We start from the raw sequence: 133315 nt of genomic DNA on the forward strand, positions 1-133315 counted from the left end.
CAGAGAGAAGAATTACCCCAGGTGCTACATTCACTGTGCTATGATAAAAATAAGTCCCCCAAAGGCATTGTCCCTCTTTTTTTTTTGTTCCCTTCTCCCTTTTCCTGGCATCAGCATATTGGGTTTCCACAGGAATGCGTCAGCCCTTTTCACGGGATGACCGCCTGCCTGCTCCTCCCCTGCTTAGGCCTGTGATAAAGCTCCTTGAGTGTTTTGCAATTACTCAGTTTCAGTACTTTGATTCCTAATGGGTTTCCTTAGTTTTTAACCTTTAGTAGAAGTGCTTGTGTTCCCTCTCAGTGTGGTCTTCACCCACAGTTTGATAGCTCTAGTCCAACATTAACATCACAACCACAAATTGTACATAAATCTCTGCAGGAAAGACTTGTGCGGCTCTGCTTGAAACATCTCACCAGTTTGACCAGAAGCTGCTGATAACTTCTCCAAGCAGCAATTTTTGTTCTTATATTAAGGCCCTTGACATATCAGGGTACTTCACGGATCACTGATGAAAGCCTTATCGAGCTCATGATATGGCACAACCGCAGCGTCTCTCTTGGCAACTTACCCAGTGAGATAAGGTCTGTGGTTGGTTTGAGGCACTTTATTCCTGGCAAGCCAGGAGCCCTCCTGACTGCTTCTTGATGCCTTGTTGTCCCCCAGGTGCTCACAAAGTGATTGTTCAAGTGTTTATTCCGGTGTCTGTCCAGGTGCTGCTGCTGGGCTCTTCAGTCTACGCTTCTCCGGACCTTTCTTTCCCCTTTTGTTTAGCTCTTCTCTTTCCTGACCCGTACTTCAGCTTTCCATGACATGTTACATGGCAGAAGATCACTCGCTTTGCAAGCTGCCTGTTTTTCACAATGGGCTCGGTAACCGAGCGTGCTGCCACAGCAGCCCCGTGCGTCCCAGCTGGACAAGCAGCTCTGAGTACAATGGACGTGAGTGACCAGGGAAAGATCAGAGAGCAAAAGCAAGGCAAACTCTGCTTATTAAGAAAGCTTTTGCTCAAACCTGAAAGCAATATGCTGATGTTAAACTCTCCTTAATTATTTACTCCTTCCTGCCAATTTATCAAGCAATTATATTTCAATTCACTTTCCACAGGGATTTTCCCTCCTCCGTACAATCTGCTGATACCATAAAATAATATTTGCAACAAAATATGGAATTGCTGAAATCAGGACCTTTAAATAAACTTTTAAACATTTCCTTGTGCAATGCTGCAGAATCCAGCAGGCAGATCTGCAGCCCCTCGGGTGGTGTTACCATAATGTGAAGCAGTAGCCTCAGAGATAATGCACGCAGAAATTGGACTCCTGAGGTGTCCACAGATCCACAGGGATGGCAACTCATAGCAGTGTCATGGAGCTTGCTGGCAGCAAATAAAGGTGACGTGAGGGGAACAAAGCAAGCTCCACTCTTGTGCATCCTCCGAACTCAAAAAACAACTCTGCAGACAGAGGCAGCAATGAGATTCCCTGCCCCAGCCCTTGTGATGTTTATATTGTTCTACCAAAAGTGTTTATATAGGTTGCACACAGTGTAAGGTGTTTGTATAATAGAGATTTACATAACATAATGAAGCAAAGATTTCAATTAATTTTACGTAAGCTGTTTCAAGTAGAGATAATGAAACTGTGTATTATGTTTCACAAGTCTGTATTACAAAGTAGTCATTTTACTAAAATTATCTGAGTATAGCACAGAATTCACTAGAGACTAATTAATACATAGCTGAATACCTCCGGTAGCTCAACACCGAACTGTTCCTGTAGTCTTAAAAGCAAACAAACAAATAAAACCCACAGTAATGTTAGAGGTGCCCTATAGCTCCCTCTGGTCTCCAGAGATGACAAAGCATGAATCTGCCTGCAAATACTTCAGTTACTCACAGTCCTTGCCGTGACGGTAAGCAGATGAGTGACTGACGAGATTGTAGGAAACCGAGCACAGAGCTGAAATTGCCTGGCTTGCAAAAGCTGTCTCCAAATCAGCTTTTGCACTGCCTGTGTCAGCTCTGACCAGCAGTGACCACCAGACACATCTTCTACATCAGCAGTGGTGACAGCTGCCAGGAAGATGACCTGGTGCCCCTGAAATGGTGATCAGCACTAAACACGGACATCCCAGATCCCTTGTGCTGGGCTTGGACTGCCTCTGAGCCCATTTCCCCCCACCCCTGCTCTGCTGCTTGGTTTTCTGTTTTCATTTCTCAGAAAGTCCCACACTGGGTTATTTACCAGAGCCACATGTTACTGCCCACCCGGCCTCGTGAAACTGCAAAGATGAGTTGTTTGCCAAGCAACAAAAAAATTGGAATACATTGTTTCTCTTTATTTGGATTCTCATTAAACCAAAATTTGCACCCAGACCCATCCACATTGAAGAATACTTTCAAACAGAATTTATACACCCAGAGCTAATTCACTCCTAATTAAAAGTCAGGATTCCTGGCAGAAGGACAGAAGACGAAATGCACACTTTTAAACTCAGCAGGCCCCAGCACAAATGTGCCAAAGGAAAGGAGGGAAGGTGGTGAGTTTTTTACCAGCACTATTGCTGCAATGCAGCTCCTGGGACAGGGATACCTGGGGCCAGCTCCTGCTCAGAGGATGGCTCTGTAACAGAAAGGTGATTTGCATGCCCACTACAGCACTTGTAGTGTTTCCCATTTAGAGGATTTCCCTTGTGCAAGGCTGTTTTTCTCCCTCTAGGGGTCACCAGGCCTTAAGGGGCTCTTGGGCTCATAGGAGCACCAGGAGAATGCTTGGTGGTTCCCCCCACAAGGCTGGCCCCAGGAATAAGCAGCTAACAGAAATTTGCAGAGATGAAAGACTCAGAGAGGAGCCTCTTCATTGCCAAGCAGCCAGCACCATCAAGGGGGAGGAAGACCTTAGCTCGGGGGCTTCTCCCTCCTGTTGGCCGGGGAGAAGGAAGGAGGTGGACATAGAGAAGAGATGGCAACAGCACAGCCCATGCTGAGGGAGAGCTGCTTGATTGGGGATGCACAAACAGCCCCAGGTTCAGCTCCTAATGCAAGGAGCTTCCTCACCCAGCGGGGATGTCCTCATCTGCCTTCTAAGGGCCCTGAGGTCGTGGTGTGTTGCCCCTGTCAGTCCCCTGGAAGGCACCACTGAGCGTGCCCCTGTACAACTGGAGAGCTGGGGTGTACTGGAGCAAGCAACATGTTGGTGCCATCAGCACTGCTCCTGCCAGGAGCCCTGGAGGAACTGCTTTGGGTACTACCATCACTACTGGGCTAGACTACGTGGAGGAGAGGGTCAGTGGTGGGGTTAGTTGCTGAGCTAGAACCCATGCCTCTTGAAGTACTGGGCCCGCCCGATCACGCTGTTGACGTAGTAGTTGTCTCTGCCGCAGGGGTCTTCATCGTAGACCTGGACGTTGCCGATTCTTGCACGGTAGATGCAGATTCCCCCTGGGAAGAGTTAAAAAAGAGTTATTATGGGCTTATAAATGAGAAATACAGATTTAAATGTAAAAATTCCTAGTATAAAGGGCAATGCATCTCATCAAACATATACAACAGCTTGGGAAATTGCTAATTGGGTCTTTTTACTGAAAAGTGATTCATTTTGCAAAATGCTTATTTCTATAGTTAAGAAACCCCTGATTCTCTCCAAAGGTGGGTAGGAACAGCATGCTGGTCCCACAAAAGGCTGAAGTCTAAAAGGATGGGAGAGCAAGAAATAGCAAAGAGTGAATAAAGCAGCATACAGATAACATGGGTGATGAACAAACCTGGATCCCAAGCATCCTTGACCCAATATACTTTTTTTTTTTTTTTTTTTAAAGTAACTGATGCTGAGATGCTATAAAATCTGCCAGGCTGCTGACCTTTTCCCTTTAAAAGTGACACCAACAGACACACAGCACTCCCATCACTCAGAGGCCTCCACCTCATAGAAACAAAAAGTGATCACCTGGTGTTGACTAACTGTTATTAGAAAGCTTACTGAAATATTCATATTAAAAAAAAAAAAGGCAGTGTGGGAACGAAAAAGGAACCCACAGGAAGAGGGTGTAGGATATCACACTGAACCTACACCTGTGTGAAAGTGCCTCAATGTGCACACCGCAGTGCAAATCACAGACCAAAGTGCTGATGGTGAAAAGTAGAAGAGGGCTGTTTTTTTCTGGTTTGGGAATCTCAGCTCTTAATGCCCTGATGGTGCCGGTAATGCAATGTCCCCTCTTTGTTTCCACACGTAACCTCCAGCATGTCCCCACTGCTGCGTGGTGCACGCCGTACCTCTCAGCTGCTGGTCCCAGGTCCAGGTAGGGTGCCTCGCCCGCATTTCATTGATCCCAAGCACCAGCATGGTCGAACACTGGTTGATGTGTTCCTCACTGTCCCACGTCCCGTAAGGCTGGTGGTAGCGCCTGTCGATCTGGAAAAGTCAAGCAAGAAGATTGGTTTCCCTCCGAACACAACGACCGGTGTAGCTTCACCTTGTTTTTAACACTCCCAGTTCACAATTCACAGTAGCGACCCTACTTGTAATAAAACTAAGGTGATAAAACACAGTCTGCAAAGGGAGTGTGTCCGAGTGTTGAACACGGGAAGGTCACAGGCCAAGGCAAAGCCCCGAGACAGGCAGCCCCTGCCGTGCTGCCACTTGTGGGCTCTCCTCTCTCCTATCCTGTGGCCATACCTGCATCAGGCCGAACCTCTGCTGCGCCTGGTCCCAGCCATTGTCCAGCAGCAGGCCAGCGCGGCTCTCCTGCGAGATGATGGCGGCAATGAGCGCCGGGTCCAAGCACAGGTTTCTGGCGACTCTCTTAATGGGGATCTCGTATTTCCTCAGGCGAATGATGTCCGCATCCGCTGTCCTCCTCAGAGCAGCAATGCCTGCAGACGGGGGAAAGGCAGCCTTACCCACTTGCCCTTACAAAACGGGGTTTGGGGAGGGTGCTGGTGTTAATGCTACAGCCCCAGCTGGCGAACAGCTGCATGGGTTGAAGTGGGGTTTGCTCCGGCTCCCTCTACTCAGAAGCTGAGGATCCTGCCTGTGGAGTTTGCCCTCCCACTTCCCACCAAGTCTAGAGGCTTCATGGAACCTGCCATGTTTCTGGGGCAGGGGGGAGGGCTTTCCTTCTCCCTTTTGGCTAATTGAATAGCTGCACCACATTTAATTTGGTGGTAACAACAGGCAGGTGCAGCATCTCTCTGTCAGGTACAGGTAGGCTGAGAAATCAAGCGGTGCGTGATACCTACCGCAGTCTGGGGCTCTCACGGCTGTGCAGGAAATCGTGGGGGCTTGAAGAGCATTTATATCGCCATAGCAACTGTAACTCGCAGACGGAGCTGAAAAATGAAATGGAGGTGTTTGAAAACGTAAGATCTCACAGCAGTATCACACAGCTTGCTGCAGGTGAATGCAAGTCAAGCACGAGGCATTCATCCAGGCCTGTAATCCAAACCACCTTGTGCTGGCCAAGCATATATCGTGGCCACTGCTCCCTGTCAGTGACATTACCAGTGACAGAGAACAGGAATTTGTTCTTTTCTGCTTGAGTAGGTTGAAGCAAATGAAACTAATGATGATTTACACAAATAGGCGTCTGCCCTGCTAGGCCTAAAAGCTGGCGTGGGGGAAGGAGCCACAGGCTCCACATTTATCTCAGAGGCCTCTCCCTGTCTGAGGCCCTCTGATGCCCAGCACCCCTCAGATGGGAACATCTCCCGTGTGTCCCCCCAACCTCATGGGGAATTAGCTGAGGGGAGCGTGTGCCTTGGGCAAATTACCCAAATTTCCTCAGTAACTGAGAAATGAATAGGCTCCATCAAACAGCCCGTGACATCTGGGAGACCGTTTCTGAGTAGGCAGAGAGGTCAGACAAGGCTAGCTGGGTATGTCTGTGACTCTGCAAAGAGTTCAGGGCAGGGTGCTTTCCCCAGCAAACCAAACCCATGCCCAGGCTCACCGATCAGGGCCGAAAGGCCCAGCAAGAGCAGCGCGGGGACCATGGTGATGGCTCTCCTCCGCTGCCCCAGGACACCTGAAAACACAGCAAGGTGCAAAAAGTGAAGAAGTTGATGGTGGAATTCAACAGCCCTGGAACAAAATGTGAATGCCAAGAGCTCCCCCTGGTCCTCCCCAGCCCTGGGCTCTCCTGGCAGCTGCTGGCTTCAGAGGATGGTGGTGGCAGGAGAAGTGGGTGATGGAGCCCTGTCTGCTTCTTATTTCCTAATTATTTGGGAGTTTTTGGAGGGACAGCTCCTCCATCTCACGTGCCACCTTGCCATCACCATCACATCAAAAAGGAGGCACCAAACCTGTGGCCAGGGCCACCAGGGATTTTTTTAGCCCGTTGCTTGCTCTCATGGCTCCTCTTGAACACCCACAGCATGTCTTTATAATGAGGAGGCACAGTACATTTGCTTTAAATATACAGGTGTTTGACATCCGGTGTACTACAGAGTGCATAGATCTCTCCGTTCAAAAGGCAATGTGGCTTTTGTTAGGCTTTGGGAAAAACATGTTGCCAAAAATCAAGCAATACAGCCCTCATTTTGCTGCTGAGAGCTTGCAAGGCAGTTCCAAGGTTTTGCTGGTAAAGTAATATTTCTGCATTAATTCCTTTGTGTGACAATGGCAGATAATCACTTTAGTAATGAATGCCTCTTATGTTTATTAATAAAATTCCAAAACATCATCAGATAATAGTTATCGGCTGGAAAAAAAACACATTGATTGCACTTGTCTTGCTGGCGAGGGCATTTAACTGAGCAGGTTTTACAGATTAGAAATGCCTTTTTTTTTTTCCCCAAGAATATTTTGAGTACGAAACAATGCCATGAGCCTTGCAGGCAGTCATCCTGCAATGCTATTAACACCTGAAAATGCCTTATTGATTTTAGTAATGCCTGACCTTTTCTCCAGTCTAACAGGTATTTCCACTATAAACCAGACTGCATGGATGCCCAAACACAAACAGGCCACCAATGTCATCAGAAAGACTCCCTTGCCCTGAGAGAGATTATTCAGTCCAGCAAATTCCCGCTGCCTGAGCTGGGTACATTCTCAGCAGCTCACTCTGAGTCCTAACACCAAGTATTTGCAAGCCTGGATCACTGCAGCCTGACCCAATACCTCTTAATTCAATGGTAAATCCATACCTAATGCTACAGTTTGTAGCTGTTTCCACAAACAGAAAATTCTCATGTTATAAAATTTTAAGTTATCAGACATATTTTTTAGTCCCATCACAAAAATCACCCCAAGTCTTAAGTAGAAACAGGGAAACAATCACAAAATTAACAAAATGATAAATCAAAGCAAAAATCAAGTCTTCTGCATCTAAAGAGATATTCTCCGACTGGATTCAGACTCACCTGTCTTCAATCAGCCTTCCTCTGAGGCAGGTCACTTGATGACTTTTATATATATGGGTATGAAAAGGTACCCACCCTCTGGGTTTTGGAATGTTAATTCCTGTTTAGTGTGATGACATTTGTTATAAAGTGTAACAGGTAATATATAATAAGAGCTTTGAACTCTTATGTTTCCTTTCATCCAAAGATTTGCACAAGCAGTGGTTAGTAAGACTCAGGACAATTCTGTGAAAGGAAATAAATATTGTTTTTCCTCCATCAGTGACTACACTGATGCTCCATAAATGACTTACAGAAAGCATTGCAGTGAATCAGTGGCAGAGGCCAGGCAAAAGTCAGATCCCTGCCTGGTGCTCTCCTTCCTTTACATCTCAGATCAGTCTGGGCACATTTTGGGAAGAGTTTTTTTCTTGTCTCCCCAAGGAGTTTAGATTGGAAAGCTTTTAATTGAGTATCATACTTTCACATGATTTCCAAAAAGGGACGCTGCTGCTGAGGCAAGGAGGAAGGGTACTGATATCCCAGCAGCTGAAGACAGTGTGGGCTCACAGAGGGTCTGGGACAGACTTGCACCATGTGGCAGAGACACTTTTTGCATGTGTAGGTTACTAAAACCAACTAGGAGACTGAAAGATTGTCTGGGAGGCCAGTGGCCTCTAAGCCTGTCTCCCTCCCCACATTTTTCTCTTCACCAGACTCTGCCTAGCATAGGTGGAGGCTAGGAAAGCAAGATTTCCTTCAAATAGCTTTCTTTCCATTATTTAATAAATGACAAATCAATGTATTCCCCTTTTTTTCCCTCTCCTTTGTGCTTTAGACCTGCTGAGTATGAAACACTATTCTGGACAGATACACATTTCTAAGTTCAAAACAAGCGATGGTTATTAGTCGTTAAAGCGCGGGTGATGATCAAGTGGGCCTTGTCACCTTAAAATCCCTGAATACAGCTATCAAGGACTTAGATCTTGCATTAGTAAGAAGGAGGGAAGCTCTGCGGGAGAATCTGGCCCTGTTGTTACACAAGGGTTGGGTTGTTAGTTCAGGTGAGTCTGAAGTCACTCATTAATTTGGGCGAAAACATTGAAATAATAGAAGTCTTTCCAAAGACCACAAAATGGCTAGGCATTCATTCTTCATGTGCAAACCTGGTATCTGGTTATTGTGTCTTGGATGGGACTAAATCTTAATTTTTTTACTACAGTGTAAGATTTTAAATAATTCAAGGTAACATCAGACATAAGGTACTAATCTATGTGGTATCTTTGGAAATAACAGGTAGAAAATAGAGCCATCACATGTACAATGTGGCTGTAAACATTTCCAAAGCGAACAGCGACCAAAGAAATGCTGGAGGAGAGGAAAGACAGAAGAAACAAGCTGGGAAGAGGCCAGAGTCCACAGCTTGATGGCAACAAAACCAGTAGATACATTCATTTGCCTCCTATAGAACAAGATGATCTGTATTAGAAAGAGATGCATTCTCTCAAATAGATGGAAATATTTGTGTGTTAACATCCAGCTGCCTTTTATAAAGATGGCATCGTATTAGTGGTAATAAACCAGTCTTCCTCTGTCACTGAACCTGCATTCTGCATTCAAGTTGATGATTTGGGACTTTTTTTTTTCTTGGAAAGTACCCTCTGATCGTAGGTAAGATTTCTTTCCGAATGGGTCTGTCGTTCATTAATGGTCCTTAAGAGAGTTTTCAGTTTAAATACTGATTTTTTTTGTTATGTATGTTCTCTCTCATTTATTGCCCACACAAAGATTTTCTCTACAATTCACAGTACTGTCACATGAATTCTTAATGCCTGCTCTGCATTGCATTGTTGTTTATTTACTTATTGAATTGTGGATGCTATTTTTGAAATACAATTATTTTTATCTATGCTGCTGTACGCTGTCAGATCCCCATAGCAGACTCTTCGTAGTCACACAATTTCCAGTACAAGGCCAAATAAGAGGTCATTTTCTCAGCAGCATTATGAATGAGATTTTTTCATGCTAAACACTTCTCTATCTACACAAAATTTGCTGACTGCCGTCTCTTCAACTGAATGCAGAAAGCAGGCAGCCTTTGTGGAAACAAGGTCATGCTCACGTAGCTGAATGGGGCAGGGCTCTAAGCCAGCGTGCTTGTCCAGGGCACTACCATGTGAAGGGACCTGCAGGATGTTGGAAAACAAGATTTCTGGTCTGCTCTGTGTAAACCCAGAGCAGCAGATCCAGGTGAACCACTTAATGAGAGCGAGCCGCACCTGCCACCAGCGCAGCAGCATTTTTCATTTTTGTGCTAGATTTAATTCGGAAAATGATGTCAAGTGCCAGATAAAATCTACCTCTGACCGACAGGAGGGATGACGACACAGCTGTAATTGGTGCTGCTCTTTGTTAGTTGATGCTACTTTTGATAGGTTGAAGAGGGGATGAATTAGGAGGCATCTTTGTGTACGTGACTAAAGCAGATCTTTCTAAGCGACTGGACTTTGTAAAGAGATATACTGTAATGCACTGGACTGATGTTCCTAAACGTTGCCTTCTCTCATAACTTTATCATACCTCTTTTTATATATTTATTATTCTTGCCCTTTTGTTTAGAAGCACAAGTTTTTGGATTCGTATGATAGTCAGAGACTTATTTAGAAGGACAACAAGTTGCTTGCCCTTATGGCTGCTAGTAGGGAAAGGATATGAAAGCCATGGAAATATGATGTTATTTTTAAATGAATATCAAAGAAAACACTACTACTACTACTACTACTACTACTACTACTACTACTAAACCCACCCACAACATAATCTGAAGCCCGTTTTGCTGTCGTGTAATTTTTAAGCAAAAAGGATGCCTTGCTTTCTGATGGATTTCATTCAATGGAGTGTGTGATGAAGAGGGAGGGGATGGAAGGTTGCATTCACTTATTGGATTGTATCTGCATCTTCCTAAGATTAAGAAGCAGAAAAGCTGCCTGGTACTCACAGTCAGACCCTGGTAATTAGCTGTGTTCAGGCACCACAGACACAGCTTCCCCATGTTTTTTCACTGAGAGTTGTTAGTTACACTGAACTGAAGGGAGTGCAGAGTGGTCAAAAGATGCTACCCTCCAGAATAGCAGTTTATGCCAATTTTACATAAGCTAGAAAGGAGTGCACCTGAGATGTAAAGCATTCAATACACACAAGAGCACAAGACTCAATACCACTAGTTCTTTTCTACTCACAGATTTTCCCCTTCTTGTTTTGTTTTCTCATGCCACATGATCTACCACTTTTTTTTTTTTTTCCACATTTAATCGAGGTGTAATCAAAACGCAGTATCATTTTGAACGGCATTACGTATTGCATATCGTTCTCCGCCAGGCTGAGGGCTATATCGTCATGTTTCATGGGATGGTGAGAATACTATCTAAAACCACCTGGAACAATATCCATGCTAATTACCGCCTCTTTTGTGCGTTTCAACTCCGGTTTCATAACATCACCTGGCAGATGCATTTCTCAGGCTATCCCTTTTGTCTGAGATGTAATTATAGGTAACACCAGGTATTCACAGACTTTACAACTACTTTATAGGGAAACTGCCCATGCCAACTGACGCATGCTGGATGCCTCGCACTAACTGGCCAGTTAAAGATGCATCTGTAGCCTCCCCTCATGGGCTTGTTTTAGACCCACGCCTTTCATCTCAGGCAAATCCTCTAGAGATGTCTCTCCCAATGTTTAGAGAGACACGGACAAGTTAATAATAGAGTTTCTTTTCTGCATCTAATATACCTTTGAGTAACAACAGCAAAAGTGAAGTGAGACGGGCTTCAAATTTGTGAGACACGAGGCTCAGTTTTCACTGTGCTTTGAGCTGAACAGCTGCTGAGGGCCAGTCTCCTTCCTTATCTTGCTGTACTGAAGAATACGGATTGGCACTGAAACATCCCACTCTGCACAAAGCCTCTCTCTAGCCATTGTGTAAGAAAACTAAGACCAGAAGTATTTATGAAAAGAAAAAACAGTATATATATTTTTTCTTCTGTTCTCTAAAATAAGACTTTGAATTTTACCATAGGGAAGGTCTAATAAATTGCTCACTGGACTGGATCTTAGGAGACTTTGGTTCATATCCCAGTGTAGACACAGAAATATTACCCAAAAGAAGTCATTTGGAGTTCAAGCCATGAGAGGGTGTGAGCTCATGAAGCATCTGTCATGCTCCAAAGCTGTGTTCCAGTTACTCCACTAAGATGCACTTTGCTCCTGTGCAAGTCTAAAGTGGCCCAGCCAGAGCAGTGTGGTCCTTACCTCCTAAAGTCTGCGCTCTGGTCTTTGTGTCCCAGTGTCAAAATCCCTGCGTGGATGGGAGTTTGCAGCCCACACTCATGCATTTACTCGCAAAAATAGGCTGTGGTGCCTACCCTGTTTAAACCAGCCACGGCAGTAGCAAGACCAATTTTGGTTGGAAGATACCCTCGTGAACGCAGAAACCCCCACTGAACTCCCTTTTGGGTAAAGCACTTACGTGCCTCACCGAGACCAGATGCACGGGTGTTCGCTTTTCAGCCTGTGGAGGTTGTGTTACTGCACACCAGCCGCAGAGGAAGCTGTGGGGAAGACAAGGGAAGGGCCCTGTAGCCAGGCAGCGAGGTCTTTCAGTGCCAAGGGGCACAGCTGCATCAGCTCCATGTTCCTGAGAACACTGGCATTTATATTACATGGGGAATTAAAACAAAACAAAACACCAACACCCTAACTGTGGAAAACACACAAAGCTCTGGGAGTAGGGAAGAGAACCTCAACCTCTCTCAGATCCATAAGCTACAAAGTCACGTTTTCTCTTACTCCCTCTTTCCAATCCCACAAGCCTTACGCTAGGTTGTACAAAGCTTCAGAAGCGAGGGCAGAGAGAAACGCTGCAGCTGGGCAAAACATTTAATGGAGCAGCTCGCTCTGGCAGCCTTCTGGATGCCTTGAATCCTATCCTGGGGCACCAGAGAAAACCGACAAACCTACTCCCAAAATATGGATTTCAGGAAGCGGCTGAAATGAGATAGTGGAGCACCTAGTTCTTGATGTGCCCAGGTCCTCCTCCAGCAAAACTAATCTTGTTTTAGTCTCCCACGTATAAAATGAGGATAGTACACTAGTGACTCACAGGGATGGCAAAGTAACATCTATGAATAATTAACTTTACCCATTAATCATGATAACTATTACGAGCTTTTCTGTGTGCCTGGAATTCATGATACAAAGCACCGAGGGCTGTCAACACTTTGGAAACCAAACAGGAAACACTTTCTGACATTTTTTTCTAGGGCAGCACACTTACAAGAGAAATAATTAGCAAGGAGGAAGAACAGGAGAGGAATTAATTTGTTTTTATATGGTGTACTCACCTGATTTTCATACAATGTCATCTTGGGAAAAGCCAACGTTTACTGAAGATTGCGTGGTTTGTGCAGAAGATAAGTTAATTAGGTCCAAACATATTTAAGAGGAGTCTGATGTTGAAATCATACCACAGGGCAGATGATGTTTGAACAGGCAGTGCTCAAAAACGCAAAGCGTAATAAGATAGGTTCAATGCTGAGGTGACACAGTTACGTGGCTCCTGGAGCAGTGGTGGTTTATTTCAGGTAGCTCAACCCCTGGCTGTAATAGCCAGTCGAAAAAACATAGCCTTAGAGTACGCATTGCACGGGATCTCTAAAAGCACGTTTTCTTACTACCCCCTTTTCAACAAAAAGCATCAAGTATCTGTCAGCGTACACACCCTTGAAATTAATTCACCAAATTTGAACTTTTTATTTTGTGATGGTTTTGTACTACTTTAGCCTGTTTGATGTGTTAGCTTAAATGGATGAAAAGGGTATGAGCATACATCCGCTTTCTCACATCTGATACAGAATGGGACTCTCCAGGGGATGGATAAAAAGGAGCGTCTGGGAGACTGGAACATCCAAGATCACCACAGTCGTATTTGTGAGAGTTAACATTGAAGGCTCCCCAAGAACAAAGGATCAAGCTAGACCTTCAGAGCAACGATTTGCTCAGATGTGGAGGAACTATTTACCTATTTATCTATTTACTCTTTAAAAGAGGGATCAAGAGCAACACCCAATAATATCAAATATGCTCCAATTCCAATTCCCAGAGGCTTTTAAACTCAGGAATATAATCCTGACTCTCTAGCTGTTGGATACAGCTAGTCTAAAAAGATGGATCAACCAACAACTGACAGAAAATCCCTTCAGAAAAAGCAGAGTACAGCTATTGAGTATGCAATGAGTCCAGAAGCCAGATTATTTTTGCATCAATTTGATGTGTGCACGCATACATGTAGGCGTGTGTGTAAGACGAAAACGGCAGCGTCAACATTCTGGTTGTTCAAAACCTGAATTTCCTATAGAAATTTCTATAGAAAAGTATTCCTTTTGGAACTTCCAGAAGGAAAATAGCACAACGTGGATAACTTGGAACACAGGACTGGAAGGCATCAATTCGTCAGTCTGCCTTCCTCAGTGGCCTCTATCACAAACACGGGGGTCCCAACCTACCGGGGGTCTGAGAGCAGCTGCTAATTTGTTACCTGCTCCAGAGCTTGCATCTCATCCAACCTCTTTCAAGGTCTGAACTTCTCCACGCTTCCCAAATCCCAAAGCTCCATTTAATTTTTGGGTGGATTCCTCACTCAGAGCATCCCAAGCACAACATGGGCTCAGTCGAGGATCAGCGCACAGACAAGTTCACATCACCTGGCATTAAGAGCTGAGCAGCGCCGACCTTGGTCAGTTGTTATTTTCCCCATGCATTAAGGATTACTTCATGGAAGCATCAAGCACGGAGTCAAGCACTAATCACTGCTAATGTTACATGCTCGGTTCATGCTTAAGCCCCGTAACTCCAAGGGCTGCATGTGAACATTTTCTCATCTCTTCATTGCGTAACGCCCTTTCATGGCTGACACGTACAGGCCAGGCACCATTTTGTGATTAGCCTGGGTTCAGGAGTCCCAGTTAGTCACGGCCTTACATACACCATCCTACAGCTGTAAGCAACTAATGACACACAACCCCTGCCTTTTCTAGATATCGTGTGTCCTCAAGGCCTTTTTTTGTCAGCTTTATTGCCACTACATCACTGTTGACAAAGCCAAGCTTCGTGATTTTCAAGTTTGTGCAGCTGACGTTTTGTTAAATTAATGTTCTTTGTATTGTTTCCTCTTCTAGCTTGCTGAAGCATGTCTTAGTATCATGGACATTTCAATATTTAATCTGTACCTCTGTACCTCCTGAGCTTCATCTCAGAAGAAAAAAATTGTTCCTCAATACTCAAACTAAAAGATTTTTCCACATTTTAAAGAATCTCTACATCTCACCCAAAACAAAAATCAATGGATTTGGATTGTTTATATCTATAGCATAGTATGCAGATCAAGAATGGAAAACTCACCAAGAGGACCATTCAGTAACAGTTTAAATCTTCATTCAAGACAGAAAGGGGAGAAAGCAGATGTAAAATTAAAGATCTGAAGCAGGCAGATCCATCTACAAGGCTGCCACTTCAAAAAAAGTTTAAACTAATTAGTATACACTCAACCCCCCCCTTTATCATATTCCTGTGGACTCCTTGTATCAGCACGGGAGCGTGTGTGGCCCTACTAGAAGCCAGAAGAAGGAACAGTTCGAATTGAAGATTAACCTAGAAAAAAAATCAACTTGAACTGCCATGAAACCACTGCCTCCAACTAGCATTTGCACCAAGTTTGTAATCGGACTGTTCACACGTGGAACTGAGTAACCTTTAACACCACAATATGTCAGAAACCTAACGAGCTACTGCCTAAATGCATTTCCAGAGAGAATGCAACAATTTTAAACACGATTTAATATTCCCACAGCCTAGACAATGTAATTAGGGCTCAGAGATAAGTCCTGCTAAGGCACTCCTAGCAAGACCGCTGGAATATTAGTTCCCTAAATTTAATTCCATGCAACCAGAAGCAAAAAAGAACACTTACTTGTTCATTTAGAGTTTCTGCACTGAAAATGAGATCACCTTGAAGCAAGCCTACTTCCAGCTTCTAGTACACTAACATGTGGCTGCTTACATCCTAAGCTGATTGCTTTCTCAAAGCGATGCCTTAATGTTAGACAGAATTGTTCGTAGCTTACTAGAAACCTAGAAAGGGCATGTGCAACTTTTTGACAGACCCTTATTAAAAGAAAGTGACCCACAGCACCTAGACGACTTTATTTGAAAGGATGCAAAAGTCAACGTTAGAATTAAAATAATTTTATTTCAATGTACATGAACTGAAATAAAACAGAATTATTGTTATTTTTAAACTTAGAGTAATATTGCTGGGCTGGCCCAATCACAAACACTCTCCCACTACAAGGCAGCAAGAGTAACTAGACCCAGTTTATCATTTTTTGGGCCAACTGGATTCCAAGTACTACCGTTAAAGGGTCCTCCAGCACACAGCAAACTCTGTTTCTGAAAACTAAGACAAGTCATCAACACTTCGCCTAGGCAGAAGCTCTAAGTTGTGTTCCAAGGAAGATCTCCCTTGAAAATCCCATCCATTGCTGAAGAAACGGTACACAGCATGCTGCGCTGTATCTAACAGATCAAGGCTTCTCCCGAACGCTTTTCTCTAGCCTACCCTCTTGTACAAAGCATCTGCTGTAAAATTCACACGTTCAAAACCACAGAATCATACAAACCTGCAAACAAGGCTGTGTTCAATATGCTTGTTGCTATGTGCTATTACCCGCTGTATCAGCTTTTACATGCGGCGTACGTAGATGGCAAAAGGGCATTTCTCTTGACCACCGATTTCAGAAGTTATGTCTGTTTTTACAACTTATAGTGCAATATAATTAAAGTTACTCAATGTCATGATATGGCACCATAAGGTAAGCAATCTTCGTTAAAATGCACAATTCCTGCTGCTAATAATTTGCAGTGCTTTTACCAATAACAAGTAATAAGATTAAAGTAAACTGGAAAAGGAACTGATAGAGAAAATTATCAGAAGTGTCTGTTGTTCCTTTAATGAAGAAAACCAGAAAAAAAGGGAATTGTCAGATTCAAGGAAAACGATAGGAAACAGTTCTTCACACAACACACTTAAATTGTGGATTTCTTGCCACATGAGGTGGATGCTAAGAAGATGCAATGAGGACTTCAAAAGATTTCTTTTTATCCAGCAAATGCTTTCAGATACAGAGCTCCCCAAGCCACAGACTGCTCAAAGTACATTCTGGGGAAGCATCGCTATCTGCTCACCCTTTTTTTTTTCCCCTCTCTTCCTTGTGCATCTGCTTTTGGCCACTGAGCCTGGATATTAGGCCGGATGGACCTTTGGTCTGTCTTGGTACAGTTTTTTCTAACAGTTACTTCACAACGCTTCATAAATGTACTCTCAGACAAAGTTCATCATTTGCAACATATTTAGATAGGACTTAGATTGTTGAATTACAAATGACCTCCAAAAGAGGAAAAAAAAATATTTAAGCTTTCTTCTGATATGACCCAGTTGTATAAAACTGTATAGAAAAGTGAACATTATGTGCAGATGTAGTGAAAAAGCAATAAGCTTTATAAAAAACATTCTTAAAAATGTACCAAGCATAAACAAAAGATGATTTACAAATACATTTAACTATTCTAGTCGTCATCAGAATCTGAATCATATTTCTTCCCTCTGATGGTCTTCTTCTCCAACTTTGTAAAGCTTGTTCCAAATTTCTTCTGGTTTTGAAAAGGTGGCTCCATCAGGTTTCCACTAGAGGAAGAGAGTAAGAGGTATCGATTAAAGCCATATTTTTGCAGACAGAAAGCAGCATCTCTGATTACTTGTTCCTCCAAAAAACAAAAAAACCGCACAAAACACTAAGAGAATACAAACTCTACTCCCTAAAGCCACCCTAAGAAGCACTGTGGGATGACTAGCACAGCACATTCTGTGTGTTGCAGAAGGGCCTGGAAAACAACAGCTAAGACAGGAATGTGAGTGTATACAGCACTTGTGATCAGAGCTCTGCAGAAAAAAAATGTCTGAAAGGGCTTTTTGTGGAAAACCCATCACTCTAAGGACAGACATTCATCTTATTAAACAATAAACAGGGAATTACACAGAGGCTTTTTACAACCAAGGAAGAGACAAAAGTACAAAAGAAAATAAACCAGGAAGAGACTGTGGAATAAAAACAGAGTCAAAAATGGGTTTTGTAGCACCAGAAGACACTTTGGTCCATTTCTGCCTAGGCCAGATACAGCGGCGTCCTTATCTGACACTGTGCGCAGCTGGTGGGGCATGGAGGGACCCGCACCTTGTTGCTAAGTGCTGTTCCCCACGTTCACATAAAGCCGGAGGTCCCACATCTCCTACAGCAGGGGTGTGCAAGAGGGGGGTCCCCCACCTCGCTTAGGGTATACGTGCTTTTAACTCACATGACCTGTGAGGGGCTTGCACCTCGATGTCAGAGAGTGAGCAATTAGAACCTTCTGGAATTAGCTACAGAAGGGTGGTGGGAAATTGCTTATTAACACTTTGTGGATAACACGTTGCTGATATTGATCCTAAATACACAGTTCACTGATTGTTAGTTAATAACACGTCAGTAATTAGCCAATATACCACTTGAATCCTGATTTTGCTGAGATGATGTGACCTGAACAGTTCTGAACAGTTTTTTTTCCTCTTAAATATAATATATCCTTTCACCATCTGCTCTCCCACAGACTGAAGGAAACAAAAACAAGCAAAAAAAAAGAAAAAACAACAAAAAATTGTTTCTAGACTCTAAGAAGGAACTCCAGAGAACACATAAATGGATGTGTTCAAGAATGATCTGGGCTGTACAGATATCATGGCTCACTTTGCAAAACCAGGGTACCAAACCGAGGATGTAAAAACAAAACCAAACCAAAACAAAAAACCCAAACAACTCTTTCACTAGGAGCAGAATACACAGTACGATCAGTCAGGTACGAAGTAAAATTATGTAGTGAGCTGATGTACTAAAATTTAACAAATTCAGTGCAGCTTAGTTCAATTTCACTGAATTATTTCTCCCATAAAAGGGTGTTGCTGTTTAGAATAAATATCCAGACTGCCTTTGATTCCGCTGTGTTTGCTCGATACTGAACTGCTAAGTGGGATTACAACTCGTTTTGAATTATAAATTCCCACTTCACTCATCTCAAGTTCAACAGCTCATTAGGTCTTTTCCTTTAAGATTTAACAATGCCTCTTGTCAAAATTTGGGAAATAGCCATTGAAATAAACTACATAAGTATATAAACTATACAGACAAATATAAAATAGAATAAAAATATAAATAAAAAACCAAGGACACTCAAAACAAAAATGAAGACTAACCTAAAAAAGATAAAGATAACATTTAACAAGACTGGAAAGCAAAGCAGAAAGTGCTGTATCATTTTCCAGAAAAATTAGGCTATTGTGACCTTTTGCTGCCTTGTGTACTGAAGTCTTAAATGTGGGCAGTTATAATGATTATCTTGTACTGCCAAAAAATAATTTATTTGCACTTTTTTATACTGTCCATTGGAAAAAAAAGTCATACGCAGTATGGATTAAGATGCCTCTTAAGTACAACCTACAGTTTTCACTTAAGGGGATTAAAATGCTCAAGCTTGACTGTATTGCAAGCGTGACATCTAAGCTGCTGTAGAAAGGCTTACACTAGACACGTGGCTGGGCCAGGCCTTATCAAAGGAGTGTAGCTACCCTAAATACCTCACAGCAGGAACTGTGTTTGTTTTTTATTCCTGTACAAAAAAGATATTATAATGATCGTTATTAACATCTCAGTATGTTGCCAAAGAGATACTCTTTTCTTTCCCTTGCCAAAGTACGCAGAATAAATAACTGGACTGAACTCACTTGGGTCTTAAAGCATATAACATATCAAAGTTACAAACTTTGAGATTCATCTGTCGGCAAGTACCTTCTCCTCGCACTGTATCTGAAAATAAACCAAATCACGAAACAATTACCTGTAATTAATTATGTCTGCACAGCCTAGTCTCCACTCCAAGGTCTCTGTAGTGAAGTCATCCGTGTTACCGAGATCAGTGAAGCCAACAACATAGTCTTGCGATTTTCCATCTTTTATTAGTGCTAAAGTGGGGATTACTTTGATGCGCAGTCTCTCACATAAGAAAGGAGATTTTTCTGCGTTTAATTTCAAGAATTTTGTCTCAACATGTTTTTTTGCCAATACGGTCAAATGCTTGTCCATTATTTGACACCTGTCGAAAGAAACAAAACATATGAAATGTTAGACTCAATAAGCTGAAGAACATGTGCTCTACAGCAAGTTAAAGAAGAACTGTAAAGAGCTATTTCTATCATGTTACTTCCTCAGATATGACCTTTGCAATTAAAAATTTAGTCCCAAGAGAAGCCGTGTTTTGAAGGTAGACAGATTTAACAACTAATAGAATAACGCCCTGGAGCACCTTTAATGCACAATTACACCTTGCATTTCTCTCGTTTCTTCCTAATTACACCACCCATGCACCTGACAGCCTCTCTCATTTCTTGAGGCCTCCATTTATCGATGGAATTTCCCTCTGACTTCTATTCTTCCTGCTTCAGCTCCACTGACTGTGAGCTGGGACAACAACTCTGCAACAAACTTCACAAAAGTACTCTGCACGTTACAGAGCTTTGTATTTTTTTTAGTCACTGCCTCCACAGCTGAGATGCAGTAACTTGCTGCACAGAAGAAATTATTTTCAGAGTGCTTCAATACTGCCATAAGCAAATATTTCACTTTTCTGTTAAAACGTAGTAAGAATGAACATAAAATTATTGTTTCTCAGTTAAGGGACAGTAACATGAGCTGCTCAAAATAATTGTCAGATGGCAGAGATCTGTAGGCTTGTCATCTTTGAGTGGCGTGGCTTAGCTGCACAAACTCTGTGATGTGGCTGTCCTTTAACTAAAAGGGAAGGCTGAGTAGATCAGAAAGCTGGAACGGGCAAGGATGAAAGCAACTTGATACTGCAGTTGGTAAACCTGACACACCAGCTTCAAGCTGAGCTGGTTGTCACCACTACACATTTCACAAAGAACTTTCTCTTAAGTTCCTCCTCCTGTCTGAGTCCACAGGCTTCATTGGTTCAGAAAAACCAAACACCCCAAACCTGTTCTAAGCTAACTATTTGCACAGATATTCTTTCAACTTTGAGTAAAAGCTAGCTGAATACAATTGCTTCAGATATTTTGAATTGTAGAATGGTTTTGGTTGGAAGACCATCTAATTTCAGCCCCCCTGCCATGGGCAGGGGCACCTCCCACCAGACCAGGTTGCTCAAAGCCCCATCCAGCCTGGCCTTGAACACCTCCAGGGATGGGGCATCCACAGCTTCTCTGGGCAGCCTGTGCCAGGGCCTCACCACCCTCTGAGTGAAGAATTTCCTCCTAACATCTAACTTAAATCTCTTCTCTTTCAATTTAAAATTATTACCCCTTGTGCTATCTCTAAATGCCCTGACACAGAGTCCCTCCCCAGCTTTTCTGTAGGCCCCCTTTAGGTACTGGAAGGCCAGTGTAAGATCTCCCAGGAGCCTTTTCTTCTCCAGGCTGAACAGCCCCAGCTCCCTCAGCCTGTCTTCATTCATAACAGAGCAGCTCCAGCCCTCTGATCATCTTCGTGGCCCTTCTCTGGACCCACTCCAACAGCTCCACATCCTTCTTACGTTAGAGGCCCCAGAGCTGAATGCAGTGTTCCAGGTGAGGTCTCACAAGAAAGCTCTCTCAAAAATAAACTCTCTACTTATGAGAGTCAAAAATTTAACTTAGAAGACACATAAGCCTCACTGCATAATCTGGATTTGACCTCTTTCAATTTCTCACATTGAAGCTGTTTCAGTTTATGTTCCGTAAATCAGAGAAAACAACTTGGGAAAAAAAAATAGGACAACCGGCTCCTCCTTCAACAAACAGCTCTATTTTGCAATTGCATTTTAACAGAAGACGTTGAGATAAACCAACCCAGGAATAGCCTACAACCCAGAACTTCTGAAATTCTTCCAAGGAAGTGGGAGATCTTATTTTAGGTTCCTATTTTGAGTCAAGACATAGATCTAGGTCTCTCACACCCTAAAGAAGTGACATAATCACAAAGGTACAGGCCCAAAGGGAAAGAGCTGATTGGTATCCACAAATCCTTTCAAAGTCAAAACGTTGAATATTGAAGATGCCTAGACAGGTTTTTGTTTACATTTTGATTTTTGGTTGCCAGAACTGTCCAGAATATCTCCATCTGGAATAACCAAAGTGATCTTTTTGAAGTTGCTACGGTCACTAAATTTAGAGCTGGCTCCCTCAAGCTAAATCCATAATGAACCACAGCAATCTCTCAAACGCTGTCAAAGAAGTTACGCATTTGTATTCTAATCAACTATGCAAGAGGGTTTTAATCCTTGTCAAATTATGTCAACTTTAGCTGGAATCATACAAATCTTTCAGAGGGAAGCAAGAATTGGAAAAAAGAAAATCAAGGAATTTGCATGCTTCTAAAAATCTGTATTTCCCTTTCAGATTTGAAAAAAGGTGTTTTTTGTAGACATCTATAAACAAAAGGTTTCTTGAACATAGCTTATTTACCATACCTGAAAGTTGTATCTCTATAGAAATGGCAAACCACATTTTTACTTTCTTTGACTTCTTGGAAAAAGTCTCTCTCACTTGGGATTTCTCTGTACTCCCCATGTCCTTTTGAAAGCCACTCCTTACGGAAAAGGAAAGGAAATAATTAGTATTTAGTTAGTTAGTCCTGCATCTGTCATGCCAGCTCTACAGCTTTTAAGAAAAAAAGGGAGGGGGCTTCAGTGAAAACCCATTTCATACAGTAATAGTTAGAAACAAATTAGGCAAAGGTCTCTAGGCCAGACAATACTTCTAAGGTTGCTTCTTTCTCAATAGCAGGCAGGTGGCTGAGCACCTTTCTTGTTTGCAAATACAAGTTTTGTACAGAGTTGCTGACATTTCTGCAGCGCAGCTTCCCGGTAAGATTAGACTAGTTCAAAGAGAAAACTGAAAACAAAGTTGTCAGAATTTGAAAACTATAGACCTACAACTTGTGCCACTCTAAAATGTTTTTGCACCCTAAAAGAACTTGTCTAAAACTGATTCAAGTTATAACAGCTATTATTTCTTTTCTTTCTCTTTATAAAAAAATAGGGAGAAATAAGCCTACAAAAACATGATGCTTACCTACTGAATACAGACTGAAAGTATCTTACTAAGAGCCAGGCTTCCAGAAAATCTGACAACACAAGCATGCATACCCGTTACTCACAAAGGGAAGGGAGAAACAGAAATTCACGAGCTAACGTTTACAGGCAATTTCAAACCTGCTCAACTAAATGTGCAAATACAGTTTGGGAAAAGATGAGCTCCTAGATTTTCAAGACGTGCAGTTAAGAAAAAAAAAGCAACGATACAGAAAATTATACTGTATTAAAACACATACAGACTAAGCTAAATGATTAAGAGGGAAGCATGACAAAAACATGACGAGAACATGACATTTCAGCTTTCAATGCAAAAAACCCACCATTCTTGATCTTGCAGTTGTGTGTTAGAGATAAAAAAAAAAGGGGGGGGGGAGCTCCTAGCAAATCAAAAATTTCCTGTAGACTAAATTACAACAGAACAAAGCATTTCCTGAACATTTTAACATGAACGTTGGCAGAAATTACATGAAGAACTTATAATGATGCAAATCACGCACTGACTTATGCTTCAACAGTGGATAAGTTAATTTTCCTGCACATTGTTATTCCAGAAGAGCGTGGGGCATCTTCCTCCTTTTACAGAGCAGTATCCTACTTCAAATTTGAAAATGCACGGGAACAATGAGGTGAAATCAACTAGCATGAAGATTTTTTTACATGAGAACTAACATATTAACACCTAGAGAACGTCCAAGCGCTACGACTTTTGAGAAAGGACAACACTGGAGCCAAATATGAACTGAACCTCCGAAGACATGCAAGCAGTGTGACACCTTCTCTACTTCCATCTTTAGAGAATCAAAGCAAATAACTCTGCCTCTCCTGCAGCATCCCAACCACGCAGCAACATTTTACTGCGTTCCCATTCGAAAGCACGGCATTAGCCACCACAGCCAAAACATCTCCTTTCAACCCAGTCACCTCCCTCTTGTCCCTATTTCTTTGTTTAGATTTGCATGAAGTTAAGAAACCTATGGCTTCCCTATTTAGAATTTAGCTCTCACACCATATGTTACCAAAGCTTTCTTTTCAGGAAGAACCATCTATGCTCGAGGAGACTTTTGGGGGAGCATGAGGACTACAATTTAGCCAGATATACCAGGAACCAAAGCAGAATTGCTCTCTGCAAGAAAAAATAACCAGTCATACACAGCCAACATTTCATTGGAGTAGAAGAGTGGGACAAAGTTCCACCCTAGATCAATAAAAGACCCTGAATCTTTCTTCCGCAAAATACCTTAGAAAAGAACAGGCACCACCTACATGCCTTAACTAAGATTCTCCAGAATTCAGAAGTATAAGGTACCAAAAAGGCTTACGATTCGGCTGTCTGTGAGGCTTATGATTTCAGATGACAACATTCAGTGAATAAAAACACACTGAAATCTCTGTATTAGACTCTTGTCCTGTCCTTTATGTAAGATAATCACAGAGCTTCCTTTCTCCTGCTGAAAACCACAAAGCAAGCACACATGGACAGAGATCTGCTTTCCTGAATAGCTTAAAATTAACAAGTACAGAAAGGTGAAGAAAGAGAAGAAAACACTTAGGTCACATGTACAGTTCCCCTAGGATTTCCAAAAACTGTTATGTTTTGCACATCAGGAGTCTATATTAGTAGAAGACTTACCTGTTTCTGCTGCTTGGCCTTTTTCAGTGCTTCAAGCCTCCTTTGTTTAAGGCGTTCCAATTCATCTTCATCCATTTGGTCCAGCTTCTGCATTTCAGCATCCAGATGTTCTTCTACTACCTTGGTGGTCTGAAGTATTTCATTCTCCAGAACTTTCTGGAGAATTTCAACAGACGTATCAGCAGCCATCTTTAAGCGTAAAGCGATCCTTTGAGATCTGTGAAAAGAGCAATACACAGAATTTACGTGTAAAGACTTTTTAATTTAAAGCCTGATCTCTCTTACATGCATTGTACAGAAGCAAAATGCAATGCTGTTTAAAAGATTGCAGCACATGGATATGTTCGGTATCGAAACCCCCTTCAGAGTACCAACAAGGACTCCAGTCAGGTCCTATTCTCTCCACCCCAGGGCCAGGTACCGACAGTGCACAGGAACCTGGAATCACTAATCCATATAAAGAAGTAAAATTAACAAGTTCCAAAGGAACAGACATCCTGAGCCACATCTCTGTACCTTTAATTAATACTGGGAAACTAAAAGATTCAGTCAGAAAGCTCCATCCTTCTGGGAGAAAGAGATGTCTTAGAATTAAATCTAAGCAGTGTTCAGCATATGTTTTCACTAGTTTAAATGCATTAAATACCTGATGTGTATTAACATATTTGAATTAATGCTCCTCTCTCCTTTGCTAAAAGGAAGGGTACTCAACAGCAATCGCCTTAGGCAAACACGCTGCTTCAATTAATACAAGAAGACTGCAATTGCAAGCACCACCTTATGGCAGCCAGGGAAAGGATTTAAAAAACCCCAAAAGCCACTACCTAATTGCTTTGTGAAGAAATGCAGCTAAAATCATTTCCTCTAAAACTCCCCCGTCCAAATGCTTCAAAAGGCAGAAAATATCGAGGCTGGGGGTGCTCGAAGAGCTGGGAGAACAAAACTGATTGTTCTCCTGAATAATTTTTCACGTTACACTACAAAAAACTGTCAATGTAATGAGTGACAGCTTTACAATGGAAACACAAGGACAGTGCACAACGACCCTAATCGGATTCTTTAGCTGCTGGCCACTGATTTGATGCACCAGATTTGGGTTCTAGAATACTCTCAGCAATATTTTAAAATAGCCAAACTACCAGAACCATTGACTTTGTAAACACCTTACACAGAGAGGCAAGAACCCATTTTAAGTCGTGATGGGCAGGGTACCAACACCATGGCAGTACTCCAAGTTTAATGCAATATCAGCAGCATTGCATTAATGCCCCACTCCAAACACACCACAGGCAGACCTGCTCTGGTCTGCAGCACCTTATCTCGGGTCTCTGTTAGCATTTCCTTTGTCTTTCTTGTATTTTTAAAGAATAGAAGGATAGTAAAAAAACTTACCGGCACGGCTCACAGTCCACTAGGTCTTCAGGAAAGGCACGAACACTGCTGGGACGGGGTTAGGAAGGCGTATCCTGAAACAAGCAGCAAGGAAAAAGGGAAATCAGACCCTCCAGTCTCCACTACGGCCTGAGAGCTCCCGGCTCTCCCAGCCGCGCCACCGGGGCGGTGACCCCCGCTCCTCCCACAACACCCACACCGCCGCCGGGCCCCGTCCCGACCCTCCCAAGGCGCAGCCGCCCACCCCGGAGCCCCCCCGGATCCCCTACAGGGGGGCGGCGGGGCCGGTACCGGCGCAGGCGCCGCAGGGCCGTGACGAACAACGGCTGCCCACGGGGGGCGCGGCCCCTTAGCCCCAAATAGCTCCCTGCCGGCCCCATGAGTGGCTTTTTTGCCCTCCCCAGCTCCCACCGCCCCTCACCTCAGTGCCAGAGCCGCCACCGCCCCGCCTCACCTCAGCCGCGCCGGTCGCGCCCTGCCAGAGTCTCGCGAGAGCCAGCGAGGGGCGGGACAATCCCCCCTCCCCGCACTGCCATTGGTCGAGGCGGCTGCCGCTCCTGCCGAGGGCGGCCAGCGCGCGTGCGCGGCGCTTCGTGAGGTGGGCGGCGGCGGCGGCCGTCGGGCGCGTGCGGTGGCCGTTGGGCGGCCGTTAACGGCCGCGGCGGGGTGTGAGGGGGGGCCCCCCGCTGCCGCGCGCGGCCCTTCCCCGGGGCAGGGTGTGTGGAGCGGCCCCGAGGTAAGGGTGGCCGCGTGGGCCGCGGCTGCGGAAGAGCGGCGGGTGTGTGAGAAACGGGGGTATTAAAAATGATTAAAAAAATAATAATTAAAAAAAAAAAAAAGTTTTGTGCTTTTTTTTTTATTGTTTCCTGGAAATCCGCGCGGTGCGGCGGGGAGATAAGCTCCCCGGCGGCTGGGGCTGATAAGAGAGGGGATGGTAAGGGCGGGGCGGGGGCGGCGGGGCTGGGAGGGCGGCAATAAATAAATAAATAAATAAAATAATAAATATAATAATAATAATAATAAAATAATAAAAAATGAAAGATTCCTGCGCCTGGCTAGCGGCTCCCGGGACGCACCACACGGCTCGCCCCGGCTTCTATTCCCACCTGCCCGGCCGCCGAGCGCCGCCACCTCCAGCAGCAGCGGTACCGGCACCGGTTGCGTCTCGCCCTCCGAGCGGCGGGCGGCGCTGCGAGGCGGCGGGGCCGCGTCGGCGCGGGGCAGGCCGGGACGGGGCCGGAGGCCGAGGCGGGGCGGGGCGGGCGGCTCGCCGTATGCACGGGGCTGCGGGCGGGCGCGGGCGGCCGGCGGCGCTGAGGCGGGCGACGAGCGACGAGCGGGGGCGGCCGCCGCCATGGGCAAGAAGCAGAAGAACAAGAGCGAGGACGGGTAAGGCGGCGGCGGCGGCGGCGAGGCTCTCTTCTTTTCCTTCTCCCCCCCCCCCCCCGCTGGTCCCTCCCCGGGAACGTGACAGCGCCGGTGCGGCGGCGCTGAGTCAGGCCCCGGCCGCGGCCTCGTGGCGGTGGGGGGGGCCGTTGGGGCCGTTGGGGCCGTTGGTGGAGCCGGCCCCGGGTGCCCGGCTGAGGTGCGGTGAGAGCCGCCCTTCCGCGCTCGGGTGCGGGTCCTCGCGGGGAACGCCTCGTCGGTGAGGTGGCTTTTAAAGGGAGGTGGAGGTGGTTGTTTGTAGCCGTACGGAGCGGCCACCGGCTAATGGCAGGCGTCTGCACGTTCTCGGGAGACAGAGTGCTGGTGCTTGTCGGTGTAAAGCTATAATGACAAGTCTGCAGTCAGGTTGGAGAGTGCTTTTCAGTAATACTGGCAAGGAAGCAAAATGAAATCTGTCCCAAAGCGTTCACTAAACAGAAACCATGCAGATCTTTCTCCTTACCCCGTCTGCCCAGCCTGTATACCCTTCTTGAGTCACTAAATGCTCCTTTTTTTGAAAGTACCCCTATCAAATCTATTTCCCAAACTGTCACTTTGTGACGCTCATGCCCTCTACCTTTTCTGATTGAAATATGGCTGCGTTATTTTATTTTCACAATCTGTGTGTTCTCCTTTCCTGTCTGATAGTTTTTGACTCCCTCCATGCCTGTTCTATTAAGACGTTACGGAAGTTGTTATCTTAAGGTTGTTCACCTTTAGGTTAGACTGTACACTTCTTTCTTTCCTGATACTTTCTGGGTAATATGAGTATTTTGTTAGTAAAGATTTACCTTGTCTAACTATTTTTTCCTCACACCTTTCGCCGCACCATGCAGGCTGTTTTGTAGTGTCTGTCATCATCCTGTTTCCTGGGCTGTGTTTCACAGGTATGCCTCGGGAGCAGCTCTGGTGAGGAGATGAGTCAAGTGTCACTTGGGAAGGAAGAAGGAGGGGTTGGATTTTTGTGCTCTGCAGGAGGGTTGGCCTCGTGCTCTTTGTACCTGCTGCAGTAGATGCCAGAACCATTAGGGTTGGAAGAGACCTCCAAGACCATCTGGTCCAACCATCCCCCTACCACCAATGTCACCACTACACCATGTCCCTAAGCACCACGTCCAACCTTTCCTTGAACACCCCCAGGGACGGTGACTCCACCACCTCCCTGGGCAACCCGTGCCAGTGCCTGACTGCTCTTTCTGAGAAGAAATGTCTCCTCATTTCCAACCTGAACCTCCCCTGGCACAACTTGAGGCCCTTCCCTCTAGTCCCATCCCTAGTTACCTGTGAGAAGAGGCCGACCCCCAGCTCCCCACACCTTCCTTTCAGGTAGTTGGAGAGAGCAGTGAGGTCTCCCCTGAGCCTCCTCTTCTCCAGACTAAACAACGCCAGCTCCCTCAGCCGCTCCTCACAGGACTTGTGCTCCAGAATCACGCAGAAGCCTTTGGGTACTGAAGCGCTGCTCTCCTGGGCCCTTCCAGTGGTAGTGGTGGGTGTGTGGGAGAGACTCGGAGAGCCTTAGTGCCCACCAGCTGCCTTGTTCTCTTCCGTGTGTCTGTAAATTACCAGGCTCAGGCCTCTGTTGGACGCTGTGTGCAAAATCTCATTTATGGCTAAAAGAAGGAAGCTTAAAAGAGAAGCCAAAAGCTGATTGTTAGAATAACTGAAATCTGATTGTTACAGAAAAAGAAGGAACAACGATGCAGTTAAAATAGCTTACCATCTCATTGCCGCTCCAAGCCCTAAGCGCGGTGGTTTCATCCTGGGGGTGGTGAGCTTTTGTGGCGAGTTGTCAGCATCAGGTGTCCTTCACGAGGAACGATACGAGTGTTCGTGTTGATGGTTTTGTCTTCCTCACCGTAGGAACCACATGAGATCATTTTTATATGCCTGCTAACATGCTTTTATGCCTTTGCTCTTGGTCTGCAGCTGCCTGCTATATCCAAACACCTGAAAGGTGGCCTATATTTAATACGATTTCTTTGTTCTGTTTACTACCCTTAAACCCTTTTTGTCCAGGTCCCTGTTTCTTTTAGCTGACCTTGGAGAGCTGTGGGGTGTCCAGTGCCGTGCCCTGTACGAGGCATCTGTTTATGTCCTGTGCCTGCGTCTCCACCTCTCAATGCGTCTGCTTTCATACCAGGCCTGTATTTCTCTGTGCTACAACGTTGTGTTAGGGTTGGGAATACCTCATTCTGCAAGGGTAACTGCTTGCCACCGCTCTCTGTGTGAAGCTGTGGTTGCGGCATGCCAGGGTAAACAGCAGTGAAGCCCAATTAGGCACGGACACCTGGTCAGTTAGAAAGATTGCTGTCACAGCTAAATCAAGCAAAAGTTACAGGCAGGTTAGGAGAAGTTCAGCCAAGGCAAGCTTGACAAGCTGTAGTCTTGAGGCCTTGCAAACGCAGCACAGCTCACGAACTGCTACTGGAGTGGCAATACCACGTTACGGGGCTGCACAGTTACGTGGCAGAGCGAGGGGTAAGCTGGGGGATTGGCTTGGACAAGGCTTGGACACCCCCAGTCCATCTCTCTTCTGTTCCAATAAAGTGAGGGAGGAATGGCTGCCTGGAATCCACGGCTTCCAGTCAGTTTTGTTTCCCACATACTCAATTCTGCGCTATGCCGAGTTGTCCGTTTCCTTCTTCTTTTCCTCTTTTGTTCCCTGACAACTGCGTTTTAGATGCAGTCCCTTACGTCCCTTCTGGCTGCCTCTGAGAGCACGCAGCAGCTCAAGGGCACAACTTGCAGCGCAGAGGAAGCACGTGGGAAGATGCAGGTGTATGTCGGTGTTGCGAATATTGGTTTGGGCACTGGTGTGGCAGAAAGGAGATTTTCTGCTTTTCTCCTGACATCCTGAGGCAAGTTACAGAAAGTACCAGTCATCTTTGCTCTGCTCTCTTCCTCTTTTCCCCTTTCACCCCCACAGCTTTGACTTAGGTTGAGTAGTTTCCCCCTCCTGTATTTCTGCTGAGTACAGCAGAGGCCGTGCTGATTAGTAATGAATTATGTCCAGGTAAATGAGGCTGAGGAAGAATTTTGGCGTGGGAGCCGGCTGTAAGTACACAAGGACAAGTCCCTGAGGGAGGCGATAGCTGCAGTGAGCAGGGCAGGAATGGGAATGTGGGATCCCTGCCTGTTACGAACGCACGCTGCTGTCCGAACAAGTACACCTTCAAACCTGTTTCTGCTCTACCAACACCTCTGTTATGCTCCTGTGGAGTTTATTATTGCCTCCTGCCACGGGGTTGATGTGCGTGGGTCCGTGAGTGAAGAATGTATTTAAGTAGGGTGGTCAGGCGGCGTGTTAGGGGTGCTTTGTAAAGGTGAAGAGTGTCTCGGGTCGTAAATCGCTCCTGGGCCATATGGAAGCTGCCTTAGTGGCTTCCTCTTTGGAACCCGTGCGGTTGTGTTGATCGCTCGCTTTCAGATGAAACCTCCTAGCAAAGCTGTCAATAAGAATACAAGACATGTGATCATCCAGACACCCCTAATGGAAGTGTGGGTGTTTTGATGTGTAATCTGGCACCTCCCGGGAGCGATGTGCTCTGCTTTGGTTTTTGGATAGGGCTGCGATGGCAGAAGGTATGTCAAGGTTCTCCCTTGCTGTTTTTGTGAGTTTAGTATAGGATTTTTTTTTTTTTAAATGTGTGGGAAGAAGGGCTGTTTTAAACTGCAGAACTGTGTGCTTTGAATTCAAGCCTCACACTGCTGCTGTAGATTTTTCGAGTAAATGTTCTATAAGCAGTAAGCTACAAATAATTTCTTGCCTGGAATCTGAATCTTTCCCCTTGTAGTTCTTAGCTTTTCATATGCATTTTCCTCCTCTTCTCCCAGCTTAGTCCTCTTTTTCTTCTCTTCTTCGTAGTTTTCTTTAGCTTCCAATACGTAATCTTTAGGTGTGTTTGTACCTGTGCCCTTTGATATTGTGAGCTGGTGCCTGGGCATACCGCTCTGATCATTCATGCATATTGCTTTAGAAGTTACAGGTGCCAGCTGTGATTCTGCAGCCAAGAATGAACACTGCTGCTAAAATAAGACTTACAGTGCTGCTGCTGCTGCTATATATTGCTTCCTATTCTGCAAATTAAATTGCTGGCACCGTCTATTAATCATTCTGCTTGGCCCTTTCTTGTTAGTGTATTAAATGAAATCTTTTAGCTGTTGCCTTGGAAAGTTCAGTGAAGGCTCCAAAGCCTGCAAACACCTGTAGTTTAGAAACATTCTGTACCCCAGAAAATTTACAGTAACCGTCCCTGTCTGCTTCTCGAGAAGAGTTCCACAACAAAGCTTCTCCAACAGCTGATAAACCCTCGAGATCCCTGTTTTGCACATCTCATCTGGGAGCTGTCGGGATTGTGTACTGAAAGATGGAGTACAACAATGCAAAATAACTCCTCCATTACAGAAATGTATTGGCCTGTTCTACTCAAAAGTATATTTATGTACTCCCCAAAGCTATGTTTTTTAACATAAGCATTGCGTATTGGTAAGAAAACTGTTTTTATACATTTTGTTGGATTTTTTTTTGAAAGCAAAGCATCGTATCACTGCATAAACACTGTAAGGATCTGCAAATATTTGCAGTAATGCCAGCATAAACCAAAAAGCACTACCTCTGGAAAACCTCACTCAGAATAAAGGGCTTTATGGTAAGTTAAACTTTGCTGCTGTTGTTGACACTTGTGCTGTCCAGCCAGACAAGCTGACAGCTCTGCATACTTCTGCCAGTTTTAATTGCATTAGCACTGTCCTGTTTTTCTGACTCTGGGCTCGCGTGTGTTGCCATATGTTGGTTCTGTGCTGTTCGTCGCTCAGAAGCTGCCTGGGACTCAGTGGTGTAGCTCTGGATGAAACCTCCAGTTCAATAACTTTTAATACTTGCATGATATTCCTTTTTTTCATTTCTTTGCCAAAAAATAAAGTCCCCTGGACTATGAGGAAATCATTCTGCACACGGACTGTGTGCACACGTAATCAATTCAGTCACTAAGCTTGACTTGCTTAAAAAAAAAAAGTGCGGTGCAGCCTGGTGTGTGTTCTGGTCTGAAAGCAGTTGGTATCTCACAGCTGATGCGTGTTTTGATCCCGGTGCTTGCAGCACTGATGACTTATTCTTCTTACGTGTCGTTTTTAATTTTTTTTTACAGTAGTCTGGAAATTTTAAACATGAATGTGCTATTTTAATGCTGAAATGCGTTCCTTTAGGTGCACACTGCTAGATGAAGTATGGGTTTAGTTGTAGTTAATGTAGGTGGATATCCTTTGCTTCTCAGGATTACAGACTATCTAAAGTGTGTTTCATGAAGTGGCTTAAATTGTATAAAAATCAAAACACATCACAAAAATACCATGAGAAATACATGGAAGCTATGAAGCAGTGGACTTGGAGGTCATTTTTGTCATGTGTGCTTTTTCTAAACAAATAAAGCCAGAAACTAATCTTTCAGGGGCAACTGAATGATACTTCTGTACGTAGTGTTTCATATTCCATGCTTTTAGGCTTTTAGCCACCTTGGGTGCTAAACACTTAAACTGAGCCTTGAAGAACTGCTTTTTTTTTTTTTTTTTCTCCCAGAGCTCTTGTGCTGTCAACTACTGGCTACAACAGAAGCTTGAAGTTCCTGAAGTTTTGCTATATCTTTGTTTAAGTGGGAATTTTAGGTTGTGGTGAGGGGTATTTTTGTCTAGGGTATGTAAAGGAAACTTTCTTGTCTGTTGTGATTTTTTTTTTTTTTTCCTCCCCTCCCTAGAATCTCTTGGGGTTAAGGGTTACCTTTTCTGTGCCTTTTTCAGAAGGTTTGGCTTAGCTGATAGTTATTCCTGCCTTCTTCCGTGGCCAAACTTGAAAGAGAAGGCATGACTTAAATTTTATAAAACGACATCATTATCTTGAGAGCCTGAGTAAAAACCAATTGCCCTTTTAGTCAGGTTTTACTTCCTTGCTGCCTCATGTAATTAGGTAGCTTCCCCAGCTTCCTTCATCTTCCTGGGGAAAATAGGGAGGTGCAGTTCTGCATCACGCTTGACTGAGTCGACCTGTCAGCTGTCCCAGGCCTCGTGGTTTTGCTCCTGCTGTCCCCGGCTGCGTGCTGTAACCACTGTATTGGATCCGCTGCTGTGATGCCATCAAAAATTGACCGGCTAAAAGAGTGCTTTCTGCGAGAAGCTGCGGCCGCAGGGTTGCCTGAGCTGGTGAGGGGAAAGCCTGGCTGGGAACTGGGAAGGCAGTCACTTCGCCTTGCCCTACCCTACCCCATCGTTTGGGAAAAGGCAAGGAGCGGGTGGCCTCTTCTGGGGCCGTGGTTTTCTTATCTCTGACAGTGGGTTGCATTGCTGGTGCTCACGTGGATACCCCTCACTTCATGGCCAGAGGAAGGAGTGCAGCTCGTTCTTTCCCAATATTCAGTCTCCGGCATATGTAATCAAAATGCTTTCAGCAGGAGAAACCAGATGGCTTCTTCCAGCCTATAAGTTTGTATTGTTCATTTATTCGGTGGGAGGTAAGAAAGAGAAAAAAGCACTAACTTAGTTTTCATGTTTTGAATAGCTGAGGCAGCAAGTGCTTGTATTTTCAATTTCATAAACCACTTGGAGAACAAAGTTGGTGGTTTTGAACAGTTCCAAAGTGCTTTATGTCATGGAGCATTTTAAACCAGTTACTCTCAGAAAACCTTTTTTTGAAGAGAAAATGCCTACGTACCTTAACACCTATGAGTTAAAACATCTACAGATACGCCATTCAGCCCGTGTAACTTGCTAATTTTGTTACGAGCTGATCAGCTTGTATTTAGAAATACATCCTTATTACTGGGCTTAGCGACCCACATGTACAGAGGATGGGTAAGGTGCTTTAGGGGGGTAATGATAAAGACCTGGTTAAAGATACCATTTTCATTTGGTCTCACAATAATGCAAAGCCAAACAGATGGCTCAGCTTCTTTCAGCCTTTTTGAAGTTCAGGTTGTTTTTTTTTAAGCAAAAGCAAACGACTTAATGACAGTGACGTTCCTTTGAAGTTGGCTAGGAGAGCTGGTGTCATGCAAATGATGAAATATCTCCAAAGTGGCCTCAGCAAAAATGAGCCCTCTGATTATGCAGGAATGTGGGCAGTGAGTTCGCAGCAGTGATGCAACTTTCTTGCTGTGTCAACTTTCTGTCTCTTCTGCCCCATGCGCATGAATGCTTTTTTTAGTCTGTTTTTAATTGTACAGCTTTTTCTGACGTTTGAACTTCTTTACAGAGCCAGTTTGAAAGCAACCCTGATTAAAATGTTGTAACATAATTTTACTTATTATCTCAGTTTTAAAGTGCAGGCAAACTTTTGTGTTGCTCTGTGTAGTACTTGTACTCTTTGTACGAAAGTAGAAAAAGTACTTGTAATCTTTGGGTCTGCATGTACTTTTTTGTTTTGGCAGGAGAGTATTCTCTCTCTGACTTTGCAAAGCTGGCTGTTGGATTTCCAGTAGTTAAAGGCTCGTTCTCATCCCAAGCTAAATTCTCCTGTTTCTTTTTTGAGCTTAATTTAACTAATTTCAATGGAGTGAAATTGATATAAATGAGGGCAGCTCGGCTCCTTTGTATGCTGCTAATTAATCCCATTGCTCCACTCTTTCAGTTCATGCATGGATTAATAGTTTTCTTTTCTCTTTCTCTTCCCGCTGCCTAGTCGGGATGCCATCCCTGCCTCAGAGGCACACGGTGCCTGTTTCTAATGAAGTTCTGCTCTGTGTTGGGGACATGCATTGCAGGTGCTATTATAGGTGTGCGCAGTCATAATTGGGGAAGATCTTAGGAAAGAGCACAAAACAACCATGCGTGTTTGCTGGTGGTCTTGCTGATCTGTTATCAGATTCCCTATGAAATGCTGCTGGTGTTTTACCCATGCAGAAAGCCGGAGGAGCTTGTTTGGTGAGGAAAGGGAGTCACACGTTTGGGCTGCAGAAGTTCACTGAGCAAAGTAAAATGCAAGGTGTACTGATCTTATTTCGATGGCTGTAGTCCTGTCTTCCCCACGTTTGGCCTTGTTTTCTGGGGCAGTGCTCAGGAAGGAAGCCTTTGAAGTTTCTATTGCCCAGTTTTCTGTTTGTCAAGCTGCAAAAATCGCTTGAATATATTAACTATGGCAGTACTTGGAGTCACTTTTTAACTTGTCAGGGAAGAGATGAGCGATAATTAAAATACTTGTAACTGTTCTGAAGTACTTCATTAGAAAACTACTACGTTTTTATCATATTTGAGAGATTTAAGTTAAATCTTATCCTGTGGCATGACAACTTCTGGTGAGATTTGAGTTAATTAACCCCTGTAATCTCCTAGACTGCAAAAGAAAAGGCAAAACTTCAAACTTTCTAGCTGCTGCAAAAATCAGTCTCTAATTGTATGCACGAGTTGGAAGCAAAAAGGCAAAGAATCCCCTTAAAAGACTAAAGCAAACCAGGGTGTATGGAAAGTAAGATTAACATAAGCCTGGACATCCATAAATCATACTTTGTGTTAGGGTGAACTCTGGCGTCACAATGTCTTCCATGGGGAATTTCTAGGTTCTAACTGTTGCAAGCCATTGCATCAGAAAAAAAAAAAAAAAAAACCAACCTTTTCCAAGCCCACGATTGTTCCTCATGTTAAACTGAAAAAACAAAGCACACACAACAAACCAACCAACCAACACCTTAAGGTACTTGCTATTTTGGTATTTTTCGTCAGATGTTGTAATAGCTGAGGTTGTGTGTTTTTCTTTTTAACTGGGGTTGTAGTCTTAAATGTTGATTCCTTGGTGTACAAGCAAAAGAAGTAGTGGGATGGTCTTTTACAGACCGTATGCATATCAGTCACAGGGACTTTCTGCTTTTCTGACTCAATACCTTGCAACTGCTTGGGATGTTATAAGTAGGAGAGCTACTGGCCATCTTTGTACATCTGACTGAGCAGAGGTAGGTGACAGCTCTTCATTTATTCCCAGCTCTGTTTTAATCTCCACACTGCAAATGTTTCATACTTTCTCTTATAGGCAGATTTTGGTGCTGTAGCTTTGTCATTTTATGTGGTAAACATGTAACACAAGTACCTTAGATTGGATTTTTTATTTTTTTGAGTGTCACTTTCTGTTACTGTCCTGGTGATGCTGTGATTGCACCAGGGATGTTGCTGAATTTCCTGTATTGCTCCCACCTTTCTTAAACATTCTCCAAGTACGTATTTGGGGTGGTCTGGGTGTATTTGATCCTGCTTAGATACAGAATGGTGTGCTGGCACAGCATTTAGCTGGTGGCCCACTGAACATGCAGGAATCTAGTAGTAAATGTCTTGCTTTTTCACTGTGTGATGCAGGTTTTCAGTATTCTGTGCAGACAACTAGTGCTGGAACCCTTTGGGCAAGAACAGCATCTTTAAAATATTGAAGTAGATGATTCCTTAATGTTCTATCTAGGTCAGTAAGGTTGATGTTTTTTCAGTATGAATGTTCCTATATGCAACTTGTAAAATGTTTTTGAATGTTCTGAAGTCCTATAATTCTGTTTAAAGGGCAAGCAGTAGTGAAATTGCACAGGGGAAGTATAGAACCCTTTTTTTGATCAGGGATGTAATTCTAAAGAAAAAAGACTTTTGTTTGGCATCAGAAATGCGGTAATTGCTGCATACTTGTTATGGATTACTGCTATCTCCTTTAATCAGCCTGACTGCTGTTTCTTCTCCCACTGCATAGCTTTGCCCTGTGTTTGGCACAGATGCCCTTGGAGGCAGCCATTTAATGTTCTGAAAATTGCTTGTTTAGGTTTGTGAGTGGAGTATGCACACCTAACTCTCACTCCCCTTTACTGCTGTTTTACCAATAACAGAACTAGGGAATGAGTGAACTCTCTTCATATCTGGCATCGGAAATAGAGGCTGGGTTCAAAAGCATGTGAATAAGAAAGGTGGCTCTGGCTTCGCTTCTGAAGCAGCGTCAGAAGAAAATTAGGCAAATGATCCCTTCTTAGCGGTGCAGTAGCACTCAGCTCTCAGCTTCGAGCTTTCCAGGCCTCCCTGAGGCTCTTGTGCTGGGGGAACGTGGGGATATTTCAGCGCATGAACCTGATCAACAGCAAGCCTCCTTGGAGTCCAAATCATGATGAGCTTGAATAGCCAAAGTCATTCCAGTCATATATAGTTTTATATATATATATATAAAGATCCTGATGCCAAAGCAATTTGGTGACAGAATTGAAAACTGTTTGAGTATACTGGTGCTTTCAGGTTCCTCTGTCGGATACTCTTAGGGTCGGGGTGAGGACCCGTGGAAGGGCTGAATTTAGGGCCTAGGGAGGATGGGTGAGACCTTCTGGAGGACTTGGAGGAGGAGGTTCCTTGCAAGGTTGCTTGGGCTTCTGAAACTTGGGGTTGGGAAGTACTTAAGTTTATAGGAAAAAATTTCCTAGGTGCATCTTCCAATGCCAATAGGAAAGCCCTGCTGTTGTGTATTTAAATGCAACATGTTTCTTACCACAAAAGAATCTCCCAGAAGAAGAGGGAGGGCACCTTCCCAATCTTCTGTTCCACTTTGTTTTATTATGAAATTCTTGTGGAATAATATCAGGAAATTCTCATGGAATAATATTAAAGTTGAGAATCATTAGAATTCAGAATCCTAATTCCAATTAATGAAACGATTATGTTGTTGACTGTGTTATACATTTCAAAATTTTTACAACAACACTCAGTTGGCTAAAAGCCCTAGACCACAATTTTAAGATAAGGAAGTTCAAGGTCAGTATGGAAATAAATTCTCAGTCATGGAAGCCAATATCTGAACTTGGCTTTCCGATGAAATTCTTGCTTTACAGTTCTTTAAAAGAATCATGACTTTCTATATTGCGGATGAACGCATGCAGCCTTAACTTTTACTTCATCCAGGCTCAAAGCCTGCTCTGTCTCCTCTTCCAAGTGGAAATGTGGTGCAAAGTGTAGATTTCTTGGAAAGCTTTGACTCTTCAGCTGTAGAAGCCAAGGTTAGAAAGAGTCTTGTGCTATACTTATGCCACTGTTGTTGACAGCTGAACTGTCTTCCTTGTTACTCCTAAATTGTTCTTACCGGTGGGTGTTAAAGCTTAATGTCTGTGAATTAGGTTATTTCAGTGTTTGATTTCAGATATTTTCAAATATTTTCAAAGATAGATATTTTCAAAGAAGTTTTCCTTTTCAAGACTCAAGTAGATTTAAAAACAAAACAAAAACCCACCTGTAATGCACGTGCCCCTTCTCCCCTCAAAGCCTGGAAAACATAAAGCACTATAAGCACCTTTTGCTAGTAGCATAAAAACATGTGTTTTATGTTTGTACATACTTTCTGCAAAGTTGCAATGTGAAAAGTCATTTTTGAGACTATCCATGTAAAATACGAGGCGTTTTAAAGGCTTAGTACCTGTGCAACCATATGGTCAGGCCCCTGTAGTAGTGCGAGTTGGGCAGCCAGTAGTAGTGGTAGTAGTGGACCTTATAGTTTGGTCTCTTCAAGCTATTTCAGGCTTGGATTTGACTTGATCTCCTCCATTAAGAGTAGAAGGAGGTAAGCAGTTGTGCTTAATGAACTGACGTGCTGCACTCGATGCAAAAAAGAAGCGCGAAGGCCTGTGCGTGGGCCTACATGTGATATAGTTAGCCTGCTACTAGAGCTTAACTCTAGGTGTAGAGGTGATTGTTGGCGTTTTTATTTCATCTGTCTATGCTACCTCTGGTGCACAGCCAGTTAACTGCGTATAAAAACAGCTCTTAAATTGCTGAAACATCAAGTCAGCTGTTTTTAAGGTGCAAACGGCCCAAAAGTTGATTCTTTCCTCTTGGGGCCTGTGGGGATTGGTTTAGAAATCTTGCATTCTCTTTTTGAGGGTTACATTTCTTTAAGAAATATACTACTTATCGTGTCAGCATGTAAGAAGGAGTATTAAGTATATTTGAGATGTGCTCTTTTTTCCTCTCAACTAGAAATATGTATCCCTGGCAATTTACTGTGCAGTGAGGAGACTCATCATATTGCTTTATGTTTGGTTTGTTCTATCAGCATAGAAGAAAACTTAAGATCTTGAAAATGCAAATAGTCAATCTTTAAACAAAGAGGAAATGCACTGATGCTTGCTTGTGCTGTTGTAACAGACAGTATTTGGTGACTTGTTTATGCCCAGTTTTGGGGATAAAATGGGTTTGTGGATTTCAGCATTCACTTGTAAAATGGTTCTTTGAGCCCTCTACTTTTGCTTACGTATTAAGTAGTCCTTCAAAATTCTGATATTCAATAAATACTTGATTTTCTCTGTTAATATTTGACTTCCGGATTTATAAATTGGCCATGCTGAAACTCTGGTAGTTGGGAATTTGCTGGTGTCTTGGTGGTCCTGAGTTTGGCAGAAATGTGTTTCGCTTGTTTTGTGGATATAGATTCAAATATTTGGTGGGTCAACTGTGTGTTGTAAGTGGGTGGCAATAAATGAAATAGATATACATGGACAGAAAATTATTCTCTGGTTCACAATTTCACTAAGAGGGAGTTAATTGAAGTGTTAAGAGCATATGGATAAAACGATTTTTTGAAACTGTGAGCAGTTGTAAGAGTAGCATCCTAATATTTGCTACTTTAATAGACTATTTTTGGTCTGAATACCTAAATTTTAAGTGTGAAGCAGGGAATAGGCACGACTCCTTTCTCACAGCTGCACTGTGAGTGTGATTACAGTGAAAAACTTGTGGGTATTAGACTTGGTCTTTGCTCAGTCCTGCTGGTATAAGTAAAGGGAAAAAATGCATCTGAACTACAGGTATTGATAAAGGAAAGGAAAAGAGCCACTTGTGCTTGGCTGCAGGTGACATTATTTGCAGCAAGAAAGGAAAATGCTTTAGAAAGAGAAACTTGATATAATGAGATCTAGTGAGAAAGGAAGCATATTTCATATGCCTAGTGGAACTTCTTTTGGCTTTCTTTTGTCCTGGGAGAGGTGTTGCTAATACTGCATTAGTATTTTTTTTTTTTATGATCCACTTTCATGTCTCGTAGGGACCGTACTCTGTTCCTTTTGAATAATTTTTACACTTTCAGTTTGGGGGGTTGCGTTTCTGCCAGTGACACCTATTATGATATGGAGGGCTAAATGATTTATCTTTTGGAGGAACAAAATGAAACTATCTGGTTGTATTCTTCCAAGAAGATTTATCAAATTTCATATCTGAACTTTAAAGTCAGTACTTCATGAACTGAACATATTTTACCATTTCATCTCCCTTGAAGCAGACAATATGTGTGAAGGTTTCCTTTTTGTCCTACTGGGTGAAATAAATACAATGATTAAATTTTTTTTTTGGTCCCTGACTTGCTCGTGTTCTCTTTGATCTTATATTTTGAAGCTTTTCTTTGTTTTATGCAAATGACTTCTACTTGCACAAAATTTTAAACTCTTGATAAACCCTGCTTTCCTTTTATTTTTTAGTGCAAAAGATGATATCGATATTGATGCCCTTGCTGCTGAGATAGAAGGTGCAGGAGCTGCGAAGGAGCAAGAACCTCAGAAATCCAAAGGCAAAAAGAAAAAAGAGAAGAAGAAACAGGATTTTGAGTAAGATTTTTTTCCTGTCTGTCTTTATTTCATTATGCAAAAGCTGATTTACTTAAGTACCATAACTTCTCTCTTATTTTAGTGAAGATGATATCCTGAAGGAGCTGGAAGAACTGTCAATAGAGGCACAAGGAGGGAAAGCTGACAGGGAACCTTCTGCAGGAAAGGTGAATGATGGGAGGGAAGGGGGCTATTTACTAGGAAATAGCTGGAATACAGGATACCTCTGTCCCAGAATAGTTCTGGTGTTGCAGTGTGGCTGGGGGTCCTAGGGGAAACTTAGCAACCAGTACATATTTTTGATTATACTCAAGCATAATTTAATAGTAAGTGTCAGTTGTGAAATATTTTACCACAAGCCATGTCTCCAATGCAGATAATTATTCAAAGTCAATCAATAAATTCTAATTGTGGGCTGAGTGTAGTATACTCATCTGTAACAGTTACTGCTTTTCAAACTTGGTCTTCAATAAGAGAAGTTTTTCTTGACACCTCTGAATGCTGCTGCTTAGCTCTCAGTAGCATGTCATTTTTCATGGCTGATTTCTTAATCATTTAATTACCAGGTTGAAAATGACAGAGAAGAAAGCTTATCAAAACAAGACAAAAAAAGAAAAGGAAAGAATAAAAAAGCTAATATTGAAAATGACTATGACAGTGAGGAAGAGGAACATAAAGATACAAAATCTAAAAAAACTCAGAAAGCAAAACAAGACATGCTTTCTGGCAGCGATGATGATGATCTTGAGATTCAGCTTAAGAAAAACAAAGGGAAAACTCAGAAGTCAAATAAAAAGCATGATATGTCAGAAGATGAAACTAACATTAAGAAAAGCAAAGAGCGTGTGGGGACATTGTCTACAGGTGAGAGTGGTGATGAATCAGATGACGTCTCCCAACCTAGAAAAGGACAAAAGAAAAACCAAAAACCCAAGTCCGCTCCTGCAGCTGAAAGTGGAGATGAGGAAGAAGAGTCTTCATTCAAAGTAAAAACAGTGGCTCAGAAGAAAGCAGAAAAAAAAGAACGTGAAAGGAAAAAACGCGAGGAAGAAAAAGCCAAGCTGAGGAAACAAAAAGAGAAAGAAGAATTAGAAGGCGGTAAAGAACCAGCAAAGCTGAAGGAAGCTCCAAAAAAAGCTGAAGAGAAGGCTTCTCCTGAAGTCATGGCCCCTGCCACAGGGGAAAAAGGAGAGACTCCTGCAGGAGCAGAGGGTTTGTAACTTGGTTTCTAAGAGTATAATTTTAACACTGTAGTTTTTATAAGACCAGAAAGTTGTCAGGCTTCGAGGATGATTTTGTTGCTTTATTCTAAGTCATGAATCCTAGACATTCGGTAGCCTTGTCTGCCTCTTGTTGTTGGCTCACATGTGGCTGTTTTTTTCCTGGCTCATAGTTTGCTCAGGTACAGGGGGAAACAAAAGCCAGATGGTGATTTCTCATTACCATATGTACGTAACAGTTCTGTAATGCAAACATCATTTTTCAGTCCAATTATTCTTAGACATCTGTTACATTAAGACTTCAGGCCCTGTCTTTGTAACTTAGGAGTTTTATTTTTTCATAATGAAGTGCTTATGTAGTAGCCAAGTGAAAATGTTCCTCATTTGGAGTTATTTATAGTATTTGAAACAGTAACTGTATTTGGAGTTCTTAAAATTTCTGGGGTCTTTGATCTTGTGCCTCTTCTTTCCGTAGCTGATGACAATGAGGGAGACAAAAAGAAAAAAGACAAGAAAAAAAAGAAAGGTGAGAAAGAAGAAAAAGAAAAAGAGAAGAAAAAGGGGCCCAGTAAAGCCACAGTTAAAGCTATGCAGGAAGCCTTGGCTAAAATGAAAGAGGAGGAGGAACGGGCAAAAAGAGAAGAAGAAGAACGCATAAGACGACTAGAGGAATTAGAAGCTAAGCGCAAAGAGGAGGTACTGCATAAAATAAGGGACAGGGTAATCTTAACCTTTACCCTTGCTGGTGTAGCGCGAAGTGTGCTTTAAAATTTCCGTGTGTTTTTTAACCTTTTTCTAGGAACGATTAGAACAAGAGAGGAAAGAAAGAAAGAAGCAGAAAGAAAAAGAGAGGAAGGAGCGTTTGAAGAAGGAGGGAAAACTTTTAACAAAAGCTCAGCGAGAAGCCAGAGCCAGAGCAGAGGCTACGCTTAAACTGCTCCAAGCTCAGGGTAAGCTGTAGAGGTGTGGTGTGTTTATTTCTTGAAAAACCAACCAACCAAACAAAAAAGAAAATTCATTTCATTCTCCTTACTGCTCTTTGCATTTGTTTTTTTCTATCTGGGGCCAGGTGGGCAATTACTTTGCTCAAATCAGCACAGTAATTCCACATAAAGCTACTGTGCCGTAGTTGTGTTTTAGCAGTGTTGAGCTGTGGCCTTTTTTTTAAAGTACTTCTAGATGTCTGTATATTTTCATCTTGCACTTAAAATATCCAGCTTCTTAATACATTCCACGTGTGGTTTGAAGATGCTAGTTATCGAACTCTATGAAAAATAACTTAATTCCATTGCCTAATCCAAAGGTCAGGAAAAGCAGATGAGCTGGGCTGCAGCTCTTGTAAGACTAGTGATCTGTGTCCTCTTGGATTAATTCAGGTGCTCTCTTAAGCAAGTAGGTTACTTTGCCTCCAGTTAGTTAGTCTATAGGAACAGTGTATCTTCTTCCTTTTCTGTCAGGAAAAGGGTATATAGAAGCTTTCCTGCTTTTCAGTCAAATTTAATCTGCTTCTCCCTTTCCATGAGGTAAATTTATCCAATATATTGTAATCCCATCTCCTAATTTCTGCCTGGTAATTTATTTATGTGGCTGAGGAAAGAAGAGAATTCCAGAGGCAGAGTATCATTCCTTTTATATTTGTAGAGAACCACTGTGTTTGTATCCATTAAAGATACGCTAAAGCCATGATTTCTCTTCAGTCCTTGTTATAATTACTAGAAACCTTATATTTCTGCACTGCTACAACTCTATTTTGCTCAAATCAACACAGTAAATCACGTGGGAACCTGGAAGAATGTCGAGTGTTTCAGAAGGTACAACAGTAATTAAATGATTTTTAATAATGTTTCTGCAGGTGTTGAAGTGCCATCCAAAGACTCTGTGCCAAAGAAGAGGCCAATATATGAAGACAAAAAGAAAAAGAAGCAGCAGCAGCCAGAAAATAAGGAAGGTGTGGTTTGCATATAGGAATACTTAATTTATTAGTCACAATTCAGGAAATGTTTGTGGAATATATTAGCTAATCCTAAACTAATTGCACTTCAGGGTGCCTGCAAGGTTCTTCTGACACCCCCACTCCCCACGCAAGTGCTGATACATTAAGATTTGAAAGGTTTCTTGAAGACTGCTCACTTAATCCTTTGCTTTATGATCTACTTGACTGTTTTTTTCCTCTAACCTTTTTTTTTCTTTACATATCCAGCACTTAAAAATTATACAGAATGTAACAGGATTTTAAGAAAGTGAGGATAGATGCTTTGCCTGTGTGTGTAGGTTAAATCAATGTAGTATAAGTAACAATGACCTGGAATTATGTCAAAGTTAAAGTTCTAGGGTGAAAGAGGAGTGATCCCAGTTCAAGTTCATCTCTTTTTAGGTTGGAGGGATTTTTTTTTTGTTTACTTACATATAAAAACAGTTTTTCAGTTTCCAGGATACAAGTAGTTTAGAGCGCTTGTATTTCTGAAAACTTAGCATTTATCGCGCTAGTTAGATATAGATTGGAATGTGCCACAATTTTTGCCTCTCATGCTTCTTGATTTTCTTTTGGGGATACTACAGTGGCTCTTTTCAAGATTATTCCTTGGTTTAAAACCAAAATACTTGTATCAGTTTTATTCTTATTGTTCAGCTGTGTTTTTTTACATTCAGTGAGTTATGTAGCTACCTACCTCTTAAGAATGTATAAAGGATTGTGAAAGCTGGTCATCTGAATTGAAGTGGTGTTTTTCTTTTTTTCTCTTTTTTTTTTTTTTTATGGAACAGTAGAACAAGAAGGGGGTAGTTCATTAGTACTGGTTCATTTTCTCTTGTATTTGTAAGAAAATGGGATTTCTTCTGATGTTCAAAAGCAGTGGTAATCCTTTTAGCCAGTAACTGACTTATCACACAAATGTATTTAACTGCATGGCAGGCCAGATGTTTCTCAAGTCAGCTGTATGCTTTAACTTTATTTTAGCCCAGTAGATGGGAGTTCACTTAGTTTGGTATTAAACTCAAATTTTGTTTACTTGTAATAGCACAAGTTAAAAATGGACCTTAAATGTGAAGCTGTATGTCTAACTATATTTTGAAGTTTGCACTTTGAAAGAATGTAGCAACTAGTTTTTTTTTTTTTTTTTGTAGTTTCAGAAAGCTTGGAGGTAACTTCCCCTGCTGAAGATGCTGTAGAACTAGAAACACCAGTGAAAGAAGAGACTCCTCTTCCAGTAGAGCCAGGTTAGTAGTAACGCTAATAAACCTAAGGTGTGTAATAAGACTGTGTGGCAGTACTGCATGGCAAGTATTGTACTGCTTTTAACACCCTTTGTCAGTACCTTGTTGACTGAGTGGCCATTCTTTCTTGAGGCAGTTGCTGTTTTTTTTTTTTTTTTTTTTTTTTTTTTCTAAAGGAAGAACTGATGGAATTTTGTGGAATAAAAAAGCGTGAAGCCTCAGAATGAGATTGCAAAGGTCTCTTATTCAGGGTGTACTCCAGTGCTCAATTAGCTTAGGCAACTGTCATATAGGCGCATTCAGTGCCTTATGATTAGCTCCTTTGACTTTTCATTTGCTTTTTCAAAAGGCTGTTTTGTCAGCTGTTAGATGGGGGTGGGGGAGAAATATGCTGCTTCTGGTATCAATACTGTAATCTTCACTGTGACTGTATTCTTGATTCCAAGTGTTTTGTTTTTCCTAAGTGCTGGATGCGGTGAATGTGGATTAGCTTGTGAAACAGGCAGTATCAGCCTAGTGAGTGATTGTTGCCTTTACTTTTGCCTACACACAATATTTGTTTTGGCAAAATAACTTTGTACTGGACGTCATCTTCAGTGAGGAGACAGTTTCAATTTTTATCTTTATTCTTAAGTCAGAAAAGTACTGATAAAGTTTCCAGCTTTGTGAAAATCAAGCTGAATATATACTTTAATTCTAGCTTGATTTATCTCTTGAGGGAGCAATTCCAGTGCAATAAAAGAGAAAGACTGTCTGGCAGAACGTTAGATGTTAGTTCCTAGTTAATGTTCTAGCAGTCTGGAATTTACTCTTTTTTTTTTTTTTTTTCCCATTTGAAGTACCTGAAATTTCATGACTGTATATTGTTTAATGCTTCTTCTGGAGAGGATTAAAAGTCTGCATTTTTTTTCCATTTGCCACTTAAAAGCTTCAGTCTCATATTTGGTTGAGCTCCTGCTGGAATTAATATTTTGATGTTTCTAGAATTCATGATGTATTATAGTGTGTTAAGTCACCTGGAGTCTTAAAATAGCACTTTCTATAGACACTTCGTTATTTTATCACTAATTAAAGAGTGCAAGTTTGGTTACAGTTTTAATTTGTTTCTCTGTCACTTTGTTACACATGGCTAACCGTTAATTGGGCAGCTCCTGACAAGGAACACGATTTTGTTAGAAGTTTGCGTGGCATGTATTATGCAGGCGCTATTACATATTTCTTAAGTACGTGGCATTTTCTCTTCAGGGAACGTGGAGATAATTTGGTAGAATTATGGTAGCAAACTTGTGAGCTTTTGTCATTATGCTGAAGGAAAGGCCATCTAAACTTCGTATGTGGATGAGCTGTTTTGTTTTTCATTTAATGTTGGATTTCTTAGTTTCAGAAGAGAAGGAGGAAGAAGAAGAAGCAGAAGATGCGGGTTTGGATGACTGGGAAGCTATGGTTAGTGATGAAGATGGAGAGAAAGGTGGGCATGTAAATACCAAATAGATGCTTTTTCTGATTAACAGGTTTCTTTGGGTTTATTTTTTGTTTCTGTAGAAAACAATATTATGTTTAGATTCTCCTCCTCCCCCGGTTAAATGAATCTCAAGGCAAGTGTAATAGGAAGTAGATATAAGGTCCTCTACTCCTGAAAGGCAGAGCTTTTCATTAACTCTCTTATGAAGACAGGCTGAGGGAGTTGCGGTTGTTCAGCCTGCAGAAGAGGAGGCTCCGGGGAGACTTTATAATGGCCGTTCAATATCTAAAGGGATATCTACAGGAAAGGTGGGGAGGGACTCTTCATCAGATTGGAGTGATAGGACAAGGGGTAATGGTTTTAAACTGAAAGAGGATAGATTTAGATTAGATAGTAGAAAGAAGTTTATTACTCAGAGGGTGGTGAGGCCCTGGCACAGGCTGCCCAGAGAAGCTGTGGATGCCCCATCCCTGGAGGTGTTCAAGGCCAGGCTGGATGGGGCTTTGGGCAACCTGGTCTGGTGGGAGGTGTCCCTGCCCAGGGCAGGGGGTTGGAACTGAGCAATCTTTAAAGTCCCTTCCAAACCCAAACTGTTCTGTGATTCTGTGAACTGTACAAATATTGCTGAAGACTGTCCTTTGGAAACATATGTGCACTTATCATCTGAAATAAATCAGTTGAATTCCTTTTTATTTATTTATTTTTAATGGGAGTAAAAAAAAAAAAAAGTAAAAATCCCCTCCTCTAAATATCTGATTAAACCTCATGTGGGAGTTGTGGGAAACCTTTTACCCAGTGCTGTATTTCTCTAGTAACCAGTCCAAAGCCATAACAGTTTTACTACAGAAATCTGGTAACATCTAGGAGAATACATTTGATCAGGTTCTCAAAGCAGTGAGAGACTGAGGTGGTGTGGAGGTTAGCATGCATGCATTATAGTGAGTTCTAGATACCTTCTCTACTTTTCTTTGAGAGGCAAGTGCAGAAGAAAAGGAAGAATTACCCAAACACCTATATTCCTGAGTGTATATGCCAAAGCTCATATTCTGTCTGCAGCCAATAATTATCTTTACTGGAGAGTTAAAGAGCTGGGGAGGATTGTATGGATAACTTCTCAGAGGTTTTCTTCCAGTGGTGGAGAAAGTTGTATTGCTGCAAATCTTCCTGAACAGGAGCTGATTACTGTAGTTGGTACTTCCATGATCTGTCTTTATTGTTACGTAAGAAGAAATCAAAAACTATTCGTGAAGTATTTTTGATTTGCTCAGCCCTGAAAACTCGTATTTCATTACAAGTATGTGTTCTTGTGCTCCTGGACTGCTGGAATGTTCTATTTTAAAAGTACCTTCTTAAAAGTCTGTCGTCACTATCCTAGGGGAGAATGTCACATCCCACTTCTTGCTGCTTGGATTTGAAGGATCTGCAAACGTGATCCAGAAAAAGAACCTTCCTGGGAACTGGATTTAGTGTATTACTAAGCTGTTGGCTTTCAGTGTAGCAAGGAAACATCCACTAATCTTGAAGAGTAGTGAGCCTACTAGCAACTCTGTAAGGAAAACAGTGTAGAGCTTCAAAGAGTGTCCATTAGCTTGTCTCTTCTGATTTTGGAAGTATGATAAATGGGAAGTATGATAAAAGAAAATTACTTTCTGATTGTTTTTGTTTGTTTACTGAAGAATTCGTCTGAAAGATATTGACCACCTCTTAACATTCTATAAAATGTTACGATGAGATTTTTAAAGATGTAGAAGAGACCAGTTGTTCTCATTGTTTCTCCTGCTTAAGTATACATTCCTGATCAGTAATTCACTGAATCCATGTTGTGTTGAATTTGCATTTTCTTTTTGTTTAGAGGTGTTAGTGCACCCATTCAGTTTTGAAGCTCATAGAGTTCTAAAGGATGTCACTTCCCAGAATTTTTGCAAATGACTTCAAGTGCAAGTGTGCTGATAATATTGTTCCTCCCCCCACCCCAAATCTACTCTGCCTTCACAGGTTCTAAGCACTTAAGTCTGTAACTCTGAACAATAAGCACTTTTTATATTTAAAGTTAAAAAATGATTTTGCATAGCACTTCTTGAGTGGAACCTAATCTCAAATCCTCACTCTGACAGTAGACTCTCTTCATTTCTTTGTTTTGTTTCCCTTTCCCTCAGAAATTTGAATTTAAGATAATTTTAACTTTATATATATTTTTTGACAGAGAGCAAACCTGTCCACATTGAAGTCAAAGAACAAAATGAAGTGGATGAGGAAGAAGAGGAGGAGGAAGAGGATGAGGATGAAGAAGAGGAGGAGAGTGAAGAATCTGAAGATGGAGAAAGTGAAGGGAGTGATGATGAAGATGAAAAGACTTCAGACGAGAGAGAGGCAGACTCCCAAGCTGCTGGAAAACAATCTATGGAAAAAAAGCCCAGCAAGGAAATAAGCTCTGATTCCGAGTATGACTCGGATGATGACCGCACTAAGGAAGAACGTGCTTATGACAAAGCTAAACGGAGAATTGAGGTATTAGGATTCAGCTGTATTTGAGGAATTTTCACGTTGCATAAGAAACAACGTAATTTTCTGTTCATGGAAAGGCCTTTTAGCCATATTGGTCAAAATGATGGCTGTGTTGTGACTAATATTTAGGCAGGTCCAGAAATTGGGTTAATTGGGGAGAAGTACTTGGTTTTGCTTATCCAAGACAACTCGATCACAAAGAATGTGTACTTCAGTGTCATTCTTCCCCACCTTTTCTCCCTTCTGGTGAAAGAGGCTTTTATCCTTTACAGATAGATATTTTAGAGTGTTTAAAAGCCGTATTTCTGAATTGTTCAACATTTTTTGTGGCTGCTTATGTCCTCTGTTTCCTTATTCAAGATGCTTCTTCAAACTCCATCATCAACAAAACTACATGTTAGTGGATATAATAGCTTAGCCTACTAGACTGTAACAACAAAAACAGATCCCCCTCTCCCCACCCCTTCAAAAAAAAAACAAAAAACAGCCTGCACCATTTCAACTCTTAGCTGTAAGTTTTTTTGACTTTCCAAAAGGGGAATGGCAGTCTTTAAATTGCCTTGAAAATTTAAGTCCCACAATTAGCTTTGTTTTGTGTATGCATGTAATTAGTTCAAGAGGTGAGCTGTGGTTCTTTATACTTAACAATTTTCATATGTCTTTTACGTAGAAACGACGAGCTGAAAATAGCAAAAATGTGAACACTGAAAAACTCAGAGCACCAGTTATTTGTGTCCTGGGGCATGTAGACACAGGCAAGACCAAAATTTTAGATAAGGTAAGATACAGAATGTGAAGGCACCCCTCAATGCATCTTTTGTGTGTGTGTTTTCTTGATTGAAAACAGAATTGCACTCTAAGAGACTATTTTAAATAGCCTCTTAAATGTAAATATATATTTTCTTGTCTTTAGCTCCGCCATACTCACGTACAGGACAGTGAAGCTGGTGGTATCACTCAGCAGATCGGTGCGACTAATGTACCCCTTGAAGCTATTAATGAACAAACTAAGATGGTGAAAAATGTAAGTAATAGCACTTCAAAGACTGTTTTTTTTAAAAAATGTTAATTGTAAACTCGTTACTACTTAGTCCTTGTGAGACTTCCCAACAAGGGCAGATGCCTTTTCCACCATTTCCAATATTGATTTGTTTTTAATTCCCATCCTTTTTTTCCCATCTCCAAACTAAAATGGGAGGCTGTCTCAATTTTCAGTTTTATTTGATACATTTGGTTTCAGTTAATGCATTGCAACTTCAGAAAAATACGCAAATAACTGCCTGCTCCATTCATGGCCTGCTTATTTGTCAATACTTTGATTGTAAGTCAAGACTTTTGAAACTTAATGAGTATATCTTCTGTTTAAAAAAACAACTTTGTTTTACTGTGTGTGCTGAAATTGGGCCAATTCACAGGTAATGAATTTTATTGTAACTGTTGTGCATTGCTTGTTCTGGATACTACTATTTTGCTTGCAGCAACTGACTGAAAAACCTTGGCAGTGATGGCTGTTTCTGAGGGATGGAAATATTACTTGTAATTTAAGAACTTCAGTTCAGTAATTCTAAAACTAGTCAGCTAAGTGCTGAGATGTTTAATGAGGAAAGTTTGCCCAGAACATTTGGCTGCTGCTGAAAGTAGTGATGAGTTTGTGGCATTTAGCTCTTGTAAAACCCAAACAGTAAAATCTCTCTTAATTTTATAACGAGTGTTTTTTTAACAAAAACTTAACTCAATTTGTTTAAAAAAAAAAAAAAAGTAAAATCAGTGGAGAAGGAGGAAACCATTCACAATAAGAATGATAAATCTCACTAGACTGAACGTGTTTTTTGTGTCGTTCCTCCCTATCTTAAAATGTTATCTGAGCTTATGGCTAATTAATACATAGGGGCTGTGTTGCATCCTGTTTTTTTTATACTGAAATCAGCTTTGATTTGTTTTTATGGAGGGTGCTGGCCTTCCTTAAAATATGTAACTGCATTTTTTGAAGTGAGTGCTGTCAGTAAGCTGCCAGCTCTTAAGTTTTTTTTTCTTGAATGATCTTGCCAAGATGACTAATATTTTGAAATGTTAGTTTGACAGAGAGAACATAAAAATTCCAGGAATGCTGATAATTGACACTCCAGGACATGAGTCTTTCAGGTAATTTTCATTCTCACAATACTGTACTTCCCAGAAGTGATGGCTGAAGCATCTGCATATATATATATACATATATATATATATATATATATATATAAAAACAAAGTACTATGTCTTTGCCTAATTCATTTGTGTTTCTTCTCCCTTTATAAAAACTAAAGTAGAGGAATAAGTGGATTTGCTTATTTTCTGGGTGCTTTATATGTCTGGTTAATACCTGGCCTTTTACATCTGATTAATTTCCCATCTTCATGACGATTGAGCCATGAGTATCTTAAAAAAAAAACCCACATACTTTTTCTCTAAATAGTGTAAGAGAAAAGATGGAGGTGGGAAGCTAGCCAGAGAACAGGTGAGGATGGCAGGTGACCTAAGTACTCTGGTATGAAAAATTAGGACTTCTCTCCTAGCCTCCAGTTCAGTGTTCCAGTTGACGTAACTGAGTTCATAAGACTGCAAGTTACCAATTGCACAAGTTGGCTAACTCCTACCAGTGTTCATATTCTGTCTAGGAACACCAGTGGCATACAGGCAAGATGCAAAATCAACTTTTAACTTTAAAAGTTGGTATGCACGACTATTCTTGGTGAGGTGGTGCTTTGACGAAATCCCCAAACAGATGGATTAAAACTGATGTGACATTTTTAAACATAAACTTTCAAAAGCATTGAAACACCAGGTCCTAGGGCACTTGATAATGTTCTGATCAGTTCCTTGGCATCTTGTCACTTACAATCCTGTCACTTACAGCTCTTCATCTTCTATCCAGGTTTTATCCAACACCACATATGTCTGATAATCTTAGTGTTCATGTAGTAATTTGTTATGATCTGTCTCATTCAGATTTCACTGTAACCTTCTCAATTCTCATTCAAAATGAAGCAATGTAGCTTAGCTTGAGAAAAGTGTATAATAGTAGGAAAACTGTCAGGAGAATTGTAGTTTCTTCTTATTTTTGCTTACATGTACTCAAATATATTCTGTTAAATGGGTTTTACGCTTACAGTGTAATTTCAGTGTTTCATTGATTGATAGTTCTTTGTATTTCTGAAGCAAAAATAACTACTTGATCAGCTTTAGCTTTTTGTTGGTCAATGCAAGTTTGACATGGTATTTGGTATTTTTCTTAAAGTTCTGTTGCTACACGACAATTTTTTTTTTCTTTTAATGCCACAGCAATCTAAGAAATAGAGGAAGCTCACTTTGTGATATCGCCATTCTCGTAGTTGACATCATGCATGGTTTGGAGCCACAGACAATTGAATCAATAAATCTGTTGAAATCTAAGAAATGCCCCTTTATAGTAGCTCTCAACAAGGTAAGATCGCTTTTCACTCTAATAGTATGTTTTTGTACTCTAATGTATTTTGCATCTGACAATTTTCAGTTTTCTTTCATGAACTTGAATTGTTTGTGCAAAGACTGAAACAGGGGTTATTAGATCCGTTCTGTTGCATTTTTTGTTGTCCTTGATACCCCAGTTGCTTTACAGGAGCTTTGCAGAACAATCTGGCACTTTGTTTCAGAGTTCTCACTGATAAGTTTATCTTAAAGAACTTCAGTAAATGGTTCACACTTCTGGAAGTTGTACTTCATTTTTTTTTCTCATAAGTACTTACATGGACTTGCATACAGTTGCATTATCTTTTTATAATATTGAAAGACTTAACTTCATCTTTACAAGTCCTATTTTATTTTAGCTACTGATACTCATTAGTTTGTGACTTGAAGACAAGCTGTCTTTAGGGCTCATTGAACACTAGTATTTGATCACTGTGGGAAAGATTTCAGGTTCTGCAGTATTAGGTGGTAAAGCTAGTTATTTTCAGCTTTGTTGGTAGAAATGCCTTGCATAAGAAATTGTGGTGGTAGAGCTGTTTGTTTTTGTGATGACTTATATGAATTATAATGAGGAAATCACCCAGCTGTGTGTTTTGAACAACTCCAACCTTCTCTATAGCAGGATAGGAAAGGGTTCAAATTTATCAGTAAGTTTTACTCATTTGTAAAATGAGTGCAGTCTCTTTTCAAATAATAATAATAATAATAAAAAAAGCCAACCTCATGTTTTTGTGTAGGTGAAGCTATATATAGGTCTTTTTCATCTGAATGTTTTATCCTAAACTTGATGAAATTAATGTGTATAAACATTTTCCATATGAACCTTGATTATTATAATTTGAAATTTTAATATCTGAAGTAGTATTGCTGTCCTGAAATACTCTGACACTGGGTGAATACATACAAAGAATATTGCAGTTGAAGCAAATAGATTTAACTTGTCTACTGGAGCAAATGGATGGCTAGCTATGCTGGCTGGTAAAGTATTTCTCACATTGTGACTTAAACATAAAGATGCCCTTTAAGTTGCATAATATGATACATTACTGTATTTTTTCAAGATTGATAGGTTATATGACTGGAAAAAAAGTCCAGATACAGATGTAGCTGTAACTTTAAAGAAGCAGAAAAAGAATACAAAAGATGAATTTGAAGAACGTGCAAAAGCCATTATAGTGGAATTTGCGAAACAGGTAGGTTGGAATATTCAAACTTCTGTTATTAGAAGTGGTAGCAAAAATGGTGTGTGTGGGTGTGGTGTTTTTGGTCTCTTCTGAAACATTGATGTTTACCACACATGAACCAAACTTTGTTGTTAAATCCAGCTCTTTTAACCGCTCCATCTTTGGAGTTCTGTTCTGGAGAAAAGTAACAGCTAATTGCTGTGCATGGTCAGTGAAGTCATGAAGAGCAGATCAAGTTCTCTGTCCCTGTTCTTTCCCTCTGTGGGAATCGCCAGAGGGAAACCCATCTGTCCCTTGTTCCCTCGGACACTGGCAGGGCATGAGTCACATCGATTCTGGGAACATCTGTTGGTGACATACATTGGTCTCCAGAAGCTACATGTGGTAATTTGCTTTGTAGAGTTATCCCATTCTGCATCCAACCGTGGGTTTAACCTACATGTTCCATGGTATACCGCCAGTAACTTTTTTATTTTTTAATTTGAAAAATACAGTAGTGGTTGGCTAGGATTGGATGTTACTGTTAATACTGGTTGTGTGTGTGTGTGTGTATGTATGTATTTTTCCCTAAGTAACTATTAATCCTGATTCCAGGGCTTGAATGCTGCCTTGTTTTATGAGAATAAGGATCCCCGCACTTTTGTTTCTCTTGTACCTACCTCTGCTCACACAGGGGATGGCATGGGAAGTCTGATAGCTCTTCTCGTTGAGCTAACGCAAACTATGCTGACCAAGAGACTGGCTGAGTGTCAAGAACTGAGAGCTCAAGTCATGGAGGTAACTCAACAGCTATTCTTTGAAATTTACCCAGAAATTTCTCCCTCCCCCACTTCCTTCTACCTTGCTTATAAATTAAATTTAATTGAAAAAAAAAACAAACAACAAACCAACATGTTTTTAAATGGAGAGTAACTTTTTTTCCCCTCCCCTTTCATTCAGGTTAAAGCACTGCCAGGCATGGGCACTACCATAGATGTTATTTTGATTAACGGGCGCCTGAAAGAAGGAGACACCATTATTGTTCCTGGGGTAGAAGGTCCCATAGTAACTCAGATTAGAGGTCTTCTGCTGCCTCCTCCTATGAAGGAGCTACGAGTTAAGGTATGGAAACTGCCTAGTGTATTGACATGCAGAGAACATTTAGAACCAGAACAAAAATCAAGTTGTGATAAAACCGATAATGTAGTAGGATTCAGTTACAGTAGCAGCGTCTGAGGATGACTTAAAGGGGAAGGCAGTGCGTATCTAGTGTTTCTGGGTGAATCTATATGCATATAACTGGTGTGTCTGTTACAAGAGCGGCAAAGAAAAGTATCATGGAGCTCCCTTGCAGCATGGATTAAGACGTGTACACTTCAGTAAGGGATTCAAGCATGTGGCTACCTGTGAGGAGGAGATATTTATCTTACGTAGCAATCAGAGTATACCAGTGCAGTGACTTCTGAGTCAAAATACGCATCATTAAAGTGTTTTCTATAACAGGAAGCCCATACACTTAGATTTAAGAAAACTGAACAAGCAAGTTTCTGGGAGCAGTTGGTGAGTGGTGAAGCCCAGGACCTCTGCAGGATTGTTGTGTCTTTTTCAAGAGCGTTGAAGGTTTTGCTGCCCTAGTCCTAATAAACCTTGAATGTTTGGCAGTCCAATGCAGCTCTGGGGTAGGGCCTTGGACAACCTTAAGTCTGATGTCCTGCTCTTGACTGCAGCTTTACAATAATAACTTAGTAACTGTTAGAGAGTGACAGGAAGAGTATTGACATCTGTGCTTAGGTTACATCCTCTGCTTTGTTGGAAACTGTTGAATATATTCGGTTTACTGTAAAGTATGAATTGTGAAAGCATTTCTGTCCATGTGCTTCCCTTTATTTAAAGTGGAAGATAAACTGGTGTGTGAAACTGTTACGAGAAGTTTTTTGTGGCACTAAACAGCAATGTAACAGATCATGGGTTCCCAGGTCAACAAGATTGTCAGATGGGTTTTGGTACTTTGATGGGAGATGGGGTATAGAGTACCAGCACCGCGATGAAGGACGCTTGATTTGGGAAACTTTAGTTGGGGAGGTGGGTCAAGGTAAGCTGGATTTTTTTTGAAGCAGGCAACGGGGATACATTTCAGTTCAGCCAGTCCACGAGGAGATGTCTTCATTGAAAAAGGACCCCAAATATTGGGCACGCAGGGCTAAAGAGTAGAGGTTTGCAGGAATTAAATGTTTATTTGAGAAAGGAACCTGCCTTGCAGCTTAAAGAAAAGCATGGGGAATCTCTGCCTTAGACAATTCCCCAAAATGTGATGGGAGAGGAGCATGCAGACAAACACAGACACACATGCATATCAGGAACTTGAAATAGACAAAATTACTGATAGATGGGGAGAGCTGGACTTCACTGTCATTCTGGCTTGTGTGCTTGATGGTGGCAAGATCTTTAGCAACTCTGGACTGCTTCATATTGCTGTGTAGCAGCTACGTGGACTCTTTGCCAGTGTGTATTCTCTTTTTCAGAACCAGTATGAAAAGCACAAAGAGGTCGTTGCTGCTCAAGGTGTGAAGATTCTTGGGAAGGATTTGGAAAAAACACTGGCTGGTTTGCCACTGCTCGTAGCTTATAAAGAGGATGAAGTCCCAGTCCTCAAGGTGAGATGGCTAGTGTTAAAATGAGACACTTAAGCTGAGGGTGACTAAGTTCTCTGGTGATGAAGCTCATTCAAATATTGAGAGTTCAGCATGCAAGTAACTTGATTTTTTTTTTTTTTTTGGGCGGGGGGGGATGTTATATTTTAAAAACTATTATAATAACGTGCCGTAGCCTTGTGTCCATGTGAAGTGTTGCTTTGGTAATGTTTTTGGTGTCTTGATCCTTGGCTTTCCTTGATATTTTGATGACTTGTCCTCTGCTTACACAATAAGGATTGAAAACATAATAGCATAGTCTGACTATATTTTGACTATATATGATCAGAGGGCTGGAGCACCTCTCCTGTAAGGACAGGCTGAGGGAGTTGGGGTTGTTCAGCCTGGAGAAGAGAAGGCTCTGGGGAGACCTCATTGCAGCTTTCTGGTACCTAATGGGGGCCTACAGGAAAGCTGGGGAGGGACTCTTTGTCAGGGGTGTACTGACAGGACAAGAGGGAATGGCTTTGAACTAAAAGAGTTTTTAACTTTTCTGAAAGCATCAAGATGGCCCTTCTGCTTTCATATCCGCCTAGGCCTTGCTGCATACAGGGCATTCATAATCCTTTTCAGCTAACGGTTTTAGGGGCCTCTGTTCTTGTTAATGTACAGTTGAGCAACCAAAGGTATTGGCACACATTGTGTTTTGTGTGTGTTCACTCATTGTGATGGCAAAAGCTTACTGTGTTGGGTGGAACAACGTGTAGTCTGTGGAGAAATGTTACCAGCACCCCAGATGGGCATTTGCTTTGTGTTACATGATCATCATCTTGCAAAATCCTCCAGTATAGTTCAGTACAGGCTTTTCTAATGCCAGAAACAAGCTGCAGCATGTCACGGGGCTGGCTGTGTATGGCCTATGCTGCAAGTCTGTGAGTTGGTACCTGTCAGCGTGGCTGTCATACTTCAGCAGCTCATGAACAGAAAGACTTTGTAATCTGAGGAATAATGGCAATAGAACTAACAGTGGCTTTTCTTTCTAAAGGATGAACTAATACACGAACTGAAGCAAACACTGAATGCAATCAAATTAGAAGAGAAGGGTGTTTATGTCCAGGCTTCTACTTTAGGGTCTTTGGAAGCATTACTTGAATTTCTTAAAACATCAGAAGTGCCAGTAAGTACTTTCTGTGCTACATCTAATGTTGTTTCTATTGTTGTGTTCTGTTGTTTTAGTTGATAACTGTTTCCTTTCAACTCAGAAAGGTCAGTGACTGATTTCTGTGGCTTTCCTCTTCAACAGTACGCAGGAATTAATATAGGTCCTGTCCATAAAAAAGACGTTATGAAGGCATCAGTTATGTTGGAGCATGACCCACAGTAAGTAAATTCCTTGCTTTACTGTGTTGAAAAATGCACAGTGCTGTTTCAGGAAGGCCCCCTTCCTAGCTCTAGTTTTGTGGCCTGTCTGGTAAACTGTTTGACTTATCTCTACTTGCAGATACGCAGTCATCCTAGCGTTTGATGTGAGGATTGAACGCGATGCACAGGAAATGGCTGATAGTTTAGGAGTTCGAATTTTTAGTGCTGAAATTATTTATCACTTATTTGATGCCTTCACAAAATATAGACAAGACTACAAAAAACAGAAACAAGAAGAATTCAAGTAAGTAAAAGCAATCCTATTCTGTGTGCTTCCCAAGTAACACAGTCTTTTTTAATTGTCTTATTACTAAATGAAATTGCATTTAACTTCTCGATTGCATACTATTACTTAGCATGCATTCCTGATAGGAAGGAAGGCAGGAAAGAAGGACAATAAACTGTTAATTTTCAGGAATTCGGCAGTCTAGTCTAAATGTTTACATCTGGGATTAGATTTAGTAGGGTGGGAGTTGTGAAGCAATTGCGAGATTTAGCAAAACCCATCATGTTATATGGAGTGTTTTAGTAAGGCTTGCTTTATATACTTGGTTTCCTTTCTTAGTTTCTGACAGATGGGTTAGTCTTGCAGGGTTGAGAAAACAACCAGAAGGATTTGGGTTCTATTGTTTCATGCTTATGCAATTCCAGTGTACACAGCTTAATTGTGATTGTAATAACATGAATATGCCATCATTTAAGGATTTATAAGGATCCAAAACTTATTTTTTGGAGTCTGTGCAATTAGCTGGTCCTCAGTAAAGTAATGACAAATTAAATACGCGGGGAAAAAATATGCATTTTTTAAAATCAAAACTTGAGTTTGTATAGCTCAGCATTTAAAAATACTTCCTCATGAACAAAAATTTAGAATTTCTTGAGTCACTGTATTGGATTGTGGCAACAATATTTCTGTCCCCATGCTCTTCTGAGATTATAATTATACTGTAATTTTTGTTCCTTTGGTCTTGGTCTTGTCTCGATGCCTGAGCCAGTCAAAATAATATCCATGCCAGCCATGCTTGATTATTGTTGCCTATTGTTCTCTAAGATAGCATTGACTAGATTAACAAGACAGGAAGAGAGATTTTTCCTGCTTATTTCTTCCCCAAGTGACGCTGCTAGAACAAATGCCCAGGATGTGCAGGAGAAGGCAGAACCGTTAATACTCCCCGCACCGTTCCAGCAACTATTTCAAAATGCCTTCTCTGTGTTGTCTCCCAGGCATATAGCAGTATTCCCTTGCAAGATGAAAATACTCCCTCAGTTTATTTTCAACTCCCGTGACCCAATAGTGATGGGTGTCGTTGTGGAGGCAGGCCAGGTGAAGCAGGGCACTCCCATGTGCGTACCCAGCAAAAATGTAAGTAAGAGCCTCTTTCTTCCCCATGGACGTCTGTTTGAGCGGGTAGTCGCTGGGATGAGGCGCCAGGAAACGTTTGTGTGCCTTCCCCCACTGCACAGAATTTTGGTAGGAGATGAGAGTCAGTGTTAGATCAAGTCTCCTTCCCAGTGATCAGCCATGGTATTGTGCTCTGCTGGGACAGTTGCGTCCTGCAGCAGAGAGACAGCCTCTTGACCTCCGCAGTGCTCTACCAAGAAGCGTGGCTGTGGCTGTCACCTTCCCTCCCAAATTCCCTTCCAATTTCTGTATTGTGATACAAAGGAAGAAGCAAAATTCATTCCTGGTTGCTAGTAAGGGGGGAATTCAAGTCCTGATATTCTGAAGGTTAACAAATTGGTATGGCAGATGAAATACAGGTGGGTTGGTACTGCTGCCCTTTTCTGTACACGCTTCCTGTGCGATATGCGTGGCTTTGCAAGCTCTGGGGTGGCTGCTCTGATGCATTGCTTTGGATGAGCAACTGGCAGGAATTTAGAGGAGGGTGTGCGCACGGGTTTTGCTTGTGTGTATTACACTTTCTTCATTGTATTACAGTTTGTTGAAATTGGAATAGTTACAAGTATTGAAATAAACCACAAGCCAGTGGAGGTTGCAAAAAAAGGCCAAGAAGTATGTGTTAAAATAGAACCTATTCCTGGTGAATCACCTAAAATGTATGGGCGACATTTTGAAGCAACAGACATCCTCGTCAGTAAGGTAAAAGCCATCTGTATTTTTGGTTTATGACGCAATGGTAACTTGCTTGAAGTGGAAATGTTGCGCAAAGCCTGGAAAATTAATATTAGCAACCTTCCATCAGAGACTGAGATGCTTGAAATTATTCATGTATGGCATTGCTCAACAGTGTTTCTCTGTAGCCTTGTTTTGAGATCGGTAGTGGTGCTGCTTGAGAGAACCGAAGGAACGATGTACTGTAACTAAAAATACCTGGCAGCCTATTGCACCAGAGAGGGTAAATGGCAAATGAGCTGTTTGCATACCTTTGTATGTAGCTGGTGCTCAGAGCAGTGTAGCAGTCCCCCGTGGCATTACAGCGCCGTCGTGTTTGCCTGGTTTTGAATGTGTGCAATGAACAGCAGAGCTTCACTCGCTCCAATTCTGGAATGCTGGGCTCAGGCTAGGAGACGAGCCCGTGCTCACATTTTTTTGCTGTCAGAGGCAAAGCCAGAGCTCCCCGTGTTCCCAACTGCATTATCCACCGTGCAGTAAGGCAGCCCTCCCCACACGTTAGGACTGGGAGGTAGTGCTGGTGGCACTGGGGGAAGCAGGATAACATCCTTTGTCACGGGTGCTTGGATTCCTGCGCAAGGAGCGAGATGGTCTGTGCTTCTGCAGTCACCACAGTCCAGGTTAAGATGTGAGGAGCAAAGAAGGGAAATGAATGAGACGAGCTCTGCAGCAGATCAGCAGCAAAACTGGGTTTAGAAGTAGCTTTCCTGTTTTGTAGACTGGTGCCTTCTCTGTGGATCAGCTTTCACGTGGTGGAAGCAGTTGCCGTTATTAATACGTGTTTCTGATGGGTTTGTCTTGTGTGTTACAGATCAGTCGTCAGTCCATCGATGCTCTGAAGGACTGGTTCAGAGACGAAATGCAGAAGTCTGACTGGCAGCTTATAGTAGAGCTGAAGAAAGTGTTTGAAATCATCTAGATAAGTTTTTACAGCAATGGGGAGGCAGGAATAAACTTGCTGTTCCTGTTCTAAAAGTTACCAACAAAGTCGTATATTGAAGACAGTGTTGGATATATGTTTGGGAGGAAAATATGTGGATAAAATGTTTTCCATGAGAAACCAAGAAATTTACACTGGTTTGACAGTGGTCAATTTACATGTTCCCACGGTTCCAATGTGCCTGTTCACCTTTCCCACTGCCCTTCCTAATACTGGCTGCTGTTTTAAAGTTTGCCCTTTCTTCTCTTACACTTTCCTTCCACCCTTTTTCCCTCCTCTCTCCAAAATAAAGTAAAATAAATTGAATTTTTATTACAGAACTAAAGCTCTTTCACTTTTATACTGATGAGATCAGTACTGCAGTATTTGATTAACCAAGCTTCTGCAGACTTTGTGATTCTTGGGACATTTTTGATGTAAGAAGTACTTCTTTATTTATGCATACCTCTTCCCTTGACTCTCTTTTCCAATATTCTTCTGCTTTGTGCCTATAGAAATTTTTTTAAATAGAAAATTAGGCAATTGGATATTTCTGTATTTGCTTTGTGTGAAACAATGATGTAAAGCATAGTTGGCCGCCTTTTACTGCTTGTACAGTTCATCAAAGTCGACCTGTAATCATTATAACGCAGAGCCGCAAATAAAGGAGATGGACATGGTAGCCCCTTTGTTTTACAGTTTGCTTCAATTAACAAAATGTCACCTCCTGGGCTGTTACAGACGGTGAAGTGCCGGGCTGAGGCTTGCCTCTCCCTGCCTGGCCAAGTCACAGACGCGCATTGCAGCAGAGGCTTCTTCTGGCTTCTCTTCCCTGTGCTGAGCGTGCGCTGGGCGCGGCGCTCTCGGTGGCTCATGCTTTTTGTTGTGTTCCAGCAGTAGTGGTGTTGCAGGCCTGGTGTTTAGCAGGTCAGAATTACCGGAGGTCGCCGCGGGGTGGAGTGTAGATGCAGCATCTTTCAACCACTATTCAGAGTGGCAGTAAGCACCTGCAGAGCGCTCGTCCCCAAGTAAGCGGTGACTTTGGATGCTGCCTCAGACCAGTTGAGTCATCCAGCACCGCGGGACTGGACCAGTTCAAAAGGCATTTGGTCAGTGCGGTTTGTGACAACCAGGAATCAGTCTGTAACCCCAGTATCTCCTGACCCTTTGTTCCCTGTGGTTGCCCTCCTAAGCTGACAGCTTGATTGACGTGTAATCAGGTGCTCTCCTGGTAACTGCCAACTCACATTGAGAGATGTGTAACAAATACTTCTCGAAAGCACAAGCTGAAGCAAAGTCGATAATGGTCTTTCATGTAGCTGAGATTTTTAGCATTTAAAATATTTATTAAAAAAAAAATCTAACTTGTAACAAGCAGCTTGATCTGATCACGTTTCTTCTGTCACTTAAATTTCTTTATTTTCTTTGGTTGGACAAACATGAATTTCACGGTAGGGACTGTATGACCTCCATTACAAAGGAACACTGAATAATGTGCTACCTTTGATAATGGAATTTAACTTACCAGACTATTTTTTTTGTTTGTTAGACTTTAAACTTGCCCTTGACCCAGGACCTTTTCAGTATGGTTGGAGTGTGGTACACATTCACATCACTGGGCGTCAGTGATTTAGAATAGAATGCTCTCAAGTGTCACAGTGAGGAGACTGCATTTAATTGTAATGATTTTTCTTTCGCAAACTATGCAATCGTGAAAGCTACTCTAATAAAAAGTTCTTAAGTTAAGAACACTGATGTGAAACAATGTGGTCTTGATGTATTCTTGTTTCCTCAAGTATGGCATGGGAAAGGATGATGCTAGTTTTGCAGGCTGCTATTATGAACCTTGTAGAAATACCTCCAGTAAGAGGTTTTAAGGAAGCAGGTACCTTGAATGAAATATTTAAGGGCTTGAAGCAGGGATCAATGAGAGAGAATGAAAACACAAGTAATCCTCTTTTCTTTTTTTTCTTGAGCAGCACTCACAGGATCAAAGCTGTGTATCTGACACCTAACTTGCAAAATATGGTCTTGACTTTCAGCAAATACATTCTTCTACAGAAACAGTTACCAAGCTGGTTTTATTAAATGGAGAAGGAGAAAGGTTGCCCATGACTTTGTCCAATTGCATTTTGAATATCTCCACAGATTGAACCGCCATACCTCCTCTGGAGAACCTGTTGCAGGGTTTGTTTACCCTCACAGGGAAAACAAAATGTGTTGTTTTAATTGGAATTGGAGATATTTTTTTTTGTACTGCATCCCATTGCCTCTTGCCCTGTCATTTGATACCAGAGCAGAGTCTGTTTCTGGTTTCCTTGAACTGCGCCTCCCTTCCCCCCCCCCCCCTTGCTATCTGTACACAGGGGTAAGATCTGCCTTAACCCCCAAATTGTCTTCTCCAGGCTGAACAGCCCCAGCTCTCCTGCGCCTTTCCCTTTATGAGAGATGCTCCACTCCCTTAATCATCTGGGCTTGGTCCAGGATTGTCTGCATCTGTTGTGCACTTCTCTTTGCTGACCTTCACGAGGTTCCTCTCAGCCCATTTCTCCAGTCCGTTGCTGTCCCTCTGGATGCAGTAACACCCTCTGGTGACTCACATGACAGTTTGAGTTACATGCACACTTACTGCGCTCCCCTCATCCACCAAGGTAGTCACCTTGTTCCAGACGGCTGCCACATTAGTTCCTCTCCCAGGGTGGGTTACAAGGGATGCTGAGGGTGCAACCTAAAGCTTAAAGTACCAACTACAAATGTCAAACCTGTCCCCTGTGCTACAGCTGGTCAACTGGCTGCAGAGCACTCCCCATCCAGCTGTACTGCCTACTGCAGTCTTCATTCTCTTCAGAATGAGAAGAACAGCTTTACTTCAAGATACACGGCCAAATGTTACTGGATGAGGCTGGTATACATCTAGAAACAGTCCAAAACACCAATTGTAGAGATGCAAGCATACACAGCCCTGCCATGGACACAAACTGTTGGGGTCGTTCCAGGTATAAACCCATTTTTTGAAAGGCTTCTGCTACTCACTACAACCTATTTTGTTACCTTGCAGAGGAAATAAACGTTCTGGGGTGGTAGTTGAAGAGTAGAATGTGGCTCTGTCCAGAGCAAGAGCAACTCAGAGGCCTGGTACAGACAGACTTAAACCATGCTCCATGTTAGCTACTCCCTGGCATACAGTGCTTCCCTTGGGTAACTGTTCACCCTTCGTTTTCCTTCAAGAGCATGCAGCTCCAGGGACAGCTGTGCACCTGGATATACAGAGCTCCGAGAGCAATTATGCCTCAGCTAGCGCCACGTGTGCTGTGGATGGGCCGGGCTACCCTGGTTCCTGTCTTTGAAGGATGAAACAGAAAACGAGCCAATATTCTTGCCTTGCATCTGTAATAACATCAGTGGAGGGGCATGGTGTCGAACCATGTCACTGTAAAATGAATCAAAGCTGCAGCTTTAATAAAAGTGATTAGCTATATTCAACTGAAGCATGACAAAATAGAATCAGTACAAAAATATACATACAGTTCTTTATTAAACAACTGTAAACACTTCACTGTAAAAATCCATAAAACTTTATAAACAAACATTTTGTAAATAGATTCTATACTACAATAAAAGAATTTTAACACAATTATTTACATGCAATACTGACAAATTTGGCACTTTCTGAAAAGAAATGTACAAAACACTTTGTTGTTTAAAAAGAAATTTGAAATTATAAAAACTCAGGGCATTACTATCATGCACTTTGCAAATACCTCACAAGCACTTATGGCACAGCTAGCAGAGAGCTCCAGGCTCTCATCAAGCTCTTTACTACAAGTTCAGATAACTTTTAATGTGCTTCCGTAAGTTTGTTGTAAAACTACCTGAACATTGTCAAGAATGAAGTCAAATGCCATATTCCAAACTGATTCCACAGATGATTGCATTAACCTGAAGGGAAGAAGGAAAAAAGAGGGAGAAAATTACAACTACAGAACCACCTTTTTTTTTTTTTTTTTTTACATTTACTTTTGGTCTTCACGCTGGAAAGCAAGATCACAATGGTACGCTGTATTTTGACTTGATTTTGGTAAAGCCTTCTCTCTTCAAATATACCAAGTCTTAGCTAATGCCACAGGTTCCGCTGACATTCACCAGCAATATTTCTGATGTAAATAGTGTCACCAGTTCGTAAACATTAGCATTTTGCAGTGGTTGTAAGCATGTAATTAAAGCAGTAGCCTTCTAAAAACTTTACTAAAGAATCAAAAATGGCAAGATTCTGGATCCCAATCTTTCCTTCCTCAAACCAAGACATACATGCTACAACTTTCTTCCAACAAATGCCATCATAATTAAGGCATTATAATAACACATATTGAGGGCACTATGTTGTGTGTATTGCTAGAAGTGGAACAGAGTCACAGACACGCAGAGGTAAGTATGAGCTCACTCCGTCATTCAGCTGCCACTACAAGCAAATGAAAGGAAGAAAATGCCCAAGGCAGGCATTTTAAGATGCATCCTGTGTCTTTTCTCTCTAAATCCCCTTCTAGATGGCTATTACAGGAGAGCAGGGGGCCCCTCCACGTACAACTTAGTAGGACCTGGTATCAGTTTCATATGGACAACTGTGTATTGTTTGACTCCTGGTTCCTTGTCCTACGCTTATCAGCCTTCAGAGAGCCATACTGCTACCAGTGCACATCTCATATACATGGAGCACCAGGAGTGGGATGTGATGCTTTCCCAAGAGTTTTATAAAGACTATACAGCATTCAAAGCAGTTAACTGCACTGAGCATTTCTCATTTTCTGAAGCCTAAAGACATCCCATAATACAAAAGTGTAACAAAGTTTTTACACTGTTGTAGTCCTTCGGGTGCTGATTAGTTCTGAGAATTAAGTATTTTCCAAACCAAAGACACTGAAAGCTGAGCAGCACAGCTATCAGAGAGTAAACACGTCATGAAGGGAACTTGGACTTCCTGACACATGGGAGAAGCAAAAGGAACACAGTGACTAAGTAATAAAAACATATTTAATAGGGTTGGAGAGGTGAGACAGATCTGGATACAGAACTGAAATCAGATGAAACAGATGAAAGATCTAAGGCAGCAATGACAAATGAAAACAGGATGAAGGGACAATGATGACAAAAATTATCCTCTGGCTGGAAACAGAACACTTTGTAGCAAATAATATTAAATGATACTTTTGCTTTTTCACAGATTACCTATTTTATCAGCCCAACCTTTTTCACCCCATTTTTTAAATAAAATTTAAGCTTAAAATATTTACATTCATCAATGGAATGCCTAATAGACTTGTGGTCTCACACTGAAGTACCTAGTGGATAAGTGCAAACAAAACCAGCCCAAACAACACAAACATTAGCAATTAAGCTACCTTTTCATGTATTTAACCACCAGATCTAACTTTTCCAAATCTTTTTCTTCTATTAGATCAGTACAATACTTCACAACCTGTAGAATGTCTTCTTCCATAGGATCTGTAAAAGAAAAATATATTAAAAAAATGAAGAGAACTAAGAGAACCTTTCTCCAAGTATATTTAAATAAATTATTATAGAATAATTAGAATATACTAGAAAAAAATGTCAGTGTTAGCCTATCAGGTGCCAATTTGACAACTGCTGTATTCCTATATCTCCCTCCACCATCAGAAGTTTTGCACATAAATGGACTGCAACACCCTGAAATATCTGGCTTGTCAACCTCTCCTCTTTTTTCCTCCCCTCACTTGTAAGAACAAATTAGAGCCAAGCTAATATTAACCGAAAGGAAAAGAAATATGGATTTCAAATGGAATAACTCTTTTGAAACTCTTAGGAGAATAGCAGTGTTCAGGACATGAAGAATCTTGGAGGTCAGATCTTCCAAGATAATAAGGGATTGCCAATTGTGTGACATCTTGTTGAAATTCATATCACAATTTAACAACAGTGTTAAACTTTTGCACTTTATCCTAGAATTCTTTCTGGCGTTTTTAGGTAAAAATATGCATTCCTTTCTCTCTAAAATGACATCTTCCTAAGAAAGGAATTCCTTTTAAAAACCTCCTCACTTAATGGCTGTTAACCTGGTGGGCAAAATAAGGAAAACCTTTCATAGAAGTAACATCAAGGCACACGACAAGAGCCTGACAAAAGGGCTGAAGAGAGAGCAGGTGGGTTTTCATGGTGCTAAGCAAGAAACAGGAGCAGGCAAGAACAAGAAACAACAACTGTGCAGCAAGAATCAAGTTACCGCAACACTTCAAAGCAGTAAGACTTCAAGATTACTGTGAAAAGTAACCAGTGAAAGGAAGAGTGAAGGAAAAAGGAACAAAGTACAAAAAGCCTGCTAAAAAAATAGTTTTCCTTGTGATACAAGATCATCGCTGGCATGCCATCCCTTACCTGAAATAGTTGTTATCCATTCTTTCAACAACGTCTTTACGTCATTGAATTCAACAGCTCCAGCTAGGTTGGGTGCCTGTGGCCTGAACGAACCAGGCTGTTCAGTCTGCAGAGCTGATGGGCCTGAACAATCTGAAGTTGATGGAACTGCTTCCAGCTGCTCCAAACATAAAAGTTGGTAATGCTCAGTCTGACAAATACGGTAACACCATATACATGCATGTAGATAAGTACATACTAAAGAATCCAGGAAAGAAAACAAGCTGGTTTTGTGAATATGGACAAAGCCTAAAGAAATGGACATAGCAAGCTGTTAAAGTTACCTGAGCAGCTGTTCCTTCCTGTTTCAAAAAGCTATCTATTAGCTTCTGTGGGCTTCCAGATGTAGCTGGCATGTTTTTTGCAGGGCTACCCAGGAGTTTGTTTTTCAAAGGACTCTGAATCTTTTTTGCAGGACTGACCGGATTTTTTTTCCTGATTTTTTTCTTGTTTTTCATTGTTGCATGCTTCAGGTGTAGGCAAGGATTTTTGGATACTGAAAAAAGACAGGAATAGTCAGTGATTAATACATTTAAAATTTAGTACTTTTCCATTGAAAAGTATCTTCCCTAATAATCTATGGATCAACTGGGAAAATATAACCTAGATAAAATGACTTAGCTTCCACATGCCATTTCGGATATGGGCAATGGTTTAAGTACTTGAACAGCACTGCTAGACATTAGTATACTTAATCATGAACCTTTTAAATATCAAGCATTTCAGCGCTTGAATATGAGCAGCTAGTGAAATCTGAAGCCTACTGGACAAATTGCTTCACCCTAGAGCACTGTCCAACCTAGATACCCATTAAGGCTTTCCACCAGCGATTATCAAAAAAACAGCGGCAAAAAGGCCCCCAAACTGCTTTTATCTGCAGTAGTCCACTGACTGAAATCAAGGTTTCATTGTAATAATGCAGTATTAAACTGACAATGAACCCACTGGCATTTCCAACCTATTTTATGACACTTTCACAGGGAAGTTACCTCATTTCTTCAACTGATTATAAATAGGAGACCTAAGTGATCAGCTCAGAGTAAAATCATCCATCAGACACAGTGAGATGAATTATCCCTCTAGCTCCCTGAAACCCATACTACTGCTATACAAACCAAGAGGATGCTGATCTGAGCATACATGTTTACCTAAACTGAGTACTGAAGATGCAGTACTTTAAATCACGAGACATACCAAGTTTACATTCCATTCTGCAAACATAAGGATGTGAGCGGTTTCGTGTCACAGTCCCAATGAATTGAATTAATTACCCATTTCAGTAAAGCCAGGCATCTGTTTGCAAAATGAGGCCACAGCTGGTGGTAACTCACTGTCTACCAAAAACACAGAAATTCGATTTAACACAGCATCGTCCTAGAAGCTTTGTTTATATTTTCTGGTTTGTATTTAGGGTTGCGAAAATCTCTTCAAATAGTAAACAACTCCTATACAAAACTATTGTACAACTAATACATACTTACCAGAAGTATTAGCAGGTTGCTGTTCTAGTTGCTTTTGCCTTTGATCATATGCATCTCTCAGTTCTGCTTGCAGCTCAGCAGGTAGCGCAGCAAAAACCTCAGGGTCCACCTGAACAGCGACAGAAGATTCATTTGATTATTTTACCAGAGAGCAACACTGCTTGCTTTCCTCTAGATTACCCACATAAGAACGGTATTTACATTTTATGCCAGGCAAAACTAAATGAAATACAGCTGAAACACTGTAAAATAAAATATGCTGTACATTTTCTTCATGTACCTATGCTTGTAACAACTACAAAACCTTCCTTTTAACATTACTCTACATTTTACAGATTTATTATTTACAGGCATATAACACACTAACCATTAAAAATGATCACAGGTGTTAACAACCCCTCCCCCCGAGATGTTCCATCTTTATTCACCTACTATTATACAGTACAGCTATATTAACAGCACAATTAAGCCCGAGTTGGAGAACATTTCCTTCCAATTGCCAAACAGGAACACTTTGACAACTGGACTTTTGTTCCTCCTTTTCTTTTGATACTGCTACATTCCTCAGACAAAATATCCTTGGGAATAGTCTTGCTTCTTCAAATACGAGAAACGCAAATCCAGCTACCTTATATTTTGAACTACTGCTAAAGGGTTTTAGTAGTCCATCCCTTCAATGACTGATAAAAACAGAGTCCCTTCCAACTGGCCTAGGGGCTTGGATTCTAGATAGGAAACCATTTGGGAGTATGCCAGCTGCCATACTCATATGGACAACAGAAAATGTCATGTATCATCTTCCCTCACTATGTGGCTGAATGAGCAAATTAGTGTCCCTCTATTCTTGTATTCTGAGTTGCCCAATATTCTTGAACAGTGTTTCCAACTCATAGCCTGCAAAATCTAATTCATAAAAAGCAAACCTATCATTTAGAGGATTAAATTTGCTCAGTGGGAGAATGCCCTTCATTTCTCTGGTAAAATTCTGAGATGTGTACAAACAACAACAAAAATTACTCAAAACCTGTATTACTATTCTAAGTGCATGATACAGTTTCTACCATTATTGGAGATACTATATTTAAAATACTGGGATGCACCTAAGAGCTACACCTTATTTTCAATGGATATTTGATCATTTTTTTCAACTGTAAAATGTATATATTTGTCAGGAAAGTAGACTGTGCCATTCACACGTTATGTCTAAATTATATTGATAACAAACACGATCATGCTCCCACAGGTAAAAGTCATCAAGTCAGAACAAAGTTTTTTGCATTTTTAGAACTCCATGTGCCAACATATTTTTCACCACATGAAATATGCGCTAATTAAAGGAAGAAATGGGAACAACTCTGGCCTCAATCGCTCTACGCATTGCACAGAATGAAGCATTGTAGTGGAATGTCGCCAATCAAGTCTTAAATCACCAATCAACTCTTAGTAGTCACCAATCAAGGCTTACATTATTTTTAAATATACATTTTATTTAATAAAACTATTTTTAAAGGTTAATGTCCACTGGCTAGGCATTCAAGAATTCAGGAATTTGGGAGGCCCAGTATTAACATTTTTTGTGTATGTGAATTGCAACTGTTCCATGACATGACTTAATTCATTCAAAAATAAGGCAGTACAGGGAACTGACCATGGTTTTGTCATTCCCCCCACCACTGCCCTGTGAAAGTGTAACATTTACTCCAGTGACATTGTCCTAATGTAGCTTTCACATAGCTGTATCACATCCTCAAGTTATGGAAAATGTCAATTTTTATAAATTCAGCATAGATACCAGTATTTTTGATGTGCTGTCCAAATTTGCTTAAAAAGCATCTTTACCATGTTAAGGTAATATAAGGACATGGTGCAAATTTGCCACCAGGAGTTAACCCCACTACTACACGTCATTTGTTTCTAAGCATCTGTAATCTTTATTTCTTTCATCCTTTCCTTTTATAGGATTCAGCTTCTGCAGAGAGTTACAACTTCTAAATGTTCAAATTACTTCGGCAGCTGACCTAAATGAATGCAACATATCTAGATGCTTTTTATGGGAGAACTTTCAGCAACAAAGGACATTTTCCACTTGTTTTCTAATGAAAAAATCACTATCAACTTGGCACCTAGTTACATAAACACAGTTCAGACAAAAGGAATGAAAGGCTGAAAAACAAACCTAATTAAGCTATAAAAAGATGGCAGGGCATCATTTACACTTGCTGAGATGTAGTAAAACACTCAATTTGGAATGACTTGTCACTTTTCTATATCTGAAGTCTATTACTAGGTTTTGAATGAAAATGTTGTTAAATGTTTGTATATACTCATACAATATATCCACCCACAAAGACTTTGACAATAATAAGAAGGAGCTATCCAACCACGTATGTATTACGTATATATATAACCATATATGTATTATGCATTAAACTCGGACCTAAGTGAGAAAATGAAAATTGTGAATCTTAGTTCCGCTTTTTGTTTCCAAAAAAGGAAGCTTAAATGTTTTCAGGAGAAAATTTGGAGTACAAGCATAAGGCATTCTCAATTAGATAGTATGGATATCTAGGCAGTATGGATATCCGACCTGCTTTTGGCTGGGACAGAGTTAATTTTCTTCATAGACGCTCTCACAATGCTGTGTTTTGGATTTGTGATGACAATAGTGTTGATAACACCCCGATATTTCGTTTGTTACAGAGCAGTGCTTACACAGAGCCAAGCACTGTTCAGCTTCTCATGCTGCCCTGCCAGCCAGGAGGCCGGGGGTGCACCAAGAGCTGGGACGGGACACAGCCTGGGCAGGTGACCAAGTGGATTCCTGTACCACCTGGTGTCATGCTCGGCAATAGAAGCTGGGGGAAAGAAGGAAGAGGGACGACATTCAGAGCATTGGTATTCACCTTCCAGAGAAACCACTGCACATGATGAGCCCTTCTTTCCTGGAAGTGGCTGAACATCTGCTTGTTGATGGGAAGTGGTGAATGAATTCCTTTTTTTGCTTTGCTTGCGCATGCAGCTTTTGTTTTACCTATTAAACTGTCTTCATCTCAACCCATGAGATTTCTCACTTTTACCTTTCCAATTCTCTCTCCCATCCCACCTGGGGAAAGTGGGCAGGCGGCTATGTGGTGCTGAACTGCCTACGGGGGTTAAACCACAACAATATTCCCTACAAATTAATAGGAAAAAAGCCTATTCTTGAACTACATCTTCAAAATAAAATGATGCTCTCCTAAGCTGACGTGTTTGGATCAAGTAACACAGTCACGAAATGCACTAGGAGATAAGAGACAGGAAAACAGTGCAAACTGAGCGTGCAAATTACAGATTTCTAACGCAGTTTCAAAAAGTAATACTGTTATTAAAAAACAAAAATAATTAATTCTCAACTGCATAATACATAGATGAGGCATAAATATGATAAACTAAATGCAATTTTTATAGAAAGACATACATAGTTATAACTTTCTCTGAAAAGAGTACTGAGTGGTAAACCAAGTGAGGAGGGATGTGATTTCACAGCATAATTTAACCCGCAAGTCCAAGATGCATTCATTGATAGGCAAGAGTTTAAGTGTGTAATTTAAAACAGCTGAGGAATGGAGAATTCCTTTACTGTTCTCACGATATCCCCATATGGAAAAGCCAGCTTTGCGGTTCAGGAATGAAAACTGATTCAACTGTTTTTGAACCAATCAACTTGGATTGAGGTGAAGAAATTTTAGTAGCAGAATGGACTGCACATCTTTTAAATAATAATTATGCATTAATTACTGTTTAGCAAAAGCAGGTCAGGAATTTCTATCTAATTTCCAAAGTATTCTTTGTCAGCTAAGCAGCATTATGTCTCAGAAACAGCAGCAAACATCTCTCTAAATCTGATTTGGTGACTTCACTTCATCTGAGAACAGCCATGTAGCAATGACAAAGCAAACAAAAATAAAATTGAGCAGTATTAAAAATAATTTTAAATGATGCATATGCAAGATATCGTATCTTTGGGTATTTCAATCTGGGATTTTTTTTATTTTATTTTTTTTTAACCCTACATTGGTTCAGCACCATCTTGGATTGAAGGGTGGAATATCACTAGGAGCATCATTACCAGGTACCGGCTCCCGTTCCAAGCCACTATTCTGAGAAACAATTTTGCTCTTTCCTTGTCCTGAACCAGCTTCTCGTTCCAAAATTATGGAGATATGCACAATCTTAGCCATGCCTGCTTTTCTCCCAGGAATGTGATATAAACAATCACATCTACAGAAGCTAGTAGGTTGGCTTTACACCATCAGAGCATCCACTTAAATAGAGCGAGCCTCCTGTGACTAGCTAACCTGATTTTAGGACAGCTTGACTTTTGACTGATGGTGCAGTGTAATTCAGCTGCAATGCAGAAAAACAGCTATTTACACACTAGATTGCAAAGCAAAGTGTAAATAAGGGGCTTTACATTAAGTAACAGCAAAACCATGGACATACAGATGACTATAAATCTTTAATAAATGTGTATCACACTTGGTTTGTGATGGAGCAAGTTACATTTGAAAGCACAGGCTTTTTAAAGATATTAAAGGATCATAAATAAATTTTGAGTAAGTAACAGACTATAGTAATTCTGGCTCAAAAAAAGCTGTTAACTCCCTGTAGGTAGAAAGTTGACGTTTATTGATACCGTGCAAACATCCTACCTGTGAGAAAGCTGGCAAGGCAATTACATTAATTCCCACATTGGCATTTGGTTCTTGGAGCTCTGGTACTTGTAAAAGCACTGTTCCAACTGGTTGTGAGAGAAGTGCAGTGCTACATCCGTTTATTGGCTCTTTTTTGCTCTCTCCATAAGTCTCTCCTTGCTGAATGGTGTATATTTGCTCTACTTGTTCTCGGAGATCAGGTGGCAGAGCTTCTAGCACAGACTTATCTAGCTACAAATACAAAAAAGCTTTTAGGTTCTGAGGAATATATCACAAAGTTAATTTTAACACCCCCCCCCCCCAAAAAAAAAGTTCTATATGGTCTTTGAATTTTGAAAAAAAATTTAATCTGCGTATGCAAACACATTTGGCGACCTGACACTCTCTGCAGCAGCAAGATGTAAATTAAAAAAGTCATTTAACACAGACCAGTAAATATGAATGCTCAATTTTATCTTTTCATGATGTTTAGGGTTCTCATCACAAGTTACATACAAGTTTTCCTCTACAGATAAGAAAACAAATTCTGAGTTCAAATTATACAGCTGACATGTTGATACGAATGCTAAATTGTTATCTGGTTCAAAACAGTAAGCAATTAATTTTTCTTTATATCATTCTATGGTAAAATGTTATCAACTTACTTTAACACTATTACATATGTTTGCAAGCTGTCAGATTTTTGCCATAGATTTTGACAAAGAAATGAGCTTTAGATTCAACTTTTTCCTTACTGCAATTGGTATTTACCATCAATTATCAACTTGAAATAACTGAGATGACTGCTCAGTACCTAAAAGTTGTTGGCATATACAGTGACAACTGCAGAAGTGAGGAAATGAATATGACAAGCAGATTTAAAGTGTAATTTTTCTCACAAGTAAAATTTGAGTCAAAGTATGTAGTTTTTCCTGTAAGTTCTACTAAAGGAGACTCCATAGGACTGCTAGAAAACTTTACCTTTCACCTTTAAGAAGAAGATTTGGAGATTGCTATGTATAATAATCCTATAAAGATCTTCTGGAAATCCTGGTTTTAAAATAATCTTGCTGTTCCTTTCCTAACACAGTGTATATAAGCAGCATTACAGGACTGTCACCACTCTTTCCTTGTACTGATTTCCATATTATAATATGGTTATTACGCAAAAGAAACGATGAGCCTATTGTGCCATAAGGTCACCGAAGCTACAGGAACTATACTGCACAGCTACTGCATTTTTTACACTTTTTTTAATGTAATAATCTTACATACTGCTTCTATAGGATAATCTGAGAAAGTGGAGGAGCTCCACATTGTTCAGTCAGGTTGCTTGTACGTCCTGAGTTAGCTTTAGTATTGCTTTACAGAAAAAAATGTTTTCTGCCAAAAGCACACTTGGCTTCTACAAACGTATAGATGTTTGGGAAAGTTGTTAACAAAACATCAGCAACTGCTCTTGCAGAGTTACAGAAATTAAAACTACAGAATTTTAAGTAAAGTATTCAAGTCTGTTTACACCTAAGACACCTACAGAATTCAGTGCAACTTGCTCATAACTGACCTTTAAAACCAGATACCTGCTTATAGGGGCTAGAAATAAGGGTCTTCCTTTGTTAAAAAACAAAGGAACAAAAAACCAGCCAGACAACCAAAAAACCATAATTTGTATTTGTAGGGAGAGGTGCAGCTGATACAACAGAAGGAAGGGAAGAACTAATTGAGAGCAGCCCTGCAGAGAAGGACTTGGTGGTTCTGATGGATGAAAAGATCAACGTGAGCCAGCAGTAGGAGCCTGCAGCCCAGAAGGCCAACTGCATCCTGGGCTGCGTCACCAGAGGAGTGGCCAGCAGGGCGAGGGAGGCGATTGTCCTCCACTGCTCTCATGAGGCCCCATATGGAGTGCTGCATCCAGATCTGGGGACCCCAGCACTAGAAGGATGTGAGGCTGTTAGAGCAAATCCAGAGAAGGGCCATGAAGGTGACCAGAGGACTGGAGCCCCTCTTCTATAAAGAAAGGCTGGGACCTCATTGTGGTCTTTCAATACTTAAAGGGGGCTTATAAAAAAGTTATTTTATATTCTTGAGTTTTACCTGGGAAGCAGAAGGAACCTCAATACTCAAATTAAGCCTGGATTTTACGCTGATAGGAGTATGCAAGCCATTGCATTTGACAGCAGACTCAGTCTTGTTAACATTAGAATTGAGACCAGACGTGAGATGGGTACCACGAGACGGAAGAAAAGTGCAAGTTCTTGAATCAGAAGATATTTCAAGGTCCATAGCAGCAACAAATACTATACATATGAAAACAAAACACAGAATGATCATCTGATAGTTAAAAACTGAAGTTTCAAGATACAGTGAAGCTAATTTCTAGTTCTCATTGCTCAATAGTTTATACTGTGTATGGCATAATCATGTAACTTTTTATTTTGAAGTTACTGTTAATATTTCAGCAGCAAAACATGCTCTCAGTGAGTTTATATTAAATAATTTATACTTGTGTAATATAGGAAAAGTATTCAAAAAGATAATCTAAGTTCAAGCCTTTAAGAACTGATCATTATCACACGTGCAAAGGACAAAACTTACTGACCTTCCTTATGTTCTTCTTCTGAGCACTTTTTTGCTTTCTGAACATGAAAAAGATCAATAACTGAATGTGATCCACCAGGTAAATGTCCAGATTGTACTGCTGAATGAGACGAAGTGGTTTTACTGATGGGAACTAACTGCTGTACCTGAATTCCAACCTAAATCCAAAACATTAATACATTAATTTTATATTTTCAAAATAATAAATATAGTAACAACAAGTTCATAATAGCATTCCCTTTTCCTTCTCAAACTGGTTACCTGCTGTAGGGGTGGAAGAGAATGAGAAAAGGTACACTGAAAAACACATAAATAGTCACTGAAAATATCCCAAACAAATCCCAGGATAATCCACCAAAATCCAACAATTAAGAAATTACAAAGATAATACCATCTTAACTTCTCTGATACAGAAAAGTGCTGTCAACAGGCCCATGAAACAATGCATTTATTATGAAATTTCTTAGACATTAAAAATACAGAAGTACTGAGCAGGAAAAGTGATTAGTATTAAATATGGCTACACGTCCAAAAATTGTGTATAGGACTCAGAAAGCATGTAGAGGAGCATGCAGAGGAGCCAGTGAGGGTATTTTCACCAGGTCTTCTTCTATAAACACATAGCAAGGATATCATTTGTTACCAGTTTTTTAGTTGTGATTAATCGGCTATTAAAACATCATTGCAAAAAGTTTTTCTTTGCACCTTTATCTTTTTGCTTTCAAATATTTCTAGATTGAGCTCTAGAACTTAGGGATTTTTTTATTTTTATTTATTTTTTATTTTTTAAAAAGAGGAGAGATTGAGGTAGTGTTACGTTAAGTCTGCAAGACAAGTGAATTAACCTGCCCAAGTGTGGGCATCAACAGTGAAGGATATCACTTTAGGACACCCCCCCCCCCAACTTTTTTTTTTTTGTGTGAGAGAGAGGAAAAGGGCACATGACTCAAGCTTAAGGGGACTAGCTCCAATACAGACATCGGCATTGGAGATGACTGAAGTCAGTTGAAATGAAAACCACCCAGGGACCTCAGATATACCTGCACTTGATGATATAATCTATGACTGAATGGCCCCTCCAGAATGAACAGAGATATCTGGTCAGAGGAAGAATTTTAATCAGCTCCATTTTAAGAAATGGCTGATGCCAGAACAGTTTCATCATTGGTTTACACTGGTATGACAGAACCGCTGAGATTAGAAAGTGTTCTAAAATAAGTCATAATTCAAAAGAGCCAGCAATTCACTTTCAAACAAAGGCTAAACCATGGGCTGGTAACTATGCTGGCTCTAAGACTTGCAGTCTAGATCAAAAGCTCCTCTGATCTGTATCTCTGATTGGACTTATAAACAGTATTTATATTAGTTGCTTAACTAACAACTGTGTAAAAGTTTACTGAAAATTCTAAGACAAAATAAAATTTACACGCTGTAATAAAACTGCAGAATATACAGTCTTTGTAACCATAAGCTGTTTTATTCAAGTTGTGGATTAATCCAGGTCACAACAAAATTTTCTTTTACAGTTATGGTTTTGTAACTGTGCTTTTCAAAGGTTATGGTGGTAAATGTACAAAACACAGTATGGTTGGATAGCCTAATTTACCAAAGCTGTTTATGGCCTACTCTTTTGCTTAAGTTTAATTGTCACCTACCATGGAGAACTAAAAATCTGTGAACAAAGAAAGCTGACAAAGAGAATAAATTTGGGTTTTCCCATTAACTCACCCCTCGCATATCAGATATGTTCAGTTTCATTGTGTGAAACATGTTTAGAGTTTCTTTTCCAATTATTTTTGCACTGTCTGTTGCATGGTCTAGAGTCACAGTCCTAAAAAGGATAAAAAGCAGTATTAACAAGGAAACTGTTTCACAGATCCTGAGGACAACAAAAATTCTGTATTTATTCCAGAGAGAACCTCAAAGACAGACACATCATAGTTTCTTTGTGTACAGAAACTGAACATTATTTTTTCCCTGTGGCTTCTTCTCAAAGGTAATTAGAACTAAGCATATCCTACAGAAAACAAAACACAAAACTTAAAAAAAATCACAGATTATTTAGTAATTGAACATTCCCAGTGTGCAGTCCACACATATATAATATATATTTGTGCACGTGTTATCTTTTGAACCAGACAAAAATGTTTCACTTGGCAATACTCACAGAAGCATACTTACACACTACCCTTAATTGAAGCTCAGTTCAATATAGGGTTTGCCCAGTATTATCTCAGTTGAAAACTGAGAAATGGGCAACTTTTGGCAATAACTCTCATACAAAAACATCTGCTTGTAAGTTTTAGAAATCACCACTTGAGAGCTTTGTAGGGCATTAGTAGCACTTAGTAGTTCTGGATTCTCCAACAGCACAGCATTTGAGACAGTTAAGGACAGAATTGCAAGTGGCTGATCAAATGTGTATGAGGTATGTAAATTTTTCTCAGAGGTAACCTACGTAGTTTTAACTGGATAGAGCGGGCTCTACAGACAACAGGAAGTTCCACCTCAGTGTTTTGACAGTGTCCTCAGGACAGCTTACTACCTACTTTGATGATGTCTCCTTAAATTTCACTCTGCTTCTGAAACTGTCAGAAAATGACATGAACAACCAAATGATCTCCAGAAAGGTCTGGTTCTGCCAATATGAAAATGAAAGCCTTCCTGCTGCTGCCAAGAATGTGAAAAACTCCCTGAGACCTACAGGTTAAAATTTTAAGAAAAGGAAGAAAGGAGATCAGTATCACAGTTAAGATGCTACTATGCAAAATATTAGGGAGAAACATATGAGTGGTCTAAAGGTACTGGCCATTTCAGAAGTGTATTTTATAAAGGTGTGTGCTGTATCATCAGAACTTGGTATCAACAAAGTAGTATAATTAACACCTCAGAAAATGAATTTGGTAATAAGCATGCCTGTGGGTCTGAGTTCCTTTGTAGGACTGTGATCTACTATTATTCTAGGGAGTCTTGACCCGTAGGACAAGAAAACACAGCAACTCCTTCACCTGTGAGGTGAGGAGGTAAGAAACAGTTCATAAGCTATAACCAGAGATACCTTAAACTGAAATAAAAGAGAAACTTATCACCTTAAACTCCAGCAAATAATCCCAAACTGTTGGAACTAGGCTGAACATAGGGAAAACACATCTGAGAGAACACCACCCTGAGACTCTAATCCATTCATTTGGATGTAATTTCCACAGTTTAACCTGCTGCTGCTAAAAAGCCTTTCACCGGATTGTATGGAAATGCTTTAACAAAGACAGTAATCCAGCACTTGTCTCATCAAATAATATGATTTGGATTGACTGGGGTTGCCAAGTTCATCAGTAAAGGCAGAAGCAGAAACACAGAAGCTGCCAGAAGAGATATGGGCATCAGAACTGCTTCAGCTATGTGTGAACAGCTTAGCACCTTTGGATGTCCCCATTATGTTACCTTAACTCTTACTTTAAGAAATAGAGAAACTTCAGGACACATGTACATTAGCTTGCTTGACTATGGAAATGAGGTCCAAAGCATTGACTTACTCATGAGAAAGCAGCGTGGCATTAGCTACTGATAAAGGAGGAATAAATCTCTTCATCTACATGTCCTCAGTCCTAAAAAGGTGTTAACAGTGGATCTTCAACTTGAACTCAGGATACGCAGAAGACAAAAGTATTCAAAATACTGATGTATTTTCTTCTTGATATTATCAGTCCCAGAAGGTCATGAACTTCTAGTAGCAAAAGATTATTTTTGTACTGTTCTGGTTTTTAATACAGTAGAGTTATGTCATAAGCTCACAAGTATGAGACAGACCCTCTGTACGCATGTCCTACTGCTGAACTCTAACACCCTCACCTCCTCAGTTATCAACAATCATAAGCAAAGGACCCTTCATTTCAGGATGGATTCACCTGTTACAATAACCTCAGATGGAGGGAGAAATATAAAAACTCTTTGAAGATGTCAAATGCACCCTCATACAAATAGTAGAGGGATGGTCCTATACTGCCTAAGGTACAAATGCTTTGATACAGAAGAAGTGTCTGCCTGAAAAACAAAGGTGTATTTAGAAGGTTCTGAGACTATCCTGTATGAAACCAAATGCAACTACAAGATGCCATATGCCTGAATTTCATTCTCGTGTTTTGATGAACATAGCAAGCATATAAATAAATTAGTGGTAAAAAAAAGTCTTTAGTTGACATCATCCATTCGAACAACTGGAAACAAACAAGAATAGGAAATAAATAATGGGTAAGAGTCATAGGACTGCCTGTGGAAACAGGGTTCTCCTCCTCCGTTGGCAGTGACCTGTCAACTGGTTAGTCAGAGTAACTGGGTTATTCTGTTTCACTAGGGATGAGCAGACAGCCACCACAGGCAGCATCTCAGTGAGTTTAACAGTGCTGCAGGGAGACCAAGCAAAAAGGTGCTTTACTATGTTGGTAACGATCCACAAGAAAACAAGATAACTTCTGATGAGGAACTTATGACTGTATGAAAAAACTTAACTGTGAGTGAACAAGTTGCTTTCTTGAATAGCTGAAACACAGGCACAGAGAACTTTGGTACTAATATTCTAATTCTGATGTTAGTGCAGGTTTGCTATGTAGACAAAGAGGTACCAAGCACTTTAAAATTTCTGTCCTGTCTTACTGTAAGTTTCAGTGCTCAACATCCTGCAGAAATGTGTTCGTGCCTACTCCTGACCTCTTTTTTCCCCCATGCATAGTTACCTGGCAATATTATCACAGATTCCATGACCTCCATATTTTGCAGGCTCCACTGGTGCCCCAGCCTTTCTGACCATGATCTTAAGGGTCAGTCGTTTACCCTTCATACCAGCAGCTTCAAGTCTACGTTGGATTTCTTCTGAGAGGCTCAGAAGGAAAGCCTCTGCTTCCTTAGGCTGAACGGGAAAAACAACATTCCACTGTTTAGATGACTACTGTTCTTTCATTCATATATATATATAAGGTAAATCATTAAGCTTCAATGTATTCCACTTCACAAAGCGTTGAAGCAGGTATCACAAAGATTTAAAAATACACATGATTTTATGAACTTAAAAGAGCAAAGTGACTCACAGGCAATTGTCTTATTTGCGTTTTGTTTACACTGCAAGTTGCTGAAGTTAGGCAAGATAGTAGATTCCTCCTGTAATGCTGACATAAGCAGTAAATACTAAGCCCTTTTGGAAGCAAGTCTTTTAAAAAAATATTTAAAAATAAATTTTAAGTCTGTTTTTAAGAAGGGTAGTTGAACAGTGGAAGAGGTTACCCACAGAAGCTGTGCAGTGTTTGTTCTTGGAGATTTCCAACACCAGACTGGATAAAGCCCTGAGCAAATGGCCTGATCTCACAATTTCCCCTGCTTTGAGAAAAAGGCTGGAGTACAAAACCTCTCCCCCAACCTATTTTTTTCCAGTAATTTCTATAAATGCTTCAGTTTGCAACAAAGTTATTTTTTACTACGATTTTTTCAACAACAACAAACCACCCCAAACTATTTGCGAAAAGTCTAGCAAAAACGTTCTGCTGGAGTAAGCTGGTGATTGTTTCAGGCACTGGCATATTTGAATAATCAGCATTTAAATGAAAGAGAATGCTAGGTGCTAACAAACCTACTGCAGTTCTCTTTTTCTGTACCAGACTTGTATAACGAATGCAGAATAGCAAGCTAATTTTGTGCAGGCTTCTTTTCAGTCCAATACTTTTGCAGTCTCTCCTCCCATTTTATCGTTTGGTCTCCTACTTCTTCATTTTCCTCATTTCTATTTGGTGGCTAAGATGGTGCTCTAACAGATCAAAGTGTAAGTGAAAATAATCAGAATATGAGAAGATTCTTCTACAGTTGAAAGAAGTCACTGCAGAAAAGAAAGATTGAATTTACCTGTGTAAACCTTATTCCATAGTTGATTTCCGCTGAAACAGATTTTCTTTCTTTTTCTGTGCGAACAGGTCGATCATCTAAACCACGACAAAACCTGTAGAGCATTTGTCCTGTTTTTGGACCAAATTCTTTTTGCAGTTTTGACATTGAAGCACATTGCAGATCTCCACAGGTTCTAATTCCCAAAGAAGCCAGCTTAGATTCCATCGACCTGCCAACTCCTAACAACAAAGCAATTAGTTCTGTTAACTCTACACAGTTCCGAGCCATCCATGTTTTGAACAAATAAAATTTGCCCTTTTAAACTTAGGCTACGTTGTATCAAATAAATAAAGACAATAAATTCCACTCAATGAAACATGTTTCAAATGGAAACTTTTGCTGTCTTCAACTCAATTTAATTTGTATTATGGATTTAAGATGTCGTACTGTAGAACGTTTTTTATTTGTGTGAAGTGTGAATAACTTCTGCCTATAAATCTTCTTGACAAGGTACTGCCTGTTGCAGTGTATATAGCTCTGAATACCACAGCATTCAGTCCAAAAAGACTGTACAACATGTAATATGCTTATATACAAGGGATTTAATCTAAAAGAAAACCAACAAATATTTTGACTACTGTTCCATCACTTCCTAGGCAGAAAAAATACTCTTTCAAGCAGAAGTGATAGCATACGTGTACCACTTGTGCTTTGAATTACCAAGCACTGGAAATTGTAGGTATCCATGGCAACTGCACATACCTAAGTGTGATAAACTTAAGTATATTTCTGGGACTGGGAAAGGTGGGCTGTTACTTCCACAAATATTGGTCTTAGGAGTTTACACTACCAAAGTCTGTGAAAGTTAGAAAATCAGCTTCTATCTTCCATGATCTGTTTCCTTATCTAGTGATATTATTGGCAAACACTCGTAAGTTTTTACTATCGCTGTGAAAATGAATATTTTCAAGTTTTTGACTTTCAAGTCATTTCACTTTACAAATCATTTTCTAGAGGAAAAATATTTCCCTTAAGTTACGCCAGAGAAATGGTGCTGCATTATAAATTATGTTTGTCCAGTAAAGGGAATGCGTAGAGAGAATTTCTGGTAAACCTGCACCTGTGTATGCATGCTATTCCTACCACTTTTCCATTTCAGTGTTTTTTTTTTTTTGTTTGTTTTTTTTTAAATATTCCCCTCCTTCCTCCCTTTTTCTTTTTTAACAGAGAAATGTATTTTTAACATTTAACATTAAATGTGAGCACAACTGCAGGCTGAACTTAGCTGATCGCTAGGACACAAAACATAAATGAGTGCTTATTCAGCACTTTTTGGACTACATCTGTGTCATATTATACTACTAAAGTACTGAATAACAATACACTACAGAGTTACATGGCAGAAAACACTTTACTTTACAACTCTTAAGTATTTTCCTGGAACTATAAAATACATATACATAATGAAAAACATTTTTATAAAGGTGTATTCCATATATCCTTACTGCCTATCACTCTTCCTTCACTGTAACTACAAATCTCTGCTGTCTGTTGAATTCCATTATGCCTTGAAGAACCTCCCTAAAACCTGTGGGCCAGAAATGCCTCCCCTACAGCATTTTCCTTAGATTTTCTTTCTATCTACAGGCATCCCACTCAAATAATAATAATAATCCCACTCAATAACTCTTCCCTTACTCAAAAAACCTTCTCTTTCCTACACAACTGAGGATTTCAGGACAAAAAACATGTACTCTGAGTATACATATGACTGAGCAACTACTGCCAAAATGTACAATAGTTGAATTTTGACTGACTGTCCCTCAAAGGATATACTGATTTGGACCATTCCTCTCTGTCAAGCTGTTGTTTTTCATAAAGCTTGTGTGAGACATTGAAATGTTTAACATCTTTAAAACTTCTACCTCTCAGTAAGATTTAGCTGAAATGGCCAAATAGTTCACAAAATTATTAGTGCTGTCACACGCACTTATAAATCATTATCATCATCACAATAATTTCCTCAGATAACTAGGCAAAAAACAGTTGGAATTCAAACCTTTTGTTCTTTCTTATAGAATCAACACTGTCACAATATTTAGCACACCATTACCTGAAGATCCTTACACAAAAAAATAATTCCATGTGTAATGAATGCCTAATTTGTATTCTAAATCTACCAGAACAAAAAAACGTCTACAGCTGGATGCAAAGCGTAACAGTGGTAACACTCCACAATAGCCTTGTTCTTCACATTCTTTTCTGTTTATCTGCTACTCTAATATGGCTCATATTACAACCAGAAGCATCTACTTTAGTAAAACTTTCCTCTGACAAATTTTCTTTCTTTCTTTCTCTTCTACCCTTATACTCTTCAGTGCTTCACATAGTTTATTAGATGCAGCATATGAACCTCTCTCCTTTTTTTCCCTTTCATATGGTCTTGATTTGTTATATCTATGATGTTTTTTCCAACACTTTACTTTATACACTCCTTTTTGGACAGAATATTCTTGGGCTATTTCTATTTTCTAAGCACATCCTGCCTGTCTTTTTGATGATTACCGATAACTAGTGACATTACTCATTTTATTTCATCCATTACATTACAGCAAGCTAGCATTTGCTTGAGATGACTCATCTAAATAATTTTAAAGAATATAATGTTGTATAACACATTAAACTCTGAGCTTCTTCCACAAATGACTTTGAGTGGCTCTGTAAAGGTGTTCACAAAAAAAATGCTCCTCATAGATAAGAAAAAGTCAGATTCTTTCCAGAAAATTTCAGAAATCAATGCATCTTTCTTTTTTGGATAATAACCATGGAAATAACATCTAATTTTGCTTGATTCAATTTTGATTCAATTGCTTGATTCAATTGGAACAATACAGATTTGTAGCTGAAACTTTTAATATTAGGGGGCAAAATGCCTTGTAAAAGAACGGAGTACCTGGAAGACTGGTAACAAGTTGACCTCTGATAAAATCATCCACTTCTTCTGGTTTTAAGTGATACTGTCCATCTGGTTTTGCTTTACGAGTTGCCATTCTGGCCAGCAGAATATTCGAACCTGTAAAAATGAAAAATTAAAGTATGTCTGTAGTAACCTCTGTCTTCTCAAGTAGAATTCTGCAGTTCAACAGTCATGGAAAAAAATGAATAAAGTACAGTTAAATTCTTTATTTAAAAAAAATTATCAACAAAATATATTCGTTTATATTTTGCTATCTCGACCCCAAAATTGGCAATTAGCAGTATTTATGATTACAGCAGAGTAACTAGTGGTAACTGCATTTGCAATTAAACAAAAACAGAAGCCAAAAAAATAACCCCAAAACAAAGCAACCAACGAGTGTGGGACACTTCATGAAGAACGTTGAATCTTTGTCTTGGTGATGTTCTACACATGTAGAGGTAAAGAAAACAGTTAACTAACTGCAAATGGCTAAAAACATAGAATGGTAATACTTTAACATTGTGTAACTTTCAAAGAGTCTACTGTGGTCAATGTAAGTAATAATTAGGTGACAATTCTATGAAGTGTATATTACATGTGAAATACTGGAATTAAGCTAATATTTGGGCTTCAAGTATTCACTAAAAAAACCAGTGACTTCATTAAATTATTCTGTGCACTCATTACATGTGGCGGGAACAAGACTTATTTCAGCATTTTTTCTTCCCTGTTCATAGACTTATTCATGCCCAGCCAACAACATCTCTGAAATGATACCCAAATAGATTCATTATTGCCACTCAGGTGCCTTGTTCTGAGATAAAGCAAGCTAATAAAAAGGTCAGGGGAATCCAGAGCTCTCAGCACTGTGTGTTACTATTGCCATTTTCCTTCCATCTGTGTTCATATTCTTTTAGTCTATTCTGAAATTTTAGAAAGTAAGAACAGTAACGCAGACTTTTGTGTCCATTGTTTCTCCTGAGAAGTTAAATTGATGAAACAATTCTTGACAGTCCCCATTCAATCTGCTGTTTATCTCTGGAGATCCCTCTTCTGTCTATAGAGTACTGAAGAGTTCTGATCTTCTCATCTACCAAACATACCAACATAGCCTCTAATACCATAAAATCTTACTGATCTATCTTCTGTAATCATTATTCCCAGAACACTGAAATAAAGTAGGAAAAAACTAATACCTCACTTAACAAATGAAAAATCAGGATACAGGATGTTTACAGATGAGCGTTTAATCTTTTACTAGCATTGTTTAAGTCAGTTTAGTTTAGCCATTAAAATCTCTAGGGTAAAAATTAAATTTATTCAACTGGTATAAACATATCCCTGATTTATCTCTAATCAGAAATTAATAGTGTTGAGAGATCTCTATAGTATAGAAGCATCTGTTCAAATTTACATTCTATTATATTGGTACAACTTTCCCATCAGGCAACATACAGATCACTTAAACAAGATATTTCTGATAGACCACATCTTTGAAATCAGGTCTCTACATTCATGTAATAGTGCAACTCTTTCCTCTAATTCCTTTACTTTATGAATTATGAGTGAAAAGACAAAGTTCTTGTACAGTACCTACCATATTTCTGTAAAGGACAAAAAACATTTTTCAAATATCTCAAAAATTATTAGAAAAAATACTTCCTCACGTGTATTTGTCTCTTACAATCAGAAAGAGAACTAGTATATCAGATTATATAAAAAACACTTTTTAAAGTAACTCTGCTCTTTCTATAGAAAAGATAAAACACTAAATATACATATAAGAGTAAAAAACAAACAGGAATCTAGAGAATTATAGTCTCTCTGCTACTATGATATCATAAGAAATAAAAGGGAGAATTCTGCTTACATCACAAGTGGATTTTATATAGTTATGTACACTTAGCATATGTATTTACAGATGCTTAAGTCTAATACTGTCAGGAACAGCAACAAAAAAGTCTTTTCAGATACGTAATTTCATATACAATACCCACCACAAATCACAGAAATCTTTGCTTTCAACACCTTATAATTTAGTTAAATCCTCATAAACTCTTACTGCCTTCTCCTATAAGGAACAGAGTCTGTACCCATTTTTCTATTTACTGGAAAATACAGTAGCATTTCATTAAGATGTATGTAAGAATATCATACAGATGGAATTTTAGCTTATTGTTCAGATAGCAAAGGAGAAGTGATAGCAATTTTATAAGTTTTTGCTTACAACTTTCCACTTATGAAGATTTACTTGCGTTTTCATTTATGGTAATTTAATGTAAATGGCAATATATTTCACATTGCACAAACACTTATGAGTTATGGCAATCTTACATAGCTTTGATACGCCTAACAAAAGCAGGCAGTCCCTATAAATAGAATTGAAATAAGCTACTTACCCATCCCAACAGAAGCAGTGCATTTAGTTTGGGCTTTGATTTCGGTGCGGATAGCATTTGCAAACTCATCAGGAGTCAATCTGGTCTCTGTAAGGATTTCAGTGATATCTACTAGTGCTTCATCACAACTGACTGCTTCGATGTTATGAGTATAGCTATCAACACAAAGTAAAGGAGGTGAAACACCAGCAACAGCTCACCATCTGTTAAAACAAATATGTAGCAAATAAAGTCTTCCTTTTGTGGTGGCATTTCCCTGCTTATTTTGTATGACACAACATATTACAAATCCTAGAACAGCACATTACAGTAACATTACTAATGTAGGACAAATTTCAACATGCATCATGCTTTTAAAGGAACAGCTGGAACAAGAGATGAATGCCTATTTTTCAGTCACACTAACAAATTTCCAGCTTTGTTCGAGCGCATTTTAAATCAGAAAGTAGTTTCTAATAGATGTTATTCCAATAATCCATTCTTAAATTACTCAAAAAAAACAACAACAAAAACAAACAAAAAACAACCAAACAAAAAACACCCAAATCAACCAAACAAATGGAAGAAAACAAGAAAAACACCTTGGAAGAATCTCACTAGTAAGGAGAGACCCGTTTCTCCTCATAGTGTTAATCACTAGCAAATTTAACAATGACTTTTTTGGAAGCCTGACATTGACTGTTTGGCTCCAAGATAAAAGAATGCTCAGAAGCTCAAAGTAAGAAAAGTAACGAAAATACTACAAAAGAAAGATTTAAACAGTAATAGTTGCAATGAAGTGAGAGTAAAGTGGAATGAAAATACTAAATCAAAAAATGGCATTAAACAGTAGCATATTAAAATATGTTTGATAATCTTACCATGGAAGATCATGTAATCACACAGTACACCTTACCTTGCTAGTATTTCATACACTGTCTGTGCAACTTCTTTGTACGCATTAAAATCATATGAAACTGCTTGAAGATTTGGACACAACTTTTTTGCTTGGCCAAAAAACATTCCATTCTTTATGCCGACTTGTCTAAAATTAAACAATAAAAACCACAAATAAATACAGTACCAACTTTTCCACAAATTATGTTAATATGGGCTATTTCCAAATGAGTTACTAGTCTTTTCCCACAAAAATAAACAAACTAAATAACATCAATAAAAAGGATTTAGTTCAACTGCTAGCAGTTGAACAGGTAAGAAAAACAACTGCAAACAGAGTATTTGAATTAACTGTATAATATTCAGGCATGCAGCCTGGACAGCCTGTCCCTGGAAACATGCTTAAGACAAAAAGTCTGTAGAAAGCAATACTTGCCATTTTATTTTTAAATAAAATCCAAACATATACTACAGTGACTAAAATAGCTGGTTTTCATATACCACTGTGCGAATTTATAACATTTTGCTCCTGTAATACACAAGTTAACTTTTCAATGTAGAAATGTAAACTTGCCTACCCTAGCACTCTTGAGAAAGGTTCCAACAAACGCACAATTTCTGGAGTATTACTTTTATCAGAGAATAAGGTCTTATTTTTCAACACTTGTTTATAACAAGTTGTTTCATATTCTGAATATTTATAAACTATGCTATCTTGGTGCTCAACATAATCTGCAAGAAAGTTCTAAGTTTAGTAATAACACTTATCACTGTCATTTTAACTAAAACCTTCAATAACAAAGTGTTCTTAATTCCATGAAATAATGCAGTTTGGATGCAAAGAAATGAAGATAATATTATGAAATCAGCAGTATCACTGTGAATGACATAAGGTTTTCCTTAATAGGTTTTGTTTTAAGTAACATGTTAGGCTGAGCTATTAAACAGCGTTTAAGAAGTAGCAACATGCACAGTGAAAACCTCATGCTAAATTCTAACAGCCTATTTAACCACAACTTCTGAAAACGAAAAACTTTCTTAATCTGGGTAAGTTTAAGGAAATGTGACCTAACAACTGCCTTTTTTTTTTGTTTGTTTTGTTTTAAATTTTATGCCTATCTGTATGAGATTTTTCAAGCAATTGATAGGTAACTTTTATCTACCTGGCTTCGTAACTACAAGAAGCAATTTCAGCCATGGACAGAACTGTCTGATTGAAGTCACCTCCATTCATGTGCGTGGAATCCGGATGCTCCCAGAATGATGAGTCCAGCTTATCAGGTACTCTAATTTCTGCTTGGAAAATAATATTTATATTCATTTTTACAGTATTTTTCTTAGGAGTTCAACAGAATCAATGTAAATTAAGTAAAAATAATAGATTGTATTTGATATAATTTCTATACTACTGTTGGTGAGAAGTTAATACTATACTGATTCACATCATAGTCAAGGTAAACAAAAAACAAAGAAAAACACAGAAGCCTCCACATAGTAACCTCTCTCTCTACAGGTAGGTCTGCACACGTTACTGAAAAGAATACTGTGCTGCAGAAAAATTCCATTTCTGTTTTCCCCCAAAATACTAGACAACAGCTTGTTGGTGGCTACATACACCATGCTGTAAAATAAGACCTATCTCCGTTAGCTTTAACCACAATAAAATGATCAAACGCTTGAGACGGCTACAAGCCTATCCTGTAAGCAAATTTGTCAACTGCTTGCCAGAACAAGATGCTTAGTTATATTCCTTCCTAGAATGCATGACTACCACCCGAACAAAGAAATTACATTCAAAATACAATTCCACTGTTCATGATACTTATAACCTATTATTTAAAACTACATTCTAATAATTACTTAACCTAGATACCTCAAAGTGGTTTTTAAGGGATGAAGTGAAATAACAAGAAGGCTAATTGTATCAAATTAAAACAAAATAGAACACAGGCTAGTACCTTGTATTTCCTCTAACACTCTTATGGGGAAATTAATTGACAAAACTTGTTGTTTCTTCCTACCATATATTTTATTAGAATACATCAAATATATCAACTTCTTTCAAGTATCACCATAAATTTCTCTTGGATCAAAAAGACAAAATTATAAATGCTGCAGCCACAGAACTTTAAAATGAGACAGACCTTTCCTAATTCTATACATCCCTCAGGTAAGTTTTAACAAGCCCATCAGGCCCACAACACACTAGATACCGGAACAGAATTTCATAACATAATACAAGAGTCAAGTAAAGCATCCTCTATTCTTTCTATTGGGGTTTTCATGGTATGCAAACCTTGAAAGATACATGCCTGTACTCTGAACAATTGATTAGTCCGAAAAAATGTCTAGATGCAATAACCACTATGCCCTCCCAAACCTCTCATCAGAATCAAAACAAGAAGGTATCACATAGACAAAAAATGTCTGTTTACTTAAAATGAAACCTACTATGTATCTCAGAGTTCTTTTTTGTTCTATAGTCTATTTAATACCAATACACCTTTATTATAATAAACAGGCAGTTTTCTTCAGAGTGTCGCAGTGCCTATTTATATTTCACGGTACCAACAACTTACACGCTAACCATATGATTGGAAGGAAAGATGGTGCTACGTGCACATTCAAGTAGTTATCAGACCAGAGAAAGTGGTGTAATGAGTGGAGACAGCAGGGGCAGAACCTAACTCATGTGAAAAGCTGCTTTTATTCAGAATTTCTGCTAAATTCATGTACCTTTTCATGTCGTAAATATTTTAATGTATGATGAGCTCAGTAAGTTACCTAAGATGTCTGCAGCTGAAAATTAGAGCAAAATTGTGCCCCAACTAAATGTAAGAATGACAAGAACAATTTCTTTAGTCCGTGCCTTCCTGTGCCCTGGCCTGAGATGATGCTGTCATCTTGTCTATCTTCATTGGACTCGTCGACTTTTTCCACATCGCAGCAGAGCAGATCCCCCCATGAGCTGATGGAGTCACTTCATGTGAAATTCAGGGCAATGCAGAACACATTGTCCTCAATGGAAGGCAAGGTAGAGAACCTCTCATCAAAAGCTGGGAAACTAGACAGGCACATGGTGAATGTGGAGCAACGGATGGAGAAATCAGAGGCCAGGACCCAAGTCTGTGAAAAAGAAATCGCTGAGAATAAATCTGTGACTAATATGATGGTTAAAAACTGCTGCTCTTTAGAATGAAAAACGGGGGGAGATACGAGGGTTGGGGGGAAAGGAAGCCTAAAAAACATTCACATCTTGGGCATCCTGGCCATGGAAAAAAAGACCCCAAACTATGAATTTTGATTAACATATGTTAATCCTCTAACTTTAGGACATGAATGTTAAAGATGGCATGTATGTAGAGAAGTAATTTCTATTACCCAGAAAGTCCATCTCCAATTTGGAGATTTAGAGAATGATAGCCATTTTTAAAAAAAATTTGGAAGTTATACATATCTGGATGAATTCAAACAAGAAAAAGAAAGTACTTCATAAAAGATCCAAGATTCTCTTGACACTAGGTATCTGTCTAACAATGCAGATCAAAGGCAGGAAAACCAGTATCACTAAAGAAGTAGTTTGCAAAAAAAAAAAAAAAAAGAAGTAGCTGAAGCTGCAGAATTCAGTATTTGGTGAAACTAAGTGATTCATAAGTTTTTTTCTTTTCTTTGTTTTGCTGGTTGTTAATTTAAAACATTTTTTTCTAATAGGCAAGACCTGGAGAAGGCAAAAATCAGACAGCGGTCTGGAAAGCATGAAGCATTACAAAATGAAGTTGGTTCCATGGTGAAGCATGGATGTAAAAATGTTTGTGCTGAAAGTTGTTCCCAACTACCTTTTTATTTCAACTTATATAACATTCCCCCAAACTCAACTGCGTATGTTCAACAGAGTACAATTTAGCATTTGGTATTTTTGATATTTTAGAAAAAGCACTTTTCTATGTTATATATATGCCTGCTGAACCATATTTACCTGTGGCATGGCACAATTAAGCGCATGCTGTTAAGTGATTCACATACACCTTCTAAGATACTGTGGTGTTAGAAAAACCTAACCTGTATTTCCATCTTTTCATCTAAGACTATAACTAATTGTAATTTCTTCTCCCCAAAAGACAACCCATGAGCTTACGAAAATGCAAGCAGAAACAGCAAGCTGCATTTTTTTGCTGATAAAAACATTGTATATGGAGATAAAAATTAGAGACCAAAATATATTATGAACCTGCAGCTAATAAGATTGAGACTGTAAAAAGAGCATTAAGAAAAAATCCTTTCACCAAAACAACAGGTTGTATAATCAGACTAAGTATCAAGAAAGAAAGAGATAGCTGCCTGCCTGTGTGCAAGCCAGTGAGATTGGATGGTGAAGTTAAAAGACATGAACGTGCGTACATTCAGAAAAAGCTGCTGCAGTAAGAAACTGAGTTTGTTATACAATGAGGCTGAAATGTGCTGTACCTTTAAGCAATAAATATACTAGAAAAGATACTACTGAATTTGTGAATCATAAAGAACATTCTGGTTATCAGCTAAACTTCCTTAATTTTAACCGCCTCACTCTCCAGATATTGCTTGACTATATCAAGTCACATCCTTATCCACTCTAAGGACCTAATAAAAGTTACAACATCACTGCATAAAACTGAGCTACCAATAAATAGTTCATACACAAGCCATTACTACAGAAAACCCAACTCCATAAAAAACACAGCTATCTTTGTAACACGCTTATACATGGCATTGCCTACACAGCAGAAGCTAATTCTGGAGCATCCTGAAGAGTCTTTTGAAAGTTCAAGGCCAATGGGTTCCACTAACATATATTCTACTTCAGTTTTGAAGTGTGAAACTGCATCAGAAACACAAATAAAATGGCAGCACTTCCTGTAATATCTTGTTTCCAAATGCCTTTGCAAATCTGAAAAATTTTAGAGCTTTTTTTTTTTTGTGTTAAAGAGCACTAACATTTCAGAAACCACCACGGAAGAACAAGCTTTTTCCACCTCTTATATCAACAATAAAACTTACTGAACGGTAAATTTTAGAACAATAGTATTTCCTACTGCAAGGTAGGTAAGAAGTGCACCTATGAAGGGCAAAGGAGAAACAATTTCCAAGTCTAAACTGAAATTAAATAAGTGCACAAAAGATACTTAGTTACTTAAAACTTCAAACTGATTATGCAGACTGTTGTAAAAAGAAAAAAAAAGTTGCTACTTCGGTTTAGCAATTTACTTTCTTATAGTAAATGCAGTTCAGGCAGTAAAACAATAATAAAGCTTCTTAATAATAGTACGTTCTGTCTATGCACAAAGTAAAAAATTTCAAAATTACTGTAGGAAAGTAATGAATTCTCAAATTACATCAAATGCCCTGGTTTTGAGAAAACAAAATACTCACGGGAGTTGCCACAGAACTTCCAGGCGCCCAAAATGCTCTAAGAAGCACACAAATTAACTCACTGTACACCGATATTGTACCCACACAATTCAGAAGCCAACTTCAACTGATCATTTTCTAATTGGCCATTTACTGTCATTTCTATTTTTATAATTAAAAAAATAGTAGCCTTACAAAATTCATTTTGTACCTTCTTCTCTATAATAGGTTTATTCAGAACCGAATGATCCCAGACGGTCTGTATTTCTTACTTAAAAGAATTACTTAGTATACCTTATACTCAATAAAATAAAATCTAAAATTACTCAAAAAATAATCCACCCATATTGCGCAAAGAAAACTGATAAAAAAAGTCACAGTGGCACATCATTACTGAGGCCACAGAGCATTATGGTGTCCAAAGATGTTTCTTTTCTGAAATTCTGCACATGAAAAAACAAAAACAATCGATCCATTATGCACTTTAAGGAAAATGTCTTCAATAACAAAACAATTTAAACAAACAGACTTATCTGTACCTGCTTTGCCATTCAATAGCTTATTCTGGTAATATTGCCTTTCAAGCTGGGGGTTTGCACCAGGGCGCAGCGGTGCCTTTCCTGCACCTCTGTTGCTAGTCACAGCTACTGGCTTTCCTGTGGAGAAGAAATGCATGTATTGAGTTCTGTCAACACTGCTAATAGCTTACATTTTAATAACTCTGTAACTAAGGTAAGTTTATAAAGAAGTTTGCTCTATTTTTAGTGATTTCTTTCAAGCTTACACACTCTCACAGCATTAGGGAGGAAACAGCTATGGAAGTGACTTTGCACTGTGACTATGAATTTCATGACTGCAATTAGAAAGCAAAGAGAGAAGTTTTGAAAGGGTGAAAACGCAGTCTTATTTGTTTGTCCTTAATTACTACAAATCAAAGTTGCAAAACTTCACCAATGCCCTAATGATTCATTAGTTTAAGACACAGCAAACACTGTATTGATTTTAAATACTTAGCTTAACTAAGAGAGCACATGCATACCATCACGCTCAGTTTCATTTGTTAAATTACCTGTATAACATCAAATCTCTAGTTAAACTTTTGACTTTTCAGTAATATCAACACCTCCATAATTTTTCTACAGCAAGCTAATTTAGACACTGACAGTTCTGGCAGGCTTCTATGGAACAGGAAAAAAAAATATTTGCGGAAAGTCCTAGGTTCTTTATATTCTAGTAAAGGAATTTGAAACTTGGCAGGAAATAAGCTTTAAAGACACACACAGACTAGAACCATCTTTGACACTATTGCTCCTGCTTTTGGGCCGAAGAAAGGAATTACACAGCTTACTCTTCTTCTTTCCCAAGGTCTATGACAGCTGGGTGTCAGATGGTCAACACTGTACCAAGTCTTCAGACTTGGGCATCAGCAAAGTTCAGTGTTTGCACAGAACAATTAGTATTTCTATTTCTGAATGTTACATTTTTAGGAAACAAACAACTTGCTAAGGAGCTCCACTAACTCTTCTCATGTCCTAAGGATGATCACATGCTCCAACTTCTAATGGCAATTCCAGCTCTCTTCCATTTGCTTTTGGATTGTGAGAAAATAAGGATATGAAGGTCACATAGTCTGAATATCAGATGATGATGACAAAAAAAGAATAACAAAGTTCATTTTGTAAATGTACAGCTTCTCTTTTTTTGGTGTTTTTTTTTTGTTTGTTTGTTTTAAAAAGGCTCAACAGAGTAAATTGTAGCATCTTGAATGTAATACTGACCTTTGAGATCGGGTCTATTTCGGGTAGCCACAGACACAAAGAAGCAATCCATATCCACGTGCATTATACAGCTCTGTGGCTTGGCTGAGCTCGCAACAGACACATTACCTAGTATGAAGATACACCAATAGAAAACTTGAACCCTAATTTCTATACTTTAGTACTAATTATAGTAGATTATAGTAGTCATCAAGGACTATAATTTTTTTTAACCATCATAAGTTAAAAAGACTTCTGTTTCTTCACACGAAGAGAACATACGTTTCCTAAAAACTCAGAAATGTAAACATACAGTAGCTAAGCAACCTAAACAATGCATCAACTTAAGGTTTCTATTTTATTTTCTTGCAATTAACAATTTCTACCTTGCTATATCAAGTTCCGTCAACCCAATGAGTTTAATGCATGTTAGAGAAACTGAATATGTTAACTGAATATGTCCACTATGTTAACACTCAATACGCGGCAGAAAACATTTTTCATTGATCAGAAGACTGTTCTAAAAGATTAAAAAAAGTTCAGCTGCACTGAAAACTACCTTTGATTCTTCATCAAACACACAAAATGAGTGTTAAACGTTCTACACAACTGGATTTCATCACTGCTGTACTACATTCATGCAAACATAAGCAAGACAACTACCGACTGAAGAACTTACACTGCTAACATACTAGTAATACTTTTGTCAAGTATTCTAGATGCTCAAGTCTGCATGTCTATGTTGCTGACTTACCAGAGGAGGCTAGAGCTAACAAAAAAATCTTAATTTGAACAATGCATAATGTGTAATAGTGAAAAAATACTTCACATATCAACCGAATTGTGTTGCTTGACAACAGTGGCAATTGCTGAATAATCAAAAAATCCTTTCCCGTTTTTCATAATTTACCACTGGGGGCTCATTCTTAAAAAAACAAAACAAAACCAAGATGACTGTCTTATGAGGGGCCTATTTACACATCAGGCAATCAAGCTGGTGCCTCAGAATTTGCTACTTGTCAACTGTAACACAGCAATTATTCGAATTCTCTAGGCCAAATCAAAGGGAGAATAAAGATGTATTAGCTTATACTGTATTTTGTCAGAAAATTATGTATTATGGTAGTTTATAAGTTAACATGTTTTATAACTGGGGTGTGATAGCATAAACACAAAATCCATTATTTATCTAACAATAAATTTTTAGAATGTGGTAATTTATCATCTTGAGCATATTTTCATATGATTATAAGTGAACATTCTTGCAGTATAGCAGAGTCAGAATCTCTTTAATGGAACAGAACTAGCCTTTTAATTGCGTAAGACTAAATTAGAGATTCTAAAGATGCAAAATACTTAATCTCTATGTGCAACACTTTGCCTCTCATAAATTACATGTTTTCATTTTGGCCCTTGATGTGCAATATAATGACAAAACATTTCTCTTCTGTCACAAGCCAGGTTCAGAAGTCTCATATGACACTACTACCCATTTAAACAGAACCTGGAGGTACACAGAAATCTGAATTAGTTTTTTGTTAGTATCTCATTTCCAAATGTTATTCATCTTTCCATTTTTCACATTGAACTATATAAAAACAGCAAGGTTTTTCTTTTTTTTTTCCTTTAAGCTTTCACATGGCAACTACAGACTTGCATATTTTGATAGATATATTTTCACCCCTTCAATCAATCTACATATCTTTGTAAAGTCAGGAATAGTATTTCTATAAGGAAGCATTAAACATAGACCAGAGTATTGCATTAAGTCACAATTTAACAAACAAACACAGAAGTAGTTAATCCTTTAGTTTTTAGCACATCGAAGTCACAAGCATTTCCAGACAACCTGACTGTAATGTGAATATTGAACATTAACCTAATTCACCTCATTTAGACATTCACTGTGTGAACAAAGATATAAGGCACCTTCTCAATATAAACCTTCTTAAACAAGTATCTACCTGTGTCAGTTTTAAGTGCAGACCTGCCTGCTTTCCATTTTTTTAATTTTTCCCTTCCTGGAAAGACACCACTGTTTATTCTCTGCAGGCTGTTGACAAACTCAGTCAATTCACACTTCCACGTTGATATATGATGTAGTCTTGAACGTGAATAAAAGTCAGAAATGAAACTACAATCTGAAGGTTTGGACACAGGTAAGGAAGCTGTCTTGCTAGGATTAGGTACAGAAGTGCTTTTTGTGCTTGAAGGCCCCTGAACAGTGGAGTGGTGAGCACCATTTATTTTAGTATTACTGTGCAAAGATGAGGATGAATTACTCATAGTCCTATGTGGATTCCACGAAAAGTCTGTATTTTTGTTGCTTTGCTGCAACTGCTGCGTTGTGCAGTCTCTGAAGTCAACCATGCCTTTTTCAGTCTTGTCCTCCTCCTGCACAGGGCCTGGAGAGAACCTACTTGCAACGCTGTTGCTGGAGGGCACCAAGCAATCCTGCGTCTTTAAGGCACTGGTACAAGTGTTGTGTGTGTGTCCGTTAAAAATGGCAGTGCTGTCCTTCTGAGACAGAATTCCATTTTGTTTCCTTCCAGGAAGGATCTGCTCCAGCTCCGTAAATGCCAAACGGCCATCATCTTCTTCCTCTTCTTCATTCCAGCTACTTGTTCCATTGGGTGTGATCTCACTTTCCACCTCACACTTCTTAATATGATTTCTGAAACAGATACGATAATTTAATACCATTTCTTTTATTAAAAAAAGACACATTTACAGGTCACTTCAAGTGCTAGGTATTATCTTATCAGTTGTTATCAGTATATACCCGGGAAGTTTTTACAGTCTCGAGACAATTATCTCAAATTCTGGGCTATGTCTTCTTAATGTCACAAAATATTGTAGAGCTGTACAAAAAATTTCAGAGTTGCTGTGTTATTAATGCAGCATTACCAGGATTTTACACAGCTTTTCTAATGCGAGCATGATTTTGGGCACTCCTATTCCCAAGCCCTTTATTTTGACTATCAGTCTCCAATGGAATTACAATAATTATTTATTTGGCAACGGAACTGTATTGCCATGGACAGCATAAATGGTTCAGGAATCATCAGGAGATTTTTAATTTTTTGTTTTTTTAAATCAACAGATGTGATTTTCCTCTTCTATTTACCAAAAAAGTACAAATAGAAAACTTCAATTTTTTAGAAAACGATTTATCTCAATGTGTTAGATTCCTTTTTATCTTCTCTCACAGAGAAACCTGTTCAAGCTCTGTAAATCAAACATATTCTTGTCCTTTAAAAAACAAACAAATTAATTTTCATCTTTTAAGCATGTAAAAGAAAATATTCTTCCACAAGTGCACTGGCAATTTATATTTACTTTGATGCTGTAAAGACAAAGCTTTTATTCCAAAAAATTAACTTTATAGCAATCTTAAGTAGAATTGAAAATACAGCCTTCAAAAGTTGCGCATACTCTAGGTCTGCTGGAAAAAACAACTACAGCTCCCAACTCCCAAAGCTAGCAATTTAAGTACACTTACAAAAAAACATGGGTAATAATTAACTATCCAGTATACCAGAAAGCCAGTTAATTGTTATAATTTTGTTAAGATTATCACAATTATAAATTATATTCAACATAACAGCTTTCAGGAGTTGCATGCTCGACAATGGTATATCCAGTGGTACCTAGTATTACAGGGTAAAGAAGGCTTTTAAATTTACAATTTGAGATTAAATTAATATTTTTAGAAGTCTGAATATTCCTCTCATTTAAAAAAACATCAACAACACAATAGCTAGAGGTGATGGTGATTGTATCACACACTGTTCAAAATATGGGTAAGAAACACTGCTTAGGATATTCATTTTGTGTTCCAGTTTTATTTATTCCTAAAAATATAAAAATCTTATTCATGGTAAAGTCTCCTCAGCATTACACACAACTGGATTTTAAATACATCAGTGGACTGTGGAAGAACAGAGATCACCATAACCAAACTATAGTATCTTGTACAGCATCTTTGGTATTGCTTGATCAAGGGATTTGAACCAGATGATCTCCAGAGGTCCCTTCCAACCTCAGCCATTCTGTGATTCTTGTCTCTGTACAACAAAGTAAAACACGTGCTTCTGAAAAAAATGTAATAACCATCTTAATTAAAAAAAATAAAGTCACCTCTACAGAACACACTGTTCAAGTGGAAGGCTTCTTTTCACCTTCTAACTTCTCTACCAGAGTTTTGCTACTGTCTTTGATTCTGTTCCCTTCTAGCAGTCTTTTAAGAAAATTCTTTGTTGTAATAGGGTTTTTTAATCCATTTTCTCTCCTGAGCATCACTCAAATCTTGGTGCTACCATATGTAAAGTACGCTTATTTTTTTAAAAGAGGCTAAACTAAGAATTTAACTAGTAGCATGCATTAATATTTATTCCTAGATACCTTTAGCTAAAGTAATCAAAAAATACTCTTGAAATGAAGACCTACTTTTCAGTGTTACTAGTCAGAATCCTTTAATGTATGCCTGTTGCTTTCATACAGATACGCTGTATATAGAGGGACTCCCAGGTCATGTTATCAGGCAGTGTCATCTAAAGATTAGAGACAAACCTTGGAGTCAAGGTAATTGAAGTTCCATCTTCAACTACTTACAGAATCACAGAATCATCAAATCTCCCAAGTTGGAAGGGACCCACAAGAATCATCAAGGTCAACTCCTGTCTCCACACAGGACCACCCGAAAAATCAAACCCTATATCTGACAGCATTGCTCAAAGGCTTCTTGAACTCCAGCAGACTTGGTGCTGTGACCACTTCCCTGGGGAGATGGTAAAGAATCTTTTCCTAACACCCAGCCTGACCCTCCCCTGTTGCAGCTCCATGCAGTTCCCTCGGGTCCTGTCGCTGTCCTGACAGAGCAGAGCTCAGCACCTGCCCCTCCACTCCCCTCGTGAGGACACAGTAGGATGCCATGAGGTCACCCTCAGTCTCATTGTCTCTAAGCTGAAGAATATATTATACTTATATTGTATGTACTTCTACCTTATTTCAGTTTCCTCAGAGTTCGCCACCTATAAAGCTGAAATCAATTTAAAAATGCTGTATAGTTATGGTTGAATGATTAGCATCAGCATATATGATTAGAAACACTTACACCCTGTTGAGATCTTTAGCTATATTGCTTGGACCTGGCATGGCATCTTCAGGTTTGCATATGCTATTAAAATTGAGACCTTTTTGAACACTTGACTGCTTGGTGTAAAGCTGATACGGAATGTGCGAGAGGAGACGTCCAGCTTTTATGCTGTAACAAGCAAAAAAAAGAATAGGTTATATTTAAAAGCATTTAAAAAATATACAATAAGCTATTACTTTGGTGATTACCATTTCTGTTCTGCAATACATACTTATTGTCCCTTCTAAAACCCTCTTCCCTCTAGTAACTAGAAATTACTTCTCAGTTCAATCCAATGTGGTGACTGGTACTAAAAAAGACATTTACACAGTTGTGTTGGGTCAGTTTGTCATACCCAAATATTTCATTTCAGAAACAAACACCAACCAGTCAAAAGTGATAACAGTAAATATGTATCTATCGTGAATAGTCCAGGTTATTCTAACTGAGCAATGCTGACTGATCTCTAACTTGGTACAATTCAAGTACATGTGTTCCAAACAAATTTGGGCAGAACTTGAAAGAATTCTGCTAGGATGCATTTCACTATTAAAGAGGAACTCCCACTTTTTCCATTCCAAAAGGATAATTACCCCTTCTTGTGAGAAAATCCACTGAAGAAATCTAGAGAGGAAAAAAAAATCCAAATAGATGTTCCATAATTATCTACTCCACAATCATTCCAGTTCTGTACTACATGGTCCACTGTATCTCCCTCTTCTTTTCCTTCTCCCACTGAAACTGCAACTACACTTCAATAACTGCTGAATTCCTTAGTGAAATCGTGGACACTGAAGTGGAATCCTCTCAAAAACACACCACTGCATGATTTCATCTCTCCATCCCAATGCCTGTTGCTGGTAGAAAAGATAACAATATTCTTAGCCTATATTCCACCTCTCATTCGTGTACTACTTGTCATACTGAATGCTGTCACAGATACAGAAGCTTTTTGCAACAGAGGAACCTCTTTCACATCAAAGCAGCTTAATATTAGCGTTCAGTTTTGAAGTTACACTTGGATTTAATTTTTTTGAAGAGAATTTAGCTCGGTGACAAACTCCTTTGCTGTTCTTCAGCACCTGAATGCTTGCTCTTGGAGATGTGCTTTTTAACAAGCTCCAGTCTGTAATACAGTCAAGGGAGTTGAACAGTGGAACAGAAGCCCTTCAGAGGAGCTGTCTTGCTGCAATTAGAGAAGAATGCAATGGGAGATTGCATTACCCAATTAGATAAATTAAAACTGGCTAGCATACACAGATACATGGTAAGGTTTCTATGGAAATGGGATAGTAAAAACAACCCTTAAATATATCACTTAAATATTGTTTGATACGTGAATATATTGCGTTTATAAAGGAATATGATTTACATTATATATTGCCAGAGTTGAAAATAACATGGTAGAGTTCCAAAGCTTCCTTGTATAGAAAATGGTGATGCAGCCAATCAGCTGTTAAAATGCATGGTTATAATGTTTCCTGTATCACTCTGTGAACTTGCATAACCACCCAGGTAATTATCTCAAGATTGTTTCATTAATTTCAAGGTCGTTTAAAAAAAAGCATTTACAGATTTTGCTCATGCTAAGATTTTAGCTACTGGAGTAGCTGCACTACCAGATCAATACACAGTTAGCTGTTTTGTTTTCTTTTTTCCCCCCAAGCTGTATTAAGAGGCAGCAGTGGGAATCTCATTGTAGAAGCACTGTTCAACATCCTTCCCCTTTTCACACTCCCTAGATGACAGAATTTAGAATGACTAAACAACTAGGTTGGAAAGGACCTCTAGAGGTCTCTAGTCCAAAGCCTGCTTAAAGCAAGGCTAACTTTGTTCAGGTTGCTCAGGGCTGACTCCATCCAAATACTGAATATCCCCAAGGGCAGAGATTCTACAGCCTCTTCAGGCAGCTGTTTACTCTCCAGACTGCTTACTCTCCTTCACTGTGAGAAATCTTTTCCTTATACTCAAATTTTTCTTTGCTGCAATTTGCACCTATTGCTTCTTTTCTTGCTGTGCACCTTGAAGAGAAATCTGGCTCCACACTCTCCTTAACCTGCACATGGGTAATGAAACGCAGCAATTAGATCCCCCTTCAAAGTGCTCTCTCCAAGCTGAACAAAACCAGCTTCCTCGGCCTCTCTTCATACATCACATGCTCCAGGCCCCTATTCATCCTGGTGGTTCTTCACTGCACTCGCTCTTGTAAATGAGGAGCACAAAATTAGACACAGAACTCCAGATGTAGCTTCAAAAGTGTCAGACAGATTGGCCATCACCAATGGCCATATTGTTAACAAAGCCACTAAACTGCAACAGCTCTGGTATGGACCCTTGAGAAATGTCACTTGTAAACAGATGTTAGTTCAACTGAACTGCTGACCACTACCATCTGAGCCAAGAAGACGAGAGACAGTTTTTCACCCATCTAGCAGCCCACTGTCCAATCTTCATCTCCTCAATTTGGCTAAAAGAATGCAACAGAAGACTGTGCCAAAAGCCCTACTAAAGTTAAAGCAAATGCTATCTACTGCTCTCCTATTGTCCAGTTACCTCACCACAGAGGACAACCAGGCCAGTCAGGCATGGCGTGCCAGCCCAGACATAGCTTCGAGGAAGGCACATTCTTTTATCTTCAGTGACTGTGGTGAAGCCGATCACAGTGCAGTTCCCTGGCTTCTTTTTCTTTCCTTTTAGGAGATGGCAAGTCATTTGCCTTTTTCCATTCTTCTGTGATTTCATCTGATTGTCATGAATGTTCGAAGATGACACAGTGGTACAGCACTGACATGAGCTGGCTTCTTCAGCTCCCTTGGATGCATCCTGTCTGGTCCTATAGAGTTGTTTATGTCAGGTTTGCTCAAGGGAACCACAACTTTTGTGTTGTATGCCTTTAGTAGCACATCTTTTCTCCAAACTCTGCCACTAGGCACACAGGCCTTCAAGGCATGAAAGTAGACTGTGCCAGTAAAGGCTGAAGAAAACATGGTATCGAGCACCTCAGCTTTTTCCATATTCTTTGTCACGAGGTTCCCCCACCATTCAAGAGCAGGCCAGCAACATCTTTGGCCTTCCATTTGCTTCTGATACAGCTATTTGCACTTAACAACAGGTTTATAAATGTCTGACTTGGACCATAGATCAGAATGTTCACAGTTCAGAATATGCAAAGCTTTTAACGCAGAAACAAACTTCAACACATGCCTTACCATTCTTGTATAAGTAACTCTGAAAAATCCTATCTTACACAGTTCACATGGCAAACTCCAAATTACTGACATTTATGGTGTTTTACCAAAATCTCTTTGGTGGCCCCTAAACAAAAAATTAAAATAACAGCTATTGTGATAAGTGCTGTGGTAAGTTCATTAATCTTTGGAAAGCAGTCAGATGCTATAGCGATAAGCACCAACAGAAGACGGGAATTAATTATTCATTCAATTTTTCAGCAAAGATTTCAAGTCACATGCAGTAAATAAGGAATAGGATTACAAAGGAAAGAAGCAGAAAACAAGACAATGAATTAGCAGTTTGCAACCTGAATTCAATCTTTTCTGTGTAGAGAATGTGGCAAGTACCATAGTGAAACAAGATGACGTGATCATATAATTAAGAAAAAATCATAAATGTGTGTACACAAAGAAATAAAGCTGGACAGACAAACAAACTTTCATTTTGCAACCTTGGCTGGCAGGACTAAAGATCTAACAACACTTTTATTGGCAATACGTGACAGTAACATTTTAGGGTTGATTTTAACCAAACTCAAAAATAAAGTCCATCAGACTGCACCGTCACAAAGTGCATAAGAATACTGAGCAAATTTCAAACCTCTAGATCCACTGCATGGATTTTCACCAACTGAACTACTGAGGATAACATCACTTGGTATCCCATGTGGCAAAGTACTACACAGTGAAGGAGTATTTAACTAATGAGTGTTCTTCAATATTGTTGAGAGAATAGGAAAAACAGGGTGTTCTTGTAAAATTAGCTTTTACTCCAGATTCTGACATGAACCCTGTTCTACTGAGACAGTCAGCTCCCTGCTTCCTTGTGCCTAATTGCAAGAATCTGCCTCAGTTCTTCTGACTTACCTTACAGTACAACCTCCCAGAAACAGGAGATGCAGAAACTGAACACAAGACACCGTAAAGAAAGTTTTAGGAGATTTCATAGACTAAGTTTTAGCAGGTCTCTACTGAAAGTAAACTGATTTTTCCAACTTGGTTAAAATCACTAGAAACTTTAACGGGCAATGAAAATATCCACAACTTTCAAACCACAACACATCTCCTGCCAATTTTCCAAGTACTGAAGTTCACGGGTAAGACACCAAGGCTTTAAAAACAACAACAAATAACTAACATCTTTTCCAAACCAAAGAACCTGTCATTTCTGACCAAAATTAAAACAAACAGAAAACAGCAATCACATTTAAGAAGTTGCACGACATGAAACATTTGAATCCAAAATCAAAAAGTTATATGGAACTGAGAACAGCATTTACAAGTATGCACACAGAAACAGTTCTTTGCCTGTTTCTGCTGGGCATCTAGGAAAGACCAGTTAAGAATAGTATGACACTGACAAAATGATTTCCAGAATGTGTTCCTGCCTGCCATATTTCCCATGGGCTCCTCAGATGGAAGAAGACAGATGCAAGCCAGATTAACTGCTCTGAGCCTTGCTATCATCTTTTTCAAGGGCCTGAGGACAACTTTAGTTGATCCTATATATTTCAGCGAGTAGAAGAACCAATAGACTTAAGTTATTTGGAAATCAAACCTTGGGTTTCGTTTTGTTTCTACAAACTCGTATAACGTGATGAATCCTTGGGTGAATTAATTTCAGTTTTATGAAAATGCTTTTAAATTGACTCTCTTTATTTACAGGTAATAAGAAACTCAGGCAAAGCACAAGGCAAGAGGTTAATTAAAAAACATCATGTGACATTTATTCAAACTTATTGAGATGAGGGCTGGCCAATTGACTAGATATTAAAATGGAATTAACAGGCTGATGTTCGGTTTTGTGCTATGCCTGAGATTCTCTGAACGTTCTTAGCAAAGTTACCTAAGGAACAATCACAAAGAAGCAAATCTTCAATATGACAGTGGTATTTTTACTCAGCTGTTGCAAGGATAGATTTATTTTAAACTAAACCATAATCCCAAAATGAAACCTTTTATAAAGCTATTTTTCTACATTTTTTTTCTCCACAAAGGAAGAAATCTCTAAAAGCAGTAGATCAAAACTCACCTTTCCATGATCCACTCTGGGCGAACTACTTTTTCTCCTTTCAGTTCTTTTATTTTGGCATTTGGAAGATTGGTGGCAATGATGTGCGTTGTTTTTGATCTGGAATAATATACATGGTATTGGCCTCCATGCAACATCATTAGCCGTCTTAATTCATCAGCTGAGGGATCTATAAAATTTTAAAACAGAAACATTCCTGCTTTGTGTCAGCAAATACATTAAGAAAAACAGTGGTTGAGAAACAATGTCATGATCAGAACGAGTGCAAAGCATTGTTCTTCCCCTGAAAACCTTGCAAGTTTTCAAAGACCAAATCAGAAACGCATTTAAGAAATGTAGAAAAACATTTCTGAAAAGCGTGATTCAAAATGCAAACATTCCGATTGTTACAGAGGATCTTTCCACAATATGTATAAAGGATGGGGGGGAAAAAATACTCAAGTAGATTTAATGCTAAACTAAAAAAAAAAAAAAAAAAAAACACACTTTACTGCAACATAACACAAAATCCAGTATTAGATTAACTCACTTGCATTTTAATCGGTTTGAGAGAGCAGTTTACATGCAGAACAGAAAATTAGTATCAAAAGGGTTTAGCAACAGCAAAGAACTCCTACTGTACAATTTCTGACTTAACAAAGCAGGTAACACTTCCTTACCAGACTATTCTTGAATTACTACAAGAAAGAGAGACTACTTTATAAACTAACATCTATTCTTATTCCCTCTAACATTACTGATCACCCCAGTAATTATTCACATTAGGAATGTTTTTCATCATGTAAAAAAGAATACTTACTTTGCAAGAAGTAGAAAAAAGAAAAAAGCTTTTGGAAAACCTTTGCAGTGGTGCCACATTGGCAACAAAAGGTTTGGGTTAGCACAAACAAACAATGTTCTGAATAGTGAATTGGACACAAGAAATCAAGAAAGTTCTGGTGAAGGGTGGAAAAAATTACTCCTATTTCTAGCAGTGACCATTCATGTAAATCATTTAGTAAAGTATTAGATATATTCAGAAACTAAATGTGACTTTATATTGAAAATCTAAATAATGAAATACAAAAGGAACATAATACACAAAATTTAAGATATATGGGAATTGTTACATATTTAATTGGATACAAACACACGTGTTTTATAGTCCTTTACTACACTTTGGACACTGAACAGACACTGGAACAAACAGAACAGATCCTTAAAAAATAAAAGCTTCACCTGTAAAGCCATTGACATAGATGGCGACTCCACTAAAGATACTTGATGAATTTCCATCCTTCTGGTGCTCTATGGCTGAATCTGACCGGAATTGATCCTCCAATTTCTTAACCTTTGCTGACATGTATCCTCCCTAGTTTTTAAGTTGAACAGACAAACAAAACAAAACCCATGATGCTAGTCCTGTTTTCTTGTGTTTACAGACTGAAACTAGTCAATTATGAGAAGACTGGAAGTATGCAGCATTCCTTCAAATCTATTTTTGTTGACTTACAAAAGACACGTGCTTTTTTCCCCAAACAAAAAATAGCAAGTCCTCTACACTAAAATTTATCTGCAAGGTATGGTACCTTGTTACTAACACAGCAGGATTTATTTCATACTCCTTTTTTCTTATTCTATAAGGAAGATATTCCATCTATATAAAAACCCTTATAGAAGAAAAAGAAAAAAGAAGAAAAGAGAGATCAGAGAGTAATGCAAGTTTGGATGCTAAGCCAGAGTTCTCATTGCCCAAAGAAACAATGCAGAGAATACTCATCAAGCTCCACATATTTTCTGTTCTTAAATATAGATAAGACAGTAGAAGCATAAGTAAATCAGGTGCCTCAGTTACTGTATGTCCAACTATAAAGAAAGCGGTGGTAACTTCTAAAAATAATTTTAAAATTACTTAGTTTAAATGGTGGTTAAAGCTATTCAAAAGTCTGCACATATTAATAATGCAATTTAGTGGATGATTATGAATTAAGACTTAAACACCAGATTAAATTCAAAAATATTTTTAAAAAAACTGTGTTTTTCAAGTGAAGCAAAAGGTTTCAATTTATAGCATACCTTTAGCATATTTAACAAAATTGCAAACCCTTCTTACCCATTTTGCCATTTATCTCTTCAAAGAGAAAAAGCCAGTTGGTTTTAAACATACCCATATTCCCCAGCCATCGCCATCAGCAGCCCGTTTCCTCCATCCACCCCGCCTCATACTGAAGCTTCTGCACAGAAAGAAAAAACACACGATCAACTAGATGTTTAGTAATATCCGTGACATTTCAGTCATGCATTACAGGCCATCTACAGAACACCACAAAGATTACATTTTTCAGTGTGTATGCATTGAAATATATGAGTTGTATTTAACATAGAAACTAAAAATTGCATTGAAGTCCAGTTTTTCAATTTTGTAGTAATTCACATAAAGTCATCACAAAGATCAGTTGCCATTGTGATTTATTGAATTCTTCCTGTTCATCATACCTCTCCTATAAAAGGTTCTTATATAAAATTGCTACCGTTCCTGCAAAATATCGCCTAAATCACAAACAATCTTTTCCTTCCTTTTTGATACTATTTACATGGGGGGATGCAGGCAAACACCTCCTGGCATGAGAGACTGGATTAATTTTACCAACGGGTTCAGAGCTAATCATAAGAGGTCCAAGCATTTGTTGTTCCACAAAACAATAGTTACATAAAAGAAAAAAGAAGAAAAAGAGAAAGAAAAAAAGCAAAGGTCGTGTCTTCCTTGAGGAAAAGCCAGTCGTTTAAGTGATCTAGTATGATCTATAGCTAGGTTTCTTTAAATAAATAAACAAACCTAACCAGGCAAATTACAGTTTTCCTTTATGTAATACACTTATCTCTGGACCATGAGCTGAACACAGCAGCATCCCCAGATGAGCTATTAGTGAGCTGAAACAGAACTGGTGGAGAGAAAAAGAAATGTTTTTGACTGTGGCCAACTGCTCACTGTACCCAAGTGATCCACATTAACTATTGCTGTTGTAACACTGATTTTAAAATATTGATTAATGGTGTAATCTGATCATGAGGTCACTGCCTGCTACACTACATCTCTCCCTTTCTATTCTAATCGGTCCCCTAAATAAAAACACTGCTTTGTCTTTTAGGGCTGTAAGCTCTTAAGAGTGGGATGACAGGAATAGGACCTTGTATACCCTGAAACTAACAGGAAGAAAATTTAAGCCAGTCACCTTTATTTTATTAGATATATCTTGATACCCATAAAAATACACAAAACTACAGTTCATACAAAAAAGGAAGTCAACTGATCTTTTCCTTCCTCTTGTGCTGTTGAGAAGATACCTATTCTTTGGTCTATCCATAGAATCATCCAGTAGTGGAGCACAGAAGCTTCACCCAGTCTCCAGCCTAACAGAAAGTACACACATCTATAGTTGGAGATAATTACCCATTTTGGTCATTTACCTATCCAGGGAGCAACTTCTACTACAGTGTCCTGGAGACCGCCTCATTTATCACATTAGAATTTTGTTTCCTCTGAATAACTTGGCTAAAACTTTAATTCCAGCTTTCATCTCTTAAATCCCTTTTGTTCTAGAGTTACCAAGTAGGCGGACTCTGAAATCCAGCTAACCCACCTTGGATTACAGGCAAGTTTCGTTGCAGAATAAGAGACAGCTGCAGGAAGGTTTTCATAAATACGATCGTTTTCATGGAATAACGTCAATATGCCAAATCAGGCAACCATTGAATTACAGAGTTAAAGCACGTGTAAGTACCTTGAAAAGACACGCTTCAGTAGTATGTTTCAGGATCTCCACAAACACAGGAAGATCATGATGCACCTGATTCTATTCTTCTCATATTTGCTGTAATCTGTTACATAACCTACACAAATATAGAATTATCATGATTAATCATTTGTCAAGGAGATTAGCTTTATACCAACAACCAAAACAAAGCTACCCCTCCCCAGTATGTCGTATTTTCTCTCTAGGTACCTGTGTTTCTCACCCAGGGACCAATTTCCAATATGTTAAGCTTTCTGAAATTAATCTGGAGGAGGGGGGGGTTGTGGGTTTGGTGTTGAATTTTATCTAACAGATACCACAGAACCCTTAAGGAGAAGGGAGGAAAAATGAGAGGAGATGAGTTGGATGACTACATGAAATAGAAAATTGACTTTTTCTCCTGTAGAAGAAGGTACAAATTGGAAATTGTTGGATGATTTCCTTCATATGGAAGATTTGTATTTTTCCCATAAACTCAAGTAAACTGTAATTCAAATATATCACTTCTGGCTGAGAACTTATTACAGAAAACAAAGGTGTAGGTTCAAGAAAGGAAAATGTTTATTCATGAAAGTGTCACATACTGATTTTAGGTATCATAGTTATTGTAAGAATCACCAGGATTTTAAGCATTGATTACTCTTGTTCCTTACTAATAAAGGATGAAAAAGCCTGTCAAACAAAATCTTTTGTGTGTGTGTGTACATACATATATACACATACACACATTTATCTTACTCTGGTGAAAAAAAGAGAGCCCTCAATGCAGTATAAAACCCACATACGTCACCAGCAGTCTAAGATGTTCTTCATTCCAATCACAAGGTTCTTGAGAACCTCAGTTACTCTGACCCCCATACAGACCTCTTGTTTATTCAAAGAAGTCTTTTCAGTATCAGTAAGACAGAAACAAAAACATCCGATGCCTGTTAAACCAATGAACTGCCTTTCATGATAGTAAACTTTTCCTGAAACCTTTAAACATTTAATTGTTATTTAGGCTACTGGGAGGCGAGGAAGACCTCTAGTCTAAAAGCCGTTAGATCAGGCCACCACAACCTGTGGGGCCAATCAAAATCATAATCATAGGTATGTACCTAGTTTAACTAAAACTACAGACCAGAAAACATGACTCCTTCAGGTTAGTGTGTTAAAAGCATGACATATCAATTGCTCAGAAGTTGTCTTCCTAGAGCCTGCAAAACTAGAGAAGCTGGGCTATAATGCCTTACTTCCAACATCTGATAATGATTTACAATTTCCTTGGCAGATGTGATTTTTGACTCAGCCTGTTCACTTCAATTCTAAACACACAAGTTAAAAGCATGGTATTTCAAAGATTACTAGATGCCTTTGGCTTACTTCCTGAGAGTTATAGATTATTTACTTAGTGCTGATATGAAAACCTGGGAGATTAATTTCTCCCTTTGTAGTTCCAGGAACTGTTTCTGGACTAAGGAGGATCTTCGCTGCTCCCTCTTCACAAGGAGCCACATGGAGAAAAGAGGCAACAGGTGTCTTGATGTAAGAAAAATTTTTTTTACAGTGAGAAGGATCAATCACTGGAACAACCTCCCCAGTGATGTGGTAGGGTCCCCATCACTGGAGGTTTTTGAGATGTGACTGCACAGGTGCTAGATAACCTCACCTAGGCTCCCTTTTCCCATGGACCTGATAATCTTCAAAGGTCCCTTCCAGCCTGGGCTGTTCTATGATCCTGCAAAGTCCTTGTGCTTACATGGCAGATTTTTCCTTGAAAATTAACATAACCTCTAGAGCTGCTTATCTGAAACCTAAGGAACAAATGAACATGAGAGACATCTTGCACAGGATATATTTAAATCAGAGAAAAAGTTAAGCAAGATTTGAGGCATACTCGCTGGTTCATGAAACAAGAACTGTAAAGTAAATACAAAGCCCTCTCTATAGGGATCAAGATGAAAGGGTGAGCAGGAGAAATGCTTTGCTTTGTAAAGAACCCTTGAAGTGGTGGTGGGGAGAAGCAAAAAAGGGACAAACATTGAAATTTGCCTGCTTGTGATCAAACAAGAATTCATCTTTTCTCTGTTCATACTAACTTGTTTCAGAGCAGTCTTCTGTTTTCACAAATTCAAGAGCATAAACGCATAGTGACTCAGGTAAAGTGAATCACCACAGTTATTCATTTGCAGGGCACCTCTAGAGCCCAGAGCAAGAACAAACGATAAAATGACCCTTTACCCAGAAAAGCAGACAAAAAAATGAAATGCTTACATTCTGGACTTGTGAACACAAATATTCAGTAAACTAAAAAAAATCCCAACGAACTCTGAAACTGCACAAAAAGCCTGTAGTGACAGAAACAGTATCCCTAAGGACAGAATCCAAATTTTCATTGCAAGAGAAACAACCTTTCAAGAAAAAAAGCCATATTAAATCTCCTGTCATCGAAATTAACACAATTTGGCCCTGCGTCTTTGAAGGCCACATACAAACTGTAAAATCTTACTGTTCTGCAAAACAGAGTTCTTTAACTAATTTCAAGTTTCTATTGGGAGATCTTTTTCAAAACTGAAGCTAGAAGAGGAACTAAGAGTTTTGATGCTTTGTATGTGACTGGCAGTTCAGAAATAGTCAAGACAGCACACTAGGAAAAGATATGCAACATCCCACTGCACACTAATTCATGGCCTCACATCATACTTCCCAATTCATAACCACTTAATCTTATTATTAAAGGCTGCTTGTTAATCAAACTGTACAGATCATGGAATGGAATGAACTGCTATCCCTACATTTTATGAATTCTATAAACATGTGCATGCATATAGGAGAGTTGCATGGCAACTGTGAGATTTCAGACTGCACAACAAGTGATGTAGATGTGAATGTTGATGTTAAGTTAGTATTTGAGTACCTGAGTCAGGGAAGATATTTCTTTTAAAATACTTTAAGATCAGGATGGTGTTGTATAGGGTAGGTGGCTTTCCATTAACTGGGATAGTTGGGATTACAGAGATAACAGACAAATCCAGAGCGAAACCATAGGTATTACTGGCACAATGTTTGGGAGCACAGAAGAGTTCTCAGTGGCTCTCTGAGAAGTGAGTATGGATCCTCACAAGCCTTTTGATTCCAGGTCAGTAGCAGTCCTGCCCAAACTTCAGTTGTCTGTGCCATGCTCTGCAGCATTCTCTTTGCCATGATGCAGAGACATTTCTGCTGCCTCTTCACGCTGGCAGATTTTATATTTTGTACTACAGGAAAGCAAATGAACTATTTCCAAAGTCAACTAGACACTGCACCATGACTCAACAAATAACCCTGCCAGACCTGTGTCTAAATACAGAGTACAAGTAACTTCTAATCCAAATAATCCAATCACAGGTAACAGAAAGTTGCGCGGAAATGCAGAACATAGCAACAGGCATTTTGCTTTTCTGACCAGAATAAACACCTTATCGACGTCCTCTAGTACAAAAGGACCTGATTTAATTAGTGTGTTCAAATACCACAAACATTATTCTCGAAGGTGCAACTCTAACACTAACAGAAGTACGGCTATCTCAGGCCACCACTAATGAATATCACAACCTTTTGCTTGAACCCTAGATTGAATCCATCCCTACTCAGCAGGGCTTAGAAGTTGTTTCCATCAAATGGGTACTTTGTGGCCTGTTTGAGTTTCATGCATCTACATTCCAGCTCCCACATCAAACTCACCACCCTGCTTGGCACTAGGCTGCAAGCTCTTTGAGGAAAGAACTGTCTTACGTGTTTACACATTTCTCAGCACAAGAGTCCTATTCTTGGCTGAGTCTTCTGGAAAAGAGCTGCTGCTACACGGTCTAAAACTATTTTTTACTATGTACTAAAAATGTCAGAATCCAGTAAAGGAACTTAAAGATAGTTTGAGGTTTTTTTTTTAAGCTCCTTTATTTTTAAACCCCTGTGATTTTAGGCACTCGAGTTAACAATACTGTTCCATATTAAAATAAACAAATCTGGATGTTGCAAAGCAACTGAATTTTATTCTAGGCGGGAAATGAACTCTCAGGGTGAAGTTTCACAAGAGGGTTGAGTCAACTTGATGGCCGCCTGCCACCAAAAGGAACGGGGCTGCTCCTCAACCTCTGCTGGCCCAGCAGAGACCAGCTGGCCTCCTTTATGTCCAGCCTCTCCACTCCAGCTCCGCACTCCCACAACCCCTACGCCTGGCACTTTGGATTTTCCTCTGATTTGGCCCACACAGCCGTAAGGGGTAGTTTCTACCAGGTCAGCCAGATGAGCCGAGTCACAACAGGGTCACACACACAGCCAAGGCAGACGGGTGGGACTGTTCCCTGCAGTGCCAGGGACAGCTTATGAATCCCTCAGCCATTTCCGGAAACCAGCTTTTAGGTCATGGTTATAAACAACCAACTGTGGTGTGAATGGGGATGTGGATTTGCAATAAGCTAATTACTCCTCACTACCGGCCCTACTTATATTCTTCCCCCTAGTAAACAACTGGGGTAGACCACCTTACTTTTTTCCATAGAATTAGAAAGTTTTCAAAGAATGTTAGAGTCGCACAACAGAGAAGTCCTAAGTCTGTTCTCCATCCTAACTCACACGTGCCTGTACTACAGTCACTTCTAACTATAAGCACCAGTATTACAGGGTCAACCAGCAAGTTCTGGTTTGCAATCCAATCTCTGATGATATTGTAAAGCAACACAAATCAAATTGGCTGAAAGACAAAAAAAAATCTGTCCCCAAAACCACCTGACAATACTCCCTTCTCCTGTAAGTAAACCTAAGACTGTAAGGTAGACGACAATCATGAAAATCTTGGGCAAATTAAGCACTGGACATAGAACTGGTAGCAAGTATGAGAAATCTAGAAATGGTATTTTTCAAAAAGGTGAGCATCCATGGCATGTGCTAAAGAGGCAAAATACCGTACAACCCCCGTAACACATGGAATAAACAGTCCTTCAGAATCAACTCCTATGTGTAGATGACTACTCTAAGGCTGTGTTCCAACCATGCTTTTATTTGAGTTTGACAGCAAAGAAACAACACTCTCGCCTTCAGTGCTAGCACTCTCTCAGAAGATGACACAGGAACTCTTTGCTAAGTAAATTATTCCAGTTTCCAAACTGACTCTTTCTGGAACTCAAAATGATCTTTATTTCAGATCAGTTTACTTTAACATCAAGGACTAAATACTTTACCTACAAGCAGCGACTAAGAAAGATGCAGTTATTTTGTCGACTAATCATCACATCACCCTGAAGCGGTTGTTCAGCAATCAACCAATTTATACAAGAGCTGTACAGGACAACGTTTAGATCTTTCCCAACCAACCTGGAGCCTGGGACAGACAACTTTAACTGTCACAACTTAAGGAATCACGAGCACAGGGTACAGAGAACAGCAGAGGACTTGCTGTCCTAAAACAAGGTGGTGCATCATTCTGCAGCCTGCACTACCTTTGAGCAATCTGTTTTCAACAAGACACTCTTTTTGCTTTTATACATGGCATTTGAGATGGTTAGTTCTTTGAAAAATAGCAAGCCAGATTCAATTTGAGACCAACTGTCAATGTTTCATTCCCCTCTAGGAATAACATTCAGTAGCAGCTACAGTCCATTTAGAGCTTGTCACAAGCAGTGGTTTAACTTGGTTGAATTTTTTCTTCTGCTCACAGAAGACTCTGGCTTGAGTTTCCACATTTCTGCATTGTTTGGTAATATTTTCCCCACACTTCAAAGTTCCTCAGTGATGAGTGGCTCCTCCCCATAAATTTTCATGGACAGATTTAACCATGTAGCTCAATTCACTTTTTAGTTCAAACATGACCTCTTTGATACAACCGTTCATACTGCCACAATACGCTGGCAAATTTCAGCAGACCTCAGCAACTGGCTTCATTATTTCTGTTACTCATCTTCCTTTGGGACTTCAATCCCTAGAGGATGTAGCACACTCCTGATCTTTATGCCAGCTTCTAAGTGCCTAGATTCCAGAAAAAAATCATTAAGTCAAATTGGGATAAGAAACAGCTTGCAGAATTAGGATTCTCTATAGCAACATACTGAACAGACTGTAAATCAAACTAAAAGGAAATTCTCTTTCTCTCTTGGACTTAAGTGAGTATCTGCAAGGACAAGTGAGATGAATATGTGAGTTGGGTATTCTTCAAGTTCACATATATTTAGCTGGCTATAGTATTTGAGAACAGGAACTGTGCTACTTTTTCTTTGAAAAGGAAGGGTTGGCTGTTTGCTTTTTTTTTTTAACCTAATAAATTGATAGAACTTGCTTAGAAGTGAAAACCTGGGTTTGTGCACACCTCGGTCTGATCACAATCCAGTCCTACAACTCGTGTCTTAAACACAGAGCATACACTGAAGCATAGGTAAAGCCCTGGGTAGGTACAATAAACAAACAAAGATCCCACTTCCCAGATAACGAGTAGACATGCTGCTACTGAGTGACTTAAGACTTCCTAAGCACAATTAAAGAAAGTGACTGGAGCGCTAAAGAAAACAAGGCAGAAAAGATGGGTAAGAGGAAGTACAGCCATTCTTGAATAAAAACAATGAAGAATTTTCAAGAGGTGACCAAAACAAGGAACCTGTGAACACTCTGAATTTGTTAACATTGAATTCAGAGAAGCTGACGGTAAAAACCTCTCACATATACCATCTTCAGGTCTCCCAGATTCCTTAGGCATCGGGTCAGCAGACTGGTGGAATCTTGTCAGAAGAGATGACATTTTTGATTAATGTCATGTATTTGTTTCGATACACATGTATGTGTTTCTGTGCATGCACAGGTGTGCGTGTACATACACACATTCAACTTGCCTTTGCTGCTGACCATCTCATTACCCAGTACCCGGATTAACTACTTTGGAGTGGCATAGAGACAGATCTGCCCTCGGACGAACATTTTAACTAACGTAAAGAGAAGGCTCCATTTCTTCTCCACAAGTTATTTTTCAGTGGAAGCGCCCAGGGCAGTTGTGCTTTATGCTGAACTCAATGTTATCAGCGTACACTGAGCAGATGCCGAGCAGGCCAAGCTCTTCGGGGAAAAAGAGAGAGAAGACATCCACTTTGCAAATCTCAAGTGGGACCTGATGTCAGACACTAAGGAGGACCATCTCTCTACACATATATGGGTGGCACTAACCTTGTACAGTAGCAAACCTGGAGGAAATGAAGCAACTTTGTTAGCGAAAATAGTGCTCACTACAGAGTCAACATTTAAATAGGTACATTTTTTGTTTGCAGCACTTTCTGAATGGTGTTTCTTAATTCCAACTGTCATTGCATAGTCCCATTCCCAATTTTTTTCTGGATTTGCCTTTGAAACTCTCAAAGCAACAAAATCTATTTTGAAGTAAAATCTTCACAAGATATGGCTTCCATGGCCTTGAAGTTTTACGTACCTATATCTTTCCTCAATCTATTGATATTACTCTTATCTTCCACTCAGACTAACACAACTAGCAGGAAATCTGATGAAACTTGTAACTGGAGAGATCAAAACAAAATGGAAATATTTTTTAATCTATAGTCTAGTTTACTTGTGGGAAAGTATCTCAATGTGTTTGTTTCTTTAGTATTACCTTGGAATCCATTATTTGCAACTTCTAGAAACAGTACAGTGCTGGGCAAACTTCTGATCTGATCCTATATATTCTCACGTTTCCTCTTAGATTCAGCTGAAAGTGATACTGAGGGTTCAGGCATAGTGTTTCTACATTCTATTGGAAACAGTTGTATGTTCTTACAAGAAAACAAAAATGCTGTATTTCTTTAGGATCCCTAAACAAAACTGCCATCAGAATTGTGTTCTTGGCCCTATGTGGTTTCAAGTTGGTATTGTAAGTACCTCTGACATTGAAACAACAGCATTATGCTGCTACTTAGTAGAGACAGATCGATACAAAAAGGCCACATAGCAAAAACTGCCTTCCTCAGGCAAACAGGAGGCTTGTAGATCTTACTAGGTTAAAAATGAACATAGAAATAACGGGAATCATTATGGAGGGGCAACACTTATCACTTCAAATTCCTGATCAATCAGAGATTAGAGCGAAAACTCATTATCCCCTTTCCCCAGTACCATTTTATCACAGGATTAACAGTTTACCAAATAATGCAATTTCAGCATGGAAATCCAGGAAATAGAGACTAACAAGTCCCTTTTTCCAGTTTCCCAATGCCCCAATATTTCCTAAAAACAACCGGTGGACTCAAACCAGAACACTATCCTTCCACTAAACACCATTATTTCATTTCTTTAGCTCAACTGGGAGTTACATTAAAAAAAAAAAAGCACAAAATGGTAAAAATGCATTTACCCTACTTGGTAAATTACAGTAATCTTCCACCTTACATGCCACAGGGTCATTGTGGGCTTTTCCACCTGTAAGAATTATCAACACTGTCATGACTTCCTTAAACGCCAGCAGCTCCTAGGTCTCCAGAAGAGCCTGAGATGGTTACTCATGGTGTCCTGGACTAAGAGCTGATGGGAACCACCTCAGGAGGAGGAACTCGCCAATGAGGTGGACAGAACTGCAGTTCACTTTGGAAATGCACCGACAGCCAGAAGCTGACCCCAAAGGTGCAGTAACGGCCCCAAGGCCCCTGCCAAAACACACTGCATAACCCACCCTGCCAGAAGACTGACAGTCTTTAAGCCAGCACAGAAAAGCCTTGCAGCAGATCTCAACCCTACTCTGCGCAGTGCTTTCAAGTTTTGGCATTCGAACCAATCCACCTGCACTTACCTGCAAGGAACCTGAGCAGTGTCTTATCCTGAACTGAATTATGTATTTTTTCAGGATTATTTTTTTTTTCCCCATAAATCAAGAAGCTGAAAAGGTCTTTGTGATTCAAGCAAACCAAATAAGGAAATTATCAGTTGTTACCTCCTTACATTGGGATTTGGTTAAAGTATTTACAGATAGCTGGGAACACGATGCAAAACTAACACGAAAGAGTTAACCACAACATGGCTAAACTTTATTTATGCCAGCAAATTTTGAACCCCCAGCTTCAGCACTATTAAACAGGAAGAATACCAATTGGGAGACCTTAAGCTTTGAGATAGGAAAAGAACTAGGGAAAAAAAAGCACACCATCTACTCTTCCCAAAACTTAACACTGAAATTCAGGAGGCATGGCCTGCTTAGACAGTTGCAGCAAAGAATATAGAAGATACAGCGATCATTTCTGTGGGTATACCAAACTAAAAGTATCTCTCAGATGAATTTAACCGTCACAGATTCCTTAACTACAGTAGCAGCAGCCCTTCAGCTAGCTCTGAAAAGACAAGCAACAGGAATGGAAGTTATCACCACTGCCCAGAATTTAAAGTTGTTCTACGTACTCACCTCTCTTCCACTAAGGAGCGAGAAAGAAGAGTTTCCTAATTCTCATTCCTATCTTATGAGCACCAGCTACTCCGCATGCAATACAGAAGCAGAGGGACCACAGACACGAGAAGCCCTCCTCCCTAAAACCAGCTGTGTCTCCAATTAAAATGCTGTCTGGTTTCCACAACAGAGCAGAAAGCTGCTCTCAGGGAGAAGCAGCTCTACACAAATTTGACTCTTAAAAAAAGAGACATTTCCACAATTATACTGCATGAACCATGTTTGAGAATTCCTCGCCTGTTCCTCATGCTCTTTTGCACCCAGTTAGATTTGCTCTCTTTACTTTCAACATTCTTTACCTGGATGCTCCCGTTTCTATTTGCTTCCATTTTTTCCTCCTTTTGCTATGCTTTGTAAACACATGGCACTGTCACCAAACTTATCTACGTTGTATTCTTGGGGGAGGGTTTCAGCATTTGGGTATTTAGCTCCCTTGCTACATCTGTACCAGACAAACACACTCTTAAGAGCCGACAGAGATCTCAGAGATAATATACTCCTTTAATTAAAGCAGAAAGATGTTCAATAAAAAAATCATTCTTCATAACGTAAACAATAGCTTACAGATTAAATGGGGGAAAGCACATGGCAGGGTCAGGTAAGTTATTCTTTCCCTACTTGTCCTGAACAACTAATTCATTAAAAAGTCTGTAATCACATTTTTCCTATGTACTCAAAACCAGGTTTTGTATTAGTCTTTTTTTTTTTTTTTTTTTTAAATCTCCCTAGTAGCTGAAATGGACAGTAGCAAGATTGAAAATTTGCTATGAAGCTTCCTTAAGACAGACATCCAGGTCAAGGGATGAGAAAAGACCGAGCAAACTCAGCACCCACTTACAAGATGCTGGCTGCACCACACCAGGCTATGGCTAAGTAAGAGGATGAACATCATGCAGAAAGACAGACTGGTGATACACTTGGAAGGCCAATGCCTGAATAACGCACTGAAGACATATACTGTGCATGAAAATACACACGTGGAGTTTACTACATTGGCCTGAAATGTTTTTTTTTTTTTTTTCCAGTATACTTCTACAGTTTTACTTTAAGAACAATCTATCTCCAAGTAGTTAAAACAGCAGTAAGTCACAAGGCAGGTGTCTGCACTGAGCCTCTACTAACTGTCCTAGCAATGACCTCCAGTCTGACAGCTTGGGATTATTTACCAACAGGGATTTGGTGCAACGTCCAGTGGAAGAATTGGGCTGAGTGAAAGACAAATATGGTGGGGATAGGCAGCGACTACACGCTTGAGACAAGATGGCAAAGAAGGAATTTGTTAGAGATCTGGATTTCTGTGTTGAATATCTTAATAAAATGGGGCTGTTTCACAAATGTATTTTGGCTGTAACCTTTTCATTAGGTGCTGTTGTTGCTCCGATAGGACTGCTTTAAACTGTTGCTTAATTGCTATTAGATGTAAGAGGTTATAGTTAAAATTCAGCTCATGTAATTGCAATCTGCTGGGTTTGCTTCTTTGCATTGCACTATCAAATTTGAGATTGGACCTACACTTTAAATCAAGATCCGTAATAAACATCAACTCTTCTTTTCAGGGAGAAAAATCTCTAATTAACACAAATGGAGCATTTGCAGGCCTTGCCTTTCCAAAGGCTGACATTAACCGTAAAGCATGAGGGATAATGGAACATTGCAGCACGCACCACAGCTTTCCTACCTCCCCCAAAAAATAATAATCGCGTGCTCGCGCTATCACTCTCCCCTCCGTTCTCAAGGTTTACATGCCATCCCCGCGCACCTCCCATCAGGGGCCTTTTGCTGGGTCAGGCCGGCGCTGGCTACGTAGCAAAACACAGCAGCAGGCGGGGAAGGGGGGGGGGGGGGGGGGGGGGGGGGGGGGGAGAGGCGAACCCTCCGTGCCCCTTCCTCCCCCCTCACCCACCAGCCACCCTCGCTCAGCACAGGCGACTCGCACCCAACGCGGGGCGCAAAATCCGCAGCCGGCTGCGGGGGGAGGAGAGGGCGGCGGGGCTGCGACAGGGCTCGGGCTTCCCCCCCCCTCCCCACCACACACCTTATCCCCGCGTCCCCTCCCCTATTTCCCCGCAGTGACCCCTCGCTGCCGATCCCCCCAACACCCCCCCCCCACCCCACGGGTACCCATGCAGGTGCCGGCGGGGGAGGGGCACCTGCGGCCCCCCAAACCTCACCCTCCCCCCACCAAGCCCTAACACCCCCCCTCAGCCCTTCCCCACCCCCTCCCCTCCCTCTCCCCTCCCCCCCCACACCCGCCTCCCCGCCGAAGGCCCCCGCCGGCGGTTACATAACGCCACCCCCCCCTCCTCGCCCCCCTTCCTCCTCCTCCTCCCCCCCAGGCTCAGGCCGCAGGGAGGGGCCGAGGCAGGGCAGGGGCCCCGCAGCTCCCCCCCCCCCATTTTTCCCCCCCTCACGGCTCCTTTCCTCTCAGGCCAACCGCCATGGGGGCCTCGCCATGACGGGGGGAGAGAGGGAAGGAAGGAAGGAAGCAAGGAGCCCGCAGCACCGCACCGCCGCTCACCTTCTGCCGCCTCCCAGCCGCGCGTTGCCGGTCGGGGCTTCACATGGCGGCTCCCCCCGGTAACAGCCGCCAGCCTTCTTCTTCTTCCTCTTCCTCCTCCTCCTCCTCCTCCTCCTCCTCCCCCCCCCCGCCCTTCCTGCGAGCGCGTCACGGGAGAGCCTCGCGCCACCAACGGCCGCCCGCCGGGCACGTGACGCGGGGCGGGGCGGGGCGGGGCGGGACGGGCGCGCGCGGCTCCCGCTCCGCTCCGCTCCCCTCCCCTCCCCGCCCGCCCGCTGAGGGATGGCCGCGGGGCGGCGGCGCCCCCTGGCGGGGCGCTGAGGGGAGCCCCGTGAGGGGAAGCGAGACGTGCCCGTAGGAAGGCAGGCCTCGTTAGTCCTGCTGCTAATGGGAAACTTGGGCCGTGGTTGAGTTCGCTTTATAAAGAGAAAATGGCCCCAGTCCCACAAGTCCACATTGATAGAACCCCACTCGTACTGGCCAAAACCCCAGTTTGCCCATCAGTCCTCCCACACAGATTCAGTTTCAGTAATAAGATACATGCCTCTCTGTAAGAGAAGCCCTTATCTATAACCTTCTTTCCTCCACTTGCATTGTCAGAGCACAGAAATGGTTGTCCCATGCTTTAGAAAAAAGTTTTCAAGTGTTTTCCTGCCCTGCGCTGTGTGAGGGAGCCAAGAGCGTTAGGACTGGCCAGGCTTTTCCCCACACCCAATTCGTACTTGTCAAAGTATCCAGGCAGGATAAGGAACAGTCAAGTTCATGAAGTTCATGTCTACTGAAGTCTGGTGACACTCAGCTATTTTAGACAGGGCGTGGTTTCTTCATTTCACTCAGAAAATGTTCAAGGGAAACCTCCTAGCACCTTCATGAGAAAAAATAAATAAATTGGTTTTTACTCAGAATTTTAATGAAACCCATATTCAAAAGGTGGGTGTTCCCTGCCAGGTAGAAGTGCTAACAAGAGTTTAGACCAGCCTTAAACTCTCAAATTCCAGAGACGTTGTGGCTGTCTGCTTTCTCTCTAATTTTGATCAGAAATTGCATTATTTACCTGAAACAACTTGTTTGCAAGATACTGTTCAGAAAAAGGTACATTATCTAAAGCATATCCACTTCACTGGGCCAACATTTTCCACCTTTGCTGAGAAATGCCTCTACCAATCTTAGTCCTTGCCAGTCTGGAGCAAACCAACTGTTACCAGTGCTGCGTGAGTGGATGTGCACGTTTTTATTTCCTTCCAGAGTTATTTCTCTAGGGGGCAGTTGTGGAGCAGAAAGGCAGAAAGACAAGTGGAACAGGGATTAATTTAGGTTGGCAAGAACAGCTTTAAAATGGTTAGTCAATGATTATATTTTATTTTTTAAATAGAAGCTGCCATATAAGCAAATTATAAGAGGAACCGACAATTATTTAGGGAGGCATGTGGGGATGACTGTTTTGTTTCGTGAAGTAAAGCTAGGTTAAGAGTTAACAGTGAAAAAGGGTGAAGTAACCATACAATACTTTCAGCAAAGATTACATATAACTAGTTAAAATAAGTAAAAGGGAAAGGAATTACTGTTAAAGAGAGGATGAAAGTATAAAAATTTAGGTAAAGGGACAAATATTAACAGGAGTTATTTACTTCTGTGTCTTGTAAAGCCTTCATTTTGCACTTCATCTGCACTGGCAGGCTTCTAAGATGACATAGAAAAATCTTAGGTTATAGTAGGCAGATCAGGAACCGGGGCATATGCTTACTCATTGTGTAAATATTTACAGGGTGAAGCCCAGCTTAAAGCGTGTTGACTTAAGAAAAATAATTCTTGCTATCTTCACCAAGTTTGGAATCAAATCTGGGGCTGGGGAGAGAGAGGCAACATATGTACAGGCCTCAGTTCAATGGGACTGTGGTCCTGGAGCATCTCAGTGGGGTCAGTGTTACTGGCAAGCAGCTTGTCCGTATAAATCCTACTGTCTGAGTCAAATTCTGCTCCAACCAACAAAAAACAAATAAGTAGTTTCAATCAATTCAGCACAAGGGAATTTCAGGTGAAGTATGAGAGGCTTCATGTTATGCTTCTTGCAGCCTGATATGGGAGACACAACCTAGCAGTGGCTGCAGATGCTGTGAGCTTTGAAGGTTGTTGTCATAAATACAGGATAACTCTGGGCCTCCTTGTGCCAGGAAGGGCATGTAGAGCCACCAGCTGAAGGTCTGTCCTCACGTTGATACTTCTGTGTGTTCCTTTGATTGGTCTTGGGCCATCATAATACATGTAAATATGAGGGCCAACAGGGACTCAATCCACTGCTATGCCACAGAAGGAGGAATAGGAATAACTTAACATTGGCCATGTTTTTCGTGTTTTTCACAATTCCTGTTGTGCTGGTCTGTAGTTAGCTATGTTCCAGAGGAAAAGGACTGGCAATTACTTGGCCCTGCTAGAGCCACGGTGATCATCTGGTAACAGAAGGCTCACCATCCTCATACCAACTCCAGAAGCTAAGTAAGGTGAAGTCGACTGACTACCAGTTACTGCTCTCTACTTTTCCATAAGTCACTGTCCTGCAGCTTCTGCAGCTCTTACTCCATGCCAGCAGCTCCTGGTAGACCAACAACCCACTGGGAACAGCTGCAAGGCGGCAGACAGCATCCCATTTCCTTGTCATGCACTATATGTTAGACCCACGGGGCGGTCTGGGTTGGAAGGGTCCTACATCTGCCTCACTTGGACACCGTCTAACAGGGAGGTGAGGGCACGACGAAGGCACCCTCCCCACCCAGCTTTGCCCTCGCAACCCGCTGCTGACACCCCGTGGAGCCGGGCCGGGGCTGCAGGCAGCTGCTGCGCTGCCTCTGGTGGTGATCCGCAGGGTCGCCTTAGGCTGCACCGCTGGAAACCCCCCCGGCTCCCGAGGAGAAGCTGAGGACGTGCTCATCGGCAGTTTCCTACGTCTAGGTAATTATGAATGACGGAGGCTCATTTCACAGCTCCTGCAATGCTGTAGTAACACAGCCTGCTGTAGCGATGCCTTAAATATTGACTTGTAAAAAGCTGCAGGATTATTGCAGTAGTTTCCTGACCAAGCACTATTGTTTCATGGTAACCGGTGAAAAATGCTGTTGTAAAAATCTAATCTGCAGCATTTAGTTCTAGCATTAATGTGTTACATAAGGCCTGTCGCTACGTACACATACATCTTAGCCATGATGCCAGTTTTCTCTAGCTCCTAAAACACAATGCAGTCAGATATTTTTAGAAGGAATATGTTTTATTATAACCACAATTAATCAGTTCTGCTAGGCAGTGCTACTCTTGCTCTTTCAAGAGTGAAAGAAGCTAGGAAAGATTTCTAGCCAGGGACGGAAATCCCTGTCTCTCTTGCATGGTTTTTAAATATCACAGGAAGAAAAAAAAAAAAAAAAAGAAAAAGAAACCTCTTCAGGATAATCTACACTAGCAAACAATCTTTTTTTTTTTTTTTTTTTTTTTTTTTCTGAGCATGTTACTAAGAGCAGTTGTGAAAGGCTAAAGCAGCGCAAAAACTCACAGAGAGACCAGCAGTCTGCATTGGGGTCTGGCATTAGGGAAAATGCCTGTGGGGCTCTGTACAGAAGGCACTCTTAAGACAATGACAAAGGCCTGGCTGAAAAATGGTGGGAAGCAAAACAATTATGAAAAACAAATGAACCTGGAAAGGCTGTTGGAAAGAACCAGAGCTAACAGCTCTGGGCATTTTGCTAATGAGGGAGCAATACAGCTCTTAGGTTACTGCTGCAGTCCAGTGGCTGAAGGGAAAGATGTCACCAGTGGATATTTCTCCTCTGTCTTCAACTAGCCTGACCCAGAAGAACAAAAATGCTGGCACGTGAGCCTCTTCTGCTGGCTTTATTTATCCGACTTTACTCCCCAGTAGTCGTTCTGAAGAGGTGTTAAGGTAGCTGATATATCAAACCTATTTTGCACAAAGTCTGGATTTATTCAGGAGTCTAAAGATCCCTCTGTCCTCTCTTCCCCTTGCTTATTACCACTGACTGGTGCAATGCTTAAGTGGTGCTAATTATGTGGTGACAGTCCTCCTCCACTCATACAGCAGGGCTGCATCTGCCCTTGAAACTGGGAAGACTACATAAAAATAAATTTTGGCTAATTTTGTGCTGAAGTACTCTAGGACTCTGCAGTAGTAGAACTTATTTTAGATGAAAATTGCACATCTGCAAAGATTTCTGCATCATCCTGATAGCGTTCTGGCATCTCCATTTTAGCAGTTCCCTCAATGCAAAATGGGTTTTGTGAAGAGCAAATATGCATGAGTGGATTGCCACCTGCAGCCTAGCTTTTCACGGATCTGAAACCATGACTCAGTACTCAAAGATATTGTTAGATAATAATATACTCTCTATATATAGGTATGATAAAATGGATGCCTTTATGCTGTTGACCTGTTTTTTTTTTTTTTTTTTTTGTAGTCTTTCTAGGCTCATATTCCCTTACTGATTATAAGTTCTGCATCTCCAATTCAAAGATGAGATGAGATGGAGTCCTTGATTTCAGTTGCAGTGTTTCTTATTACAGTTTCTTTATCATTCCCAGCTGAGCTTAGAGCTTTGCTGGGCACAAACAATTTTTGGAGTTTTGCCAAAAGCAGGTGCTTGCTACAACTTGGGGATGGCCTGTTCAAAACAACAAAGCCACTCACTTTTAGGCAACTGGGAAAAAATACCCTACTCAAACACTGAATAGGCACTTTGGATTACAATAACATAAAGAAGCCAAAAGCTCTGTCTCTCACCTAACTCCCCGGCTTCTCTGTTTTCAGAAAGGTGGATCTCTCCTTGCAGTGAATAAGATAGACTCCCTGCTGCATGCTGTGCTTTGCAGACCATTGTCAACCTATACACAGGTTAGGTAGGAGGGGGATTCTTACTCTGAAATGTTAGTTCTCTGCTGTAAACTCTACGTGGTCTGCATTTGTGTTAAAGTAGGGGAAGAATTATTCTGACTATGTCAGTCACTCCCAATTCTTTTTGTTCCTTTTTCTACCTGGAGTCAGTTTCCTCCTTCTCAGAACTGTTTGAGATCTTAGCTATATGGAAATCCCTAAATTTTACTTCTTCTTAGTGTTGCCAAGGTGTTTTTTTCTTTTTTTCTTTTTCCTTTTTTTTTAAATTTTTTATTTTTTTTCTCCATGGTGATAAGAGATTTAATGAGTGCTGTTGAAAGCATTTAAACAGGCTTACATATTCTCTTCTTACTGCACAGATAGCAAAGCTTTATTGCAGGGGTTCTTTTTCTATACAGCCACAGAAGAGCTCATCTTTTCAGTGATAGAAATTAGTGGACACCTTTTTTCTCTCAGTGAGTGACATGTCCAGAAAATCAAGTTGCAGAGATCCTATTAGAACTTCCAATTAACAGTCAGGAAGGACCTTGAGGTAGTTTAGAAGACAGGGATGTATTCTGGCATATTTTTGCATGGTATGCCTTGTGGTACCTCCAAGAGTCCAAGTTTTGAAAAATGCCATTGACATCAGTGAAGTAGATGCAGTGAATCCGGTGAATGCAGACACAGGTGATGCAATCGGAACCAGAAATGAAGGACCAAATTGATTTCTCCTAATTTAGGTACCTACAGCTGGGCTAGCCTTGAATGTACCTGTCTCCACCCAGCATAAAGAGACCCTAGGGTGACTAGCTCATATGTAAAGGGCTACACTATGAAATATTTGATATTAATTAAGATGAATCTTACTCATACAAGTCAATCTCATACTCATCTCACCTTTCCGCCGTGCATCACAGTCCTCTTGCATGGGGTCATATTATTGACTGCAGGATCAGAACCTGTCTATGTCTTGTTAACAAAAGATTCAGGGAAAGACAGGGATAGGGAGGAAAGAAACAATTGGATAAGGCAAAACAACATTCTTGCTACTAATCCAAGTATCACACGTAATGGCTGCCTGGGAAATGGGCTGTAGGAGAGACTAATGATTCTGAAATGAGGAAAACTTGGTAAGACAATATATTCACACCCAGCTCTGGGCAGTCCTGTGAATCCTGCGAGTATCAGTGCATCAAAGGTGCAGTGAGGGCAACAGGGGCCACTTCATCCTTTGAATTTTCTGGGCTACTGGGAAACCCACTGACAGCTCCTGAGGAGGCAGCCTCTTGAATTGTTCTACCCCGCTCAGGCTCTCAGCCCAACGTGGAGTGCCAGAGAGAGACAGAATTACCACAACACTTCAGGAAGGGGTGAACAAGTAGACAGTGGATGTTAACGGGGGAAAAGAGGACAGCATGTCAGCAGGAGGAAACGGCACGAACATTACAACTGACCTAGTGGTTCCTACTACAAGAAAAGAGAAATCTTGTGCTGAGGCTAGAGATAGGAAAAGATCTGGAGGATGCTTGTGAGCTAGAGGAAGAGATTGATCAATATATATATTTGTATATTTTCGCATGTAGGCAGAGGCCTCTGCAGTACTCTCGGAGGGAATTTTGGTTGCTTCAGATGGTGAGATAAATAGGGAAAATTGTACTTTTATTGAATGGACATGGCAGTTCTACCCCTTTTGCAAGATTCCTGTCTTACTTGTTCTGGATGCAAATTTGCCAAAAGGGAGAGAAAGACAGAAGAGCCAGGCTGTGTCTAAATGTCATAATAGAGGAGGTTTTCAGAAGTTCCAGTGAATCAAATAATATTACAGGTGCATGCTCAAATCTCACTCATGAATTCCAGGCAGTTTAATGAGGCTGCATGCTGCACAAATCATACAGCTACAATGCACAAGAACAGGTCTAAACCAGATTGCAGGACTTTTATTGTTAAAAAGACTGAATTTGGGCTGTCAATGTTCTCTCTCTCTTTTTTTTTTTTTTCATAGAATGCAAATTCTTTAGACGTGAAACTAAGTTAAATTTGTCTGTGAGCTTCATTCTCTTATTGGAGACCTAAGTAAGACTAAGAGGAGGACTATGAAAAATCTTTCCAACCATACCTGTGATGAACTCCTCTGACTTATGTATTAATAAAGAGCACTGGAATGCTGCCATTAATTACCAAAACTCTTTTTTTCCCCTACCACCCTATCCTAGCAGGAAAGAGCATATGAACAGTACGGAGTGAATGCTGATTTTCTGTGCTCAAATAAAGGTAAAAATTGTCTTTCAGAAATGCTGAGCACCTAGAACCCAAGCTGATTTTAAGTGTGTGGAAAGTCTGGGATAAAAGCTGGTATCTCCAATCACAATTATAGCCAAGGGCAAGTCAGTTAGGCTGGGTATGCTGGTTTCCTGCCTGAGAAAGGCATAGTACAAGTTATTTCCGCTGATGTTTGTAGCTTATTAAAGATTTATTCGTGTTGTGCACTCCTAACTCAAATCCCCATGTAGAAAAAACTATAAATGGGAGCAGCAAATGTTGTTTGAAATCAGGCCTAGCCCTTGTGAACTTGGCATTCAGAAAAATTGACACACTGTAAAGAAAAACTAGATCTTTTTACATGTGGACCACAAAACAGCTGCAAAATCTTAGCTTTCTGAACTGACCACTCTGTGGTCGTTTTCCCCATAAATAAACGATTAGAAAATTTGCTAGAGATTGCACAGGTTGTCCAGTTCTTCTCTTACCTGAGTGTTTCTTGGATAGGCAACTGATAATGCCCCAAGTGCAGGCAATGCTTTTAAGGGAAGACCGGAAAAGATCATCCAAAAGATTGCTCACTCTGGGTAATCTCAGACAATTTTTTCCTGAAACGACAAACAAAATAAGGCGAAGGCAATAGACCAGCAAGTCAGGCTGGCTGTTGCTAAGACAGAAAAGAGTTTCCAAGAGAATGCCATGTGGCACAGGCATCGACACAGCAGAAGGGTTGCCCATAAACCCTGCTTTAAAAGCACCAGAGCTTAGCGCACGCCACTCTGCCACAACTGGTGCTCAGAGCTGGGAAAAGAGTGTGTGTCCCCAGCTGACCCCTGCATCTTCCACACGTCTGGCCTTCCGTGCATTTCCCAGAGAGATTCAGAACAATTTCTTTGTGCTGGAGTTTTGGAGAGAGCGCTGTTGGGGTGAGAGGAAATTTGTATTTTTGCCCATGGGGCCAGAGGCCCTGGTTTCCAAGGGTGAAGTTTTGTTTTGTCCACATTCCTCTTTCCTTTCTGCCTTTCCCCCCACAGACAGAAATGGTATGTGGTGCAAGGAGATGTGGCATGTGCCTGTCCTTCCAACACAGGTAGGGAGAGCCGTCAGCTGGGAAGCAGAGCTGCCTCTTGCTGTGGGCACACCAGCAGGTGTCTCTGAAAGCTGCAGCAGCCCTTCCACAATCCTTGGTATCCGTGTTGTAGGATGCTGCCTTGCACCATCCCCTGGTGCAGCTCCTGGGCTTAAAGCCATCCTTTATCTCAAGCAGCCTGAAGCATACGTGAGCCTAATTTTTTGCCAAAGCCAACCCTTCTTTTCTGTATGGAGGCAGCAAGCGGCAGATCCGGGCAGGACGCTCTGCCCACGGTATGAGAAGATCCCGTGGATTCCTGTGCCTCAGCTGAGCGCCGTGCGTGTGAAATCTCTGCTGGTTGGACGGTAAGACTGGAAGCACGCAGAAGCGATAAGGAACAATGCAAGCGGATTCAAAAGGGATTTGGATCATTTAGTTGATGAGCCAGCAGATGGCAAATGCTGCTTGGTATAGAAAATGAAAAGTGATTAGTCTGGGAACAAAGGGCAAATGTAAGGAATGGGTGTTACATCCGGCACGCTGCTCAGAGAGAGAAAGGGGTTACCGTGGAAAAAAAATCATAGAAACCATCACTTCGGTGCACAGCTGCAATAAAAAAGGCAAACAAGACACTAGCCCAATGGAACAATGAGCTATAATGCACCAGGAAAGAGGCAATACAGTCCTCCGGAAGATGGTTATTAGGCCTCGCTAGAATACTGCAAGGAGCATGGGTCACCGTCTCAGGAAGGGTATGCTTGGAGAAAGGTGCATTATAAAGCAGCTAATCGGTAATGGTTTCAGTGATTTCAGTTCTGAGGCTAAGTTAAGAGGCTCATTTTGAGGGGTCAAAGAGACCTCAAAGAGATTTTAAAATTATAGTAATGATCGGCACAGTTACCAGACAATGCTTAGAGTGCTCTGAGATTATAAAAATTAAGGAAGAGGTACTGAGCAGAGAGCAGAAACTTCACAAACCGCTGCAGAAAAAGAAAAGATCGTTGCCTTTTGACTTCACTGCGTTAACTGAGGGTGAATACAGCCTCGGGAACACTTAACTCAGGCCGGTGAGTACATGAGACTCTCCTGTGGAACAAGCGGGAGGGCAGGAAAGGCCCAGAAATAATAGCAAAATGGTTTAGGGGAACAATCCACTCTGCAGTGTTTCAGGGTTTGGTTTTGTTTGGTTTCAGCTTCTACAGGTTCCTAAACTGTACCTGTCTGCTTGTAGGAAGATCTTCCTTTGCACACAAGCCATAATGGATGTGGATTGGGGCAAAGAGGAGAAAAGGGCAGGGAGAAGGTAAATGCTGCCCCTTAAAAAGCTTGGGATCATGCTGGGTGTAAATAAGCTAGCTTCAGGTGTTGTTAAGACAGAGAAAAGTTGTTGGGCTGCCGCTTGAGAGAGCTTGGGGACAGCGAGAGACTGAACTGGAGGTCAGCTGGTAGTTTGCAAGACTAGGGAAGGATGGTGAAACTGGAAGCCCTCCTAACTGCAAAATGGGATATAAGCATTTAAACTGCAATTACATAGGCTTCAGGCACCAGAACTACGCAGAAAATCTGTGCTTGGCTGTGTAGGTGTCAGAGAGAGGCTCTTGAAGTAAATAAATTGATGAGGGCTCTGAAACTACTGCTGCTGCAGCTGGGCTGAGCTGGATGGAGCCTGGATCTCCTGCCTAGCCTTGGGGTCCTGGAGCTGGTGGATACAGCTTTGAGCATATGGATTAGCTACATGGACCTCAACAGAAGGCCTGGGCTCCCTTCATTTTGCGTCGTGGTCAGAGAAGAAGGTATATCCACTTCTTTTAGAAAAGGTTAGTTCTTAAGGAGAACATTGTCAGGAAATAGGTGGTTTGTATGCACGAGCCTCCTAACAGAGAGCTGTTTGCTGTGGATTAAGCTCAGGTCATGATTAAGCTTTGCCCTCCCTGTTGATGCTGGCAACTCCGTAAAAGGGAGCACAAGGCAGGAGCAGGCAAGACTGAGCTTGACTCTGGTGTGCAGAGAGGAAGGTATCAAACTCTCACACTCCACGTCTACATGGCCACGGCTCCGCAGTCAGAGCTAGCCTATGTTAAAGGAAATTGTGTTGTGATAAAAGTGCCTTGTGCTGATTTACTACAGGTGGTGCCGTAAGTGTATCACCAGTGGGAAAATGCAGGTCTGAATTTGCTGACATTGTTGCAGCTAGACAAAGCTTTTCAGTGCCCCTGAAGCTGATGCATAGCTGGGAAAACAGAAATCCTGTCGTTCATGCAGGCTGGTGATCTGGCCTTAAAGAGACCGGCATCAGCTGCTGGCAAAGAAGACAGAAGGACCTCAGAGACAGATGTGGGATAACCTACCCCCACAGAAACCTAATTTTTATTCTCCCGTAGTCAGATACTGGCTTAAACTCTGAAACCCCGTCTTTATACTTCTTCCAAAGTTTAGCATAATTGTTCTGACTGGATATTCCTGTGATCCATATAGCCATCCCATCCTTCTTTGAATCCTGCAAAGTTCCTGACCTCAGTGCTTTCCTGTGGTGATATCTTCCACTGTCCAATTACACATTACGTGACAGAGAATTTCCTTTGGTCGTCTTTGAATGCATGAGCTCTTCATTTCATTGTACATTCCTTTATTCTTGTGTTACACAGCAAGGTAAAGAGAAGTGTCTGAGACATCTTATCCTGGAGTATTTGGTATTTTATCTTGCTGTGTCCCTTCTTTTCTGTCTCCTGTCTGAGATAAACAAACCTCAGCCTTTTCAAGCTCTTCCTGCCATAGTTCTGCCTCTGCCTCCACTGCCCACTCACTTATTCTCACTCTTACCCTCTGACATCCACTTGTTCCTACAGGATCTTTTTGAGCTTGCAGAGGGGCGTGGACAGTATGCCAGGTGAGAATTCAGCACTGAATGGTATAAAGGGAGAATATTTTCTGCATTATTCACCATCCCATCCACTGAGTAGCCAAACACTTTGTCAGATGTTTGGCTTGCAGCTGTACCCCGAGCAGATGTCTTCAGTGAACTGTCTGCAGTGTTGTTTAGGCAGTTGGTGCTGAGCTCTTCACCTCAGACCTTAATTTCTGTAACCACCTTCTCTCTGGCACCTCTCACAGTCATGCTGTCTCACTTCATTTGGCAGGTATCTTGCTACCTGGGAAGTCTGCGTTATCCAGCAACCTGACCTTATCTCACCTTCCTTATTACTTCTTTTTCTACCACGTCAGGAAGAAAGGTCTTACCCTCATTTAAAAAAGGCCTTTTTAATGCTTCTTTTTGCTATCTGCCTGCTTTTATGCCAACCTCAAAGTATTCATGGCCTCCTTTTCATGTATAAGTAGTTCTGACATGCTTTTCCCACACTGCCCATGCAGTCTGCATGGGATGAACTTTTCCGTGCTGATCTGTAAGGTTACTACTACTTTGTAGTTGTTCTGACCACCTTAAAGCCTAATTTTCTGGTTTTACCTCCAGGACACGGCGAAGGCCAGCAGTGCAGAGTAATCTGGAATTCCACGGTATGTCCATCAGAGGTGCTGAGATCACAGAATCACAGAACCATTAAAGTTGGAAGAGACCTCCAAGACCATCTGGTCCAACCATCCCCCTACCACCAATGTCAACACTAAACCGTGTCCGTAAGCACCACGTCCAACCTCTCCTTGAACACCCCCAGGGACGGTGACTCCACCACCTCCCTGGGCAACCTGTCCCAATGCCTGACCACTTGATCTCAGAAGAAATGTCTCCCCATTTCCAA

At 40.4% G+C, this 133315-nt stretch overlaps 4 protein-coding genes across 18 annotated transcripts; 1 reads left to right on the top strand and 3 right to left on the bottom strand.

The window, feature by feature from the left end:
• Positions 1-2544: 2544 nt before the first annotated feature.
• Positions 2545-7478, bottom strand: LOC118253554 (lysozyme g-like). Its single transcript, XM_035558029.2, has 6 exons — positions 7358-7478; positions 5947-6021; positions 5237-5326; positions 4674-4870; positions 4271-4409; positions 2545-3436 (listed from the first exon to the last, which is right to left on the bottom strand). The coding sequence occupies exons 2-6, from the start codon at positions 5987-5989 to the stop codon at positions 3306-3308; spliced, it is 600 nt and encodes a 199-aa protein (XP_035413922.1). The 5' UTR covers positions 5990-6021; positions 7358-7478; the 3' UTR covers positions 2545-3305.
• Positions 7479-15621: 8143 nt separating this feature from the next.
• On the bottom strand, positions 15622-26433 carry TXNDC9 (thioredoxin domain containing 9). 2 transcript variants are annotated; one of them, XM_035558027.1, is made up of 6 exons: positions 26104-26433; positions 25650-25723; positions 24258-24474; positions 22001-22119; positions 19376-19630; positions 15622-17135 (listed from the first exon to the last, which is right to left on the bottom strand). In XM_035558027.1, the coding sequence occupies exons 3-6, from the start codon at positions 24444-24446 to the stop codon at positions 17018-17020; spliced, it is 681 nt and encodes a 226-aa protein (XP_035413920.1). In that variant the 5' UTR covers positions 24447-24474; positions 25650-25723; positions 26104-26433; the 3' UTR covers positions 15622-17017. The 2 variants fall into 2 exon arrangements, with proteins under 2 accessions (XP_035413920.1, XP_035413918.1); XM_035558025.1 differs by having other exon boundaries at positions 26071-26425.
• Positions 26434-26874: 441 nt separating this feature from the next.
• EIF5B (eukaryotic translation initiation factor 5B) lies at positions 26875-61484 on the top strand. Of its 2 annotated transcripts, none has more exons than XM_035558024.2 (24): positions 26875-27038; positions 40526-40651; positions 40734-40818; positions 41218-41863; positions 42347-42567; positions 42671-42821; positions 43724-43819; positions 44995-45087; positions 46463-46552; positions 48750-49054; positions 49722-49829; positions 49965-50075; positions 51126-51193; positions 52370-52511; positions 53596-53727; positions 54313-54495; positions 54658-54819; positions 56220-56351; positions 57373-57504; positions 57631-57707; positions 57829-57993; positions 58974-59112; positions 59689-59850; positions 60695-61484. In XM_035558024.2, exons 1-24 carry the CDS (start codon positions 27004-27006, stop codon positions 60800-60802), a joined length of 3669 nt encoding a protein of 1222 aa, XP_035413917.1. In that variant the 5' UTR covers positions 26875-27003; the 3' UTR covers positions 60803-61484. The 2 variants fall into 2 exon arrangements, with proteins under 2 accessions (XP_035413917.1, XP_050569557.1); XM_050713600.1 differs by lacking the exon at positions 26875-27038 and adding an exon at positions 35918-36004.
• Positions 61485-64320: 2836 nt separating this feature from the next.
• Positions 64321-121563, bottom strand: REV1 (REV1 DNA directed polymerase). Of its 13 annotated transcripts, none has more exons than XM_035558012.1 (24): positions 121357-121558; positions 109406-109514; positions 107791-107857; positions 106863-106995; positions 105645-105813; positions 100362-100511; positions 97210-97919; positions 95267-95374; positions 94028-94144; positions 89267-89396; positions 88123-88251; positions 87228-87382; positions 84823-84942; positions 81888-82108; positions 80732-80904; positions 77730-77832; positions 76003-76159; positions 75498-75700; positions 73422-73655; positions 68731-68839; positions 67534-67745; positions 67211-67367; positions 66199-66301; positions 64321-64741 (listed from the first exon to the last, which is right to left on the bottom strand). In XM_035558012.1, the coding sequence occupies exons 3-24, from the start codon at positions 107845-107847 to the stop codon at positions 64630-64632; spliced, it is 3762 nt and encodes a 1253-aa protein (XP_035413905.1). In that variant the 5' UTR covers positions 107848-107857; positions 109406-109514; positions 121357-121558; the 3' UTR covers positions 64321-64629. The 13 variants fall into 13 exon arrangements, with proteins under 13 accessions (XP_035413905.1, XP_035413904.1, XP_050565473.1 ...); XM_035558011.1 differs by having other exon boundaries at positions 64322-64741; positions 89267-89399; positions 121357-121563; XM_050709497.1 differs by lacking the exon at positions 109406-109514 and having other exon boundaries at positions 64329-64741; positions 121357-121479.
• Between the last annotated feature and the right edge of the window lie 11752 nt (positions 121564-133315).

This window comes from Cygnus atratus, chromosome 1 (assembly GCF_013377495.2).
Source record: "Cygnus atratus isolate AKBS03 ecotype Queensland, Australia chromosome 1, CAtr_DNAZoo_HiC_assembly, whole genome shotgun sequence".
Lineage (NCBI taxonomy): Eukaryota > Metazoa > Chordata > Aves > Anseriformes > Anatidae > Cygnus > Cygnus atratus.

Coding starts and splice junctions, on each gene's coding strand:
- REV1 (XM_035558011.1), bottom strand. CDS start 107,847: ATGAGGCGGGGTGGATGGAGGAAACGGGCTGCTGATGGCGATGGCTGG. Junction 73,656..75,497: donor AGGTTCCTTCTGCTTCCCAG/GTAAAACTCAAG, acceptor TTGTATTTGTAG/CTAGATAAGTCTGTGCTAGA. Junction 68,840..73,421: donor CCTTGCCAGCTTTCTCACAG/GTAGGATGTTTG, acceptor GTCGCTGTTCAG/GTGGACCCTGAGGTTTTTGC.
- EIF5B (XM_035558024.2), top strand. CDS start 27,004: ATGGGCAAGAAGCAGAAGAACAAGAGCGAGGACGG. Junction 57,505..57,630: donor TTAAAACATCAGAAGTGCCA/GTAAGTACTTTC, acceptor CCTCTTCAACAG/TACGCAGGAATTAATATAGG. Junction 59,113..59,688: donor TGTGCGTACCCAGCAAAAAT/GTAAGTAAGAGC, acceptor ATTGTATTACAG/TTTGTTGAAATTGGAATAGT.
- TXNDC9 (XM_035558027.1), bottom strand. CDS start 24,446: ATGGCTGCTGATACGTCTGTTGAAATTCTCCAGAAAGTTCTGGAGAAT. Junction 19,631..22,000: donor TATAGAGATACAACTTTCAG/GTATGGTAAATA, acceptor TTCTTTCGACAG/GTGTCAAATAATGGACAAGC. Junction 17,136..19,375: donor GCAGACATAATTAATTACAG/GTAATTGTTTCG, acceptor CTCTTCCTCTAG/TGGAAACCTGATGGAGCCAC.
- LOC118253554 (XM_035558029.2), bottom strand. CDS start 5,989: ATGGTCCCCGCGCTGCTCTTGCTGGGCCTTTCGGCCCTGATCG. Junction 5,327..5,946: donor GGGCCTTTCGGCCCTGATCG/GTGAGCCTGGGC, acceptor TTCATTTTTCAG/CTCCGTCTGCGAGTTACAGT. Junction 4,410..4,673: donor AGAGGTTCGGCCTGATGCAG/GTATGGCCACAG, acceptor TGACTTTTCCAG/ATCGACAGGCGCTACCACCA.